Below are 115,936 nucleotides of genomic sequence, written 5' to 3'. Positions count from 1 at the left end.
AGTTGGTGATGGACAGGGAGGCCTGGCGTGCTATGGTTCATGGGGTCGCAAAGAGTTGGACACGACTGAGTGACTGAACTGAACTGATGCTGGGAAAGATTGAGGGCAGGAGGAGAAGGGGACAACAGAGGATGAGATGGTTGGATGGCATCACTGACTTGATGGACATGGGTTTGGGTGGACTCTGGGAGTTGGTGTTGGACAGGGAGGCCTGGCGTGCTGCAGTTCATGGGGTCACAAAGAGTCAGACATGACTGAGCAACTACTGTGACGCATTCATTGGACTGCCAACGTCAAATATAGAACCTTACTTTCCTTACAAGGCTAGCCAACCCAACAATTTCATGAACAGTTCAGCCAACGTTCATAGAGCTTTTATCATGAATGTTCAACATATAACTAAGAGTAGAGAAGAAGCTAACAAACGTAACCCTTGATAATGGAATGATGAACGAACCTTTGTCAGTAAACACTAGTGTCCTCAACATGAGGGCAAGCAAACCTGAATTATACTAACAAAAGTATCAACAGTACCCAGTCTTACCTCACAAAAACAGTAATGCAAAAAAACTAATACTGAAAAGTTTTTGATTTTATTTCCAAGATCAAATATTACAACAGGACATTTACATGTATTTATAAAAAAATGCAGCAGTTGAATTTATAGATCAGAGGTTTCCTTGAGTTTGGTCCCTCTCTCAGCACAGTGAGCTGATGTCTTTGAAAGACTCCCCTCCCTCCCCCACCCCAAATGTCCCACCGCCCCCTCCCCAATTCAAGTTGCAGTATCAATATAAAGTAACTGGGTACAACACAGCAAGAATATTCACAATTTGGTACAGCCAAAATCAGAGGATCACCAAGAGAAAGATCCTCATTTTAGAAATTATTTACCTATAGACTATATGTATCTATAGATATATCACACCCAGTTATTTAAGATTTCCCTGGTTTTAGAGCAAGTGGAAGTTCCATTGAGTCTTAGCCAGCAGTTACAGCTCTGCTTTATCTAACAGCATGTTTTTCTCCTCCTACAAGTGTATATTTTCTATGGTCTCCTTATGTCTTCAAATTTAAGGCTTTCCCTAGCACCTTTATTATCTCTTACTAGATATACAGGAGGGTCTTTCAAGTGTCTTAAACAAAAAAATTTAGTGGATGATCCTGTCGCCCCTTTCTCACTGGTCCCAAAGCCTTCTTCCCACTCTTGAGAACTGCAGAAACAAATGATCTCTCCTAGCACCATGGGATTAAAGCCCTGAAAATTGAGAACTATATGTTATGTGCATTTTAGGGAGCACTTGCCAGAAACACTACAATAGGAGCACTGTCTCTGTCCATTACCTTCTTGGATTCAATAACCAAATTACACTACAGATTAAATTTAGAGCTTGTCCTGCATTAAGAATGCAAATCTCACTGAGACCACCACTTTATCCAGAATAAGTTGAGTATACAAACATCCCAGGGAATTTCTAAATACCGTTAGAAACTGCTTGAGAACACTAAAGCAAATACCCTAAGTTGACTTCACTCAAGTCCCCAACCCACCCCCGTCCCTATCCCCAAATTCCATTCCTTGATTAACTTCTCCGAATAAGATCGGAAGTGAGGTTTGGAAAATGACATGAAAAATGTTGAAAAAACACAATAGTGAGGACACCAGAATTGGACATTCCAGATGATTCAAAATGCAGTTAAAACTGAACTCATACAAAGCATGCAGAGAAGCCTACAAACACTCCTGAGAGTTTCCATGGAACAATCAATACCTACTTTCTTTCTTAAAGGGTTAAAATAATAATAAAGACACCAGATGCTTAGAAGTTGTTAACAATCAAAAGGAAAACCATTCTAAAAAAAAAAAAAAAAAAAAGATTCTTAAAGGAGTGAATAAAATTATTTCTAAGATTCATGCCAAAGCTTGGCTGGAAGCCCCTCAAAATCCAAGTATCATATTAGCATCAACTGGTACTCATTTCTCTACAACTAAGACTAGAGGATTATCTCACAGCTTTACTGTCTGTCTCCCAGCAAGTTTTAAATAGTCTTTCCAAATCTAAGGGACAAACCTAGGAAAGGAACAAGGTCCAAGTCCCCAAATAGGTAAGATAAACAGCCACTACAAGCTTACTACTAATTAGCTGAAATGTGGAGGTCACATACTACTTTCATTCTAATTAGCAGGTAAGGGGATTTTCTGGTGGCAGTGGTCACTCCATCAGAGGTTTAACTTACAGGGCAGTAAATTATCAAAAAGCTACTGTTAAGAGCATATGATTAGTGTCAAAAACCTATTTATATTTTGAATCACACCATTTATTGATATTTTTCATTAGTAAGAACACAGAAGCTTGAGAAAAGCATACTATAAAACCATTTTGTTGAAAACAGAAAGATATCCAACTGAGCATCAACATTCCAATGTCATTAACTTGAATATGTCCTGGTGACACATACTAGAGTCAGCGACCTTGACAGAGGAAAATAAAAAAAAAAAAGCAGAATGGCAGGGAATGGTTTCAGATCAAGAATTTCTCTCCCTTATCATTTAAGATGCCCATATTGAGTCTAAGAAAAAAACAAACAGAAAAGACTTTAAGGAGGGGAGAATTCAATTCCAAGTCAGAATTTATCTAATGATTTGAAATGTTTCCCATTTTATCTACCATGTCTAATAAATGAGTGATTCATGGTGGCTGAGTTAGATTAATAATTTCTTTCAATGGAGATAAAATTTTTCTTACATTAAGTAGAGCTTATTCATCCAATCTATAAACCCAAGTGACTTTATAAGGGATATAAAATCTTAGGGCATTTTGATCTCTGTAGAGGAAACACTATTAAGCAAACAACAAAAACTTGTTGTTTGGTGCAACAGAATTAAGTACAGCAAGGCAAATGACCATATTTATAGATTAATATGTGATTGTTCTCAGGCAAAATACTACCATCAGTATTTATATCTCTAATCCTACAAGTAAGTCTGGTTATCTTTTGAAAATGCTTTACAGAAATACTAAATTATGTTTTATTAAGGTAGTTCATATTAGATTGCTCAACTCTACTTTGAGATCATATGTCAAAGAAAAGCCTGTACCAAAACTATTATGTTTATGAGAAAGACTGAGATTCTAAGCAATACAACAGCATTCCATAAGCTAAAGAAGAGGGAAGGGTGTTATGGACTAGCTATTCTATATTTGGAATAAGGATTCTTAGTTAGAGAGAGAGTTATAAAAAATGATGTTTGCCTCAAATTCTTTCCTGGTATATTAATTTATAAAAAATGAAAAGTTATTAAAAGTCAGAAATTGAATTTCTTAAACATATCCAATTTCATTAAAAATCATGACATTTTCTGAGAATAGACGTCAAAAATCAAGAACAGAATGGAAACGTAAAAGAGAAAGTTGTATTAAAAGATTTTCTAATTAAGGGTCTCATTACATTCAATAATTTAATCACACGATCACTTCATGGGAAAACTACCAAGGTCATCATAATCTCTATTAAAAAAAAGGCTAAGATTCTAATCTGTCTCTCTAGCAGGACTGACACATAGGTGAATCAAAGACTGAAACAGCCATTACTGAAATACAGAATTTCGACATATCAGGAGAAATCACCACACTGCCTTGGTGTTCTCTGTTGGTTATTTTCATTACTACAGAACATTTTTACCACTATTCTAAAATGTATACAGTGCAATACTAAGTTTCATGGCAAGACAGTAAGTAAAATGCTAAGCAAGGCAAATAAATGAAGTTAAATATTCATATTACACAGCTGTCCTTAAGTGGCCTTTTCATCAAGGCTTATGTTTATTGGAAAATTGCTATGTTCACCAGAAGGGTGGGTTCTTCTTACTCTCATTTAGTTTTACACAAGACTTTACTTACTCATCAACCTCCATTTCATGATTTACTATTGAGTAATACTTCTGAGTACTATTTACTCTCTCTCTCTGGCTCTAAATGAAAGAGATCCAGAAAGACAGAATGACACCATGGAGATACACTCTATGGGATAATAAATATTTTAAAAAGTCAATCTAATTCGATCCTGAAAAACTTGTTTCTGTCAAAACCAAGTGAATTCTACAATTTACACAAATCAATTTCCTAACAACTGCTTAGTCAGTAAACTGCTTTGTTCAAGCAAACAAACAGAATTAAATTTAACTCTGGCTGTCAGTGAAATAATTGGTTCTTATTACATTTTAGTTACACTCAGCGCTGATTAGAAAAACAGCATTAAGTTTTAATTAAAAATAATGAAAAACAGCATTAAGTTTTAATTAAAAATAATGAATTCTGTTTAAAGGATCATTAGTAAACCTGAAACTATTATACTCTCCTTCTGGAGATTTCAATCATCACAGTATGGGTAGATCAAGTTACTGGACAAATGAAACCTGGACACAGGGAAAAAAGCAAGAACTGATTAACAAGAGTACTTTTAATTACTCTAGGGATAATATATAAATAAAAGGAAGAGACTCAGAGCATTAAATTTTGGAGTGGAGAGCATTCAGAGATAATATAATTCAGTGGTCTACAATCTGTGGGTTCCCAGAGTCTCTGGAAAGGACCTGCAATTCCACATGCACACGTACATTTTCTCCACCTAAGGAATTAAGGGTTTTAATACTTAACCCCACAACTCCCCACCACTGCCGGATTTTAACGTTACAAGCCCTTTTACTTGAACAGACTAGGAGCTATTGATCTAGTCCAATTCTCAACAGAGAATTAGAAGCACAGATGTAACCCAAGTATACTTTATACCTAATATAGTGCCCCTTCTGCATATAATATATAATATATAATACATTTAATGTGTACCTGGGAAGAGAAATTAAATCTTCCCTTTCCAGTAGGAAGTGGCTCCCTCTGGTATTTTCCTAAATGTCCAAATGAGATCCCTGCTGGCTTAAATCTTTAATCCTGGGATCAATAATTCTTTCCTAGTTATGCCTTATTGTTAAATGTCACACCCTAAATCTAGCAGTTTCAAAAGCTGGTACTAAAGAATACAGGGGAATCAAAAGAAAATGTGAGCAAGTGTTTGCCACTTTTCAGTTTTATTTCCCTAAATAAAATTTACACTATTCTTTACCTTTTCTAAACTTCTATTATAATTATGGTTCAGACTCAGGAAAGTAAGTGTTTACATGTTCTATTATCTCATGTGTAGTGTGTCTCTCCAACTGGATAAAACAGGCAGGAAGCAGATCTTAGATTAAGATTTTTCCAACTTTGATTAAGGACTCAAATAACTGTTAACTTACAGAGTCAAGGAAGTAGAATTTTATAGAAGATTTGAAAATACACACACAGAATGTTCAACAATCTAATATAGATGGGATATAGAAAAGATAATGGTATCTTTTCTGAAAAATGGTAAAAAAAAAAAAAAAAAAAGGTTGATAAAATTCTTTTTTATCCTTTTCATTTTTTTCTTGGCAAATAGTGCCATAGTTATTTTCCTTTCACATTTTCATCAGTGCATCATTTTTAAAAAACAATTAGTAATCAGCCCCTGAAATAATGGTGTAAATAAGACTATATAGGCATAGTACAAATCTCACGAGCTTTAAGGAAACAAAACCAAATAACTTATAGAGCCAAACAATGAGAAGATAACCTTTTGAACAAATTGATTTCTGTTGGAGACCACAGCATGGGAGTGAAAAAAAAGCATGAATGCCAACTCTGATTTTGCCACTTACTAGCTGTGACATCCTGAACAAGTTCTCTAAACTTCAATTTTCTTCCTTATCTATAAAATGGGGAAAATATGCATTTTGTGGAGTTCTTAGGGAGATTAAAGGAGAAAATGCACATGAAATACTTAGTACTTGTTAGTTACTAAAAATTACTTTCCTGTTCTTCCCCCGTTTGGCTATTCTCTTCTCTGGCCCCTTCATAAATCAAATTCAAATGCTTTCCTGTTACTTTCCTCCCTGCTAATTTTCATTTCATCTCCCTATAGTTGTCTTCTGTCATTTACTCTCATCAAACTCTATCTTGTTCTTTTCCTTCCTACCTTTTAAGGTCTCTTTCAAGCTATTTCCAATACCTAAGAGGAGTGACTATTTTTACCTAATCTTACTAACTTCATTTTATCTATTCAATAAAACCTCTCTTCCAAAGAGCTAAGGAATTTGCAGAGGAAATAAGACTTACTAATAAAGTGGATTAAGTTCTTGCACAAAGCACAATCCATACTCTTCCTGTGTACAATTCATAATGCCTTTCTTGTGGGCCTGTATACCAAACCCAGGATAATTACACTCCTGCCTCAAAATAAAATCCTCTACATCTTGAACTCTAAAAACCCCTGTTTTATTTAAGTTGGATCAATATCTCATGCCCCATCTCTTTGATATGCTTACTTGTATCACTTTGATGTGGTCATCTCATAGTAATCAAAGTTGAAAAAGTTACTTTGGTTTCTTATATGTGGATATGCCAGAGCTGAGCTTATCAGAAAGAACTACATCTTATCATTAATGAACATGTTGTCTTAAGGTTTCTAGATATGTTTTACAAAGAGAAACTAGTAGGTAAAAGAATGAAACAGAATCCTATGGGGAAAATTCTTGACTTCATATTTTTAACAAATTTGGACTTTAGCTGTGACTCTGCTGAGAGTGGAGACAGGTGCCACCACAGCACCAAAGCTGAGCATAACCTCACCTCTTACCCTGTGCCTCCCTGAATTTTCAGATTTTTGACCTTGTCTATGACCAATAGTTTTTTTACCCCCTAATGCACCTTTGTATATAGCTCTGTTCTTCAGACAGCAAGTATATTATCCAAGTTCAGAGAAACAATTGAGGAATTAACATGAAAACCATGCTTCCTCAATGAATCAGAAGCTGCTAGTTAGCCTCGAGAGCCTATGAAAATACACCAAAGTGGTATTACTCAGTCACCAATCTAAAGAGAGAACTTTGACTCAAGGTATAAATGAAATTGTAATTATATAAATATATTTATAAATATTTATACAATTATATACTTATACATAAGCACTTACACAGACTTAGAAAAAAATTTAAGAACATCAATTCAAAAGGACTCACTGAAGAATAAACAGAATTTTCCATGATTTCCTTGAGGACATACATAACTCATTCTTTAGGGAGGGTCCCTCAAAGTCCAACCATTAGAAACCGTATTCTCTAATTGTGTACTAGCAACACACAAGCATCTTTTTTCTTTTTAAATCCCCCAGTTGCCAAGAGAGTGATCTTAAAGTAGATGGGAACCTAAAGGTCTCTGAGTAATAGCAATTTATGTTCCTCAAGTAGAAGAATCAATCAATCTAAATCCCAATCAACAAAATAGGTTCACTCTGTATTATGATTTTATAACAAGTTAAAGTTCTGATTTTGCCACCAGAATTACTGCTACCCGTTCAGAGGACTCTAAATCTCAAAATAAGAACTGAGCATAATGTGAAGCTGGTAAGTCTAATCCTATTAAACAGATTCAAGATGACCTCTTCTAAATAACACTGAAAAAAGTGCTCACCAACTACAATTTGAATGTGGCTTTTGTTGGCAGAAAAAACCCACACCCGAAAATTACAGGTAATCTTCCCCACTTCCGTTACTAAATGTTGTCTTAGGAATTGATTTTAAGGGTCCTCCCCTTAGAGCTAAGTTTTCAGTTTTGATGCCTTTTGTAAAAAACTGCATGAGGAATTAAGCTCATTCAATCACCAGAGCTTTTCAGAGACAGTTCCAACCAATGGTAAAAGATAAATCATTATTTCTAACCAAAGGAACATGGTTAGCAACTCTCAGCTGCATCTTCTTCTTTTTCCCCTAGGGCATACATTAAGTATGCCTTAAAGCACATAGGACAATCAATAACCATAGTGGTTACAACTACAAGCCATTGTACTCATGATTACTTAACAGCTGCCTTCCTATAGATCACTTGTGGACCCAAACAATGGAAGGGCCAAAGGAACTAATATGCTGTACTGGCAAAAACAGCAAGTACCTTCCTATCCTAGTCATCACAACGTGCTCACAAAATGTCCATCCCAAGATTAGCAGGATCAAGATAGTTTACAGAGTAATAACGAAGAAAGCTGTCTCAGGCTAGGATACTGAAAGCCACTCCATGCTACTCACCCTAATTTAACACTCTTTCTGTCAATAACACATATCATGGAAATAATTCTAGATGGGAGTTCTTTGAGAAAAACATTAAATATAATGAGCAGTAATTATAAAGGATGCTTTTTCCATGTAAACAAAAGCCTGGGCACTTTGTTACGTGGTATTTCCTACATGAACAACAAAACAAAACATGTGTTAGAGAATTTCTTCTCCCTACTAAAAAAGGGCTTACAAAACAGAGAGGCTGTTCTTATTCTGAATCTAGCCATTCCTTTACCAAAGGAGTCTGAGGAGTAACATTTCATTTGATCCCCTAAAAGTGCTGTGTAAGGGACCACTTATTGGAACACACATTTCCTGCTGCCAGTACTAGGAGGTCTTATCCTAACACTTCCATTTGGTCACCAGATTAGGTAAGAAAGAGAGAGAAAAGTAGGAAAAGGAAGAAAATGGGAGAGGAGGAAAAAAAAGGGGGAAGGTGAGGCTGATTACAGGAGAGAACAAGAAACAGAAGAGAAGGCAGGTGACTTGCTTGCCCAACTTTGGCTCTATGGTCCTATGAGCCAAAATGCATACTCAGTGACATGGTATCTCACAGAAAAAGGGAAAAGGGGTAAGCTGAGAGAGGTCAGGCCGTGATGTTAATTTCTTTCCTGTACAAAGACAGTCTCTTGAGGACAAAGGCCTGCCTCCTGTAATGTAATATCATAGTCCAGATGAGAGAGTTTCCTCCGAGGGAAGTTGGTGAGAAGTTCAAAACGTTCATTTGGATATCCTTTAGACTGGACATGCTTCACCAAAGCCTATGAAAAACAAGAGAAAAGGCAAAGTTGTTAAATGAAAACAAAAGACAGACCATAATGAAGAATTAAAAAATATAATATTCATTTTTCTATCAGATAAGATGTAAGTTTAAGTTATAAAAACTGAAGCTCACTCTTGTAGAAGTGGCAATATAACACTTTGCATGGGGAGATAATAAACCTGTACTCAATAATTAATAGCCAGTAAATGACATTGAAATGTTCAGGGTTATTATTGTCTCACCAATAAACAAACCCAATTTCTGTTCATAAGATTATTATCCTCATTTTTAAACATTTCAGTAGTTTTCCTTCCTTCTATTTATCAGGGAAGATACGTCCTTCATCCTATCTTGTCAGTAGTCCACTGAATCCTTTCTTGCCTTCTCAGAAGCCATGCCACCACCACAAACCAAGTTCTTTTACATGTATCTTCAACATCTTTTCTACAGATGCTTCACATCAGACTTAAACATGCTTAGTCTCTCCTTCAATCATGTTTCTCTCTCTGACTGCTGCTCATTTCCCACTCTAGATTCAAAACCAATCTTCTTGAAAAAGTGGTCTATACTTGTATTCATTGTTTCATTTCCCATTCCTTTCCAATTACTAGACTAGGGAGACATTCTAGGTATTAACGCCAGAGGCCAGAGTCTGCCTGCATTTGTCACAGTCTTCAAGAGTCTTAATTATTTTCAGCCACAGGAAATGGCCAGGTATAAACACTTGACCCAAGGAGGATTCATTCATAGGCTAATCTAAACAAGTCAGATTCATTCTCTTTTCCAGGAGTTGAAAAACACAGAGAGAAGGCTTATTAGCTGTGGACTCTAGAGGAAAAGCTCTCAATATATCCCTATTACGGATTATGTACAAGCTGTTTTCCAAACAACGGTCACCAGAATACAGAGAGAAGAATGGTATGAAGCAGAGAATCACCAGGGGGAAACTCAACAGGCCCCACAAGAGAAACACACAGAAAAACAGTCATGGTTTTTAACTACTTTTCAATTCCAGCTACTAGGAAACCCAGGAGGCCCCACTACAGTCATCAAATAAACCTCACTCCTTTTCCAGGTAATAATTTCAGTTGGGTTTCTATTGCAAGGAGCTATGGAATAGAGAAGCCTTGACTAGAACAGACTATGCAAGTTGCCCAAGATAAGGTGGGAAGGAAATAAAGCAGTGAGAATTAAAAGATTCACCACAGTGAAGTTTCCAGTTAGAGGTAAGACCTAACTAACACCCATATCAAAGAATCATCAAGCTAATTATACCAATTAGTTTCTCTGCTTCAAGTAAATTAGATTTACTTACTAGTAGTTTAGCTTGCTCTGGAAGAGTGATTTGTTCCCTTTTTCCATCTGGATACCGCAACATCAGCTGTGCTTTTGGTCCTAAAGGAGGGGTTAAAAAAAATATATAGCTGTGTGACAGAAGACTAATTTAAACAAATAATTCTCTTCAGTAATATTTAAGTTTTAAGTAAAGGAAGTTTAAAATGTGACCCACCATTTACATCAATGCCTTCCACTATTCCATCTGATTTTTCAGGTGACATCTCCAATATTTCTGAATCCACAACTGGCAATCCTTGGTGGTTTGTGGCTGTTCCAGGCTCAGTTCTGGCAGGGGGCTCAGTCAGTGACCTTCTGTTCTCCTCTTTTCTATGCCCCAAATCTTTGTGGGGAGACTTTCTAGACTTCGCAAGATTCTCTATCTCCTCCTCTTCATCAGAGCCACAAACAGATATGAACTCCTCACTGCCAGAAAAAAGTTCAGATTCAGATTCTTCATCTGAGCGGCTATCCTGTTTTGTCTGTGTGGAATCAAAATGTGTCTCTTGTAAGGAGGCTCTGATGGCAGCTTCTAGCTGACTGTCTTCACTTGCATCTATAAGGCTCTCCTGCAAGATGCAGTCATACAACATGGGTAGAAAGAAAAAGAAAACAGTTAAACCAAAAAAATAATCAAGTCAAATAGGGCATGGGAAATCAAACAGTCAGCTTGCCGTTATTATTGTCTGCTGGATGTATCTCTTCTACTAAATTTTAAGCTATTTGAGGGCAACAACTTTGTCTTAAACAGCCAAGTTGGAATGGCATTTTAAACACAAAAATAAAAACTGTCACACCATCTGGCACAATGATTGCAAGCACAGGATTTGGCAGGATGTGGGGTGGGGGAAATCAAAGTGAATAAAATCAAGAAAACAACTTATTCCTTGCCCAGAACAAGCCATGAATTAAGGTTTTAAATATTAAAGTTGAAACATTAGTCTTTAACATGACTAAGCACCAAGAAAGATGTCTATCTTGCTCACTAACCAGCACTGCTTTGGCAGACAGAAGGCTATCAGTAAATAAATAACTACAGTAATGATCATTTTACAAAAAATCTAACAGTCAGATCTTTAACATTCAAAACAAAACAAAATACTGTATAAAAAATATGAAAAAACAACTATATTTTTCCAAACTTAATTTCAATGAAGGGTCTCACTGTGATCATGAAAAGCGACTTTCAATAGTTCTCCCCATGGAAAAATCCTAATGTCACAGATTTCACTAAACTTGTTGAGTCACAAAATAGGCATTACTAGAGTGAATCCAAACTATACAAAAAGATTTTTTATGATAGCCAAAAGCTGAACACTGGATATTTTATGATATAAAGGAACTACAGTTAATTTTTTGCAGGTGTGTTAGGGATACTGTGATTATTATTATTATTTTTTTTACTGTGATTATTTTTAAAAAATAAAAAGAATCTTTTATCTTTTCAAGATATATGCCAAAGAATTAATGAATAAAACAATGAATTCTGAGATTTGCGTCAAAATAATTTGTTTCAAAGGATAGGGTATAGCTGAAACAAAGACTCACCACAAGTTGTTAATGACTGAAATTAGTTAATGGACACATAGAGGCTCAATAAACTCCTTCTATTCTAAAATTTTCCACAATAAAAAGTACAGGTTGCTAACAAAAAAACTAAAGGAGTTTCAATTTGGCTTACTCTATCTGCCAATAACATAACAAAAACTTTTTTTTTTTTTAAGGCAACTTAAGACTAATTTAGCATCAAAAAATAAATAAATAAATAAAAAGGCAAGTAGATGTACCCATGTGACCAGCAATGGCTTAGGTGAACTGTAGGTTTATAATAATGATATTACACAGCACGCAGCTTGATTTTAAAGATTGCCACCATAGTAGATACTGCTGGCTTCCTAGCCAACATTCATTCTCCTCTGATTCCTTACTTAGAAGATCCTTACTTCTATTTAACTTTGTACTCGAGGCAGATAATATGGTTTTCTATTAGTGAATTCCATTGGTTGGTTGTCTAACATTAAACCAACCTTGCATTCCTGAGCGGTTTTAAAACCCACTTGGTTAAGATGCACTGCTTTTTCATAAACTGTTGAGTCTGATTTATGAAAATTCTGTCAAGAATTTTTGTATCTCTGTTAATGAGGGTTATTAGTTCAGTTTCTTTGTCTCTTGTTTCCCTTGTAAAACAAAGCTCAGTTTTTGGTTTTGGTTTTGATATCAAGTTAATGCTGGCCTCACAATGAACTAGGCAGTATTTCTTCCTCTTTGGTTTCCTGGAAGAGTCTGTGTAGAATTAGCATTATTTCTTCCTTAATAATTAAAGACATTTACCAGGGAAGCCACCCGGGCATAGTTTTCTTTGTGCGAAGTTTTAAACTACAAATTCAATTTAATTAATAGATATATTAATAGGACTATTCGAGTATCTGTCTTTCCTTTAATGAACTTTAGTAGGTTGTGTCTTTCTAGGAATTTGTCCTTTTTACCTAAAGGGTCAAGTATTTGATGTAATTATTCACTGTATTACTTATTATTTCTTCAATAACTGTAATATCTATATGGATGGCCCCTCTCCCAACCCTGGAATTGGTAATTTGTGGCTTTCTCCCCCTGACCATCTGACTAGAGGCTTACCAATTTTATTGACTTTTTAAAAAATAAGCTTCTGGCTTCATTTAATTTTTTCTTTTGTTTTCTAAGTTACTCGTTGATCTCTGTTCTTTCCCCTTTTCCTTCTGTGTAGTTTGGGTTTGATTTAATTTTTTCTGTGTGGGTCCTTTTTCATTTCATTTAAGATGGAAACTTAAGTCATTAATTTGAGGCTTTCTTTTTAAATACAGGCATTCAGTTATTTACTTTCTCTGTAAGTGATGCTTTAGCTCCAATTTTTTTTTAGCTGCAAGGGAAACTGGTAAATGGAATTTTTTAGGCATGCTTCCTTTATAGACATAATTAGGATCTTTGCTTATTAAAAGATACCTCAACTGTGCTTGTACAAGCAACTGTGTCCAGCTAAAATAAGCAGAATTCTTTATCTGTGGCTGTTTATCTTTGTAATAAAGATATCACCTCCTTTCTCCTTGTCCATTAGACTGTGCTACTGGGAGCACAGCATCTATACCATAACCATGAGGATAAAGGCCAAAACTAAGGATGGAAGTGGGGGAAAAAAAAAGAGAAGGAACCTGGTTCCTTGATGACATCCACAGCAGTCAAGTCCTAGACTGCTTCCCTCTGAACTTATTAAGAAAAGATGTCTTCCTTGTTTAAGCTATTATGTGTTGCAGTTTCTCTTGTACAGAGTTGATTAGAATTTGTTAAGTCAGAGAATTATTTAGTTCAGAAGTGGGGTCTGAGGTACTAGTCACCCAAATAAGCCCTATGTAACTGTCCAATTTTATGGCCCCACTCTTTTCCCTACCAAGTTCCTTAACTTTTATAAGACATCTGGTGAAATATTAAGCCAAATTTATGTTGTAGTTCAGCAACTTGAAAGCTCAGGCTCTGGATTTTGACGATTTCAGCCTATGATTGCAAAAGATGAGAAAACTTTCTCAGGGAAATCATAGAAACTTCCTGGATTTTTTAATGTCTTAAAAAAGAATTCTACTTAAGTAAAATTCATGAGTAATGGAAGTGAAAAATGAATTCTATACAAACCCTTGGCAAGTACTCATAGCCTCTCCTTAAATGTGCACTTTATTTTCAGTAATAATGAAACAGGAACTGTTTCATTACCGCATGGTACTGGACTACTAAAGTCAGATCCTCTATAATTAATTTCATCCTCACTGCCATCAAACCCAAATAGTTCCCATAATCAATAAGAGATTCCCACAACTTTGAAGGTCTCTTATTTAAAACTAATTTTGCTATCACTTATCAAGTAGGTCTGCCTAGTAATAGCATATTATAGAATTAAATATAGAAATAATCTTTAGGTGGGCCTGAGAGCTAGGGCCTAAAGCTATGTAATCAAAATAATGCCCAACTATACCATGAGAGATGTTCTAGCAAAAAAATACCATTTCTGCTGCTGCTTAGACCTGGATTCCAAAAATCCAAACAGTACTGCCTTTCAAAAAGTGGGTTTCTCTGTTACTGGGCTCACAGGTGAGCCCTTCTGCTCACTGTTACACATTCACATTGTTCACTTCTAAATCCAGGCCTTAGGTCCCATGCCCGACCCTGGCAGCAAGTGAGACTGGAAATATCAATCTTGCAATTTCACTGATAAGAAAGAACCCTTATGTGGGAAACTATCAAAATGTAAGATGTTGTACAGCCACATATTTTAACTGTCTGCCACTTACATTATTATCTTTACCATCTTAACCTCAAACATTTTACACAAGGCACTTCTATACAATTACATTTAATTGCCCATCACCACTTCTCAGTCATACTTACTGAACGGGCACATTTTTTGGGGGGACTGCTAGAAAGTCCATCCAATTGCCCATGTTCACCCAGAAATCCTGTTACTTGGTCCAAGAAAGAAGATACATCTAACTGGTGCCACTCTACAAGCTTCTGACCTAAAGATTAAAAACCAGGATACAGAAATATAATAAAACCAACATTCTTTCTAAATTCTCACTAAGTATTTCTTTCAGCATACACACAATTAAAATTTACTGGGAACATATCCCCACCCATCACCACTTAAGTTACAGTGTCTTCATAATCTAGAAGATACATTAATTATAACCAACTTAAGAGATTTCCAGCCTTCATGATATAACTACTTTATCTGCTGGTATAATTTATTGCTATTTAGAAAAAGAGATTCAGACAAAGCAATACATACACAAAACTCAATCAGTTAATAATGAAACTAGCTCTACCCTCTGCTTCTTTGGTGGGACTACGAGTATCTGAACAATCTTAAATAAATGACCTAAGGGGATCCTTAAATGATGAGATAAACTGTTATTCTTTGAAAGAACAGAACTGCAAATTTAAAATACTACCATCTCCCAAAGTTGTTTCCTAACAAACTCCCTTAATACACACATCAATAGATTTTTAAGTAATTCTGAGGCACATGAACAAGAACCTTTCATATACATTACCACAGACAATCTTGAAACTGGACCCAAGATAAAATTACAGATTAATTATTTAGATAATTGAAAGATACACGATAGGTTAAAGGCCGTAAGCTGAAATACACCTTACCTGTCCGTGGATCCAAGATGGAAACATAGGGGAAATCCCCTAGCTTATAAAACTGTATGTATCTCTGACCTTCCTCACTGTCGTGATAGACCTGTTAAGTCATTGATACATATTAAAAAAAAAAAATCAGCCTCTTACAAAAGTACCTTGTTATACACTAACAGCTATTAATTCTCCCAAAGCACCTTCGGCATGTTAGGCTCTCACTGCCTACAGAGAAAATGAAGGTCACCTAATGTGAACTCTTCACCTCCTGCCTTCAGAGTCACTTCTGACACTTACATAAATACAGCAATCCATCCTTCCTTCTTTACCCAGTTTTTCCTTTTCAAGTCATCTGTCCATCTATGTCACTTCTGACTCTCAACTACAAACATCTTAATAAATCACAATATGTTAAGATTATCAACTCAAGTGCCCAGCATACTGCTAGGCAAACAGATGCTCAATCAATAGTTGTTGAATAAAAGGTTACCGTTCAGAAAAAAACTTACTGAATTCAGGAGTCTGTAAAGAACGAACTGGCAAATTACTAACATCTTAGAATGGGGAAAAAATTAATTCAGAAGTTTTTATTTTTTATAAATTTTTTTTTTTTGCTGCATTGCACAGCATGTAGGATCTTAGTTCCCTGACCAGAGATTGAACCCGTGTCCCCAGTGGAAGTCTCAGAGTCCTAACCACTGGACTATGGGAGTTTTTCCCTATAATTTTCCTTTGTAATTTTTCATAATATTAAAAATTGGAGCAAGATCACCTACTGTTAGCATGGTAATTTATATAAAAAGAAACCAGAGCCAGAAAGACTAAGTGACAAATTTAAGGACATACAGTTAAAGAGTACCAAACTCAAGCTAAAACCAACATACTAAACAAAGGTTTCTCAATTCCTTCAAATCTTCTACATCTACACAATCAATTAAAGTAGCCACCAGAACATGTGCTACTGAAGCATTTGAAATGTGACTAATCCTAACAGCTATATTGTAAATGTAAAATACATACCAGATCCTGAAAGCTAATACCCCCCCAAAATATCAAAAAAACCACAACTCAAACGCCTCAATAAATATTTTAACATTAGTTTTATATTACAGATACTGCTTTTTAAAATATATTAGAATCCATCACCTGTTTCTTTTGACTTTTAAAAACGTGGCTACAATAAAATTTTAATCATATTACATTTCTGTTAAACAGTACAGCTATACACTCTTATCAAGATGCTTAAAATATGATGTTAAAATTCTTCTGAAGTATGCGTACTATATGGTTATATGGCTTGGCTCTTTTTTTTTTTTTTGGCTTGGTTCTGTTTTTTCCTCCTTCTCTTCACTGATGCCCTAATTGTCTTTTATCTTTACTATCTTAGCCATTACGGGTGGCTTTATTTTTTCATGTCATAATTTAATTCAGTTCTTTTTTTTTTCAGCTTTATAACCTGCTTCCTCCTCCTAGACACCCCATACTACCAAAGTAAAATGCTAGAAAATGTTTGATTAACTCTCCCCACCTGCCAGAAAATGAAATGTTCCCGGATAATATTCTTCACAGCTTCATTGCTCCATACGTCACGGTTGAGGCACTGGCATGCAAAGTCTTGTACATTTTGAATGTTTATCATCAGCCACTTATTTTGCATCTGGCCACACTCTTTGGCCTGTAAGAATAAAGTTACATAACAATTATTAGAAACAGTTTCTACTTGGTAACAGATATGTTTCAGAATTCAGAAGTTATCCTCTTTCCATATAAATACTAACTTTTTTCCCTCAAGTATGACGCCTAGAGTTTTTTCCCTCAAGTATGACGCCTAGAGTTTTTTGTGTATAAACATTAATTACATTTTTTGCTTATATATACATGTATATAGATATGTATAACTATACAGTCCATTTGCAAGCATTTTTCACATTTAAATGAATTGTTTTCCTTTTATCCATTGTTATTTATTAGAGTGGCTGGATTTTTATTGCACTGGTAAACATGTAAACCTCTTTTCCTGAAAAAGATTCCATAAACAAGGGCACAATTCTATTGTGCTGTCTCTACTAATCCCTATCCAAAAATATACCTCTTCTTTTTAATAACTGTAACCAGTATGTCTGTATTATGTTATTTTTTCAACATCATTTTACACACATTTCCAAATATCATATTCATCTTAATTATTAGGCACATGGCATTTTATAGATTCACCCTAAATCTTTCACTGGAAGTTGCTGAGGATTTTTTCTCTCAGGGTTGTTTTCCTAGGCGTGTATTTAAAAACTGAAACTACAGATGAAACGATGTTTCAGAATGATCTCCAAAAGACTCCCCAATTTACAGCAAAAGTTATCAATTTTGAGTGTGTACTTCTTTTTTTTCCCCCTTACATTGCCTTATCACCACAATGATCTAAGAAATATTACTGAACTGGAAAAGGATGGCAGAAAAGCCAAATGAGCAAAAGCTACCTCAAACCCTCTTATAGAAACAATAAACAATAAAATGGAAGTCACAGCTTTTAAATGATTTTTGTCCTGGAACAATATATTTTTTTCCCAAATCAGCGTGACATGGGAAAATCTTAAGAATCAGCTAAAACTCAGATTAATAATATCTAAAGAACATATATCATTTTGGAGGTATTGGAAAATGTAAGACTAAGAATATGTTCTGTTTAATAAGCAGGTTTACACAATCTTACAAAAATTGTTATTCTACTTTTCTATACAAATCTCCCAGAGAAAATAATTTTATAATATTCACTACTGATTCCAAAGGTGAAAATCAAAGTTCTAAGAGGAAGTAGCCTTATAATGAGCCAGAAAGCTACAATTAACTAGCCAAAAGCTTATTTTTAAGTATACAAAATCTAATTAACTCCTTGCTTCTAGGAAGTAATAGTATTCCACTTAATCCCTTTCCTATAGCAAGCACATGGATTTAAAAAATTGGTTGGTGAGTAATTATACTGCTTTAACTGAAGAAAAGTATTTGAGAAAAAAGAAAAAACATTCTAGAGGGACAGACTAAATAGTATACATCCCTATAAGGTAAATTTACTAAGTCTGCCTTAACTGCAACATTGACCAAAAAAACCAAAAAACACAAAAACAAAAAAAATCCTGTGTAACACTGAAAAATAAAAAAAATGCAGAGTTCAAAAACAATAAGAGCTATCTGCTACTGTTTTTAAAAATTCATCTATTCACGGTCATGCTTTCATTCATTCAGATTCATTCATTCAATAGATATTTGAGTACCTACCACGTTTCAGGTACAGCTATAGATACTGGAGTTATACCAGTTACCAAACCAAAAAATCCCTGCCTGCACAAGCTTACAATGGGAGAAACATTATACAAGCAAAAGAAACTGAAAGACGTTAAGAAATTACTTTTAATGCAAATCAAAAATCAAAACTACAATGAGGTATCACCTCACACCAGTAAGGATGGCCATCAATAAAAAAATCTACAAAAAACAAATGCTGGAGAGGGTGTATAAAAAAGGGAACACTCTTACACTGTTGGAAAAGTATGTAAAGAGGATATAGAGGAAAAATGAATCTATTTTAATAAATATATATGGATAAAGTTGAAAAGGAAATATACTAAAATATGCACTGTACTTTCTTATGGAAATGGAAACTACTATTATTTTTCCTTGTTGCTTTGTTTTGGCTGTGCCTCACGGCATATGGGATCAAGCAGGGATCAAACCCACATCTACATTGGCAGTGCCGTCTTAACAAGTCCCTCCTTGTTGGTTTTTAATTTTTCTCTAATTTTTGCCTAATTTGAATAAAAATATAAGCTATGTATAAAGTTTATTTAGAAAAACTTTATCTCATGTATTTTGTTACTGAGTCAGTTCTTTGCATTTTAATTAAAATATTTTTATTTGCATTTATAGCATGTACTTTGAAAATTAAAATACTCTTAGAAGAACCAACTGGATGTCCAACTGAATGGCAATTTTACAAATAAACATGCATTTGTTATGAAAATAAGAAATATTTTATGGAAACTGTTCTGATCCTTTCTGTACAATATATTTTAGATTATGTCACTAGGTAATTTATGGACGGCAATTGTGTGCCAGATACCCTTCTAGGCACCACGGACACAGAACAGTAAACAGAACAAAATCCCTGTATTCATGCTAATGGGGAAAGAAGAAACTTACATGCTAAGAGGGAAAGAGGAAAACCTAAGAAATGTTTCCTTGCCCAGGTCAGATAACTCACCCTAAGTGCCTTGCTCACTCAGCTCCAGCTACATGAATTTCCTTGGCTGTACCAAAAATACGCCTGAACTCTTTCCAACATTAGTATCTTTACACTTAACTGTTTTTCTCTTCCCTAAGATCCTTCTATGGTTTACATTCCGTCACTTTGTCCCCAAACAAAAGTGCTCTCTCTTCTTCCCTTATATTATTTTATACTTTCTCCCAGCATACTGTAACCTGAAATTTCTGTGTGTCAAACATACATAAAACATATATATATACATTAAATATGTTATATAGGTATTGTATTTGGTTTTTGTTTAGTCTGCTTCTCCCTCTAGATTATAAATTTTTTGATGTCAAAGGACTTTGTGTAATTTGTTTACCACTACCTTCCAGTAGCAGAAACTGCTTACAGGTAACAAATACCCATTTTTCCCTTCACCTTAGTAACAGAATCTCCAACTTTCAGCTAAGCATCTTAATTTCCTAGTATCCTTTGCAACCAGGTGTAGCCACATTGCTAAGTTCTGATCGATGGAATATGAGAAGTGATGTGTGTGACTTCTAAGTTGTTCCTTTAAATGGAAAAGGTGTACCCTTCTCAGTCACTTCCCTCCTTCATGCTAAATGATAAGTAAACATGGTGGTTAGCCACCTTGAATCATGTAGACAAGGGCAAGCAAGGCCTAAAGAACAGCAGAATAGGACAGGAAAAGCTGCATTCCTAATAACTTCACAGACTAGAACCATCCTAAAAGCATGGTCCCCTATCTTGTTTAAGCTATTGTTTCATTCTTGGTCTCTCTCACATGGAGTTAAATCTTTATTCCGATAAGTACAATCGCCATCCCCTAGAACAAGGCCTTCCAGCAGGAGGCCTTGTTAAATACTGAACGAACTTCACAGGCATGAACCAGAACCCTTGAACATGGTCTCCCTTCTAGTTACACGAAGGAACAACAAAGTCTAGTTTCTAAATTTGTAAAACTGTAGCTCAGATCTGCATCTAATCCAAACCTATGGGTCCTGCCTGAGCAACCAAAGAAAGTGAAAGTGAAAGCAGCTTAGTCGTGTCTGACTCTCTGCGACCTCATTATTCTTTTAATGTTTAACATTCATCTCTCTTAAGTTTCAGCGACTTAATTTTGCATATTGCTTCCCTAATTTTTATAAAACTAATGGATATATCATTAGTCATAATGAAATGCCTACTTTTTCTGGGAATATTTATTTATATCATTTAAAGAGTTGTAAATGATAAACTTGAGTATTATCAATGAAAAAATACATTGCTGAAAACAACATAGGCCACAAAATACAAAGACTAAAAGGTGATATAACAAATTGAATCAAACTCCAGATGACAATATTGAAAGATTGATTTTCCCTTAATGAATAAGCAGCAGACTGTTTTTTGTGAGTCCAAAGTGTCCAAATTAAGTCAAATTCAGAGTTACTTCACTAAGCCCCTGAGCAACACAGAAGCTAATGAAAATAGACAGCACATCAAAACAAACTCAGATCCTTTTTTTTCTTACATATTATGTTATTCTCTGTCAATGGTTATTAGAAAGGATAGGCAGTTGTCATGTTAAAGATCACCAGCGAAAGAAGTGAGAAGACATCTATCCTGACATTTTTGAGCTGATAAATTGACATCAGTCTCCCTGAACTTTATTTACACAACAAAAAGAAACACATCTGGTCAAACCTTCATTATTTGGATTTTGTTACATGCAACCGAACACTTTCAGGTTTTACAATTCAGAAAATTAAAGAATGCAGAAAGAATAAGCTTATAATTAAATTTCTTAACCTAAATATTTCACTTAGGCTAGTATAAGTGTTACGTTAAAGGAAAAAATGTTTTTAAAAACACAATCATAATTCACTTCCAAATATGTAACTACTAATGTCATTTTTTTTTTTTGGGGGGTGTTAGTTCTAAAAGGTCTTATATGTCTTCATAGAACCCTTCAACTTCTGCTTCTTCAGTGTTACTGGTTGGGGTAGACTGGAATGCAAAAGTAGGAAGTCAAGAAACACCTGGAGTAACAGGCAAATTTGGCCTTGGAGTATGGAAAGAAGCAGGGCAGAGGCTAATAAGAGTTTTGCCAAGAGAACACACTAGTCATAGTAAACACCCTCTTCCAACAACATAAGAGAAGACTCTACACATGGACATCACCAGATGGTCAACACCGAAATCAGACTGATTATATTCTTTGCAGCCAAAGATGGAGAAGCCCTATACAGGTCAGCAAAAACAAGACTGGGAGCTGACTGTGGCTCAGATCATGAACCCCTTATTGCCAAATTCAGACTGAAATTGAAGAAAGTGGAAAAAACCACTAGACCATTCAAGTATGACCTAAATCAAATCCCTTATGACTATACAGTGGAAGTGAGAAATAGATTTAAGGGACTAGATCTCATAGACAGAGTGCCTGATGAACTATGGACGGAGGTTCATATCACTGTACAGGAGACAGGGATCAAGACCATCCCCATGGAAAAGAAATGCCAAAAGGCAAAATGGCTGTCTGAGGAGGCCTTACAAATAGCTGTGAAAAGAAGAGAAGCAAAAAGCAAAGGAGAAAAGGAGAGATATTTCCATTTGAATGCAGAGTTCCAAAGAATAGCAAGGAGAGATAAGAAAGTCTTCCTCAATGATCAATGCAAAGAAATAGAGGAAAACAACAGAATGGGAAAGACTAGAGATCTCTTCAAGAAAATTAGAGATACCAAGGGAACATTTCATGCAAAGATGGGCTCAATAAAGGACAGAAATGGTATGGACCTAACAGAAGCAGAAGATACTAAGAAGAGGTGGCAAGAATACACAGAAGAATTGTACAAAAAAGATCTTCACGACCCAGATAATCTTCACGGTGTGATCACTCACCTAAAGCCAGACATCCTGGAATGTGAAGTCAAGTGGGCCTAAGAAAGCATCACTAAGAACAAAGCTAGTGGAGGTGATGGAATTCCAGTTGAGCTATTTCAAATCCTGAAAGATGATGCTGTGAAAGTGCTACACTCAATATAGCAGCAAATTTGGAAAACTCAGCAGTGGCCACAGGACTGGAAAAGGTCAGTTTTCATTCCAATCCCAAAGAAAGGCATTCCCCAAAAATGCTCAAACTACCACACAATTGCACTCATCTCACATACTAGTAAAGTGATGCTCAAAATTCTCCAAGCCAGGCTTCAGCAATACGTGAAGCGTGAACTTCCAGATGTTCAAGCATGTTTTAGAAAAGGCAGAGGAACCAGAGATCAAATTGCCAACATCCACTGGATCATCAAAAAAGCAAGAGAGTTCCAGAAAAACATCTATTTCTGCTTTATTGACTATGCCAAAGCCTTTGACTGTGTGGATCACAATAAACTGTGGAAAATTCTGAAAGAGATGGGAATACCAGACCACCTGACCCACCTCTTGAGAAATCTATATGCAGGTCAGGAAGCAACAGTTAGAACTGGACATGGAACAACAGACTGGTTCCAAATAGGAAAAGGAGTATGTCAAGGCTGTATATTGTCACCCTGCTTATTTAACTTATATGCAGAGTACATCATGAGAAATGCTGTGCTGGAGGAAGCACAAGCTGGAGTCAAGATTGCTGGGAGAAATATCAATAACCTCAGATATGCAGATGACACCACCCTTATGGCAGAAAGTGAAGAAGAACTAAAAAGCCTCTTGATGAAAGTGAAAGAGGAGAGTGAAAAAGTTGGCTTAAAGCTCAACATTCAGAAAACTAAGATCATGGCATCCAGTCCCATCACTTCATGGGAAATAGATGGGGAAACAGTGGAAACAGTGGCTGACTTTATATTTTGGGGCTCCAAAATCACTATGGATGGTGACTGCAGCCATGAAATTAAAAGACGCTTACCCCTTGGAAGGAAAGTTATGACCAACCTAGATAGCATATTAAAAAGCAGAGACATTACTTTGTCAACAAAGGTCCGTCTAGTCAAGGCTATGGTTTTTCCAGTGGTCATGTATGGATGTGAGAGTTGGACTGTGAAGACAGCTGAGCACTGAAAAATTGATGGTTTTGAACTGTGGTGTTGGAGAAGACTCTTAAGAGTCCCTTGAACTGCAAGGAGATCCAACCAGTCCATCCTAAAGGAGATCAGTCCTGGGTATTCATTGGAAGGACTGATGGTGAATTGAAACTCCAATACTTTGGCCACCTGATGTGAAGAATTGACTCACTGGAAAAGACCGTGATGCTGGGAGGGATTGGGGGCAGAAGGAGAAGGGGACAAAAGAGGATGAGATGTCTGGATGGCATCACCGACTCGATAGACATGAGTTTGAGTAAACTCCGGGAATTGGTGATGGACAGGGAGACCTGGCGTTCTGCGATTCATGGGGTCGCAAAGAGTCGGACACGACTGTGTGACTGAACTGAACTAAATGTCATTTTTGTAATTAAGTGTTTGCCCTACTTTATCCTAATAGGCTTACCTGAAATTTAAGTGACATACAGCTACAGAAATGCTCTTCTGATTCAACAGAGCATTAACATGCCAGTCAACACACAAAATCAGTCTGTTTGAACACCAACAGAAGAATATTTAAAATCCCAACTAAACTCATTCATTTAACAAATATCATGTTCCTATTAAATGCTAGAGACTGAATCCAAAGGATTACCAAAATAAAAAGAAACATGCAGACGAATGGATAAGGAAGCTATGGTACATATATACCATGGAATATTACTCAGCCATTAAAAAAAATTCATTTCAATCAGTTCTAATGAGATGGATCAAACTGGAGCCCATTATACAGAGTGAAGGAAGCCAGAAAGATAAAGAACATTACAGCATACTAACACATATATATGGGATTTAGAAAGATGGTAATGATAACCCTATATGCAAAACAGAAAAAGAGACACAGATGTACAGAACAGAATTTTGGACTCTGTGGGAGAAGGCGAGGGTGGGATGTTTCCAGAGAACAGAATCGAAACATGTATATTATCTAGGGTGAAACAGATCACCAGCCCAGGCTGGATGCATGAGACAAGTGCTCGGGCCTGGTGCACTGGGAAGACCCAGAGGAATCGGGTGGAGAGGGAGGTGGGAGGGAAGATCGGGATGGGGAATACTTGTAAATCCATGGCTGATTCATGTCAGTGTATGACAAAAACCACTACAATATTGTAATAATTAGCCTCCAACTAATAAAAATAAATGAAAAAATAAATAAAAAATAAAAAGTTATATAAATAGAGCATGTGAAAGGAAAGAACATACAAAAAGTTCAAAAGCAATTTATCTCCTAATGGTGAAGTTGTTCATGATTTTATTTTTATCATTTACTAGTTTGATTTTATATTTTTCTAAATTATTGCATTTACTTATTTAAATACAGTGAAAAAAAGCAAATAAGTCCACTTGATAGCTAATATTTACTAAATCCTAAGCGTCAGGTACTATTTTTTATGCTTTATCTGTGTGCATTCACTTTTAAATCTCATAAAAACATAAACAGTAAGAAGCTCATGCTCATCCCTGAGTTCAAATTATTTTATTTCCTTTTACTAGCTACCTACACATGGGCATGATACTTAACCAACTGCTCCCTACTCCCCCCACCCCCCAAAAAAAGAAACATGGTTCCCCCGCTCTCTGAGCTTATAATTTAGCAGACAATCAAATAAACCTGCTCCAGAAGGTTTTCCTTTGGTTTCAGCTAAATTAAAACCAAGAACTCAAGAACATATTTTGCAACTACAGAGAAACTCTTTTCAAACACACTTGCATCCTCATAAAAATGAGTAAAAGGTAACTATAAACAATTCACAAATGGGCAAAATACACAGAGAGACTATTCTCAGTAGTAGTCAAAGACATATAAACTTTAAAAGATTTTTAAAAAAATAATAAAAATGGCAGATTCTAAAATGATGCTACACAATAAAGTGATTTTATTAGGTTACTGGTGGCAGAAATATAAATCAATGTAACTTTCTAGATATCTCATTAAGACGCCAATTCCTCTGTATGTTGAAAACTATTTTTTGCTCTTAGAAAAATGCCACTAAAAACTGCAAAAGGATTCACAGGTTGGGTTTAGAATCTCCAACAACTTACTGTTTCAAAACTGCCTTTATGCATCAAATCAATGGGCGGCCGGAAAAGATCTGCAAGGGTAGTTAGTTTCTTATCTATCGCTCCTCCATTTCTTAATTCCTGTTCTTGCCGAACTGCAACACAGGAGGATAAGAAAGTTTCAATTAGCCATAAAAGTCATGAAATCTCCCAATTAAAAAAATATATCAATTGCAAGAACTAATGAACAATGTGCTTGATCTCAAATGCAAATGCAAAGATCTAAGTCTGACTCTGAAAAAAATTACAAAGTAAGTTGGGGAGAAAGTCTTAAGACTTAGTTCTCTCTATCTAAAGGTAGGGATAAAGGCAAATATTATCTAAGAGTCACTATTCAAAATATCTCCTTCACGTACTCAAAATGAACTTGAGCATACAAGAAAACTTTCATCTCCATTTATCTAGTTCTAGAAGTCATCCTAATTTATCTAGCTACATTCCAGTTGTTTCTAGGAACATTCCCAATCTTGAAAGATTCTGCCAGTGAGAGACAATGACTGCTGCTGTCATCTACTCCTGGAAGGGCACAGGATTCCCTGAATGACTTAAGTCAGTCTGGATTCCACTCTCTCAAGTTGTAAGATCTATCTGAGCTTCAATGAACTCATTATAAATCACTACAAAATCAAACATGGTCCAAAAGTTCCTCACATTTTTCTCTAAACACATCTGTCCTTTTCTTTAGGATTCCATTACTAAATCAGTACTAAATCCACTAAAAGTAGATGGTCAAGATTCTCGTTCTAATTTATTCCACAGAAAGACATAAACCTATTTCAAACAGCTGTAGCCAAAATGTTAATAACGGCTGCATGGGGTAATATGGCTTTTTCTTCTATTTTTCAATCCCTACAATAATCATTTTCATTGTAGTCATTCCTTTAATTGACATATATCAGGTTTCTGAGGAAAATCAGTTTTTATTTTATTATAGTCAGCATTTAAGTGCTCATTCAGAAATGGATTAAGTTCGTACATTATCAGATTTCTAATATATCCACCTCTCTTACTCTTCTATGATCAAGTAGGTTAGAATTTGGAATAATTCAGCTCAATGGGTGGAGAAGGGCATGGTAACCCACTCCAGTACTCTTGCCTGGAAAATCCCATGGACGGAGGGGCCTAGTAGGCTACAGTCCATGGGGTTGGAAGAGTCAGACATGACTGAGCGACTTCACTTTCACTTTTCACTTTCATGCGTTGGAGAAGGAAATGGCAACCCACTCCAGTATTCTTGCCTGGAGAATCCCAGGGACAGAGGAGCCTGGTGGGCTGCCGTCTCTGGGGTCACAGAGAGTCGGACACGACTGAAGCAACTTAGCGGCAGCAGCAGCAGCAAGGGGGAGTTAATAACAATCACAGACTGAATTAATAATTTACTTTTTTAAGTAAGATGAATCCTCAAAGTTATTAGGCCTAATATCAATCATTTTTTTCTTTTTAAGAAAAAAATTATATCAAATAAACCAGGATCTTGACCTGAAGGAAGTGTATGGCTGCTTTTCCACTCTGTGGTTTTATCTGCGGGAGACAGGGAGAGAGAGAAAGACAAGAATGGAGGCAGAGGGAAGGAGGAAGAGAAAAGAAGATGATAAACTGATCCATAGATACCTACTAGTTTCAGTTTGAAAATCCCGGAAACCATCAAATATTGAACGTGCAGGCCGTCGTCTTTTAGGAGCTTTAGGAGAAAAAAACAGAATTGACACAAAAGCTTAAACATTAATTTTGTAACAATTCTAAAATGTCTTTATCTATAAGAATTTCTTATTTCAAGACACTCAGATTGATAATAGTGTCCTCTTCCAAAAAATAAAATATTTTTAAAACCTTCAAGTCATTCATATATAATTAACGTAACCATCTTCAGACCAACATTTTGTTATATAAAAAAGAAAATTAAGGTCCAGTCAAGACTTGGCCAAACTTGTGTAAAATGACAGGAAGAAAGATTGTGAGGATGATTCCACATGGAGATGAATCTTACATATGCTCCAAATACCAAATTCAGGTTATCCTAAAAAATCTGCCTACCCTTCAGTGCAATGCTTGAGTAAATTTTAAATCATAATATTTAAGAACTACTTTTGCACACATGTAGAATTATGAACACCAAAAAAACAATTTTAGAGTATAAATTTTTCCTATAATTAGAGAGAAATAAACAGAACCAATGTCTTCTGATACTGCTGAATAGGGTCTATTACCCAATCCTTAAGTATTGTACAGATAAAGTTTCAAAAGCAATCATCAAAATGTTATCTTCCTGTATGTTCTTAAACCTAAAAATTTACCAGGGCTTAAATGGGAAAAGAATCTGAAAAAGGACAGATACATGTATATTATGTATAACTAAATCACTTTATTGTACACCTAAAACTAACACACAACTGTAAATCAACTATAATATACAATAATTTTTTTTAAATTACCAGGTCTTTATATATATTAAATAAGGACATTTAATGATTCTTTCCATATGGGTGACAGTTATTAAGTTGGCTTATGGCAAGCCCAGCAAGCATGTAACTAGAACAATATTCCATAAGAAATGATGATTAGATAGTAAGATTAGATAGAAACTATAAAAGTCCCCCAATCCCATTTTTTTCAAAGCATCCTTCACAATAGCCTGCATTTTCCACTATATAGGGTAATTCTTTAAATCTAAGAACTACTGAGTAAAAAGCAAAACAAAAAAATAACAAAAAAATGCAGAACCACATGTTAAAAAATTACTTATTTGTTTAAAGCATTATCTGTCAGTATATCATTTGGAAGATTCCCCTGGAGAAAGGCAAGGCAACCCACTCCAGGATTCTTGCCTGGAGAATCCCATGGACAGAGGAGCCTGGTGGGCTACAGTCCACGGAGTTGCAAAGAGTTGGACACAACTGAAGCGATTTAGCACATATCATTTATGCACTTATGCATATCAGTATTTACATTGAAGAATCACAATATTATCTCTAGGAAAAGGAATTTGATAAAAATGAGAGGCTTCTATATGTTAACTTTGCATTGAATTTCAAATTTAACTTGAATTTTACATATAAATTGTTTTATTTTATCGAATAAATTACGCAAATTTATTTTAAATTTTATTAAACTTATAAAATTTAAATATTGCCTTATTTCTCTCTCCCTCCCTTTATACAGAAGCAGCAAGAAATATTCTCTTCAATCTTGGAACTATTTTTATTTGAGAGTTCCTATCTTAAATATGTATGTTTCTAGCAGTAATAATTTCTCAATGCTTTCTTAAAACTCATTATTAAGTACTATTTAACCAAAACAATTAAGAAAGTTTTAACCAATTGTTAACCATAACAATGAGGAATTATCTTAGGGTAAGACATTGAACAGCTGCTTAAGAAAGCATATTATTATTGGAGAGGTAGTACATAATATATAAAATTTTGGTAGCGTTTTTTCTATTTTTAAATTACCAATGGCAGGCCAATCAATATTCTACGTTCTTTACACACATACATATTCACTCCCCCCACCCTGCCTCCAATTTAGCCCTTCTCAACCTCCTGGAGGTTCATCATAGGCCCTTATTGCTACTTTCCAACTACCCTCATATTTCTTGAACTCATGACCTATTCCCATTTGTTTCCCCCTTATTTACCCTAAGTCTAAGCAAGAACCTCTCCTCAAGCCACTACATCTCTAGCTTCAGGACCATTATTACTGCTGCCTGCCTCTTCATGCATGGTTTCCAGACTCTTCCAAACCATATGCTAAAAGTAAACATCAGTCCTCTTTATTCTTACTCTACTAACCACAAAGTAAGAGTACTGGTCACTGAGGTCAAAGAAACTAAGCTGCAAAGAGCTAAAAGAGATTCACTAGGAGCTTCACAGTCAGAATAGGGGAGAAACCGAGAAAACAAAATTTTATGAGAAGAGGAGCACCGTTTCATATTTTCACAAATCTGTTAATAACTGGTATAAGAGAAGACACCTGAATTTTTAGATCTGATTCTGCATTCAATCTGCTATTCTTTTAATTCAAGTATATGAAGAAAAATAAAATTTAACTTCACACAGACATGTAGTTGTAAAAGGGAAGAGTATTTTAACAGTTTTAAGGTAATTGTGAACATTTTCCTCGGCTGCTATACCAAACTCAATCAGTGGTAATTTCTTAAAAGGTTGGTAGCAACATGGAATCTAAAATATCATCAATGAACTTTTCATACTCTGCTCCATTGAAATCTACTAGTCTATGTGGTAGGCAGGCTCTGTGACAGCACCCAATTATCCCTATCTCACGACCTGTGCGTGAACATCTTGAGTATGGGCAGGATCAAACAGAATGAGGCAGAGGTGACAGGATGTCACTTCCAATAATTAGGTTACAAAAAGATGGTGGCTTCCATCCTGAGCTGTCCTCTCTGGCTCTCTCATTTGCTCTGTGGTAAGGAACTGATGATGTCTCCAGTCAACCACCACCCACATAAGTGAATTTAGACTTTTCCTCTAGTCATGCTTTGGGATGCCTGTAGCCCTGGCTGACACCTTGATTATACCTTTGAGAGACCATAAACAGAGGGACCCGACTAAGCCACACCTGGATTCCTAACACACAGAAATGATGATATAACAAACGTTTGTTCTTTCAGGAAGTCAAACTTTGAAACAATTTGTTAAACGGCAGCAGATATCTAATATATATTGAATATACAAATACATATTGATCTGAACAAATCTTTCACCTACGCACAATTTTCTAACAGAGTGCTTTGGTGGTTTGAAAATATTTGTTCACTGAGTTATGCAAAACATTCCAAATATTGACCACTTCATTATACAATATTAAAAAAATAATAACTAGCTGTTAATGTCACCAATAATCTCATTAGAAGATTATTATTATTGGAAGATTTGAAAAGAAGGGAAGCGAAAAACAAAGGAGAAAAGGAAAGATATACCCATTTGAATGCAGAGTTCCAAACAACAAAGAGATATAAGAAAGCCTTCCTCAGCGATCAGTGCAAAGAAATAGAGGAAAACAACAGAATGGGAAAGACTAGAGATCTCTTCAAGAAAATCAGAGATACCAAGGGAACATTTCATGCAAAGATGAGCTCAATAAAGGACAGAAATGGTATGGACCTAACAGAAGCAGAAGATACTAAGAAGAGGTGGCAAGAATACACAGAAGAATTGTACAAAAAAGACCTTTACGACCCAGATAATCTTCATGGTGTGATCACTCACCTGGAGCCAGACATCCTGGAATGTGAAGTCAAGTGGGCCTAAGAAAGCATCACTAAGAACAAAGCTAGTGGAGGTGATGGAATTCCAGTTGAGCTATTTCAAATCCTGAAAGATGATGTTGTGAAAGTGCTGCACTCAATATGCCATCAAATTTGGAAAACTTAGCAGTGGCCACAGGACTGGAAAAGGTCAGTTTTCATTCCAATCCCAAAGAAAGTCAATCCCAGAGAATGCTCAAACTACCGCACAATTGCACTCATCTCACACACTAGTAAAGTGATGCTTAAAATTCTCCAAGCCAAAAAAAAAAAAAATATTCTCCAAGCCAGGCTTCAGCAATACGTGAACCGTGAACTTCCAGATGTTCAAGCATGTTTTAGAAAAGGCAGAGGAACCAGAGATCAAATTGCCAACATCTGCTACATCATCGAAAAAGCAAGAGAGTTCCAGAAAAACATCTATTTCTGCTTTATTGACTATGCAAAAGCCTTTGTGTGGATCATAATGAACTGTGGAAAATTCTGAAAGAGATGGGAATACCAGACCACCTGACCCACCTCTTGGGAAACCTGTACACAGGTCAGGAAGCAACAGTTAGAACTGGACATGGAACAACAGACTGGTTCCAAATAGGAAAAGGAGTACGTCAAGGCTGTATATTGTCACCCTGCTTATTTAACTTATATGCAGAGTACATCATGAGAAACGCTGGGCTGGAAGAAGCACAAGCTGGAGTCAAGATTGCCGGGAGAAATATCAATAACCTCAGATATGCAGATGACACCACTCTTATGGAAGAAAGTGAAGAAGAACTAAAGAGCCTCTTGATGAAAGTGAAAGAGGAGAGTGAAAAAGTTGACTTAAAGCTCAACATTCAGAAAACTAAGATCATGGCATCCGGTCCCATCACTTCATGGGAAATAGATGGGGAAATAGTGGAAACAGTGGCTGACTTTATTTTTCTGGGCTCCAGAATCACTGCAGATGGTGATTGCAGTCATGAAATTAAAAGACGCTTACTCCTGGGAAGGAAAGTTATGACCAACCTAGACAGCTTATTAAAAAGCAGAGACATTACTTTGTCAACAAAGGTCTGTCTAGTCAAGGCTATGGTTTTTCCAGTGGTCATGTATGGATGTGAGAGTTGGACTATAAAGAAAGCTGAGCACCAAAGAATTGATGGTTTTGAACTGTGGTGTTGGAGAAGACTCTTGAGAGACCCTTGGACTGCAAGGAGATCCAACCAGTCCATCCTAAAGGAGATCAGTCCCGGGTGTTCACTGGAAGGACTGATGTTGAAGCTGAAACTCCAATACTCTGGCCACCTGATGCGAAGAGCTGACTCATTTGAAAAGACCCTGATAAGGAGCCAGAATAGCTCAGTTAGGAGAGCATTAGAATGAAAAGACCCTGATGCTGGAAAAGATTGAGGACAGGAGAAGGGGACGACAGAGGATAAGATGGTTGGATGGCATCACCGACTCAATGGACATGGGTTTGGGTGGACTCCGGGAGTTGGTGATGGAGAGAGAGGCCTGGCATGCTGCATTTCATGGGGTTGCAAAGAGTCAGACACGACTGAGTGACTGAACTGGACTGAATCTCATTAGAAAGCCTTTAAGTACTAGGAAGCTAACAAGATCACAATCATGGACATAGACTTTCTAAAATTCTAAGTTCTGCATGAAAGCTTTTATTTCCTTAAATGAATGGCAACAATTAATGTCAGTTGTTTGCCTTGAAGCAGTTAACAGGTTTTGTTTACATTTAAGAAAATGTCTGCCAAATGCCTAATTCTATATAACTAGTTTGTCAGTAATCTTTCAAGAAAAATAGTGTTCCATAAGAAAAGCAGCTAGTTTAGGTTTCAACTCAAACACCTGTACAAGTGTTTTTCCTTAAAAGTAACCAGAGTACTTCAGTATGTGGAAGTGCCTTATGTACACATTCTATTTCATCAAAAAGAATAGTTTAAAAATGTGGGTCAAGATTAAATGAAATGAATTTTTACTGCTTTGCCAAGAACATTAATAAGTAAAATTGGCTTTTTTTGTTTTTAAACTGCAAGTGTGTATCAGTGAAGAATTCAACAAGTAGCAGCAGTTTGGTGTCACTATCCTGATTTAATTAAGATGGCAGTAATTTGACCAATCATTGCTTCTCAATTATCAGCCCAAATGTCAACACTGTGAAAAAGGCAAATAACTTGTTAGTATTATTATGAAAATGGTTCTGTTCTTACAGACCCACTGAAAGAGTATCAGGGACTCTCAGACCACACTTTGAGAAATACACTTTAATTCGATACTACTCCTAAGAAAATAGTTCTCCAAAAACCTTTTCAAAGTTATAATAAGGTCTACTAATGAAAGTTCAGACTGACTTACCAACTGTATAAAGTCATTCTTACAACCCTACCCTCATCAAACCAGAGGTAAAAGAAAGTGATGTTTCAGATGGAAACTCTTTTGCCTCAAACAGTTAAACAGCATAGAACCCATTTGCTGTTGTCTTCCCCACGCAAAGATCCTGCCTTTATTCCTTGCAATAAAGGAAAGAGAAAGCTTCCAAGGGCATTATTCCTGAGCTCTGTTACATTTATATGAAGAAAAAAAAAAGCAGAAAGCACATATTATTCTTCAATATTCAGACCTTATGGTGCTCTTTCTCCCATCTTTATTTCTGAATCTTACTCTCATCTTTATTTCTGACTCTGGACATCTTTATTTCCTTCTACAGTAAACTACAAAGCTGCCAGGTTAAAGATCAATCTTAAAACTCTCAACTAACTTGCTTTTTCAAATCAAAAGACATGGTTTATGTAATTTTCTTCATCTTTTTCTTACAACTTATTTCTTCTTTTAGCCTGCCTACAAAACTTCTTATAGATTTATGTTTTGGTATCACTATTCTCAACATACACATATACATGTGTATATATACATATGTAAATATACATGTTTCTATGACTCTGTCTACCTAACCAAATCATAACTTCCTCTTCTGGGTTTTGGGTTTTTTTTTTTTTTTTTTTTTAAGTTTTTTTGGCCACACTACATGGCAGGCAAAATTTTAGTTTCTCAACCAGTGATGGAACCTGTGCCTCTAACAGTGGGAAGTGCAGAGTCTTAACCACTGGACTGGCAGCAAAGTTCCTTATCCTCTGCAGTTTTAATACACCTCTTAATGCCTAAAATATCTGGCTCACAAAAGGTAAGTAAGTGCTTGTTAAAATAAAATTATAGGCAATGTTGAGCATCTTTTCATGTATTTGTTGGCAATCTGTATGTCTTCTTTGGAGAAATGTCTGTTTAGGTTTTTCGCCCATTTTTTGATTGTGTTATTTGTTTTTCTGGTACTGAGCTGCATGAGCTGTAGTATATTTTGGAGACTAATCCTTTGTCAGCTATCTTGTTTACAATTATTTTCTCTCATTCTAAGGGTTGTCTTTTAATCTTGTTTGTTTCCTTTGTTGTGTAAAAGCTTTTAAGTTTAATTAAATCCCATTTGTATATTTCCGTTTTGCTTTTGTTTTTATTTTCATTACTCCAGGAGGTGGCTCAAAGAGGCTCTTGCTATGATGTGTGTCAAAGACTGTACTGCTGATGTTTTCCTCTAAGAGCTTTATAGTAATGCAAGTCAAACTATAATGAGGTATCACCTCACACTGGTCAGAATGGTCATCATTAAAAAATCTACAAACAATAAATGCTGGAGAAGAAGCAAAGAAAAGGGCACCCTTGTGCACTGCTGGTGAGAATGTAGACTGATACAGCCACTATGGAGAACAGTACAGATTCCTTAAAAAGACTAGGAATAGAACTACCATGTGACCCAGCAATCCTACTACTGAATATACACCCTGAGAAAACCATAACTGAAAGAGACACATGTACCCCAATGTTCAGAGTGAATTAAGTCAGAAAAAGAAAGACAGATATTGTATATTAACGCATGCATATGGAATCTAGATGTTACTGATGAACCTATTTGCAGGGCAGCAATGGAGACACAGACATACGGAACAGACTTGTAGACACAGTAGAAGAGGGTAGGACGAATTGAGAGCAGCATGGAAACATGCATATCACCATATGTAAAATAATTAGCTGGTGAGAATTTGCTGTGTGACACAAGGAGCTCAACCCAGGGCTCCGTAACTACCTAGAGGGATGGGATGGGGTAGGAGACAGAGAGGCTCAAGAGAAAGGAGACGTATGTATACCTGTGGCTGTTTCATGATATATGGCAGACACCAGTACAATACTGTAAAGCATTATCCCCCTCACCCCAAATTTTTAAAGAATAACGATCTGCCTTCCAATGCAGGGGACAAAAGTTCTGTCCTTAGTTGGGGAACTAAGATCCCACATGCCTCAGGGCAACTAAGACCTGATGCAGCCAAATAAATAAATATTTTTTTTAATAAAATACAATAAAACTATAAATTTTCTTTAAGTCTGATTAAATGTTCTATTTCCTACCATCTTCTCTATGCACCTCAGATTGATACCATAATTTTTTGCAAGGAATAGAGATTATTTTTTCCGTTTTTCAATACAGGAATAACACTTCTAAAAATTAAATAAGAGTTCCCTGGTAGTTCAGTGGCTAAGACTTTCCGCTCCCAATGCAGGGGACCCAGGTTCAATCCCTGGTCAGGGAACTAGATCCCACATTGCCAACTAAGACCTGGTACAGCCAAATAAATAAATACATTAAAAAAAAAAAAAGTGAAGATATAGTGTATCAAGACAGTAAGGACATGGCGGTCAAGTGGGTATTTAAAAAAAACAGAGTCTTTTATCTAATGATAGATTTGTTTCCATTATAAGGCAGCAATTCCTTTTGCTTATTTTCCTCTTTTTGGCCTTCTGAAATAATCAACTTTTTAATCTCATTCACTCCTCAGAAGAGGCAACTGTGCAACTTGCCTCAGTGGAGTATGGAATTACAAGATAAGAACTGACTGTACTTGAAATAATAATCTGAGCAAGTCTTCACATCTTTTGATAGCTTTATTAAAATCCTGAAGACAACAATAAAGGCAAATAAAGCTAGGAAAAAAAGGTAAACTTACCACCAAACAAAGGCTCTGGTTCCACCAGTATTTCTTGCTTTTGAGGAATTGGGGCACGAACTTCCTCTCTATTAAGAAGAAATAAGTGGGAAAATATCCAAATGAAAACTGTTTTCTGCTACCTATTCTCACTGTAATTATTATGAATACATTCAGATTAACAAGTAAAATGAACAACAGACTTAGTGACTTTAAGGAACCACATTAAATTATGACAAGTGATTGTTGGGTGATTTTCAAATAGAGATTAACTGGGACAAGGTACCTGGCACAGATAGAGCAAATGGGCTTAAGGAAAGAGAACAAACATAAAAATAAAAAATACTGTGTCTTCCCTCTTAAGTTCCCTCCCCTAAATTCTTAAGAAAAAAAAAGATAGGAAATTTATACACACACAAAAAAAATTCAGGAATTAATGGAAAAATATGAGCTTAATGAAAGCAATATTACATCACCACTACATCAAATACAGACTTAAAAGACAGATATATTAATATAAGTTTAAACAGGCAGTTAATTCTATGCTAGTTATGACAAGAACTAAAGTAGTTGCTGTTTTGTTGTTTAGTCACTAAGTCATGTCCAACTCTTTAGTGACCCCATGGATTGCAGCCTGCCAGGTTCCTCCATCCATGAGATTTCCCGGCAAGAATACTGGAGTGGGTTGTCATTTTCTTCTCCAGGGGATCTTCCTGACCCAGGGATCAAACTGCATGTCCTGCGTTAGCAGGCGATTCTTTACCACTGAGTCACCAGGGAAGTCCAACCTAAGCAGTACTCTTGGATTCTTCATTAAAGAGACACTAATAACAGGAAAAAACTCATCTTTTAAAAGCCTATAAATTCTTCAGAGTTTACCTCCAGAGGGTTTACTAATAATCTGTCTCTTCTAGTGAACAATACTCATTTAGATATGCTGTAAAAATGATACATCTCTTTATATATCATTTAGTTATTTTAGCTTTAACTCAAATACAAAACTGCTGATTAATGTTCATAGCATGTAGTAGGTTCCAAATTTAATATGTTGCTCTTCTCCAACTAATAAAAAAATTAAAAAAAAAAAATAATAATAATATGTTGCTCTTAAAATAAATGTTAATTTAACTTAGGCCAATGTTTTTCATTCAGGTGTTTCTAATAGTAATAACTGAGCTTAAGGCTCGGTTTTTGACACCTAAAAGTTGAAACATCAAAACATGCTTTATTAAATAAAGTATCAATACTCATTTGTCAACAAAAACTAACATACTGTAAATAAAGAAGAACTAGTCAGACAAAGAAAACTATAATAAGCCAAATGAGTGAAGCATAAATGATGATAACTCAATATTACACTAAGAACTCTTTCTTACTGGATTTCAGTCACTGCTCACAAACAGAATTGCAATACTCTGAAGAAATAGACGTGTCTCTAAGAAGAAGCTCTATTAAATCTCTTTCACCAAAGAAGAACAGGCCATTATCTTAAGAAAAAGATATCTTAACAGACAACTTTTACCTGAATAGATCTTTCCATTATTGGTATACTCCACTTTACATTTTATGTGAATGTGTGTGCATGTACAGAATTATCTCAATCTAAGGCTTTCCTGCTAGCTCAGCTGGTCAATCTGCCTTCAATGCAGGAGACCCCGGTTTGATTCCTGGGTCGGGAAGATCCCCTGGAGAAGGGATAGCTACCCACTCCAGTATTCTTGGGTGTCCCTGGTGGCTAGGCTGGTAAAGAATCTGCTTGCAATGCAGGAGACCTGGGTTTGATCCCTGGATTGGAAGATACCCGGAAAAAGAAAACAGCTACCCACTCCAGTATTCTGACCTGGAGAATTCCATGCACAGTCCGTGAGGTCACAAAGAGTTGGACAAAACTGAGCAACTTTCATACAGAAGGCAATTTAATTACTCAAGAAACAAGTCTTAAATCTGATGAAACACACCAATTAAGGTCATGGCTAATTAGTAGTCCTCATACAGAAAGACATATTTTAGGTCATCTATTCCAAGACTGCTGGCTACCTAATGAAATGGAAGAATGGAACAGAAGGTGAACTGTATAGAAAGAAAACCTGTTTAGATAAAGTAGGCTATGGTGTTAGTCACTCAGTTGTGTCCGACTATTTGCAACCCCATGGACCACACCAGGCTCATCTGTTCAGGGGATTCTTCAGGCAAGAATACTGGAGTGGACTGCTATTCTCTTCTCCAGAGGATCTTTCCCACCCAGGGATCAAACCTGGGTCTCCTGCACTACAGGCAGATTCTTTACCATTTGAGCCACTGACACTGGCTTAGGAAGTAGATGCCACTATCAAAGGTTAATCAATTAGTAATACAAATAATCTAAGTCAAATTATAATGTAATTCAGTAGGAAAAGACATTCATTAATCAAAGTATTTTTAAGTACAATTAAGAAAACATGTTTTAAACAGTGAAGACTGATATGTCCCCCCAAGTCAGCTATGAATACCTGTTATAAACTAAATCATATTTTCATACTGATTTCCATTAAAGATTTGAGTTATGTTGGTGGAGACTGGATTACTGAACTTGAAATACACAGCCAATACAGATGGAAAGAACTTTGTAAGATACAAATAAAAACCTTTAAAGTTCACAGTTTGTGGGGAATCTAGAATCTGGAACTAGATTTTAAAAAAAAAAAAGCAACATGTCCTGGAATGTTTCTGTGGCTTTTTGTATCTAATTTAGTAAATATAAAATCTGCACCTTTGGCCTATTCTATTTAAGGGGCTCCCTCTTGTTTAGTATCTCATGTTGTAAACATTAAAGAGTTATAAAGGGCTATCTGTATTAAAATCTTATTTAAGGATCTTTGAAATTTTGACTCAAAAATCAATGTTTTTCATTTGAGGATCATTCACCTCTAATACTTTCCAAAGACTACTGGAATTTTGCCTAATAGATATTCATTTTAAACTCTCATTGGTATCAAATGTAAAGGGTGGAAAACATCAACGTACTTATCATTTGTTACTATTCTTCATATATTACAGTTCTATATGCTGAAGGTGCTTCTAAAGATTAGATACTCATAATAGTTATCTAAGGTATAAAGAATTAGAATTTTTTTTCAAAACTTTTTCATGACAACTCAAAACTTTCCTGGGACAATGTAGGAAAATCTAAAAATGGCAAATCTGATGTTTATTGGGCTCTACTTGCATATCTGCTACTTAATTGCTGCATAGCTTGGGGAAATGGCTATACTTCAGCTTCCTCTATAAAACATGGATAATAATACCCACCTATAGGATTCTTCTGAGAATTGACAGTGCTCTAGAGAACTTAAAGCACATAGTCTAAAAATTGTCACCTGACACGTTCAGATGCTTTCAACTTTTCATTTGTTCAAAATAGAGAATTAACCTAATTGACAAAAACGTAACTGCTCAATGTTGGCAGCAGGCAGCTCCTAATAATAAATATTAAATTCATACTCTGTGTGTGGTCTGACAGTGGAGACACTTGCTGAACTGGTACTGGGCTCTTCAGCGATTCCTCCACCATCCAAAAACATAGTGACTGCCATCTCCAGATTGTTGTTGCAGGCTTCAAGCATATGTTTCCCTACACTTTCACTTGCACCTGAAATAGTATAAAAACAAGAAAAAAGTTAAACAAAGACATTTTCTTACATTCAATTCATATCAGAAGACAGAATGCCCAAGGAAATTAATAGTACTTTTACCTCTTTAGAATGAATGTTTTTTTAATTATTTTTAAATGGAAGGATAATTGCTTTACAGAATTTTGTTGTTTTCTGTCAAACCTCAACATGAATCAGCCATAGGTATACATGTGTCCCTGCCCTCTTGAACCTCCCTCCCATCTCCCTTCCCATCCCACCCGTCTAGGCTGATACAGAGACTCTGTTTGAGTTCCCTGAGACATACAGCAAATTCCCATTGGCTACCTATTTTACTCTCACCATAAATCTCACCCTCTCCTCCCCTTTCCTGTGTCCTTAAGTCTATTCTCTATGTCTGTTTCTCCACTGCTGCCCTGCAAATAAAGTCTTTGGTACCATCTTTCTAGATTTCACATATATGCATTAGTATATGATATTCATCTTTCTCTTTCTGACTTACTTCACTCTGTATAACAGGCTCTAGGTTCATCTACCTCATTAGAACTGACTCAAACAAGTTCCTTTTTATGGCTGAGTAATATTCCACTGTGTGTATGTACAACTTCTGTATCTATTTATCTGTCAATGGACATCTAGGTTGCTCCCATGTTCTAGCTACTATAAACTGTGCTGCAAGGAACATTGATGTGTGTCTTTTTCAATTTTGGTTTCCTCAGCATATATACCTAGGAATGGTATTGCTGGGTCATATGGTGGCTTTATTCCTAGTTTTTTAAGGAATATCCATATTGTCTTCCACAGTGGCTGTATCACTTTACATTCCCACCAACAGTGCAAGTGGGTTCCCTTTGCTCCACAGCCTCTCCAGCATGTACTGCTTCTAGACCTTTTGATGATGGTCATTCTGACCAGGAGAATGACCATTATGGGAGAATGACCATTATGGCAGAAAGAGAAGAAGAACTAGAGCCTCTTCATGAAAGTAAAAGAGGGAGTGAAAAAGTTGGCTTAAAACTCAACATTCAGAAAACTAAGATCATGGCATCCTGTCCGATCACTTCATGGCAAATAGATGGGGAAACAATGGAAACAGTGAGAGACTTTTATTTTCTTGGGCTCCAAAATCATTACAGATGGTGATTGCAGCTATGAAATTAAGACGCTTGCTCCTTGGAAGAAAAGCTATGACCAACCTAGACAGCATATTAAAAAGCAGAGACATTACTTTGCCAACAAAGGTCCGTCTAGACAAAGCTATGGTTTTTCCAGTAGTCATGTATAGATGTGAGAGTAGGACCATAAAGAAAGCTGAGCGCCAAAGAATTGATGCTTTTGAACCATGGTGTTGGAGAAGACTCTAGAGAGTCCCTTGGACTGCAAGGAGATCCAACCAGTCCATCTTAAAGGAGATCAGTCCTGAATACTCACTGGAAGGACTGATGCTGAAGCTGAAACTCCAATACTTTGGCCCGCTATGTGAAAAACTGACTCATTGGAAAAGACTCTGATGCTGAGAAAGCCTGAAGGCAGGAGGAGAAGGGGACAACAAAGGATGATATGGTAGGATGGCATCACTGACTCAATGGACATTGAGCTTGAGCAAGCTCCAAGAGTTGGTGATGGACAGGGAAGCCTGGTGGGGTCACAAATCAGACACAACTAACTGACTAATTCTGACCGGTGAGAGGTGATATCTCATTGTAGTTTTGATTTGCACTTTTCTAATGATGGGCGATATTGAGCATCTTTTCATGTGTTTGTTATTCTGAAAGTTGTCTTTAAACCTTGCTTATAGTTTCCTTTGTTGTGCAAAAATCTTTTAAGTTTAATCAGGTTCCACTTGTTTATTTTTATTTCCATTATTCTAGGAGATGAGTCATAGAGGATCTTGCTTTCTTTTTTTTTTAAATAATTATTTAATTCTACACTGTTGTCTGATTAGTGTGAAATATATAAAACTAGAGAAGAAAGCAGTAGCATTAAAATAGTAGTCTTCCTTCATAATAAAACAAAAACTAAATAAAGCATTTGCCATTTCTTTAAATAAATCAACTATATATTCAATATTTGTTAATAAACTGAAAAATAATATGAAACACTATATCCTAGAAAGTTAGAACTACTTCATTAGAAAGAATGCAGTTCAGTTAGCAATTTCTATTTCTATCAGAAAGGAAGCATTTTCGTAATAATGGGAAAGAAGAGAAATGCTACATTTTTGGTCAAAGATATAATTAAATAAAAATCTGCTACAAAATGTCACTCTTCATCATTTGAAACTGGTCCTATCACACAGTTACTCATTTATTTGTACAATAAAGCAAACATAATCTGTTTGATGCAATGTAAACTGGTAAAGCCCTTTAAGAAATCAATTTTTAAAAAATATTTATTTATTTGGCTGCACTGGGTCTGAGTTGTGTGACATGAAATCTTCGATCTTTGTTGTTGCATGCAGAATCTTTAGTTGAAGTATATGAACTCTTAATTGCAGCATTTGGGATCTAGTTCCCTGACCAGGGATCGAACCTGAGCCCCCTACATTGGGAGCACAGAGTCTTAGCCAGTGGACTACCAGGGAAGTCCTAAGAAATCAATTTTATAAGATGTTATCAGGAAACATAAAAATACCCTTTACAATTTTTGACCCAATAATTTGGACTTGTAGTCTAAATAAACCTATAGAAGTCTAAATAATCTATATAAATCTAGTCTAGATAAATCTATATAAAATACATGCATAACCATGTCTATATACATGTCCAATATAACTTCAGTTAATACCGAAAAACTGGACAACATAAATGGCTAACAGCAGTAGAATCTAAATTGTAAATCTATTTGGTGGGACATTCTGTGAGCATTAAAAAGCATCTCAGGTCACAAGGAACTATATTCAATATCCTATAATAAACCACAATGGAAAAGGAAAAAAAAAGCATCTCAGACTTTCCATTTGAGATGATTTTCTTTCTACCTGAATTTTGTCCCTTAGAGTCTCCTCCAGGCAAGACTGATGGTGTGTTGGTTTTTTGTTTTTGATCTGATAACGCCTTTTATTTTTCCATTGTTCCTGAAAGACAGTTTCAGTGGATATTCTATTTTAAGGCTGACAGTTTTCTCCCAGTACACTGAAGATAGCATTCCGGTGTCTTCTGGCTTCTGCTACTGCTTGTGGGAAGTAAGCTGCCAGACTAAAGAAAAACATTTTTATAGCAATCTGTTGTTTCTCTCTAGTTGCTTTTAAGATCTTCTCTGTCTTTGGTCTTCAGCAGTTTCACTCTGATTTGCTGACTTTATTTATCCTTCTTAGGATTCATTGGACTTCAACCATAGACTTATCTTTTACCAATTCTGACAAATTCTCAGACATTTTCTTTTAAGGGTCTTAGTTGAGGCATGCATCAACCTTCTGTTGCAGTGTCCCCTGCACTGGAAGACGGATTTCTTAACCACTGGACCAGGGAAGTCCCTGCCAATTTGTCTTTCACCTGTTCACGAGCTTTTGTGTTGTGCTATGACCAGCTGCATCTGACTCTTTGCAACCCCCTGGACTGTAGACCGCCAGGCTCCTCTGTCCATAGGATTTTTCAGGCAAGAATTTTGGAGTGGGTTGCAATTTCCTTCTCCAGAGGATCTTCCTGACCCAGGGATCAATCTTGCGTCTCATGCATTGCAGGCAGATTCTCTACCATAGTGCCACCTGGGAAGCCCTCCTGAACTTTTAGTTTTAATTTTTTATAACTAGAAGTTCTGGGTTTTTTCTAATCTGCTTGGTCATGTTTCACAGACCCTTACTTCATACTCTTTACTTCGATCTTTTTCATTTATTCTAATATATAATCAAACCTACAGGAATTACAAAGACAAAAGATAAACTATCTGCAGTCTCTAGTGGTCACTGTCTCTTGTTTCTGCTGGCTCTTGCCCACTGTGCCATGGTTTCTTGTGCATTTTGTGATTTTTCTGACTGTGATTTCAAGTGGCTCAGAATTTTAATCTATAGATTTATGAAGATCTGTAGATTTATAAAGCCTGGGTTGAAGGTACACTCCTTCTCAGAGAAAATGATTTAACAGATTTTGTAAAGTACCTGAGGGCACTACCAAACAGGGGCTATTTAAAATACATTCTTGACCTGAAGTTTTATATGACCACAGGGGAAATGTGACCTTCTAAGAACCCTTGCTATAAATTCTCAGTGAGGATTTCTCCTACCACTCCCCAAATGCGAAGGTCCCAGTGTCATGAATGGGAGGGGTCTCCTTGCAGATTCTTCTCCTTAGGAAGGCAACAGGCTTGTTTCCTGTGCCCTGTGAGGCTATCAAAAGAGAAATTCAAAGCCATCCAGTTTGGGCAAATTCAACCAGGGTGAAAGTTTAAACCTAGCTAATGTCTCATTCCCAATTTCATTTAATATTTAGCTTCTGAATATTCTTTATTTCCTTGCCAGCCCAGTGAGGGATATTCAAAGATTTTTAAAAATAAATATTTAAGTCAAGTCTTTAACTCTCAACTCCTAACTGATCATCATTCCATCTTCCACCTTGCTGCTGAGGTTATGTTCTAAAATACAAGTGCAATTATCACACATAAATACAAACACAAATACACACAAATGGCTTAAAATTCTCTAATGGCTCTCTGATACCTATAGTATAAATTTCAAAGTCCTTATGATCTGGCAAGTCCTTTATGATCAGACCTCAGCCTCTCTCTCTGGCTTTGCCTCTCCTCTTCACCATCCTACAAATTCAGTATTGCCACACCAAATTACATGCCTGGAAAGTCTTTATTCTCCTTATCTCCCCCTTCATCCAGTTCATGCATGCTCAAGAATCACTGTAAGCATTACTTTTGTCAATTCCCGTGCTGAGCATTCTCTATACTACCTCCTCCCCACTCTCACCGCTGTGATACTCTACTACATACGTGGATATACTGCTGCTGCTGCTGCTAAGTCACTTCAGTCATGTCCGACTCTGTTCGACCCCTTAGATGGCAGCCCACCAGGCTCCTCTGTCCCTGGGATTCTCCAGGCAAGAATACTGGAGTGGGTTGCCATTTCCTTCTCCAATGCATGAAAGTGAAAACTGAAAGTGAAGTCGCTCAGTCATGTCCGACTCTTCACGACCCCATGGACTGCAGCCCACCAGGCTCCTCTGCCCATAGGATTGTCCAGGCAAGAGTATTGGAGTGGGGTGCCATTGCTTTCTCCGACGTGGATATACTACTAAGCACTAAATGCTGGTTTACTTTCTTTTTCCTCCAAAAGAGCAGGAGCTTCTTGAACACAGGGATTTGTTTCTGTCTTGGTATCCCCAGCCCTAGCATTGTTGTTTGCTTCCATGTTACCAACATCCAGTAGGCTCGGAACTATCTCATAGTACTTCAGCTAACCAGTTAGTACACTGGGAAAGAAGTGCCAGACTTCAGTCAAAAAAAGGCTTCTATACCCTTTGAATTTTTTTTTTCATGGCCAAGCCAAATGTTTGCAGGATCTAAGTTCCCCAACCAGGGACTGAACCAGGGCCCTGGCAGTGAAAGCACCGGATGCTAACCACTGGACTGCCAGAGAATTCCTCTATTCTTTGAATTTTAAACCACATATATTTATGTTTTAAACTTCCCTTATAAAAGTGATATGGTTACACTGTGGAAATTACTAACAGCAAGTGGGTATTTAGGAAAAATGAACTTAAGATAAAACTTCCACTTAAAGCATCACATACAAATTTTTTAAATGGTGTTATCTCAAAATAAAGTGATAATCATAAGCTACAAAAAATCATCAGATGATAGAGTAGCTAAAGCTCTGTCACAAAGCTGACAAATACACATCTAAGATGCTAGCTTAAAAAAAAAAAAAAAAAAAAAAAAAGAACTTCCCTGGTGGCTCAGACAGTAAAGAATTCACCTGCAATGCAGGAGACCCGGGTTCAATCTCTGAGTTAGGAAGATCCCCTGGAGCAGGGAATGGCTACCCACTCCAGGACTCTTGCCCAGGAAATCCCAAGGACAGAGGGGCCTGAGGGGGCTGCAGTCCAAGGAGTCACAGAGTCGGACACAACTGAGCAACTAACACTTTCACTTTCCCTGGTGGTCCAGTGGTTAAGAGTCTACCTGCCAGTGCAGGGGACACAGGTTCAATCCCTGGTCTGGAAGGATCCCACATGCCACAGAGTAACTAAGCCCTCTGTACCATTTCCTCCGGCTGCAGATGTCTTTGTAACCAAGGCAGATCCTTCGGTGGCACTTTATAGTGCCATGTCTTTGCATGATATGGAAAGTGATAGCAGTCAAATCAGTCCCCCTCATTTTTCCTGACAATATGCCAAATACCCACCTGCTAAGTTGTGACCCCTCCTTCCTCACTCTGAAGTAGATATAGGAACAGACACTACTTTTCCACAAGGCTTTATTGCTATCCTTGTCTCTGCTAGTTCTTCTATCTTACAGCCTTTAGATACTCACTCAACTGGCCAGTTCTTACTTTTCGCAAACCAGCTCTCTCCTTAAATTCTCAGTCAGGCTAAACCAAAAGTTCTCAAGTTCTAAACTACATATAAAATAAACAACAGGCCTTAACGTATAGCATAGGAAATTCAATATCTTGTAATAAACATAATGGAAGAGAATATGAAAAAAGAATATGTATAACTGAATCACTTTGCTGTACACTATGTAAAAATTAACTATATTTCAATAAAGTAATTTTTAAATAAGTTCTCAAGATTTACATTCTCACCATTAGAAAACACTTTAAAAAATGAAATCTCAAAACAAAAACAAATTCAACTTCTTGAAGGAAAAGAGGAGTTCAAATATTCTAGTAGACAACTGTATGTTAGATAATACAAACTCCACTCCAGTTCCACTCCAATATTCTGGCCTGGAGAATTCCATGGACTGTATATGTCAGTCCATGGGGTCACAAAGAGTTGGACACGACTGAGCAACTTTCACTGGGGGCATAAACAGCACAAATTTGATGAAAATTTTCCATATTATTACTCATAAAACCTAAGGCTTTGTTTCAGTGTTTTTCTAGCATTTTTACATTGTGTCCAGGTATACTGGGTTATGTTATTATATTTCTTAAATGCTAGTCTAAAAGTTCAGTGTCTGTTGTACTCCGCCATTTTAATTTACTCATCTACACAGCAGTTTCTGAAAATTAAAAGGTTCACATAGGTAAACTACTCTGGTTGTTTACTCTAGCAAGAGATAAATGAACTGTAACCTTTGCCTCATAAAACTAGTTTCTGAATGACATCTACTGATGTTTTTCCTTTCAGAGAATTAAGTGGCTGAAATTTATACCACTGTGGCTCTTGTCTCTTGAGGTGCTCACCACATTGCACTAAAGCACCACAAAAAGCACAAAGAACATGCTGATGGGGATACTACAACAGCACCAATCCTGGCTGCTTTCACTCCTTTTGAAATTTTTTCATAAGGAAATTCATCTTAAAAATGATCACTGCTGGGAATTCCCTGGCAGTCCAGTGGCTAGGACTCAGCCCTTCCAATACTGGGGCAGGGGTTCAATCCCTGGTTAGGGAACTGAGGTCCCACAAGCTTCGCGGCATAGCAAAACATAAACAAACAAATAAAAATGACCACTGCATTCAAATGGTTGTTGTCATCCTTCTCATCACTCTTCAACTATCTGAATTTCAATATCCCTGTTATGGAAACCATTTAGAGAACCTGTGAGTTCTGAAGTAAAATAGAAGATGCCATGAAAATCAGGAGCTTTAAAACCAATCCTCAGGCAAGTTGGCCCATCAAAATATGGTCTGCCTATCCCAAAAGTCTTTTCCTAAATACTTAAAAATTTTTTCACTTTATGATGCTGCCTAAAACACTACCACCTAAGAGATTAACTTGGGTAAACAAACATCCTTTTTGAAAGTATAAACACTTAACTGAAGAGTTAAGGATGTATCAATTATTTGTGGAAACAGTGACAAATTTTATTTTCTTGGACTCCAAAATCACTGCATTTGATGACTGCAGCCAAGAAACTAAAAGACGCTTACTCCTTGGAAGGAAAGCTATAACAAACCTGGACAGAGTAATAAAAAGCAGAGACATCACTTAGTCGACAAAAGTCCATATAGTCAAAGCTATGGTTTTTCCAATAGTTGTGTACAGATGTGAGAGTTGGACCATAAAGAAGGCTGAGGATCAAAGAATTGATGCTTTTGAATTGTGTTGCTGGAGAAGACTCTTGAGAGTCGCCTGGACTGCAAGGAGATCAAACTAGTCAATCCTAAAGGAAATCAGTCCTGAATATTAATTGGAAGGACTGATGCTGAAGCTCCAATACTCTTGCCACCTGATGTGAAGGACTAATTTGTTGGAAAAGCCTCTGATGCTCGGAAAGATTGAGGGCAGAAGCGGGTGACAGAGGTTGAGATGGCTGGATAGCATCATCGACCCAAGGGACATGAGTATGAGCAAACTCCAGGAGATAATGAAGGAACGGAATCTTGACACACTGCAGTCCATGGGGTTGCAAAGAGTCAGACTCAACTTAGGGAGTGAACAACCACCATTATTTTAGAATGTGGATTAATGCAAGCATGATTGAAAAAAAAAAAAAGTGTAAGTGTTAGTCGCTTAGTTGTGTCAAACTCTTTGCGACCCCAAGACTCTAGGCTTCCCTGGTTGCTCAGATAGTTTAAAAAAAAAAAAAAAAGCATCTGCCTGCAACGCGGGAGACCCAGGTTCGATCCCTGGGTTGGAAAGATCCCCTGAAGGAAATAGCAACCCACTCCAGTACTCTTGCCTGGAAAATCCCATGGACAGAGGAGCCTAGGGGGCTGCAGTCCATGGGGTGGCAAAGAGTCTGACACGACTGAGCGACTTCACTTTCTTTGCAACGCCATGGACTGTAGCCCACCAGGCTCCTCTGTCCATGGAATCCTCCAGGTAAAAATACTGGAGTGGGTAGCCATTCCCTTTTCCAGCAAATATTCCCTACCCAGGGATCGAACCCAGGTCTCCTGCATTGCAAGCAGATTCTTTACCACCTGAGCCACCAGAGAAGCCCTTAAAACCCACTTCCACCTAATATCCACTAACAATAAATTGAGGGTTAAGGTAAAGTAGGGGAGTTGGTTCAAGAAAACAGGGATGTTAGTGGCTTTAGCATCCCAAGTGCCTTTGGAGGGAAAGACAAGAAAAGCCTACATGAAATGCCACATGGTCGGGGGTGGGGAGGAGTAACTCAGGGCATCAAAAAGATAAAGAGCTCCTGAGGATAAACACACCAAACAGTTCAAAAGAAAGTATCAAAATTATTGTTCTGGCCAGTCCTATACCCAAAAATGAAGAGAAAACATTCACATTTCCTTCTGTTTTCAGGCGGGGGAGTATAATAGAGCCATTAAGAGCCTGGATACTATCAGATAAACCTGAATTTGAAGCCTAGTTCTGTCATTCACTAGTTGTGTAACTTTGAGCTAGTCATTAATTTCTCTAGCCTTCAGTTTTCTCAGTTACAAAATGCAGATATTACCAATTTCATGAAGTCCTTGTGTGGATTAAGAAAATGCACATTAAAGAACATGGCACATCAATGTATGACAAAACCCACTGGAAAAAAATAATAATAATAATAAAAAAAAAAAATTAAAAAAAAAAAAAAATAAAGAACATGGCACAGCTCCTTATTGACAAACAGTGGTTGTTACTAAAAATAGATTGTCTCAAGTTATGTGATGTGTGCCGTGTGCTTAGTCGCTCAGTCGTGTCTGACTCTCTGTGACCCCACAGACTGTAACCTGCCACGCTCCTCTGGCCATGGGGATTCTTCAGGCAAGAATACTGGAGAGGGCTGCCATGCCCTCCTCCAGGGGATCTTCCCAACCCAGGGATCGAATCCAGGTCTCCCGCACTGCAGGCGAATTCTTTACTATCTGAGTCACCAGTCAAGCTATACATCAATGAAATAAAATGAAAGATATTGGAAGTATGAAGCATTTATTTATAGCTATAGAGAACCACATTGCATCAGAGAGTAAATAGGCAGAGTAAGACATTTCACTGTTTTCTTTCCCTCGTTCATCTGCTGCTATGAACATATGTTTCATTCATGTTAAACATTCATTTTTTTTAAAGCAGTGTAACAGAGGAAGTAAAAACATTACTCTAAAAAAATGAATGCTATGGATAAAGAATAAAACAATACACAAAAGGGATCTGCTCTGAAAAAAATCTGTAACAACTAGACAGCATACCAGTGTGACTGAGGAGAAGCCATTAAGAGCTGATTCAGGGAGTTTCCTGGCAGTCTAGTGGTTAAGACTTGGGGTTTTCACTGCCCTGAGCCCAGGTTCAATCCCTGGTAGGGAAACTAAGATCCCACAAGCCAGTGCGGCCAAAAAAAAAAAAAAAAAAAAAAGAGCGGATGTAGAGGCAGAGGAAACTGTAATAAACATATAAGTGAGCATTTCATAGATCTATTGAACTACAGATTAAAACAGAATTTATTAAAAGGGATTATACCAGGAATGACTTGAAGACACTAAAACTATAATAAAGGAAATAATAACTGTGACATTTGGGGACAGAAGGTGTCAACACTCAGGGCTCAGAACTGCCGTTTCTTTCTGTAATCCTCACTTGACCATTTAGTGCTAGAATCTAGGCAGCATATCCTAGAGAGGGCCCTATTGTATATCTGTTGACAATTTGACAGGGTAACTTCCAACACTGGAGCTTGTCAGGATGACCTAAGAGCTTTCCCAAAGAAAGAGTCTCTACCTATTAGATTTTTTCAAAAAGAAGCACATGCTAAATCCTGGCATGACTGAAGAAGGCAGTATTAGAGAGGGACTCAAGAAGCAAAGTACACAATTCACTTTTTAAAATAAAGTCCTATTATCTGAGCCATCTGTGCTTGTATAATCAGGCATTCTAAGTTTTATCACTTGCTGTGTCACAAAGTGTATCCTTTTAGAAACAAAAGATAACTGAAGGATAATTAAAGGTTCTAGTGGCTCTTAACGTCAGGAAGTACCAGAGGCATTTAGGAATGTGAGACACCATTTTCAATGTTTCATGAGCAGGGGCCTGGGGGCACTACTAGCGTTTACTAGAGAAGCCAGGTGTGCCTCAGAAGATTGGAAAATGTCCCTCCTCCCCTAAGGACTGCTCACATCTTCATTTCAGAATTCTGGCCTCCAAAACTTCGAGAGTAACTATGCTAAGCAATGTAGTTTGTATTAATGTGTTATAGCAGCCACAGGATGCTAATACAAGTGCTAAATCTTCTGCAATGAATAGAACAGACCTATAGAACAAAACACTGATCTAGCCAAAATGCCAACAATACTTCCACTTAGCTAAACAATGAACAGAAAGTTAACTGAGAGGGCAGAGGAAAAGTGAGGAGTACTAAATGATATAGAGGAAAGGAACAGCAATAAGACAAATTGATCAAGTTACAAATTTTACCTATATACTTAAGAAGTAGTAACAATTTTTGATGAGTCAGCAGTAAAAAATTTGAACTTCTTATTACATTCAGAATGAAGAACAAATCTTTTTTAATAGGGGAAGGGGGGAACCTTTAAAAGAAGATTGCAGGGTCTTCCTGGTGGTCCAGTGGTTAAGACTCTGCCCTTCCACTGCAGGGAGCATGGGTTCAAACCTTGGCTGGGAAATTTAAGATCCCACATGATCTATATTGTGGCAAAAAAACAAAAACAACAACAAAGAAGCTTGTAGATTCAAACTATCTATAAAGTTGTTCTGGGCTTAGTTTGAGGTCTCAATATTATAGGTAGCAGCAGGACGGCTTAATCCTGCTATGTCTTAGTTTGTTCAGGCTGCTGTAACAAAAATATCATAAATCAGGTAGCTTAAACAACATGCATTTATTTCCCACAGTTCTGGAGGCTGGGAAGTCAAAGGTCAGCCTCCAGCAGATTTGGTGTGTAGTGCAGACCCGCTTCCTGGTTGATAAGACAGTTCTGCTCACAGTGTGTACCTGCACGGTGGAAGGGGCCAGACACTCGCTGGGGTCTCTATTTTCAGGACACTAGTGGTGATGGTTTAGTTGCTAAGTCATGTCCGACTCTTTGTGATCCCATGGACTGTAGGGCTCCTCTGTCCATGGGATTTTCCAGGCAAGAATGCTGGAGTGGGTTGCCATTTCCTTCTTTGTTAAGGACTAGTCCCATTCATAAGGACCCCACCACCTTCATGAACTAACCACTTTTCAAAGGCCCCACCTCCTAATACCATGACACTGGGCAAGGGGGTAATCAGGATTTCAAAATATGAATTTTGGGAAGGACACAAAAATTCAGCCCGTAAAACCCAGTAATCATATCTACAGCAGGAGTCTCACTTTACTGTTTCTCACCACATGCACTCTTTTTACCTATCCATTACCTTTTCCATATGCTTTAGCTTGCTAATGGCACCAAAGGGCATTAACCCAGCTTTGGTACACAATTTATCAGCGGCCATCTCCTTGTTGCTTGCTGCCTCTTAATTCACACTTTCTCTATTAATGACATAATATAGGAAAGAGCACCAAATATATAATGTAGTCTATGTCTATACCACAGCTGGAAGGATCAAGAGACATTCCAAACTTTAGTAGTCCCTTATACCTATTCTCTACACTATTTTCAATGCCCAAATAGTCTCTTCACTATTATCAAGGAACCTAAGTATGGCAGTCACAGAGACTTTTTAAAAGGAAAAAAAAAAAAAAATTCCCGCTATAGACCTTTTCTTGCCCAAAGGGTTAGAGCACAGAAATGACAGGGACACAAAGTGATTACTTTTTGGTTCTACATTTCCCTTAGAAATGATAACAAAGTAAGCCAGACAATCTACCAAGGAAATGAGAGTCTGTGATAGTTGCAAGAAGTAAAATGCAAGTTCAACCTCCTCATCAGTTTCCATCCAGGAGTTTTTAAGCATTGAGGAATAGAAAATATTTTTTAAAATTTTATATACGATCACTGTGGAGAACAGTATGGAGGTTCCTTAAAAACAGAACTGCTATATGATACAGCAGTTCCACTCATGGGCATATATCCAGAGAAAACAATAATCTGAAAGGACACATGCACCCCAATGTTCATTGCAGTGCTGTTTATAGGAGCCAAGACACGGAAGCAACCTAAATACCCACTGACAGAGCAGTGGATAAAGAAGATACGTCACACACACACACACACATACACACACACAGTGGAATATTACTCAGCAATAAAAAAGAATGAAATAATGCCATTTGTAGCAACAAGGATGGACCTAGAGATTATCATACTAAGTGAAGTAGTTGGGCAGAGAAAGACAAATATCATAAGGTATCATTCAGGTGTAGAATCTAATTAAAAAAAAAAACAATACAAAGGAATATATTTACAAAATAGAAACAGATACTAAAAACAAACATATGGTTACCAAAGCAGAAATGTGGGCTGGCAGGGAGCAGGGAATAAATCAGGAGCTTGGGATAAACATACACACACTACTATATATAAGACAGATAACCAACAAGGGCCTACTGTATAGCACAGGGAACTCTATACTCAATATTCTGTGATAACCAGTATGAGAAAAGAATCTAAAAAAGAATGAATATAGGGACTTCCCTGGTGGTTAGTAATACACCTTACAATGCAGGGGGACACGGAAACTTTCATAGCAATCTGATTAAGAGTAATTTTATGTCTGTTGTCTCTAATAAAATAAAGTTGGGCTTGAAAGATGTTTGGATGGCAAACTATCATATGAAAAAATAATTATTATTAGTCACTAAGGAAATGCAAATTAAAACCACAATGCCATACAATAACACATCTATCAAAATAGTTATAGAAAATTAAAAATACCAGAAAGACAGCTGGAACTCTTATACACTGCTGACAGGAACGTAAAATGGTTAAGACTCAGGAAAATAGTACGGCAATTCCTTAAAATTACACACCTATCATACAATCCCACTCCTAGTTATTTATCCAAAGGAAATGAAAACTTATATTCATACACTGGACACTAACATTTTTAGCAGCTTTATTTATATAATCTCCCAAACAAGAAACAATTATCCATTCATTTAATCACTGCATAAACAAAGTGCAGTATATCCATACAATGGCATATTATTCACAATAAAAAGGAACCACTCATACCACAATGACATGAATGAGTCTCAAATGCAGTATCCTAAGTAAAAGAAGCCAGACTCAAAAGAAACAGCCAGACTCAAAAGAAACCTGACCACACATGGTGATCCTATTTATGTCAGGAGTCCCCAATCTCCAGGCCATAAGCATGAGATCAGAAATATAGTGCACAGTAAATGTAACATGCTTGAATCATCCCCAAACCATCTCCTGCTCCCCTGGTCTGTGCAAAAATTGACTTCCACAAAACCAGTCCCTGGTGCTAAAAAAAAAAGTTGGGGACCACTGATTTATATGACATTCTGGAAAAGAAGACGATAGGCAAAAACATTAGGTTACAGGTAAGAAGAGGGACTGACTACAAAGGGCAGGAGGAAATTCCTGAGCACAGAACTGTTGTGCATCTTGATCGTGGTTTTACGACTGTATGCACTTATAAAAACATCATACACTAAAAACATTAAATTTTACTGCATGCAAATTATACTTTTAAAAAAAAACATAATTTAGAAAAAAAAACATAATTTAGGCTTATACTTTTTACGTGTTCTTTTTATTTCAATTTTTAAGCAATTAAGTTTTGTTGTAGTTTTACAAAAGTATTGGTCAATGGGGAACTCTCTGGCAGTCCAGTGGTTAAGACTCTACACTTTCACTGCTGAGGGCCTGGGTTTGATCCCTGGTCAGGGAACTGAGATCCCACAAGCCACATGTGGCATGGCCAAAAATTTACATTGTTTTATAAAGATTTTTTTTAAAGGAGGGGATTCTTCCTACAAATAAGTTTGAGACGCACTGACCTAGACATATAACCTTAAATTGTTTTACTTCTCTGGGCCTTCATTCCTCATTTTAACTCAGAAATGGGTCAGCATGTTTACAAAGATGTCTTCCAACCCTAACCAAGAAAAATCTATAATTTCTAGTTTCCTGAAGTGCCTACATACTATCTGAGGTATTACCCTACTCCTGATGTTTGAAATACCACCACAGTCTCCTGGTTTTCCTCCTACATCTTTAGTTTCTTCCAGTCTTTGCACTTTCTTTTTTACTGTCTGTTTGATGAGTTTCTTTAGCTTTATAGCCTGTTATAGTCTCACACGACACTCTCCCTGCAAGATGCCATCCACTTTTATAGCTTCAGTTGCCATCAACATGACTAATTAGATGTCACTCTTCTTTCTGGATCCAAATATTCATTTCCTTACTGAACAGCCCCATTTGGAAGTCCCAGAGACAGCAACTTACCTAAATCTGAACTAATCATCTCCCTAAACCTCTTCCACTATTCTATATCTTCACAAATTGTACTATATATGTTTAGATGTCGAAAACAGAATCCTAAACTTCATTCTGACTCCCCTGACTTCTTTCCTTATCTTATTTCAGGACATCAGTATCTTCAATTATTTTAACAGTCTTCTACTGATCTCTATGCCTAACCTCTTTTCCACTATAGCCAAGCACTTTTGAAAAAACCCAAATCTGACTGTATCACTCCCCTAATTAAAACTTTTCACTAACTTCCCACAACATTTTGAATAAAGCCAAGATTTTCTTAACATGAGTTGTAAGGCCCTACCTAATCTGGTACCCTCTTACCTTTCAACCCTATTTACTGCATCTCCCACGAGCTATGCTCTCTTCATTGGGAATTCTCATCAATTCCCTCAACCTATTGTCTCTCCTTTCTTGTCTCTATATGTATACCTGTGCCACTCTCATCCAGGTCTCTGCACATGTTTATCTCTCCTCCAGGTTTTAGCTAAGAAATTATTTCTTCTAGGAAGCCTTTCCTGACCGCCTTATTTTGTGCTACCTTAACTGCTCCTTACCATAATTTCAATATGTATTCAATATTTCAATAGGTATTACAATACCTATTTATGTGTCTGTATTCCCATTAACCATCAAGCTTTTTTTCAGGACAGCCTCACCATGTTCTTTTTCATGGCAGTATCCCCAAGACGTGAACCATGCCTGGCACATAGTAGGCTATTAATAAACATTGAGTTTACTAGTAAGAGTCTATTCACAACTCAAAAAAATATATTCCCTCCCTAAATTTCTACTCAAACTTCATTAACATTCTTTGAAATAGTTCTTAAAATTCCAAAATTTTAATATCTAGAACACTGGCAACCACCTTTCTTCAGAGAACTCAAATACTAACCAAGAAAAATATATTGTACAGAATATGAATGGAAATGGACCACAAATCCAAATAATATGAGTTTCTAATTTCTTTAAGAAATATGGATCCATTCAATAATTTTAAAGAAAGAGTAAAGGAAAGTGGTTCTATAATTTCATAAGGTTGGTTAATGCCTACTATACACCAAGCCTTATGAAGGAATGCTTTACTAGCAACCACCTGTACTCTTCTCAGTCTCACTTTCTATTCCCTCACATTTCAGTCTTACTTTCTGATTGTGTATTTATTTTTACCCACTATATAGCATCTATGTATCCATCTCATGATTTATTCCAGTTACATCTATGCATTCTGTGTATGTATGGCTGGATCTCAGCCCAAGTTGGTATTAATGGGATACTGCCATGATTCAAAAAAATTTTCAAAAACTGTTCTTTTGGAATTACCTTCAGATCCAGTGACACATTCATTCCTCAGGTTTTGAGAATTGATATAACTTCTGAAAGTAGTCAGCAGTCATTCAAAGCCATGTATGAGAATATTAAGGGAGATCAAACTGTACAATACTATAAAATGTGGTAGACTATAAATAAGTAAGTGGATGGTTTTCTATGTAGCCTGAAATAATACAAATGGCATCAAAGTAAAGGTACAAAACTGCTCAGTGTGATAACTTTGAAGACCATCATTTCCCTGGCTATTTGCTTATAAAACAGTATAATAATAGGAAAAATGTTTAGGATGTAATGTTAATCAAGTTTCAGGATTCTAAATTATATATATTTTGATCCACAATGTAAGAATAATTTTAAAGTAATTTAAGACATAAAATAAATATGTAAATAAGAACTGGAAGATAATATGTGAAATAATATTGCTATTGTGAGAACGGATTTTTTTTTTTTTTTCAAAATTAGTTCATGTTAGATGTCTTTTTAGTACTTTTTAAAAGTCAGAGTCACTATTTCATACTCACATATCCTAGGGAGAAATTTGGTCTATTTAGTGAAAAATAAAACTTAAAATTCTTTCAATTTTCTCTTCTACTTCTAAATGCCACAGAAGAGGTAAGACTCAAATTTTTGAAAATACATTGCTTTTATCAGAATGTTGGGCTTCCAAATAAGTAAAATCTTTCTGAAATAGAGTATAAGTTCTTAAGGTCAGTTTCATTCATCTAGCAATAAATAAATTTCAAATACCTTTTTGTCATGAATATTACAATCTAAAATATATGTGGGCAGATACCCACCAATTTTTTAAAGATATATGTAATGGACTAAAGGGGTCAATTATGTGTTTCTAATAATTAATTACAATCTTGTAAAAAATTATTATTAGAAATCCATAATACATTAAGAACAATCTAAGGTATTATCCCTTTTGCAGAATTCCAGATACCACTGTCTACTGAGGGTGTCCAACTTGATTCAGGAGGAGAAAGGCCTGTGACCAGGAAAGGAGCCATGAAGACTAGCAGACAGAAACAGAATTAAAGCAATTATGTGAGTCACTTCACCTCACCACATTTGGGTTTTGTCTATACCTACCAAAAATGTTGCATTAGAAAAAATAATTTAAGTCTAACACAATCTGAATTCCTGAAGTGTAGTTAGCCAAAAAACTGGAATTAAATAGGTGGTATCTTAAACCATCTCTAGAAAATCTAAAGAAACGATAACAATAATCACCTTTATATCTGATTCACTACAAAGATTTTTCTGTATAAACACAATGTATTATATACACAATCATTTTTTAATTTTCCCAATCATGACCTGCTTACACACTGGGAAATGCATTATATCTCTAATATAATACTCCAAACACAATTTCAAAATATTAAGAAAAGTTATCATTCCATTCTTCATCCCAATTTTGTTACAAATTTTAGTTTATCAACTTTGACCTGGTGCTTCATGCCCACAAGCCAGACAATGCATCGAACATCTAGTTATCCTTGCAAAGCAAAAAATAAAACTAGCTTTAACCATGGAACGGCAGCTCGCAAACAACCGGCAGTGGTTAAAATATAAAATTTCACTTAACCATCCTGCATATCAAACCCTGGATACACTAAAAGTGGCAATGTTCTCTGCATCTAACAAACTACCAGATAAAGTATAGATCTGCTAACATTCTGACCTCCTTCCAAAAGGACAAACTAGAACGGCAAAATTACACTCAGGCACATGGAGTACTCTTCTCTCAAATCACTCCACAGAGAACTTCATCATTTGCTCCGCCCTCTAATAACTCATGCAAAAAAAGTTCAGCACCATCAGAGAGAACAAGACACAGAGAATTCATAGAAGGGCTTAGGGCCTTTCCTCCAGGCAGTAAGAGGATCTGCGTGTGCCCTTCGCAGGGGTCCAAACGAAAAGAAAAACCGAGGATTTAGGGGATACTGACATCCAAAAACCGATTCTGTCTCAAAGAAGTTTTTGCCGTCATTCCTATTTTATCAGCAGGAGGCCTGGGCGCCATCGTTTCAGTCTTTATTATTTTATTATGGGGAGGTGGGAAACGCCACCAAGGATTCCTCCAGGTCTTTCCAATTAAGGTTGGGGGGTTCCCCCTCATTCTTCTCTTAAAACCTCAGTCTGGAGGGTACTCCTCAGCACCCCCGGCTTTCTGGCGGCCTATCCCCCGAGATCGGTAAAGGCGCTGGCGAACCCACCAGCCTCGCAGTTAAGGCGGGAGGGCCCGAACACGCCAGGGCCACAGCGATGGCTCCGAGGGGCCCAGAAAGGGGAAGGGCAGGCCAGGGACGGGTGAAGAATGACCTGGCCATGGAAAAAAGGGGAAAAGAGGTGAGGGGATGCGCTGCACCCCAAGGCTGCACACAGAAGAGGAGATGATGATGAAGGAGGGCGGTGGCCCGGGTGCGGCCCCCCACCTCTCCCGCCCCCAGGTCCCCGGGCCGGCGGGGGCGGATGGGCTCGGCCCATTCCGAGTCTAGGCTGAAAGGGGGTGGGGAGATCTCCCTCCACACTGCGAGAAGACCGAGAATGAAGGTGTGGGGTGCGCGGGGATTGGGGGGGGGGGGGGTGTCTCCCGCCTGAACCCGGAGACCCGACGCCGTCGTCGCTTCTTCCTCAGGAGGGAGGACGGGAGCTGTGGGTAAAGCCCGAGGGAAGAATGCATAAAGGTAAAGAGAAGCCCTGGGCACACCGGCCGCCCGCTCCAGACCCCACTCTCCACCTTCCGGTAACCGCGTCTCTTACCGGTGATGGCGGTGAACTGCTGAATTAACCCCTTCAGCGCCGACGACGCCGCGGAGCCCCCGTGGGCAGCCATCTTACCGCCGCCGCCGCCGCCGCCGAACAACAACACAGACACACACGGAACGCCCTCCCCCAACTCGCCTCACGGCTTGCGCAGGCTCATTGACCACCCCAAGCTCCGCCCCCCCGCCCCGCCTCCCCGCGGCGATCAGCGCAGGCGCACTTCCAGACCGGTCCGGGAACGCTCTCGGCTCTCCCGGTTGGCTGCTCTGTTGCTGCCTGCCACCGCATCCTTTGCGACCTCTGGTGCCTTCTTTGAGCTCCAAGACTAATCTCATAGATGCGTTATCGCTTCATAAGTTTCCGAAGGTCTTGGTAAGTAGTAGACGTCTCGCTTTTCAACTTCACAAGCTTTTTTTTTTTTTTTTTGACAGATCCAACTTCGGATGACAGTGTATTTTGTTGTTTTTGCAACTCTGGAGCCCTCTGCTAGGTTTCCTGCAACTGACATCAAAATACATATCCTGTATCACTACACTGAAGCGACTTTTGCACCTGCTTCCCAACTTTCAAACTGATTAGTGCGACAGCCCATCCAGCAGAAGTAAAATACCAGGTTCATTAGTGCAAATAAAGTTCTGGGCGTAGAGTCTTACACATTGTAGGTTTTAATAAACGATTGTCCAGTCCGCTTTCCTTCAATAAATTTGCAACATGTCTCCCCTCAAGGTCGCAGTTTCCTCATGCAAGGGAAAAAAAGTGTGTATTTGTGTAGAAAAGAATAGAATAGAATGAGTAGAATAGAAAAGAAATGTGTAGAAAGGTCACTGGAAAGGTCAGAATGATAATAGTTACCTCTGGAGAGGAGGAATGGAGGGCATGGTGAAAGGGGACTTTGAGGGTCTTTATTAACCCTTTCTTTTTGTTCAGTCACTCAGTTATGTCTGACTCTTTTCAACCCTATGGATTGCAGCAGGCCAGGCTTCCCTGTCCCTCACCATCTACCCCAGCTTGCTCAAACTCATGTCCATTGAGTCGATGATGCCATCTAACCATCTCATCCTCTGTCGTTCCCTTCTCTTCCTGCCTTCAATCTTGCCCAGCTTCAGGGTCTTTTCTAATGAATACGTTCTTTGAATCAGGTGGCCAAAGTCTTGGAGCTTCAGATTCAGCATCAGTCCTTTCAGTGAATATTCAGGATTAATTTCCTTTAGGATTCACTGGTTGGATCTCTTTGCAGTCCGAGGGACTCTGAAGAGTCTTCTCCAACCCCACAGTTCAAAACCATCAATTCTTCGGTGCTCAGCTTTCTTTGTGGTTCAACTCTCACATCCATATGTGACTACTGGAAAAATCATAGCTTTGACTCTACGGACATTTGTCAGCAAAATAATGTCTGCTTTTTAAAATGCTGTCTAGGTTGGGCATAGCTTTTCTTCCAAAGAGCAAGCGTCTTTTAATTTCATGGCTGCAGTCACCATCTGCAGTGATTTTGGAGCTCAAGAAAATAAAGTCTGTCACTGTTTCCATTGTTTCGCCATCTATTTGCCATGAAGTGATGGGGCCGGAAGCCATGATCTTCATTTTTTGAATGTTGGGTTTCAAGCCAGCTTTTTCACTCTCCCCTTTCACATTCATCAAGACGCTCTTCAGTTCCTCTTCACTTTCTGCCATAAGGGTGGTGTCATCTGCATATCTGAGGTTATTGATATTTCTCTTGACAATCTTGATTCCAGCTTGTGCTTCATCAGCCTGGCATGTCTCATGATGCACTCTGCATCCTTTATTTTTAAGCAAAGGTAATATATTATGTTAATTATATGATTTAAAATATGTTTAAAAACATTATAGGAGTATGCTTAAATCTGATGATCCCTTACCTTGAAAATAAAGTTAAAGAGACTCAATTTAGGCTCTTAAACTACCTCCCAACTACATATTTTGCATCTACACAGAAAAATGGCCCAATTAAAGAGGAGATGAGTCATCTGGAGAATTGACCCATCCTAACAGTCTGTAAAGAAAGCTGAGCACCAAAGAATTGATGGTTTTGAACTGTGGTGTTGGAGAAGACTCTTGAGAGTCCCTCGGACTGCAAGGAGATCCAGCCAGTCCATCCTAAAGGAGATCAGTCCTGGGTGTTCATTGGAAGGACTGATGCTGAAGCTGAAACGCCAGTACTTTGGCCACCTCATGCGAAGAGTTGACTTATTGGAAAAGACCCTGATGCTGGGAGGGATTAAGGGCAGGAGGAGAAGAGGACAACAGAGGATGAGATGGCTGGATGGCATCACTGACTCGATGGGCATGAGTTTGAGTAAACTACAGGAGCTGGTGATAGACAGGGAGGCCTGGTGTGCTGCGATTCATGGGGTCGCAAAGAGTCGGACACAACTGAGTGACTGAACTGAACTGAACTGAACAGTCTGTAAATGCACTATTGAGATGAATTTTAAAAACAAGTCAAATCAAAGTAACCATAGGGTTATATAATTGGCCTGTACTCCTAATCAAGAGTATTGTCAGTTAAATGACACACCTTCCAGGTTGCTGCAGGTGTTGTTCCAGGTTTCTAGGTGGGTTGAGGAAGCCCAGGAACCAGTCGTGGATTTGGGAAACTGGTTCACGTTCACACAGAGGTGCAAAAAAAGAGAGGAAAAACCAGAGCAAGAACAGTGTGACCCTTCCTTCCTAAAGGCCTTAATCCTAAAGTCTGTGTCCCTGAAGCCACCATGCAAAATCAGGTTCCAATCTAACACAACTGACTACAAAAACTATGTGCAATTATTCCTGTATCTTCATTAAATGGAGAGGCTAACAATGAGATCTGTAGGTTTATTTCCTAAGTCTTAGAGTTCAGATATCATGATGTCATTTTTAAATAAATCTTATGAAAAAGTGGTAAGGACTGTGGTATCCATGACTCCAGAAAAGATTTTGTAGAAATTTAAAAAATAAACTAAAAGAAAGGAGACAGGAAATTAATAACAAAACCTTGACAGTTTTTTTGGATTGTTAAAGAATATGAAAGTTCTTTAGAATCACAAGAAAATATATTTAAATATGTCCCCCAAATCATGGAAAATATGTTCTTTAAAAAATATGGATTATGCTCAGGAAATTAAATTGCAAAAATATTGTACATTGAATAATGGAAAATTAAAGTTTTAGATGACAAAGAGCAACTATCCCAAACTTAAACATCAGTATGAAAAGGCAAAAAGATATGACACTGAAAGACGAACTCCCCAGGTCAGTAGGTGCCCAGTATGCTACTGGAGAAGAGTGGAGAAATAACTCCAGAAAGAATGAAGAGATGGAGCCAAAGTAAAAACAACACCCAGGTGTAGATGTGACTGGTAATGAAAGTAAAGTCCGATGCTGTAAATATCCGGTGCCAATATTACATAGGAACCTGGAATGTTAGGTCCATGAATCAAGGTAAATTGGAAGTAGTCAAACAGGAGATGGCAAGAGTGAATATCAACATTCTAGGAATCAGTGAACTAAATGGACTGGAATGGGCAAATTTAATTCTGATGACCCTTATATCTACTACTATGGGCAAGAATACCTTAGAAGAAATGGAGTAGCCCCCATAGTCAACAAAAGAGTCCAAAATGCAATACTTGGGTGCAGTCTCAAAAATGACAGAATGATCTCTGTTCATTTCCAAGGCAAACCATTCAATATCACAGTAATGCAAGTCTATGCCCCAGTCACTAATGCCGAACAGACTGAAGTTCAATGGTTCTGTGATCTACAAGACCTTATAGAACTAACACCAAAAAAAGATGTCCTTTTCATCATAAGGGACTGGAATGCAAAAATAGGAAGTCAAGAGATACCTGGAGGAGCAGGCAAGTTTGGCCTTGGAGAACAAAATGAAGCAGGGCAAAGGCTAACAGAGTTTTGCCAAGAGAACACACTGGTCATAGCAAGCAATCCCTTCCAACAACACGAGAGACTACTCTACACATGGACATCACCAGATGGTCAATACTGAAATCAGATTGATTATATTCTTTGCAGCTGAAGATGGCAAAGCTCTATATAGTCAGCAAAAACAAGACTGGAAGCTGACTGTGGCTCAGATCATGAACTTCTTATTGCCAAATTCAGGAAAATTGAATTGAAGAAAGTAGGGAAAACCCTTGACCATTCAAGTATGACCTAAATCAAAGCCCTTACGATTATACAGTGGAAGTGACAAATAGATTCAAGGGATTAGATCTTATAGACAGAGTGCCTAAAGAACTATGGACAGAGGTTCATGACATTGTACAGGAGGCAGTGATCCAGACCATCCCCAAGAAAAAGAAATGCAAAAAGACAAAATGGCTGTCTGAGGAAGCCTTCCAAATAGCTGAGAAAAGAGAAGTAAAAGGCAAAGGAGAAAAGGAAAGTTATACCCATCTGAATGCAGATTTCCCAAGAATAGCAAGTAGAGATAAGAAAGCCTTCCTCAGAGACCAATGCAAAGAAATAGAGGACAACAATAGAATGGGAAAGACTAGAGGTCTCTTCAAGAAAATTAGAGATACCAAGGGAACATTTCATGCAAAGATGGGCACAATAAAGGACAGAAATGGTATGGACCTAACAGAAGGAGAAGATATTAAGAAAAGGTGGCAAGAATACATGGAAGAACTATACAAAAAAGATCTTAATGAATAGATAACCATGATGGTGTGATCACTCACCTAGAGCCAGACATCCTGGAGTCTGAAGTCAAGTGGGCCTTAGGAAGCTTCACTATGAACAAAGCTAGTGGAGGTGATGGAATTCCAGTTGAGCTATTTCAAGTCCTAAAAGGTGATGCTATGGAAGTGCTGCACTCAGTATGCCAGCAAATTTGGAAAACTCTGCAGTGGCCACGGGACTGGAAAAGGTCTGTTTTCATTCCAGTCCCAAAGAAAGGCAATGCCAAAAAACGTTCAAACAACCACACAATTGTACTCATCTCACACGCTAGCAAAGCAAATGCTCAAAATTCAACAGGTGAGGCTTCAACAGTGCGTGAACCAAGAACTTACAGGTGTTCAAGCTGGATTTAGAAAAGGGAGAGGAACCAAAGATCAAATTGCCAACATCTGTTGCATCATCAAAAAAGCAAGAGAATTCCAGAAAAACATCTATTTCTGCTTTATTGACTACACCAAAGCCTTTGACTGTGTGGATCACAACAAACTATGGAAAATTCTTCAAGAAATGGGAATACCAGACCACCTTTACCTGCCTCCTGAGAAATCTGTATGCAGGTCAAGAAGCAACAGTTAGAACTGGACATGGCAGAGCGGACTGGTTCCAGATGGGAAAGGAGTATGTCAAGGCTATATATTGTCACCCTGCTTATTTAACTTATATGTAGAGTACATCATGGGAAATGCCAGGCTGGATGAAGCGCAGCTAGAATCAAGAATCCCTGGCAAACTATCAATAGTGTCAGATATGCAGATGACACCAGCCTTATGGCAGAAAGCAAAGAAGAACTAAAGAGCCTCTTGATGAAAGTGAAAGAGGAGAGTGAAAAAGCTGGCTTAAAGCTCAGCATTCAAAAAATGAAGATCATGGCAAATACATGGTAAAACTGTGAAAACAGTGACAGACTATTTTCTTGAGCTCCAAAATCACTGCAGATGGTGACTGCAGTCATGAAAGTAAAAGACGCTTGCTCCTTGGAAGAAAAGCTATGCCCAAGCTAGACAGCATTTTAAAAAGCAAAGACTACTTTGCTGACAAAGGTCCATAGAGTCAAAGCTATGGTTTTTCCAATAGTCATGTATGGATGTGAGAGTGAAGTGAAGTGAAGTGAAGTGAAGTTGCTCAGTTGTGTCCGACTCTTTGCGACCCCATGGACTGTAGCCTGCCAGCCTCCTCTGTCTATGGGATTTCCCAGGCAAGAATACTGGAGTGGGTTGCCATTTCCTTCTCAGGGGATTTTCTGGACACAGGGATTGAACCCAGGGACCCAGGGATTGAATCCACATCTCCTGCATCATAAGCAGATTCTTTACAGTCTGAGCCACCAAAGAAACCCTATTAGTCATTCAGTTCAGTTCAGTCGCTCAGTTGTGTACGACTCTTTGCGACCCCATGAACTGTAGCATGCCAGGCCTCCCTGTGGCAAATACAAATTAAAAATGCAGTAAAGCAGAAGGAAATGGCAACCCACTCCAGTATTCTTGCCTGAAAAAGTCCATGGACAGAGGAGTCTGGCGGGCTGAAGTCCATGGGATTACATGACTGAGCATGTGTGCACGAGGGTGGAGGGAAATGGGTTGGTAGCAATAAAGTGGTAGAACTAAAAAAAAAAAAAAAGCAGTAAAATACCATGCAACACTTATCAGAATGATTACAATTTAAATGACTTACTATACCAAGTGTTAGAGAGTATGTAAAGCAAATGGAACTCTTAAATCTAGTTGATGAGAATGTCGACTAAAAAGAGATGTACAACTTGAGAGTTGTGAGTTAAGTTTTATTTGGGGCAAAATGAGGGCTGCAGCCCTGGAGGCAGCATCTCAGATAGCTCTGAGAGACTCAACTGGAAGACAGAGGACACAACAGCCTATGGGGCAGAAAGTAGAGTGGAGAGGGAAGACAGTGAGTGGGTCTGGAGAGCCAAAGGCAAGTTGATAGGCACAAATGGAAAGTGAAAAATATTTAAAACTGAATTGTCGAGAAAATACATAGCAGAATTTCTGAAATGCAGTTTTAAGAGTACCTAAAGGAAAAGTTTGCAACCTTAATGGTTATATTAGAGAAGGTTAGAAAATGAGCGCCTCAATAATCAAGAGGTTAATAAAGGAACAACAGAATTAACCCAGGGAAATTTAAAGGGGAAAATGCAGAAATCAATAAAATAGAAAACAAAATACAAAAGCTAGTTCTCTGAAATAGCAAGTAAAATTGAAATCCTTTTACGAATTAGATTAAGAAAAAAAAGGGACATAGCAGATAGAGCAGTGATTTTTAAAATAAGAGAATATTATGAACAACATTATGCCGATGAATTAGGAAATAGATGGTAGTTTCCTGGAAAAATATAATTTACCAAAATTGACTCAACTGTGAGTAGACTTATGACAATTAACAAAATTGACTTAACTACACAAATAAACAACCAGACCCAGATGACTTTACAGGTGATTTCTACCAAAAAGAAAGAAAGAAAAAAGAATAGGAAAAAAAAAGAAGAAAAGAAACAGGTGGTCCTAAACTTACGCAGATTATTCCAGAAAAGGAACAATAGCGACAAATAACTCCTTCTGAGAACAAAGTAATAAATGAAAACTCAGCCTCACTCATGGTTAATCAAGATAAAAATGCTATACTAAACCAAAATTTAGAAATCTAATAACATGCACACATATATGCATTGCTTTTTAACTAGATTTATTCAGGAATGCGGGTATAATTTTATAACAAAATTTTTTCAATGTAATTTCAATAGTAGAATAAATTAAATATAAGAAACCATTTGATCCATTTGATCAGACACAGAAAAAACATTAATGTAAATCAATATCCTTCCACAAAACACAACTAAAAACATCCTTAATGTTCTAGGTAGAAAATAAAGCTTCCTTAACCTAATGAAGTATATTTACTAAAAGCACAGAGTAAACAGTATTATAAGTAATAATAAAACATTTCAAGTCAAAAACAAGATAAGTATGTACTCTAACACTATTTCTATTCAGTGATATATGAGAAGTCCTAGCCATAGTAGTAAGACAAGAAAGAATATATTAAAATTTTTTTTAAAGAAGAAAAAATTGTTATTGTGTATTATATGATTATTTGCACAGAAAATCTAGGCAAACTGACAAATTTTAAAACCAACAGAAAAGTTCAAGGATTTTTCTGGATATAAAACCAAAATGCATATTTTAAAACTGTATTCCTAAAGATGAACAGCAAATAGTTTGGAAATGTAATTTTAAAAATATCCCATTCATGATAGCAACTAAAAATATAAAATATGTTTAAGTATAGATTTAACAAAAATGCAAAAGGTCTTATAAAGAAAATGATAAAGTTTATTGATAGGAGTTAAATGAAGAAATCTACTATATTCATGTGTAGGAAGACCCAGTGTTATAAAGATGCTAATTTTCTATACAATAATCAATAAATTCAATGTAATTCCAATCAAAATCCCACAGAATTTCTCCAACATTTTAATAAGGTGATTTTAAAATTCAAAACCAAAGAATCAGTAATAATCAAGACACTTTTTAAGTAGAACAGGTGGAAGTTTTGCCTACGAGATATCAAGACATAAGGTACAGTAACTAAGACTGTATGGTATGGGTGGGGGATAGACAGAATACAGAACAAAGAGTCCGTCCACAAACGTATATGGACACCATGACAGAAGTGAGGTCATGGTGACCAGTGAGGGAAAGGATGGACTAACCAATCAATAACCCTGGGACCTAAATATGATTAGATTCTAACCTTAGAGACAAAAATAGATGATAGATTCATTCGAGATTTAAGTAAGAGGAGCAAAGCTTTCCAACTTTCATGATAGCATATTTATAGGGGCTTCTCCTAATGACTTAAAGTCAGACTGCCTTGCAAAACTTAAGAAAGGGATGCCATGTACTTAGTGCTCCAGGGGGCGTCATTCACATAGGCCAGAGGGTGATTCAGTTCCAGTTCAGTTCAGTTCAGTCGATCAGTCGTATCTGACTCTCTGCGACCCCATGAATCGCAGTACACCAGGCCTCCCTGTCCATCACCAACTCCCAGAGTTTACTCAAACCCATGTCCATCGAGTCGGTGATGCCATCCAGCCATCTCATCCTCTGTCGTCCCCTTCTCCTCCTGCCCCCAATCCCTCCCAGCATCAGGGTCTTTTCCAGTTGAGTCAGCTCTTCGCATAAGGTGGCCAAATTATTGGAGTTTCAGCTTCAGCATCAGTCCTTCCAATGAACACCCAGGACTGATTTCCTTTAGGATGGACTGCTTGGATCTCCTTGCAGTTCAAGGGACTCTCAAGAGTCTTCAACACCACAGTTCAAAAGCATCAATTCTTAAGCACTCAGCTTTCTTCACAGTTCAACTCTCACATCCGTACATGACCACTGAAAAAAACCATAGCTTTGACTAGACGGATCTTTGTTGGCAAAGTAATGTCTCTGCTTTTTAATATGCTATCTAGGTTGGTCATAACTTTCCTTCCAAGGAGTAAGTGTCTTTTAATTTCATGGCTGCAATCACCATCTGCAGTGATTTTGGAGCCGAAAAAAATAAAGTCTGACACTGTTTCCACTGTTTCCCCATCTATTTGCCAAGAAGTGATGGGACCAGATGCCATGATCTTAGTTTTCTGAATGTTGAGCTTTAAGCCAACTTTTTCACTCTCCTCTTTCACTTTCATCAAGAGGCTTTAGTGCCCTAAAGTTGTGGATCAGCAGGTTTTGATCAAAGAAGTGAAAAAATTATTAAAACATAAAATTGCAAACTATGAAGGCAAAAAGTGATAAATTTGACTATACGATAACTAGAAATGTCTGGACTTCTCTGGTGGTCCAGTGGTTGAGAATCCATCTGTTTGCAAGCATCACATCCAGATACAATAACATCCAGAGGAAGAAGAGCCAGCTCATCTCTTCTGCCTTTTTCTCTTTTTTTTAATTGAGAAAGGAAACATTTCCTCGAAGTCCCTTGAGAGACTTTCCTTCAGATTTCATCGGTCTGAATTGAGTCACAGTTCTGTTCCTAAAGCTGTCCCTGCCAAAGAATGTGAGATAAACATAACTGGTTTTTAGTAAAGCATATGGCTTTGTGGAGGAAGGTGGATACCTCCATGAAGTCTGGTCCTTTTAGGAAGAAGGAGGGGAATGGGTGTTAATTAGGCAATTGTCAGAATCTGCTCCATTCATAAAGCTTCACTCTGAGCCTGATGAATTACCCCTGTACTCCTTTGTTCTGATTTTACCTTTACCTAGAATCCTTCCCAATGATACTTTACCTTTCTAGGTTCCTTCATACCAGGAAAACAGTGTGTGAGTATGTTGGTCATTGGAAACTTCTGTCTCTCAATATGAGATTTAAAAACTGGTATTTTAGTTTAGGGTTAGAGTTTTCTGTTCCTACGTTTTTTGCCATTTCCAGAATGTTATGTACATAGAATATACACGGTGGAGCCTTTTGAGTCTGGCATCTTGCACTTAGCATAATGCATTTAAGATTCATACAGAACTTCCCTGGTGGTCCAGTGGTTAAGAATCCACCTGCCAATGCAGAGAACTTGAATTTGATCCTTCAATCCCTGATCCAAGAAGATCCCACATGCCACAGAACAACTAACACTGTGCACCACGACTACTAAGCCCGCACTTTAGGGCCCAGGCCTCGCAACAGGAGAAGCCCCTGCAATGAGAAGCCTGCACATCAAATGAAGAGTTGCCCCCACTGGCTGCAGCTAGAGAAAACTCGCGTGCAGCAGTAAAGACCCAATGCAGCCAAAAATAAATAAATTTTAAAAAGAGTCACCCATATGTTGTCTATATCAGTATTTCATTCCTTTTTACTGCTAAATATGATTCAGTTGTAAGCATGTACTACAACTCATCAGTTGAAGGGTATTTGGGTTGTTTCCAGTTGTTATTATGAATAAAGCTACTACCAACTCATGTAGAAGTTTTTGTGTGAACATAAGTTTTCACTTCTCTTGGGAAATACTTGGGTGTAGAATTGCTGGGTCATATAGTGAATGTATGTTTAACTTTACAAGAAATTGATAAACTGTCCAGATATTTTTAAAATTACATTTCAGGGAAGATGTCTGGCAGTCATCCCCTCAACCAAATCATTAAAGTTAATTAATATTACTAAGAATGGGACAGAATAATATATTGTATTCATTTTTCTTTTGACTGCACAGCATGTGAGACCTTAGTTCCCCGACTAGGGATGGAACCCATGCCTCTGGCAAGGGAAGTACAGTCTTAACCACTGGACTGCTAGGGAAGTTCCTAATGTGATATGTTAAGAAATAAACGAGCATCACCTGTGACATATTCTTGGCAAAACTTAAACTTCCAGGCTTAATTTCCAGACTATAAGAAAGATCAAAAAATAAAGAATTCTATAAGGAAGCACTCAGGTAAATCCAGAATGTAAGCATTCACCATGCTAGTCTCTTCAAAAGAATCAGTGTCATGGGTGGGAGCAGGCAAGAGGATTGTTCTAGATGAAAAGGGAACAAAAAGGAAACCACCAAAATCAATGCCTTCATTGGATGCTAGTTATAAAATAACAAAAAATAAAGCAGCTATAAAAAAATTTTTGCAAACTGAAAATTTTAATATGGACTCAATATGAGATGACATTTGGCAATTATTAATTTTCTTAAATAAGATAATGATATTGTAGTTATGAAAAAATGTTTTTATTTCACAGAGGTACATTCTAACATATTTTGGGGTAAACTATATGATGTCTGCAATTTACTTTTTAATGGTTCAGCAAATTTAAAAATATGAAACATAGCTATGATAAAATGTTAACAATTATTGAATATAAGTAGTAGTGTACAGCTGTTCTTTCAGATTTTGTGTTTGTTTAAAATGTATGAAATAGCTGGAAAAAATCTAATTATTGTATTTTTTATTTCTATAAGTTCTATTTGTATTTCAAATCTGATTAGGTATTTAAAAAATTTCTTGTTACTTGCAGGTGCTTTCAAACTTTCATTTTATTTCTTTAAACATGGTAGTCGCAGTTATTTTTAATCCTTGTCTGGTAAATTCAGTATCTGAAGACTTTGCATGTTCGTTTACTGTTATTTATCCTGCTTCTTATACAGGATGCCTGAATCTCTCTGTGTGTGCTTCAGTTCAGTTCAGTTCAGTTGCTCAGTTGTATCCGACTCTTGGTGACCCCACGGACTGCAGCATGCCAGGCTTCCCTGTCCATCACCAGCTCCCGGAGTTTACCCAAACTTAGGTCCGTTGAGTCGGTGATGCCATCCAACCATCTCATCCTCTGTCCTCCCTTTCTCCTCCTGCCTTCGATCTTTCCCAGCATCAGGGTCTTTTCACATGAGTCAGCTCTTCGCATCAGGTGGCCAAGTATTAGAGTTTCAGCTTCAGCATCAGTCCTTCCAATGAACACCCAGGACTGATTTCCTTTAGGATGGACTGCTTGGATCTCCTTGCAGTTCAAGGGACTCTCAAGAGTCTTCTCCAACACCACAGTTCAAAACCATCAATTCTTCAGCGCTCAGCTTTCTTTATAGTCCAATTCTAACATCTATACATGACTACTGGAAAAACCATAGCTTAAACTAGATGGACCTTTGCTGACAAAATAATGTCTTTGCTTTTTAATGTGCTGTCTAGGTTGGTCATAACTTTTCTTCCAAGGAGCAAGCGTCTTTTAATTTCATGGCTGCAGTCACCATCTCCAGTGATTTTGGAGCCCAGAAAAATAAAGTCAGCCACTGTTTCCACTGTTTCCCATCTATTTCCCATGAAGTGATGGGACCAGATGCCATGATCTTAGTTTTCTGAATGTTGAGCTTTAAGCCAACTTTTTCACTTTCCTCTTTCACTTCCATCAAGAGGATTTTTAGTTCCTCTTCACTTTCTGCCATAAGGGTGGTGTCATCTGCATATCTGAGGTTATTGATATTTCTCCTGGAAATCTTGATTCCAGCCTGTGCTTCATCCAGCCCAGCATTTCTCATGATGAACTCTGCATATGAGTTAAATAAGCAGGGTGACAGTATACAGCCTTGACCTATTCCTTTTCCTATTTGGAACCAGTGTATTGTTCCATGTCCAGTTCCAACTGTTGCTTCCTGACCTGCATACAGATTTCTCAAGAGGCAGGTCAGGTGGTCTGGTATTCCCATCTCTTTCAGAATTTTGCACAGTTCATTGTGATCCACACAGTCAAAGGCTTTGGTATAGTCAATAAAGCAGAAGTAGATGTTTTTCTAGAATTCTCTTGCCTTTTTGATGATCCAGCAGATGTTGGCAATTTGATCTCTGGTTCCTCTGCCTTTTCTAAAACCAGCTTTAAGTTCATGGTTCTGGAAGTTCATGGTTCACATATTGCTGAAGCCTGGCTTGGAGGATTTTGAGCATTACTTTACTAGCATGTGAGATGAGTGCAATCGTGTGGTAGTTTGAGCATTCTTTGGCATTGCCTTTCTTTGGGATTGGAATGAAAACGGACCTTTTCCAGTCCTGTGGCCACTGCTGAGTTTTCCAAATTTGCTGGCATATTGAGTGCAGCACTTTGCTTAGTTTATTTATTTTTTTTACCCTGAGGTGCTTATTTTTTGCAAAATGACTTTTAAAAATTCTTCAAAATTTAAGATTGAAGTTACATTTCTCTAGAGATTTATTTTGATCCTGTCAACCATCTAGAGGCACTACTATTTAAAAATTAATAAATAGAAATATCAGTTAAGTAAGAGTCTGGAAACCAAAAGGGGGAGCACTCATGTCCCATGCCATAGCAGATCCCAACAGGAAGAAGAAGAACTTTCCTGGTGAGGACTCAACCAATGAGAAGCCATGGGCTCTTCAATTACTCTAGCCCCCCCAACTTCCTTTTCCTCTCTATAAAAGCTGTTCCTTCCCGTGCTGTGTGGGAACTTGCACATGGCTCATCACATTTGTAGGCCCCCAATTGCAGTTCTCTGCTGATCCTGAATAAACCCATCTCTGCTGGAGAAATACCTGGCAGTTTGTTTGCTTTAGGCCAGCACTACCAACTACAGCAGGACCAATTTGAATTAAGCTCATGAGACTTTCTGAACCAATGAATTGGGGTTGCTAATCAACTAGTGAGAGCAGGTCTGGGACTACAGCTTCTGAAAGAGCCCTCACCCCTCATTATGCATGCATCTCCATGGTGACAGAGGGTGGAAGGGTTATTTACTTCTGGTTCTCTGTCATCAGAGGGGTCAAATGCATGGGGTGTGTTTTATACTGTATTCTTTTTTATGAGCTAAATTGTGTTACTCTCAGATTTGCATGTGAAGGTCTAATATCTAGCACCTTAGAGTGTGACTGTAATTGGAGACAGGGACTTGAAAGAGATGGTTAGTTAAAACTGGGTCCTTAGGGTGATTGTAAAACATTCTGACTGGTGTTTTCCTTTTTTTCTTTTTTTAATACACAAAACAATTTGCCATCTTACCCTTGCCCATGCTGTGTGACATGCAGGATCCCATTTTCCCGACCAGGGCCTGAATCCAGGCCCTGTCAGTGAAAGCACTGAGTCCTAACCAGTGGACTTCCAGGGAATTCCCTGACTGGTGTCTTCATTAAGAGGAAATGTGGACACAAAAGAAGACACCAAGGGTGTGTGCATGCACAGATGAAAGACCAAGTGAAGACACAGAGAAAGTGTAGCCATCTGTAAGCCAAAGAGAGAGGCCTCAGAGTCAAACTAAACCTGTGGACACCTTGATCTTGGACTTGTAGCCTCCAAAACTGTGAAGAAAATACAGTTCTGTTGTTCAAGCTGCCCTGTTTGTGGTACTTGGTAATGGCAGCCCTACCAGCACCACTACCCACATTGCATGACCCTGGCTTTTTTCTTTACTCCAGACCCCAAGGGGCTGTGAAAATGGCAGCTCATGTTTGCTGGATCTGTCATACATCCTCAAAGAGAAGAGATTTCTGTGCTCCCTTTCTGTTTCTGAGATTCCACATTGACTTTGGCCCAGTGGTTTCTTATTATCTTGTCTTCTCTTTAATGGTTTTAAGAAGTTTTGTTTGTTTTAAAATAGTATCCAGCATTTTTAGTTGTTTTCTGTGGGACAGTCTACCTGAACACCTCCCTCCACAGATCAGCTTTGCTGGAGCTGAAGTTCCATTTAGGGGAAAGAGTTAATGTACTAAAAATGTCAACAGTCCCAATAATGGAAGTCCTCAAGAAGGAAATGGGGAGAGACAAGGAGGCAAGTGGATTAAGAAGGAGGGGAGAGAGTGGGAGAGAGGGAGAAGGAAAGAGAAATAGAAGAAAAGGCAAGAAATAATGGATCTATTCTGAGACAAAAAAGATGGAAAAGTGAAGGACAACCTCAAGTCTTCAAGTCTGGGAAGAGAAAGAATGGTGATTTCTATTAAAAAGTATAGAATAGAAGTGAATTTTTTATAACGACCATGAGTACTGTTCTGAGTGGTAGTAAGACTTCATAGGGTAATACGGGAATAACATTTTCAGTCAAATGAGAGTTACCATATGGTAAGTATAAATCTTAGTGTACAAACTCATGTCACAAGAAATGCAATTTTATATTTTCCATAACTCAATTTTTTTTTCTTTTTTTTTTTTTAATTTATTTTTTATTATTTCCAGACCAAGGAATATTTATGTGGCCTGGGGGCTGAGTAGCCATCATTTAATCTTCCAAACCTATTGCCCATACCCTGAGGCTGTTAGTGGTTTTTTACCACCCTGACATCTAGGTTTTAAAATTCAAAAGACAAGAATTGACTACTTTCTTTTTCCTGTTTTCTACTTTGTTATTGGCACTATAGTTAGTAATGGCTATCAATAACAGAAAGCTTGAATATCACTGGCTTAATAAAGAGTTGTTTCTCTTACATACCAAGATGTCCAGGGGTAAGCAGACTGGTACTGGTTCAGTGAAGTCAGGGCTGATGACTCTTAGCTTCTGCTTAAATAGATTCTCTTTGTGAATTTAGGAATAGTCTATTTTTATCACAAAGTAGCAATAGCAGGGGGTGGGGAGAGAAATGTTTGCACTTTGCTAAACTCTTAGCAGAAATATTAAGGTCCTAAATAATTCCAGCCAGGGGCTGGACAGTGCTATAGAGACTAGCTTCGTCCTTCAAAACTCGTTTTCTTACACATATCCAGGTCACCAGTTTTACAGCAGATTAAGAGATACGCCAGTTTTGGAAGGGTTTTGAGTGCCTCTCTGCTCTGGCAACTGGGGTTAGTGCCATTGAAATAGCTATTCTTTACCTAAAAAGAGGTTCAGGACATCCTGGGAGAAGGGAACTATAATAACTGTAATAGTTTCCTAGGGCTGCTGCAGCAAATAACCGTAAACTGGGTGACTTAAAACAACAGAAATTTATTCTCTCACAGTTTTGGAGACTGGAAGTTCAAGATGTCAGCAGGACCATGCTCTCTTGAAGGTTCTAGGGCAGAATTTACTCCTTGCCTATCTCTTAGCTTCTGGCTTCACCAGCAATCTGTGGCATTCCTTGATTTAGAGCTATATAACACTAATGTCTGCCTCTGCCAGCAAATGACAGTCTTCGTATGTGTCTCTTCGTTTTCTTATGGCTGTCTTCTTGTAAAGAAACCAGTGACATTGGATTAGGGATTTGAAATAATCCAGTATGACCTCATCTTAACTAATTATGTCTGCAATGACCCTATTTCCAAATAAGGTCACATTTTGAGGTACTGGGGGTTTAGGACTTCAGCATATAAGTATTTTGGGAGGCCACATAATTCAATCCATAACAAGGACCTCACTCATTGCTGATTTAGAAAATTTAATCATAAACACAAACTCCATCACCCTCTTTTATTAATCACCCTATGTCTGTCTAGGGAATTTAATCATTCTCTAGGATTCTTTAACGCTTGGTCTCATCACTGTCCGGTGGTACTTCTGAAATCAACAAACACTTCTGAGAGGTCACACCACCTCTACATCAAATTTCCAACCAGATCATGGTTTTTGTCTCAGGATGGCTCAGTTCTAGTCCTACTCTAGGGTTAATACTCAGTCTTCAAGCAGATATGGTTTACCCCAGAATTGTAAGACATCCTGGATGAGCCCCACAAATAGCTGATACTAATCTTGAACAAGAAGTAGTTGTAGAATAGCCTTGTGTGTGTACTGCATGCATGTTCAGTCACTCAGTTTTGTCCGACTCTTTGCTACCCTGTGGCCTGTAGCCCTCCAGGCTTCTCTGTCCATGGGATTCTCTAGGCAAGAATACTGGAGTGGATTACCATTTGCTACTCTAGGAGATCTTCCTGACACAGGGACTGAACATGCATCCCCTGTGTTTTCTGTATTGGCAGACAGATTCTTTACCACTGTGCCACCTGGGAAACCCATGAATTGCCTTAGTTTTCTATAATTCAACTTAATTTCTACTGAGCCCTTGTCATCTGGGATGGCAAGTTTCAGTTAAGTTGGTTTCCTATTGCCTTACCCGAATTGTTCGTAAGTTCTAGGGTGTCTTGATTGGTTCCCTTGGGGGATATACGTGGTCCTTGGTTGTCATCCATTTCATACAGCATCTTTGAGATATTGGCACAGTCCACGTGCTCTTCAGTGGCCCCCAAGCACCATGGGGTTCTCCCTCATTCCCATCTGCAGGATTCCTTTGAGTCTGAAAGCTCTTAGAGCCACATGTCTGTGTCACTCTTGAGCAAACAAGGAATGCCCTACCACTTCTATTCCACAATGGGCCAAAACAACATGTTCCTGAGACAAGCATGTACATGGACAAAGTTTCCCTCTCTAGAGGCATACTGTGCCTGAACATGTCACGCTTCTCCTCCCTTTTGCCAACCCAGACAGTCTTTATTTGGGCTGAGGTCAGGGAATCTTAGCTTAATCATGTAGGGGAAGAAAAAACCTTTCCCCCTATCCTTAAGTTCAGTCATTGAGGTCATGCAAATTAAACTCACAAAGACAGGTTAACAGAAGAAAAAATGTTTATTTTTCACATTCAGTGCACATACATGCAGGAAAACTCAGTGATGAGTAACTCAGAGGAGGAGTAGTTAGAATTGGGAGCTTAGATACCATCCAGGTAAGTAAACATGGGGGTGGGGAAAGGGACTTATAGCAAGATAAATGACTTTTTGGAAAGATTTTTAAAGTTGGGGGTTTTAGGAGAATAAACAGGATATAAGAAAGTCATAATAATCTTTATTACATTTATATAGGTATGAGTGTTCCTGTCCCCTTCAGGGCCATAAAATTGCCCTGGAGAAGGAATTTGGGGTAGAGTTTATTCTCATTTTCCCTTTCATGAATAGATCTGCCCTGAAGAGTAATTTATGGCAGCCTTATTTCCAAAATATTGTTGCTTTGAGTCACATAAGGAGGCTTTGAGAAATCTATTTTTCTGCATCTGTTAAATCTCAAATGTTTTCAGCTTAAAATAATCTTTATACCAAATAGCATATTTTGGGGGTGGCAAATTCTGATTCCTTCACTCAACATCAGGTATTTTTACAAATGTATTCTTCTTGTGTTGAGTTCTCTCTGGGGAGTAGATTTTGAGACTCTGTAAAACTTCTTTTTCCTCTGCTTTTTCCTAGGTGAATCTTTCCCAAAAGAATGAATGTCCAATAGCCCATCTAACTATGGGCTTATTTTCATTATTTGGAAAGGACCAAATAATGCAAGGACCAGGTAAAACATTGGTTAATATTCCAAACACCTATCCTGACACACATTTGCCATGTCATTTCATCTCAACAACTCTGTTAAGAAGGTCTTTTTGTTTCTCTTTTGCAGTTGAAGAAACAGAGGTTAAGATTGAAGCAAAATTCAAATCCACATCTATCTGATTCTGGAATATTCTCCATTTTCCCCCCTCCTGCTCACTTCAGAACATACTCTAATATGATTTCTGCTCACAATGCACCAGTCCACTTTTACTGAGGTCCCCCAATACCTCAAAGCTAATTCCTATAGACACGTATCAGTCTTTATCTCAATTGACTTTTCAATCGAATTTGGCATTTCCTTATTACACCTTCTTACAACAGTCTCACTCTTGACTTCATGGGATCACAACTGCTTATTTTTGTCCTATCTTCCTGATCCTCCCCTCTTCTGCAGCTTGTTCCTCTCTATCAGCCATTCACTGTGTCCTGAGACTTGCCCAGGGCCACCTCTCTTTCTTACCATACCCTCAGTTCTAGTATTCAGAAATAGATAAGATTTACAAATTTCAGGTGTTACATAAGTACATTTAATCCTTATATAATTTATATTTGACAAGGCAGCACATTTTGCTTGAAAGAACATGGCCTTTAGACTCTAATCTGGATACAAATCCTGGCCTTTTCCACTTACTGTCAAAATACCCTTGGGCAGTGACACCTGCCGTGATCTCTTCTTCTATAAAACGGGAAGTTTCTAAAACTGTGTGGAATGTGAAATGGGAGACTAAAATGGGAACTGTCTAAAAATGTGTCTAAAACTGCATACAAGTCCTTCCTTTTTTCTTATAAATCAGATCCTAGCTTACTTCCTTTCTGAACAGAATAGAACAGTGAGTAGTCTGAGTTCAGTCTCCAGAGTCAAATAGTCCTGTGTTTAAATCCTGACTTGGCCTCATTCTTGCTTGGGCAAATCCGAGTTTTGGTTTCCTTCACCTGTAAAATAGGCACAGTAATAGTGTCTCCTTAGCAGAAATGGTAAAGGATTAAATGAGATATTCAGCACTCAGTGCCCTTGCCTAGTCCATAATTAGTTTTCAGTAAATGTTAACTCTTGGGAACATGATCATCTCACACCTTTATGCAGTCATATTTCAATTTTAATTAGTTGAAGCTCTACAGTTTTCCCCAAGAAAGGCATAATTTAGAATGAAATTGAATAGCTTGAGGTTCTTGGCACATATTTTACCAAGGCTAGTATCAGAATGGGCATCATTGGTGGCTCATTGGTAAAGAACCTGCCTGCCAATGCAGTAGATGCGGGTTTGACCCCTGGGTCACAAAGATCTCCTGGAGAAGGAAATGGCAACCCACTCCATAATCTTGCCTGGAAAACCCCATGGACAGAGGAGTCTGGTGGGCTATAGATCATGAGGTTGCGTAAGAGTCAAACAAGATCTAGTGACTAAACAGCAACAATAATAATATCAGAATAAATTAGAATCCTGAGTGTGATTCATAACAGTATCTTAATCCCAAACCCAGACATTTGATGCCTGCAATTGGGATTTTAACAATATGTGATGAGGGACTTCCCTGGTGTTCTAGGGGCTAAGACTGCATACTCCCAATGCAGGGGGCCTGGGTTCAATCCCTAGCCAGGGAGCTAGACCCCACATGCTGCAGTGAAGAGCTCATATGCCATAACTAAAGAACTCGCATGCCACAACGAAGTCTGTAATTCCCTCATGCTGCAACTAAGACCAGGTGCAGCCAAACAAATACTTTAAAAAATATATATAATGTTAAGTTGATTTATTTTCTTTAGAAAGGAGGCGGAGAAATTTAGTAATTTCTAAATTTAATTAACATTCTTATATTTATATCAAAATGTATGTGATATTAATAGTGCAGTCTTTGGCTAATGTCCAAGTTATAAAACACAAAAGACCACGCAGTCTCTTTCTTCCTTGATACTGCTCCTGCAGGCCCCTCAGCTACAGCCCTGTTACCATAGTAGGCACTGCTGGACATTTATGAGAGCCCAGGGAGGCACAAATGCAAGAGGTGTTTAGAAAAGCTGAAATTCTGGAGAAAGTGGCTTGAGAGGGAAAGCAGGTACTGGTAGCATCCCAGGCAAGGTCATTTTTCAACACATTTCCAGAAATGGTCTGAATTTTAACTTTTCTTCAAATGCCTGTCACTGAAATTAATAAATAATATTTTGAATACAGTAGGTAGTTACATAACAGTGCATAGGGATAGGTGTCTTTTTCTCCTAACTACTGACTGAAAATAGCTAAAAAGAGAGTTAATAGAGTAGAGGAAATAGGTGGCGCTACTGGTAAAGAACCTGACTGCCAATGCAAGAGATACAAGAGATGCAGGTTCGATCCCTGGGTCGGGAAGATCCCCTGGAGAAGGCAATGGCAACCCACCCCAATCTTCTTACCTGGAGAATCCCATGGACAGAGGAGCCTGGCAGGCTACGGTCCATAGGGTTGCAAAGAGTCGGACACGACTGAAGCGACTTAGCAGGCAAAGGAAACAAATGACAGTCTCCAAACTTAAAGACTGTCATTTCCTAAGATCTGCAGGCAGGAAGAAGAAATAGAGAAGCACCCGTGCAGCTGAGGTTCAGTTCTCTTAGTACTTTCAGATGACAAACTTTAAAAAATTTACCTTTTCCTAAGGTCTATTTAAATCTAAAAAAGACTATATATAACTAAATCACCTTGCTATACACCTGAAACTAACACAACATTGTAAATCAACTATACTCCAACTAAAAATTATATACATATATGTACACACACACACATATATACATCTTTATTTAGAACAAATATTTGAAGCTAGTGTAACAACTTGAGCAAGCCATGAATGATTTTTCCTCCTCTGTTAACTAATTTTCTCTGTGATTCAGGGGTCTCCTGAGTCGCGGGGAGCATGTAGGCAGGCTCCCTTGTGTCTTGGGAAATATGCAAAAGATCATCCAGAGAGCCATGGGAACCAGCGGGCACGGGTCCATTTTGTGGGCTAATTTTTAAAAAATCTACTGAGGTGTAATTTACATGCAATAATAGTGCATCCATTTTAGGAGTACTGTTTAATGAGTTTTCAAGATATTTGAACATTTACATGACTTTTAATACCTGGTATGTTTCCTAGTGTAGCTAACAGTACCAGTCAGCGGCCTGGCAAGAAATAGATGGCCAGTTACACTGCATGATTTGAGAAGAGGGATTGTTTACCAAGGCGTGGGCGTGGTGTAGGGAAGGCACAAGATGGTTCCGTGTAGCAAGGCCAGACAGCTGTTCCCACTCCATTTGCGCGGCAGAAAGGAAGAAGCAGCCACCAGAACCCAGGAAGAGGCTCTGGTGTGAGGGAGACGGTGTGAAGGGTGCGCCCTCACAGGAACTATGACTTTCAGTTGAGAGGCATAGCCCGCCAAAACATGCCATAGGACCCCTATTAATTAACCTGATGAATAATAACATAACCCTAGTGTCTTGATATGACACACCTATATTATCTCAGCCAGGAGCTTGGGCATGGCTGTGTTTTCTGCTAGGGTCTCACCAGGCTGCAGTCAATGTGTTGGCCAGGGCTCATCTCGTTTGGAGGCTCCACTGGGAGAAGTATCCACTCCCCTGCTTGCATGGTTGTTGGCAGCTTTCCGTTCCTTGCAGTTGTGGTACAGAGAACTTGAGATTTTTTGCTGACTCTTAGAAGGAGGGTGCCCTCAGCTTCTGGAGCCCATCCACAGTTCCCTGCCACATGAGGCATGGCCTCAGACACTATTTTTAACCAGAATAATCAATCTGGGAAGTCAAAAAGGTACAAAGGGGAAGGATGAGAAGTACCAAGGGGTCCCAGAAGTAGCAGATCCCAGAAAAACATCAGCAAGTGTTCATCTGTAGAAGGTGAGGGCCCACTCTGAGTTGGAAGCCTCATGAGTGGATCCCAGAACAAATAGAGAAGGGCAAAGGCAAGAGCGTTGGAGAGGGTGGCAGGGGGAGGTGGAAAGGTCAAAAAATTACATAGGCTCAGTGGTGGCAGATTTAAGAGAGGGAATCCCTTTAGAAAGCAGAGGCAGTATTTCTTGGTAGCAGCTGCTGGTGAGCAAGGAAAGGAAGGACGTGAAAGGGGTAAGAGACTACCAGAAACAGAATGAGATTCTAGAGTTGATAGGGAAAAATAAGAGTAGCTGGAATATTGTGAGAGAAAAAAAGAGCCATGGGAGGTGACTTACTCTATCATAAAACTTCAGTGACTAAAATAATGTGCTATCAAGGCCTGAGTGGATAGCATGCCTGTGAAACTAAACAGGAAATCCGGATACAGACTCTAATGTGTATGGAAACTTAGCTTATAAGTAGGTTCTCAGATTAGTGGCAATAATGGGGTGTTTTTTTTTTTAATAATGGGTTTTTAAAATATGGTGTTGGGGAAATTGAATAGACAGTGAAAAAAAATAATGAAGTTGGACAATACTTACCCCTACACCAGGTTAAACATCGAATGAGTCAAATATTGAAATGTAAAAAATGAAACCATATAAAATATACATGTATTAAGGGGGAAAGGTAACATTTTTATAGCATGAAGAAAATTCTTTCAACAACAAAAAAATCAGTCCACTTTTTCAAATGTCTGAAAAATTAAACTATCTGAAAGTCAAAAACTTTAGCATGGCAAAAAAAAAAAAAGCCTTGTAATTAAAGTCAAATGATAAATGGCAAGCTGGTGTCAAAATACAAGACCTGGGGATTCTCTGGCAGTCCGGTGGTTAGTACATACCGGTGCCACGGTAGTCAGGTGATTAGCATTGCTCGAAGCTAATAGGGAAGTGTGATGGTGATGTCTGTGCAGGAAGTGTTTACTGGCCTGAGACCACTGATGATTAGCTGACTTTCAAAGCATGAGGCTGTCACTGATTGGTTGGTTTTCAGATATGTATTCAATGAACCAAGTTGTCATTGATTGATTAGACAGGTTTATAACCGGTTCTGGTGGTTACTTATTACCATGACTATCAAACAATCAATCTTTTCCTACCTGTGCAGGGGGACCAATTTCTATAGAGAAATTTTTTGTAACTAATTACTAAGAAAAGGTCAATCTTCCTAATTACATTAAGAGCCCATAGGAATGGAGAAGAAAGTCTAACAACCAATAGAAAAATAAGCAAAAAATGCAAACAGAAGATAAATACAAATGGTCTTGGAACACTGAAGAAAAAAAACCCCTCCCTCTTGCCTCCTTGCAGCCGAGAAAGCAACATAGGTCACCAGCAGCTCTACTGGAGCCATCTGAGAAAATTCGGCCAGGGTTCTCGCTCTTGCCGGGTCTGCTCAAACCAGCACCATCTGATCCGGAAATACAGCCTCAATATGTGCTGCCAGTGTTTCCACCAGTATGCGAGGGACATTGGCTTCATTTAAGTTGAACTAACTGAACTTCCTTAAATGGATCGTCCAGCACATCTACCTTAACAATACTAGCTCTTTGTATATAAAATAGAAGTTTTAAAAACTTAAAAAAAAAACAACCCTCAATCTCACTTAAAATAAATGTTTCCTGTAAAGTAATTAGCCTCCAACTAATAAAAATAAATGAAAAAAAGAGAAATGTTTCCTGTAGCAACTGCTGTCAAGACTCTGGAGAAAAACACAACCACATTCTGTAAAATTAAACTGTCAAAATAACTTTTGACATTTAGAGACAATTTAATGCAGAAGCCACTAAATTTAATTTTTTTAAATATATTTTTAAAAATGTTATTAAGTGTAGCTGATTTATAATGTGGTGTTGGATTCAGGTGTACAGAACAGTTATATATTTTTAATATATATTATATATATACTTTTTCAAGTTCTTTTTCCATATAGTGTATTATAAAATATTGAGTGGAGTTCCCTGTGCTATGTAGTAGGTCCTTGTTGCCTGTCTGTTTTATATATAGTAGTGTGTATGTGTTAACCCCAGCCTCTAATTTATCCTTCTGCCCAAGAAGCCACTAAATTTGGAATAAATATTTCACTATAAAATACGTAATGCATGAATTATTTTTTTAAGCCAAAAGAGGCATGATTGTGTTTCAGCTCCCATGGTAGCTTTTGCTATTATGCAAAATTAAAATGACCACTTCTTCCCAACCAGAGACCTGAGTCTTAGGTAATTAGACCTCTTCTCTACTTTTTGGTGTGTGACCTACTATCAGCACCAAAAAAAAAAAAAAAAAAAGAAACTTCTAAAAATAAACTAGTTAAATTCATGTTATTTTTAGCTTTATACAAGTAAAAGCTTTAAATGTTAAGTTTTCTAAGCATTTTCCAATAGAATCAAGTACATTTTTTGTTTACAACATGCTTTTCCAAGCAGAATCGTTTTTGAGATCTTGAGATTTTTGAACACTGTTTTCAAGTCAGTGAACTTAGAATGCAGTTGCATAAACTATAGCACATCAAGCTCTTTGGAAGTAGATTCTCTCACATTAAAAGCAAATTGATTTAGTATTATTTTAGTGCCTCTTGCTAAGATTATGACATAATTCTTGTCATCTAATTTTTTTTTGCAGTCTAGAATTACTCTGGAGAGTTACTTCATTATGATCTATTTCAATTACTAAAATGCCCTCCTTTAAATCTTATCCTGGTGTTCTATTATTTCTAGGATATCCTCCTAAGATCTATAGAAATTTAGTGATGATGTCTGATGGCCTTAATTTTCTGTAGAGGAAATTTCAGAGAGGGGTTCTTGGTATTCCTGTGGGTGAAGAATCAGAAAGCTTATAGGGACTCAGGACAGTGGTGGCTTCAGGTGATTGTTAGTCTGTGTATAACAGACTTGAGAAACCTTACTCTCTAATCATCAGTTCTGGTTGAGATGGGGACACTCAAGTATAATCAGAGCAATAGGTACTGAACAACCGGCAGGGCTTTCTACAGGTGCTTGGGAAGTTTCTCCGGTTTACCTCCATACATTCTTAATGAGGTTTTTCCTCTCCTAGGCATTTGTGTTTGAGCATCATTTCCCATATGCATTACTCCATCTTGTCAGGATAGCTTTCCAATTTCGTGCCTTAGAGATTTCAAGACGTTTTTGTCCCAGAACCCATTAAAAGAAAACTGTTGTGCTTGTTTTCCCTCCTCTTATTGCTTATCTCCTGCCTGTTTTCTGAAGCCTGTCATTCCAAACTCTCCTGGGATATAAAAAACACCATTTCCAGGGACCTCCCTGGCAGTCCAGTGGGTGAGGTTTCAAGTGATCCCAGATGCTGCCAGGCTGAAGAAACAAAGGACAAAAACCCCCAACCCCACTTTTCCAGACTCCTTCACCACAAGATTCCTGTTAAGTGCTACTAAGAGGTAACTAGGAGGAAAGGGGAAAGGGGACATTTCTTTGCAGCTCCTCTCAGTGTTGGCAGTTGATCCCAGCTTCCAAATGCCTTCAACTCCTCTAGAACCCTTTCAGAGCCCCAGCAGTAGCTGGGAGGTGTTTCTCAAAAATCTGAACACCAAGTCTGCAGGATTCACTTTCCCACACATCCTGAGCACCTACATTCTAGTAACCAGAATCCTTCCCATGTGTTTCCCAGCTTTGAGGGTGGTAGCCACTTCCCAGTGATCATTTTTGGGCTATCTGTGTTCCCTTTTGTTCCAACACCTGTCGAACCATTTTTCTATACTGCATGCTCTGTTCAAATACCTATTAGTTTTCTTCTTCAGTGGACTGTGACCCATAAACCCAGTATAACCTACATTTGTCTAGTATAAACTGACCAGAAAGTGGGATTCTAATCCTGTAGTAAAAAACAGACACCCAAACCTTTTATGGGTTTTAAGAGATGAAGAGGAATGATACAAACAGTGGATAAACTCAATTTATGATCCCTAACTGAATGAAAACCTGGACTGAACTAGTATCACAGACAGAGCCTAAATGCAGCAGCCTGGGACCACAAAAGCCAAGTTGAAGAGAAATGTAAAGTGAAATGTAAAGTAAGAGAAGGAAGGGTCCTCTCAGTTGAGTTCAGGGTCCATGTTGCTCCAAGTCCTGCCACAAGGCAACTTACATTGAAGGGTTAAAAAAAAACAGACAAAATTTAAAGTAATGATTATTTATTAAGATCTTTACACAGGAATCAAGATATGGGTAAACATACAGTAGACGCTCACCTCCCTGTTGCAGTTTGTTTTACACACCTTTATGCATACCAAATGTATAGAACTTGTAGAGGAATTTGAAGAAGCCACAAGATATTTGAGGAATGGTTTACTCTGAGGCTGAAGTCACCTGTGATCTGGGAACTGTAACACAGGGAAACTCACGGTCAGGGGTCTCTTGTGACACAGAGCTAAAAATATATCCGGTAGGGAAGAGGTGCCTAGTGTTCATGAGTAGACAGAAGGCCACTGCACTTTACTGGATGATACACATGGGCACTTACGGGACACGAAGTCACTGGATAAGTGACTCTCCCAAAAGTGGGATCAGATGGGGTAGTGGGACTGGAGGAGAGCCAGGAGAGACACTATCATTTAAGGTTCTTTGTTGAGTCAGGGCCTGTGCCAGTTGCTCTATTACTTCCCTTAATTCTCCATAGCAACTCTTGGTTACATTGATTCCTGTTTACAAATTAAGAGAGATTAAGTAGCTCGCCTAAGGTCACACAGGCAGAGACCAAGTTAAGGAGGACATTATTTTCTTCCCTCCTGCACCACATGCCCCTTAGTGGTCCAAAACTCAATGCACAAATTACTACCCCCACAGTTCTGTTCCTTATATGTGAACTAAGGAATCTAAGAGCTATTTAGTTTAAGTATTTATTTATTTTTCTTTCTTTATGTGGCTAGCCAGGTCTTGGTTGTAGCACACGGGCTCTTGGAACTTTGTTTCAGCAGGTGAGATCTTTCAGTTGTGGTATATGAACTCTTAGTTGCAGCATGCAGGGTCTAGTCCCCTGACCAGGGATCGAACCCAGGCGCCCTGCATTGGGAACATGGAGTCTTAGCCTCTGGACCACCAGATAAGTCCCTCTAAGAGTCTGTTTAAAGCCATTCACATGTTCTACAAGTATCACAGAGTGCAGATTTGACTCCTGGGATTTAGTTTGCAGACTTCTGTGCTGGGGGCCTTTCAGTTGAGGCTTCAACAAGCTTCCTTCCCCTGGTAGGTCTTGAATTCTGTTCTTATCTCTCACGTCTGCAGTGTGAGCCTGATGACAACTCCTCTCTGCTTTTCAGAGGTTTTCAGCCTTTTAGCCTCGGCTCTTAACAGTTTCAAAACTGTAGTTATCTTGATGAGAAAGTGGAACTTGTGTCTGATGACCTTCAAGTCTCTAAAAACTCCAGCTTCATGAGCTGGCCAAGAGTTCTGCCAGTAGAGCAGACCTGTTCACCAGCCGAAGTCCTCATTCTCATTCTGCATTCAGAATAGGCACATGTTACAAGTGGAAGAGGGGTTGCAAACATCAGTCCACCTCTCACATCTCCCCTCTAGAATCTTAGCCCCTAAATTAGTCCTCATTGTTTCAGTAGCTTTCTGATGTTTTTAAGTAGAAAATTTTATACTTTTATCTGGCTCTTCTCATTATCTTCAGCAGGACTGCAGGTCTACAGCACTGCTACCTGAAAAGCATAAGCTTTGCTTCGCAGATAATTTAAAAATAGTACATTAAAGCTAAACATATTCATTCACAATGCTATTTGCAAAAACTCAGTTACTTTTTTTTCACACTGAAAAATCTTCCTAAATTATGATTCTTAGAATTTAAAGGCAAAAAAGGACTGTCTAGAGTGGTATAGGCTTAGTTAGATGCATACATATCATTAATCTTATAATATTTTAGGAACATTTAAGTTTTGAGTAGATGATACATTCAACATGATTGAAAATTCAAAAAGTATAAAAACATAAACTCATTCTTCCACTTCTGTCTCCCAGCCACCCAGTTTCTCTCCCTGCTGGCAATACTGTTTTTCTCTCTCTTACATAGATATATATTTCTCTTCTTTGGATAAACTGCATACTATTCTACACTTGTATTTTTTGTTTACTCTATATCTTATAGTGCTTTTCATATCAGTAAAGTGGGTTTTTTTGTTTAACTGCTGTATAGTATTCCATTTTACCATCATTTATTGTCTCTTGATATGCTTAAGGTTGTTTCTAACTTGTTATTACAAACAATACCATACAAAAATCTTTTGTGCATGCCATTCTACATATATGTAAAACAGTAAGAAATCACTAGAGGTAAATTGCCAAGGTTACCTCTCTAGGGCTTTAAAACTTTAAAATTTTCTATTCATATCAAGCAACATATAAGAGTGCCTATTTCCCTACACTTTTGCCAAGACTGGAAAAAACAAAACCAAAACCCATACGCACATAAAAACAAAACCAAAAAAGCTCCTTTATCTTTACTAATGAAGGATGGAAAAACATATGAGCATTGGTGTAAATGATATTATGCATCTTTTCACACATTCAAGAGCCATTTATATTTCCTTTCCTGGGAACTGTTTCTTAGGAACATAAACTTTTCTAATTTTTCTTTTGAGTTATTAGTCTTTTTCTTAATGTATTGGCAGACACTTTATTAAAAGAAATTAGCTTTTCATGGTGAACTGTATCTACTTTTTCCCTAGTCTTCCATGTCTTCCAATTTTCCTTTATGGTAGTTTTTACACAGAACTTATTTTCATGTTTTAACTGTGATAAAATATATAGTCCATTTTAATTTTTAACAATTAATTTTCAGATTCTCAGCCTCTGCACAGTTCTAGCACTCCTTGAGAAATTAAACACTCTCATATCCCTTCCATAAAAATGGACGGAAAAGTATCAATACATTCTAATGACACAAAATATTTATTAGTTTCTCACAAAGATGCATACACGGTAGGAGTATCAGAAAGACTAAGAAGTTAAAATTTGTGTTAAAGCCAATTTTAGTCAGGAAGACTTTTCACAGACAAATAAGTGGTTATATACGTAAATCCTAAATACATTATACTATTTTTCTCCCTTTTTGGTCATGGACTATTCCAGGAAGATTTAACTGCGCAACTTTTATTTGAGGAATCCCTAAAATGTAAAGCAAAATTGGTCTTAAAAAAATATTGGTTTGATGAAAATATTTTAGTCTACTTTAGACAAATTTGGTTAGTTTCTAAGTACACTCACTTCATTTCAGCACAATCATTACTCAGGAGACAATCATTTTTGAGAAAGGGCAAACTAAATTTTAAGTTAGCAACAGGATTCTACCCATAATTAATCAATATTGAAGGAGATGCCATCATTATGCAGATTACAGAATTCTGGTTACAAAATTTGGAGGAAAAAAAAAAATCAATGTCCAAAAGCAGTGATAAATTTAAGCTACAATTATTAACTCTAGGACATTTTATTATGTTATTACCTTAATAGGATGGTTAACTAGACATCCATCAGAAATGCTGTTAAACCTGTTACTTGCTCAAAGTTGTTCATACTACTGAAACAAAAGATCTCTAAGTTAAATTTCATAAAATGAAATTGCTGCCTTCCTATTTAACTTTCAGGGGTAAGACAGGGCAAAACCCAAGTATCATACTTTCTATTTTTGTCCATAAACACAAAATAAGTCAGTATGATAACCTAAGGAAATAAACACATGGTTAGTCAGGTTCTACGATATAGGATACTGTGACATAACTTTCCATTTTTTCCTCTGGAATAGTCGATTAGATAGTATGGTGTGTAAAACTATAAAGTCTGAATGTTTCTTGTGACATTCAGCAAAGAAAGGATGAGGAAGAACACTCTGCCAGACTACACCTGCTACTCCATTCTAGATTCAGCCGTCTGATCATCCCTCACTGTCCATCTACCCCTCTCAGCCTCATCCCAAGACAAGCTCCTTTGCATCAAGAGTCTGGTTTCCTCTGTCAACTAAGTCCTAGTTTTCCAGAAAACCCAGATTTTTCTGATTTCACACTGACCCCAACCCATTTTAAGTCAAAGAAAATATTGTAATACTTAAAGTAATTAAAGCAGAGATGGAAATTAGTGTTATGAAAGACGTATGTCAAGCGCTCTGCAAATATATGGGAAAGCTGCAAGAAAAGAGCTTTTAAACTCTGCCTGGATCCCTCAGCTACTTGGTACTAATGTTGCTTTGATTACTAGTCAGGACAAAAAGGAGCTCAAAGACCATAAATATGCATTTTGGGGAAATGCACAGAACTGAAGATTTCCTGGGAGTTGGCAAATGCAATTTTATATATGTAAAGACTGTCAGCCTATACTTAGTACATCACAGTTATTGAAAAAGGGAAGGAAAAAAGAAAAAAAAAGGAAAGGAGTGGGACTCTTGCTTACAATTGAGTCCAGCAGAAACACATTTGTATATTCCTCCTTTGTAATCACATGGTCCTTTAGTTAGAGACAATGACTGTGTCCACAGAGCAGAGCTAATGAAAAATTTATAAAGAACCTATGATAGAAAGCTTCACAACCCAGCCTTATTGGATTATAAAATACTCTTCTTACTCAAGCATTACTTTGTGAATCTCTGAAACATCTGAAAAATACTTTTCTGTGACTTACTAGGCTGTAGGGAATGAGCAGTTTTAGGTACATTAGAATTCTCTCTAGTAGAATTTGCTATCTTTCTTCCATTAACCGAACATTTCAACTGGATCTTAAAAGAAGGTTGCTGATTTTCATTTATTGAGTCTGTCCGAGGTTTTGGCTGCTTTAGCTCGGTTTGTCTTTTGGAGTTTCTGTCTCTCGAATTCTTTCTCTGTCCATTGAGTAATTTGTCTGGAGGTGAGGACACAGTCCGTAACTGATACCCATCTGGGGATCCTTTTTGCCTGTCTGGCCTCATTTGCTCTTGATCCACCTCTTTCTGAAGCTGTAATGCTAATAACCTGTCCTGCTTTTCTTGCATATGTCTCTCAAAAAGTAGATGTTCCAAATCTATCAGTTTTTGGGTAAAGCTGATTTCTGTTTCCTCTTGGTCTGAGGAGGCTTTGGGGAACATTTTTCTTCTTTTTGCAGAAAAGCATGGCTCTCTAATTGCTTCAGACAGAGGTTCTAGGTTTCTTCTTTTGGAGGTATCTTTATTGAGCGGTAGGTGAGACTCTTCATTTTCTGTCTCAACCGTGTTGTTTCTAATGAACTGTGTCATACCTGATACAGTGCACCCACTTTCTGTTTCACCATAAGGCTTAGTGGCAGCATCTCCAGAGTAGGGAAATCTGGCTTTAGGTTCCTCATGATTTATGACACATAACCCTTTTTCACGACTGCTTGGTCCTGTTTCAACTTTTCCTTCAAGGCACCATTCTCCACCACTGGTACATAACTGAGGCATAGATGACTCCACTGAAGATTCTGCACCTTGTTCCTGAATAGGAAGGCGTATTTGAGGAGAAAGCGTCGGCATATCTTCCTCAATGTCTGTGTCTTGCCATGTAGGGCTCTTCACATCACTGTTGTCGTCAGTTTCCTGTAGAAAACAGAAAAAGATTGAATGAACCAAGGGAAACCATCAAGTTATAACATATAAGTCTTCTTAACATATAAGTCATATAAGTCTGACACCAAAACTGAGTTGTCACTATATACTATAATTACCTGATTATTACTACTAAGATATATTAGTTCTTAATAGTATTTTTGTTCTGTGTGCCAACTTAAGGTATTTCTTCATTTTCACTCCCATGAAAACCTACAGCTCAAAACCCACAGGCCAGTTTTACGTATGGCCAGGAGCTGGCACCATGACTTGACCTCTCATCTTATAAACTTCCGCCAACCCAGGGACTTTTAATCCCTTTTTGTGTCACAAACCCTCCTCCTTTTGGCATTTTTGTGAAGCTGACAGATCTCTTCTGAGAATAATATTTTAAAACATAAAAGTAAATACATAGGTATCAATTTATATTAAAACACAATTATTAAAATCTTATAATAATGTGTATCATTAATACATAAATAATAAGATCTGGTGACAAGTCTAGTAATTTGTAACACTGAAGGAGGGATGAGTATAAATAATGTTTCAAGAGATCTGCAACAAATGTAATATGTTATTGGTGACAAAGACACAGGTACTGTTGACAGTATTATGGTTTGCTGCTTATATTCATGACTAAAGGCAACTAAAATGAGAGGTCAAGCAGAAGATAAACCTTTTCTTCTATCCAGGTTCTTATTTACTCTATGGATTCTACCCACAGACCTTAGGTTAAGAACCCTTGCTTTAACCAGTATAATTCTTCTCACTTACAGGTCTTGGGTATGTTAAGATCTAGGATTAGTTTTGACCATGGGAAAGCCTTAAGAAAGGCTTCAGTGAGAATTTGCTTCAAGACAAAAATTATTTCTTGTTCAAGATCTTAACTCTGTTATTTTACCTACTTTGCTTTGCATTTATTGTTCCTCATAACATTTCTTGTGAACCAATGTAGTCTGGGTTGGACAAATTCTAAGTTGCCTACCACGTTTTGCTGTGAGTATTAATATCAGGATGGGGGAAAAAAATCCCAGCCTTCAGTGCCTTCTTCCATCAATCTTTAGTCCCAGCATAAGCCAGACTATCTGGACTTGAATTTTCCTCTATTACCTTTACTTAACGGACTAACTTTGTGGCTCAGCTGGTAAAGAATCTGCCTGCAATGTGGGAGGCCTGGGTTAGATCCCTGAGTTGGGAAGATCCTCTGGAGAAGGGAATGGCTACCCACTCCAGTATTCTGGCCTGGAGAATTCCATGGACTGTACAGTCCACCGGGCCACAAAGAGTTGGACATAGCTAAGTGACTTTCACTTTTATAGGACTCTGAGCAATTCTCTTGCCCCTGCATGCCTCGGTTTTCTCAATTATAATCGGACACAAGGATACCTTACAAAATTGGTGGTTGTGATGAAGATTAAAGAAAATACATACATTTTGGGCACATAAATGTATGTATGTGCATTTGGGGCACATAAATGTCCATTAAGTATTAGGTACTATAAAACCACCGATGTGAATTGAAAAAAATTTAGGAACCTATTAACAAAACTTTGGTTAACAAAACTTCTATGTAGGACATTGACCTTGGTGTCAGCTCACTTTTTCTAGTGCTATTTCCCTGCAAATATGATAGAGGTAGAATGTCACTTGTGTTACTAGGCCTCATAGCTTATGATAAAAATGACCCTTATTGTTGAAGTGCATCTGTACTAGGAAACCTAGGAGGGATCTTTAACCCCCTATAGGAAGCCAAAGTTCAGGGCTTTGGTAAATGACTTACAACTCTGACTGGCTGTGTTCTTTACCAGGACCTCTGGAAGCTACACCCATGAGTTGTTACAGTAAATAATCAACTCTTATGGGGCATGGGACTTCTAAATCTTCGTGGTGACTACACTCCTCTGCATGGTCTCACTTCCAGGCCATCACTTAGAAGCTCTGCAGCGAGGATTCTTGCTGAACAGATATGCCTGATGCTGCCCTACTAGTTCGCTTTATTTCCCATTCTACTATCTTTTAAGTGAAGCTGGTACCAGGGGTGGCCTATTTAGTTTTGTGAGTCTGATGATCTGGGTCAGTTAGTTCAGTTCAGTCGTGTCCGACTCTTTGCGACCCCATGAATCGCAGCACGCCAGGCCTCCCTGTCCATCACCAACTCCCGGAGTTTACTCAAACTCATGTCTATCGAGTCGGTGATGCCATCCAGCCATCTCATCCTCTATCGTCCCCTTCTCCTCCCACCTCCAATCCCTCCCAGCATCAGGGTCTTTTCCAATGAGTCAAACCTTCGCATGAGGTGGCCAAAGTATTGGAGTTTCAGCTTCAGCATCAGTCCTTCCAATGAACACTTTTAATTTCATGGTTGCAATCACCATCTGCAGTGATTTTGGAGCCCAGAAAAATAAAGTCTGACACTGTTTCCACTGTTTCCCCATCTATTTCCCATGAAGTGATGGGACTGGATGCCATGATCTTAGTTTTCTGAATGTTGAGCTTTAAGCCAACTTTTTCACTCTCCTCTTTCACTTTCATCAAGAGACTTTTTAGTTCCTCTTCACTTTCTGCCATAAGGGTGGTGTCATCTGCATATCTGAGGTTATTGATATTTCTCCTGGCAATCTTGACTCCAGCCTGTGCTTCTTCCAGCCCAGCGATTCTCATGATGTACTCTGCATATAAGTTAAATAACCAGGGTGACAATATACAGCCTTGACATACTCCTTTTCCTATTTGGAGCTAGTCTGTTGTTTCATGTCCAGCTCTAACTGTTGCTTCCTGACCTGCATATAGGTTTCTCAAGAGGTGGGTCAGGTGGTCTGGTATTCCCATCTCTTTCAGAATTTTCCACAGTTTATTGTGATCCACACAGTCAAAGGCTTTGGCATAGTCAATAAAGCAGAAATAGATGTTTTTCTGGAACTCTCTTGCTTTTTTGATGATCCAGTGGATGTTGGCAATTTGATCTCTGGTTCCTCTGCCTTTCCTAAAACCAGCTTGAACATCAGGAAGTTCACGGTTCACGTATTGCTGAAACCTGGCTTGGAGAATTCTGAGCATTACTTTACTAGTGTGTGAGATGAGTGCAACTGTGTGGTAGTTTGAGCATTCTCTGGCATTGCCTTTCTTTGGGACTGGAATGAAAACGGACCTTTTTCAGTCCTGTGGCCACTGCTGAGTTTTCCAAATTTGCTGGCATATTGAGTTTAGCACTTTCACAGCATCATCTTTCAGGATTTGAAATAGCTCTACTGGAATTCCATCACCTCCACTAGCTTTGTTTGTAGTGATGCTTCCTAAAGCCCACTTGACTTCACATTCCAGGATGTCTGGCTCTAGGTGAGTGATCATACCATCATGATTATCTGGGTCAGGGATCTACAAATTTTGCCCATGGACAAAATTCTTTTTATCTTTTATATTTTGTCCTACCTCCTTTCGAAGACAGTGGGCTGCTTTTCTGGGCACCTGATGTTCTCTGCTAGCGATGAGAAGTTGTTTTGTGCAGTTTGCTCAGCGTTCAAATGTTCTTTCGATGAATTAGTAGGGGAGAAAGTGGTCTCCCTGTCCTATTCCTCCGCCATCTTAGCTCCTCCCCCACAATGGACAAAATTCAGTTTGGTGTCTTTTCTTGTAAACAGTTTTACTGGAACAAAAAAAGCTCATTTGTTTACATTTTATTCTGGATGCTTCCACGTGAAAACAAATCACTGAATAGTTGACTAAGACTACCTGGGCCACAAAGCCTAAAATATTTACTGTCTGGCTTTTTAGAGAAAAAATCTGCTGACTCCTAAGTTAGGTGAGACTAAGCTGATTAAGAAGGTGTATTCCATTTACTACAGTGACTTTTTAAAAAAAAAAGTTAGGAAACTACAACTATTAACGATCTATAGCATTAATAAACTTGCCAAGTCAAGAATACTTTAGCATCCACAAACCTTAGACATGGAGTTTTTTCCGTCTTCCTGCACAACTTCAGACTGTGATGCTGACCCAAGTTGAGATTTAGGTGACAAATACCTTTAGAAAAAAGAGTTTGAAGCCAATTACACTTCAATAAAATATATATATTAAAAAAAAAGTTTGCCAAAATTTGAATCTTTGAAACACAAGTGGCATGTATCCAAGGAAATAAAGCCAGGTTAGCTATTTATGCTGAAAGTTGTCCAGCTTGCTACTTGGCTGATTTCTCAGAAAAAGTGTTATTTTATCTCCCTGTCTCAGGTATTTTGGTCTAGCTCTGGAACAAAACTTAAAAGTCCGAGTATTGATATTTAGTGAAAAATAGAAGAAAAGGAAGCAAAAGTCAAATCTAAATTATTCCTTAATTCTCAAAAGAATCTAAGCAGGTAGGTCCTGGCATCAAAACAACCTAAGGCTGTGTAGTCTTTCCAAAAGTAATGGAAATGACATTTTAAATCAGGAGAAGGAATATGTTAGTTTCTTTTTAATGTCAGAAATTCTAAATTTTTCATCTCTGAAAAATGGTCCATGATCAGATTCTTTACCATTTTGGTTTAGAGATTTTATTACATACAAATTTGTATCAACTATCTGATTAGAGACAAAAAAGATTTATCAATATGTTAGCGTACGAGCACATCTCTATCTAAGCATCAGTTTAATCTTGTATTTCTGATAAATTTTTATGTTTATATATTTCAAAGTATATATTTAGATTCATAAAGATTTAATGACAGTTATATCCTTTATGTGTGTGCATGCTAAGTTGCTTCTCAAACTCATGTCCAACTCTTTGCGATCCTATGGACTATAGCCTCTCAGGCTCCTGTGTCCAAGGGATTCTTCAGGCAAGAATACTGGAGTGGGTTGCCATTTCCTTCTCCAGGGGATCTTCCTGACCCAAGGATCGAGCCTGTCCATTTTTATGTCTCTGCATTGGCTGGTGGGTTCTCTCACCAACAGCACCACCTGGGAAGCCCCCTATATCCTTTATGCAGAAGAATAATATATCAATTTGAAATATCCCCGCTTTTCTGTTTTAATGGCTCTCTTGATTTCTCCTTTACATAATATCAACATTAATAATATTGATGCTACATGTCTGCTTTTTCTCTTAATAGCAACCACCTCTTGTAACGCTGCCCTCTCCCCATAAATCTTCATCTCCCTGTCCCAAATTTCCACCATCTCAAATCCTAAATTTATATGAATTTTGGAAGGGGGTAAATCACCTGCACATATTTATCTAGTTGAACCAAAAGCCCTTACATGTTTTTGAAGTCTAGATTGCAGTTGATAAACTTCTTCGACTACGAATTACTCTGGGAAAGCTTATCAACTCATCTTGCTAAGAGGGGCACAGTGGGGCAACTAAACTCACTCCATTGTTGACTACCTAACTCATGCTTTTTGCACAGTAGGGAAGAAACGTAATATATAAACTGGGAAAAACAAAGTGGGATAAGATCTAGATGCCAAACTGTAAACTCTTTCAATGAGGATGACCTTATACTGGACTAGTTGTTTTTTTGTTTTCCACTTGAATCTAAACCAAGAGAAGAAGGAATCCAACTATTTGATTTTGAGAAAATGGGACCAACATGGAAATCCTGAGCAGTCAAGATAAAAAAAGGCTTCACATCTCTCTTCATACTAGCCAGGAATCTAAGCTATGTGAGCATCTCTCTTATTTGCACTTTACATCAATCTCAGACCATCTGGAGGGTTTTCATGCAGAGCTGATGGGCCAAATTTTGATACAGCAGTAGTCTATAGTCACTTACTTCTGAATATCTCCAGTGTTTGTTTGTTTGTTCTTACTTTTCTTTTGTGATTTGGTTGTGACCGGATCAGATTTTCTGGAATTCAAAGGCGAAGCCAAAACACTTCCCTCACAGAAATTGTTCTTCGACAACAGAAAAAGCATAAAAAAACTTTTTTAATAAAATAAGCTATTAACTCAGAATCCACAATAGAATTTTTCAGGAATTATGCTCATTATGCTTAAATTCTATATAGCCTGTGAAATAATACTGACCATGCAAAAATTAGTATAAACAAGATTAAGTTTATCTAAGTTGGTGTAAATTGCATTATTACCCTACGTTAGATAAACACAAAGAGCATAATGATACTAATCTCATTAACTGATCATTTTTATATTTTTCTAATGAATAATTTCATATATTTATAACTACTTTAACCTATAGGGGAACATTGAAAAAGCTGGGGCTATACCTGGAATAAAAGTTATTTTATGTAAAATAATTTAATTTGGGAATTTAAGGGCATACCAATAAATAGCATGAATATTTACTTCCTATCTCATGACAGACCCATAAGTTTCCTACTATGTCATTGGAAAAATTAACAAACTTGGTGGTGGTTGACATTTGGCCTTGAAGCACCAAACTTTTATTCTAAAATATCAATAGATCTGCTCTTATAATCCCATGTGAAAACAAGAATTAGAACAATAATTCTTGAAAGACAAAGTTGACCCCAGGGTTTCTTCTTTGATATATTTTCTTTCCTACCCATTTGTTATTCTATTGGTCTTTTTTTTTGGCCTTGCAGCTCAGCTAGCAGGATCTTAGTTCCCCAATCAAGGATTGAACCCAGGGCCATGGCAGTGAAAGTGCTGAGTTATAACCATTGAACTGCCAGGGAAGTTCCATGGTCTATGTCTTTTACTTAATTTCTCAATTGTGTAAAGTTCTGAAGCTATTTCACTTAAATTTTAAAAGGAAATATAATTTTTTAAAAGGGTGTACATTGTAGAACTCAGTTATATTATGAATGGCAAGCCTCTCAAAAAATGGGGGAAAAATATCAATTCTGGATATACTTTACTTTGGTAAGTATATTTTAAGATATCTGTTGTTTGAAAGCAGAAGAATTGTTTTTAGAGGCTCTCAAACCTGCACACACATCCCCAGAGGGGAGTGGTATTCCCTAAATCCCATCCCCAGAGATTTTGTATTTTAAAAGAACTTCAAGTGATTCTGCCAGGTCCTCTCAAATCACTGGGTCTCACTATATCCTTTGGTCTTACAGTATGTGTTCTATCATCCTTCCCTTAATTCACTGTCCCCTAGGCAGTAATTTTTAACCATGGCAAGAGAACAAAATCCAGGTTTAATATGTTATGTAAGAATTTACGGACTTCCCTTGTAGTCCAGTGTTTAAGACTCCATTCTTCCACACAGGGGGCATGGGTTCAATCACTGATTGGGTAACTAAGATCCTACAAGCCGCTCAGCATGGACAAAAAAGAATTTAATGTGCTTCACTTTCAAAAAGTGATTGGCATCCATACAATGGAATATTTTACCTCTATTACAAAAGAATTATAGACTATATGTAGCAATATGAAAAATCTCTTATGAAATATCAAGTGAAAAAAGTCAGGAAATAGTTTCTTCTGAGGCTAAATGTCTTCCTGCCCCTTGATGTTGGACCAAGTCAAGTGATTTTATTAAATGGCATGTACACTATTATGATGTTTAAACAGAAGCGTTAGGAGCCACTGCAGGGTTGGCTTTTATTCTCTTTCCTCTTTCGTTAAGAACGGCATGGCCTAAAGAGGACTCCCTCTTCACATGAACACCACCAAATCAGCTGACATGAGCAAGTCATAAATGTGGGTGGTTAAAAGCCTCTGAGATATGGGGATCATCTGTTACCTCTGCAATGCTGACTGATGCCGTTTCCCATTTACATGTAAAATGATTAAGGAGAAGTTTGTGAACATAAAATACTAACTAAACCAACATTCAAAAGAAAAAAAAAGGGTCAGAAAAAAAACCCCAAAAACCCAGTGTGATTCATGTATCATTTTTAGGTGAAAAAAAAAGTTATAAGAAAGAAACCATTAATAGTGCTAACCTTTGGGGAAAGAGCATGATGTAATGGAATAAGAATAGGAGTGGAGAAGTGGGAGGGGGAAATGGAGTTTTCATTTTCCACTGAATAGCTTCCTACATAACTAAATTTACTTATAAAAAATAAAAGTTTTTTATAAAATACGTGGTGGACTTCCCCAATGGTCCAGTAGTTAAGACTTTGCTTTCCAATGAGGGAGTATGGGTTCGATTCCTGGTCAGGGAGCTAAGATTCCACATGCCTCATGGCAAAAAAACAAAACATGAAAATAACATGGTGAATGCTTCCTCTTTAGACTGTTCAAAATAAAACAAAGCAACAGTAATGGAAATACTTCAAAGTTCTTTCTTGAAACTTACAATATCAAGGCTTAGTCTTCTTGCCAGTTCTTCATCACTTTTCAGTTGTTCTTCCATTTCTCTGTGCCTTTTTTCTGCCTGTCTCTTTTCTTCCGCTTCCTCCTCTGCCAGTAATCTCTGAATGTATTCTTCACTGGCTTTGTTTTCTTCTTCCTCACAGGCTCGCCGCTCTGCCTCTACCTTAAAGATGATTAATACAGTACAATCCTTCTCTGAACTTTTGAGTACACTTGCAATATTTCTTAATAAGAATAGTAAAAAAAAAAAAAAAAAAAGAAACAACAACAAATTGGCAGGAATTAAAATCCCTCAAATGAAGGCCAAATCTGGAGAGGCGATTTCCTGTAAAGTAGTTCAGGAAGTCTCCTTTAGGAAGCCTCCCCAGTCAGTCCAATGAAACCTTGATCAAAGCCTCATCCCTCCTTGTTTCAGTCCTTATCACAGTTTCTATTACACTATAATACAGTTTTGGAAGTCTTCCTAGGGGATATTTTTCCTTAGGTAATAGAAGGTCACGTTCTGACTAACTTTGGCATAGGTTTCTGGACCAAACACTAGCAAGAGAATGGAATGATAAAAACTGAATTAAACTAAATCAGGGTCTCTCCCTGAAGTTGGGATGAATCTCCAAACACAGTGGGCAGGGGTGCAGTAGTTGCTGAAAAAACAACAATGGTCATTATATGATCTACAGATGAGGAAAGACACAGAAAAACTTTTAATAGATCAGTAAGTGATCTAACTTTCTTAGCTCAGTAAGTGGAAAAGTGGGGGCTCAAACTCAGCTTTCTGGACCTAAGACCATGCTTGTGGGCATTTAAACTATACTTCCTGAAACAAATAATGTTAAGGAGAACTACTTTAGAAATCCAAAGGACCTGACTTGAAAATAAGTCCTTGACTCAATTCAAGTGAAGGAAACAGGAGGAAAGATTTGTTGTTTTCTTGCTCTTAAAGGAAAGCCATTGGAAGAGACTGCTGTTTCTTCCTCTGCGTATCATTGTATATGCAACCGAGGTTCAAAAATGTGCAGCGGTCTTGCTATTAGCCTGAGGATAAAGCCAGGTGACAGAAGTCAGTAAAGAAATGGAACTAGAGCTCTGGAGAAAACCAACCCTGAAGTCCCTACTAATCTCTGGAATTCCAATAAATTACAGTTTTTTTCACCTGTACCCAAAATCATCCTGATAAAACCTGTTCTCACTACATTGTTGTGAACATTAAATTATTCCTTAAACCCTTACTTAAAGACACTGTTTAGACAACATGCTTACAATTAACTACTATGTTTATTTACTAGCTCTTGTAGAGCTCACATGGTCTAATACAGTAGCCACTAGCTACATGTGGCCATTGAAATGTGACTAGTCCAAATTGAGATGTAGTATAAGTACAAAATACACAGTTGAAGATCAAATAAGAATAATCAATACTTTCTATATTGACTACATAATAAAATATTTTAGATACAATATCTATAAAAATTAATTTCATGTTTTTTAAAAAATAAAAAATGTGACTAATAGGAAACTGTGTATGAACCCACATCATATTTCTATTGGACAACATTGCTCTAGACTAATCAGGGTAGGAGGAGTACTAAGGTTCTCCTAGTACTAGTGAAATCCAAAGAGCCCTCTTTTCCTAATTAGGTACTTGACAAAGAAAGTAGACTGAGCACCAAAGAATTGATGCTTTTGAACTGTGGTGCTGGCGAGACTCTTGAGCGTCTCTTGGACAACAAGGAGATCAAACCAGTCGATCCTAAAGGAAATCGACCCTGAATATTCATTGGGAGGATCAATGCTGAAGCTGAAACTCCAATACTTTGGCTATCTGATGCAAAGAGCAGACTCACTGGAAAAGACCCTGTTGCTGTGAAAGACTGAAGGCTGGAGAAGGGGATGACAGAGGACGATGGTTGGATGGCATCATTGACTCAATGGACATGAGTTTGAGCAAGCTCCAGAAGATGGTGAAGGACAGGGAAGCCTGGTGTGCTGCAGTCCATGATGTCAGAGTTGGACATGACTGAAAGACTGAAAAACAACTTCACAATTAGCTCTTTATGCTTTCCTCATCTAAAAGCATTGTTTGTGCCTCTAAAATTCACATACTGAAGCCCTAACTCCTCAATGTGACATTTAGAGGTGGGGCCTTCAGGAGGTAATAGGATCATGAGGGTGGAGTCCTCATGAAAGGGACTAGTAGCCTTAGAAGAAGAGACACAAGAGAGATGATCCATCTCTCCCTCCCTCTCTTTGCCATTTAAGAACACAGTGAGAAGGCAGCTGTTGAGAAGCCAGGAAACTGACCCTTGATCCTTGCCCAACACCAGATCCAGAACTGTGAGAAATCAATGTTTGTTGCTTCATTCACCCAGTCTATGGTGTTTTTGAGCCTAAATGAACTTAAGACACCATAAACTACCACTGTTTTCCCATCCTTTATGCTTAAAGCTTCAGGGAAATTTAAAGTCTCTTTCACACTTAAATGCTTACAGATCACTATCACATAGGAAGAGCACCAAACACGTATAAATAAACTAAAGCTAATTTTAACTATTTTGAACACATGTAAAAACTGGAGCTGTGGGATGTCCCTAGAGGTTCAGAGATTAAGACTTTGCCTTCCAAAGCAGAGGGTGAGGGTTTGAGCCCCTGGTCAGGAAGCTAAGATCCCACATGACTTGCAGCCAAAAAGCAAAACATAAAACAGAAACAATACTGTAAGTGTTTCAATAAAGACTTTAAAAAATGGTCCACATTAAAAAAAAAAAAAACTGAAGCCTTTATAAACTATATTAAAATCATTAACATTTCAGTATATATTATTATTTATTTATATAGGCACATAAAACTGCATGCAAAACCACAGCAGAAAATTTTTCCAAAAAAGAACATTTATGACCTACCTTGCTTATCTCCTCTTCATATTCTCTCCTTAATTCCCCAGGTTTACTTAATAAGCGGACTGGCTGATAGTCATCAACTGTTTCAGATCAAGAGAGAAAATTACATTATAGGCAATTACAGAATTCTATAGCTAGCTTTGAGCTTCCATTAAACCCATATTAATATAAAATGCAAAATTAAAATAAGTGTATAATTATTAACAGCTATAGGAATATGGAATTCCATTTTAAAAAAGGCCAGAGGTTTTCTGGTTCAAAATGGCACACAAATACGTATACTTAGCTCTTTCTCTAGAAACCATTAAAATAACAGTAAAGGAATTTTAAAAAAGCAATCCCACAATAATAGTGAACAGATAGTTCTCCAAAAAAGATATATACAAATGGCCAGCAAGCACATGGAAAGATGCTCATCATCACTAGTCATTAGGGAAATATAAATCAAAATCACAATGAGACAGCAACGCCCCCCTACCCCTTCAAACAAAAAAAAAACAAAACCAGAAAGTAGCAAATGCTAACAAAGACATAGAAAGGAACTCTTGCCCTTGCTGGCGGGAGTATTTAAGATTGTACAGCTGTTATGGAAGAGTACAGCAGTTCCTCAAAAAATTAAAACACAGAATTACCACATGATCCAGCAATTTCTTTTCAGATACATACTCAAAAGAGTTGAAAGCAGGGACAGACACTTGTACACCAATGTTAATTCACGATAGCCAAAAGGTGGAAGCCAAAGATGGAAGTAACCCAATGACCCATTGACAGATGAAAGGTTAAACAAACATGGTAAACACATACAATAAAATATTAGCCATAAAAAGAAATGAAATTCATTCACATGCTACAACATAAAGTCTGACTTTATGTTAAGTGAAAGAAGGTGGTGATCATTTTGTACTATGTAAAATTACTGAATTATTGTTGTGAAATAGTGAACCTAATATAATATTGTAAGGTAATTATACTTGGATTATTTTTTTTTAATGAAGGCGCCAAATTGCCCATACTGGGAAAAAGAGAGGAGAAAAAGAGAAAGGGAGGGAAGGAGGGAAAGGACAAAAAAAGCTACAAATAGCTACTATGATTCTACTTCTATAAGGTACATAAAGTAGTTAAATCACAGAGACAAGAAGTAACAGTGGTGGTAGCCAAGGGCTGGATGGAGAGGAACTGAGGAATTATTGTTTAATGGGTATAGTGTTTCAGTTTTTGAAGATGAAAAAGTTCTGGAAAGGGATGACGGTGATGCTTGCACACCTATGTGAATGGACTCAATGCCTTGAATTGAACATCTAAAAATGGTTAAAATGGTAAATTTTGTAATGTATACTTTACCACAATTTAAAAAACATACTAAGATACCAGTTAACACCTCCTAGGATGGCTATAACAATTTTTTTTTAAAAAGCAGAAAGAACTAGTGTTGCTTAGGATATGCAGAAATTGAAACCATTACACATTGTGAAGGGAATGTAAAATGATGCAGATCTGTGAAAAAGTTTGGCAGTTCCTCAGAAGGCTAAACAGAATTACCATATGATCCAGCAACTCCACTCCTACATACACAAAAAATGAAAACATATTCAAACAAATACTTGTACATGAGTATTCATATCAGCACCTATTCAAACAGCCAAAAGGTGAAAACTACCCAAATGTTCATCGATGAATGAATGAAAAAAATATATACATAAAAATTATTCAGCCCTAAAAAGGAATGAAGTACTAATACATAATAGAACCTTGTATGAACCTTGGAAACATTATGCTAAGTGAAAGAAGCCAGACACAACAGATCACATATTTTATGAATACACTTATATTATCTTTGTTGTTGTTGAGTCGCTAAGTTGTGTCTAATTTTTTGGGGGACCCCATGGACTGTAGCCTGCCAGGCTCCTCTGTCTATGGGATTTCCCAGGCAAGAACACTAGAGTGGGTTGCCATTTCCTTCTCCAGGGGATCTTTCTGATGCAGGGATTGAGCCTGCATCTCCTGCATTGGCAGGTAGATTCTTTACTGCCCAGGCACCTGGGAAGCCCTTCCCAATGAATACCTATTGCTTATTCTGAAGTTCTTTTGTTCTCAGATCTATCAAACAGCCCAGATGCTTCCTTCTGCTTATACCATGGAGATCTGATTTTGGTGATTTGTCCTGGTATCTTTTGGGGTTTATGGGAACATTTTATGAGCTAATTCTGTGGTAAATGATGTCTATGATGTTTAATTCTGCTAAATAGGTGGTGTGTGTGTTTTACTGGGGCTTCACAGAAATTAAAAGAACCAAGCAAATTCACAGAGAACTCTGGAAAGGGGGAGGGGAAGAATGGGAGTCATAGCTTAATGGTTAAAGAGTCTGTCTGGAGTGATGAAAAAGTTTTGGAAACATAGTGGTGATGGTTGCAAAAAATTGTGAATGTAATTAACACTACCGCGTCCACTTAAAAATTGTTAAAATGGCAAATTAAGAAAAACTATGACCAACCTAGACAGCATATTAAAAAGCAGAGACATTACTTTGCTGATAAAGGTCTGTAGAGTCAAAGCTATGGTTTTCCCAGGAGTCAGGTATAGATGTGAAAGTTGGACTATAAAGAAAGCTGAGCGCTGAAGAACTGATGGTTTTGAACTGTGGTGTTGGAGAAGACTCTTGAGAGTCCCTTGGACTGCAAGGAGATCCAACCAGTCCATCCTACAGGAAATCAGTCCTGGATATTCACTGGAAGGACTGATGCTGAAGCTGAACTCCAATACTTTGGCCACTTGATGAGAAGAACTGACTCATTGGAAAAGACCCTGATGCTGGGAAAGACTGAAGGCAGGGGAAGGGGACAACAGAGGATGAGATGGTTGGATGGCATCACTGACTCCATGGACATGAGTTTGAGCAAGCTCCGGGAGTTGGTGATGGGCAGGGAAGCCTGGCGTGCTGCAGTCCCTGGGGTCACAGCGTCAGACATGACTGAGTGAATGAATTGACACTAAGTAAAAAGAATCCCAAAAAAAGGTAAGTACACCACAGCATTAAGCATCACATTCAAAGCCTAAACAAGAAACATCACATGACTTATTGAGCACATAAATGATCAAGCTGCTAGAGTCAAGTGTTCAGTTTAGGGCAAAAAGAAGAGTCCACACTGTGGAGGACCTCTGAATAAAAACGGCTGAGCTAGATGGCCACAGAAACCTATTTTAGGCTCCCTGCAAACTTAAGATTTAAATGAATGGCAATGTATAGGCAAGCAAGTTGAGAAAGTAATTGAAAGTGAAAAAGACATTAACACAAGAATCCAGTAGTTTCCTTACTTCTGCTGTTGCTATACTGCGATTGTGGCTCCTCTGCGACTATTTATGTAACTTTTCATGACTGAAGACTCTATCGGGCAATTCTTTCTTTTGGGGTTTTCCTTTTCAATTTTTAATTGAACAAACACCAAGTGAACACAGGCTGGGCATTATAACAATGAACAAAATATTGCCATTGACCTTAATCAATATTTTGAGGCCAAAAAAACCCAAACACCTCTGAAAATTTTGGACAAATTTTAGTAACTGGCTCTCTGTTTTACCCTTCTAAAAATGGATTAGTGGCGGTTGGCTTTCAAAATGATCTTGGTTTTTAGACAACAAACGCGCTGGGTTCTACTCACCAATTTCCTCTGATTCTTGCCCAGCGGCTCTTAGCTTGCATTCCTTTGGATAGTGTTTTTGAATTATCTCCCACAGTTCCATATTAACGAGAGAATTTGTTCGGGTACGGTACCGAGCCCACGAAGAGACACGGCGGCGACAGAAGGGACAGCACAAATTTGCCTTTTCGACAGTCGATTCGAAGCATGGTTTACAGAGCGTGTGGTTACAAGGCAGAGTCACAGGCTCAAAGAGGATTTCCACACAGATCTGGCACTGACATTCTAACAAGGAAGGGATGGCGTCTTTGGGTACAGCCATTTTAATATGCTAATAAGGCATATTCAACATCAACACCTGAAAGAGAATCTTGTTTCCGGTCCGAGTAGGAAAAAAGCAAAGTAACAGTTTCGCGTTTTAAATATTATGCCCAGCAGCCTGGCAGAATTCAGAGATTGAAAGCATCAGATGTCTAGAAGTAAGGTCAGGTAAACAGTACGACCCTGGAAGGCGGTGTATTATCCATGCTTAAGATGAACATCCGGAAAGAAAACAAATGAATCTTCGCTGCTCCCAGGCATTAACAACTATTGCAGCAGGGCGGAAGGTGGGTTCCAGTTCTCCGCCGCAGCCGGAGCCATGCGCCAAGTTCCCCTCCTTCCTCTTACCAGGTGAGGACGCTCCCTTAGCTCCCGGCAGCCAAGCCGGAGGCCCCCGCGGCGCACAGCCCTCGGGCCATCGCTCGAAGAAGGCTGCAGCTCCCCCGCCCCGGACACGGGCTCCGTTGGAGCGGGACTTCCGTTTCACCGCTGCTGTGGGTCCGCGCTCGCGCCTTACCCGGATTCTGAGCCCACCCCTTCCTCTCTCTAAAGTCAGCCAGAAAGCCTAATCTTAGCGGCGGTGCCTTAGAATCCCGCAAGGGCTAGTGGCGTCACGACTGCCCGCCAAAACGGCCCCACCCACCATAGAAAACCGACAAAGGATACAAAGAGCTAACATTCCGCGGGATGGGACTTCCGGGCCTGCGCGCGCACTGCCCACCCGCTGGCCCCGCCCCTCTGGCCCGTTAGAGAGCCTGCCCCTCCCCTCGCGGGCGTGTGTGCTTGCGTGCTGAGTTGGTCCAGTCCTTTTGAACTCTGCGACACTATCGTTTGTGGCCCGGAACATTCCTCTGTCTATGGGATTCTTGAGGCCAGAATACTGGAGTGGGTTGTCATGCCCTTCTCCAGGTGATCTTCCCAAACCAGGGATGGAACCCCCGTCTCCTGCGGCTCCTGCATTGCCGGGTTCTCTTACTGGTGAGCCACCGCCCGCCTCGGGTCGTTGTGGCTCTAATTTTCCCGCGTGATTCCTGCTCCCGGGGACTGCGGAAACCGGGCAGTGTCGCAAGATTGGTCTCTGGGCGGAAAAGGGGAAACCTCAAAACAAACTAAGAACCGAGCGGTAACTTGAAAATTCTTCCCTCCAATGCTCCTCAGCCTGCCTTTCTGTAGTACCCTTCTGTACTGTTCGTACACGATGGCCTGCCTCAGGGAACCTTGCCCCTCTGCCTGACTGTTAAATCAGGACCTTTGTTCAGGACCCTGTTCACCTGTGGATGGCTACAGGAAGAAATTGACACATCCCTTCCCCCAGGCTTGCCATTCTAGGAGATATTTGCAAGATGAAGGGCCCTTTTACTTCTCTTCCTCACCCCAGCCCCTCCACCTACACGTTCTATAAAAGAACCTGGCATCCAGACCCAGATAGGATGATTATTTTGAGACATTAGTTTGCCATCTTCTTGGTCAGTGACTAGAACCAGCTGGGGCTTGGTAATGCTGTCTGTTCAAGCCCAAGCTGCCTGTTCTCTTTATTTGGTGCCCTGCAATAAATGCTGTACTTTCCCTTAACACAACTGCATGTCAGTAGATTGGCTTTGTTGCAGACCCACGTTTGGTTTAGTAACACTTCCAAGACACAGTTCCAGTCTCTCTCTTGTGGCATGGTTTCTCTAAACAATGTGTCTGGAGAAGGATAAGACTGAGTGCATATATCTGGCAACCAACCTATTTTCAAGAAGGAACCAGCAAGGTAACACATCTTCTATTACTTCTCATCCTTCTCTACCTAACTTCCCTCCAAGGTGTTACTCATTCTGGTTGTCCTGAATTTGTAGCTTCCAAATAGAGTAACTTTTGCCTGTAGGGCAGGATCCACATTTTAAAATGTTTCTATTATTGACACTACATATTGCATGGCATTTGTTCAAAAAAGATTATAAAATACATGATCACTGTGTGGGAATTCCCTTTCTAGTATAAAATAATCTGTGGAACTGTACCAGAGAGAAAATGCACATCAACATACAAAATATAGTCGGGTTTTTTTTTTTGCTTTACTACATCATACATTCACATGTTTAAAAATTCATAAAGTACAAAATGAATTAACAGTGAAAAGACTTCTTCCTATCTTTGATCCCTAGCCTCGAATTAGTTTTCTTCCCTAAAACAACCAATGCTACCACTCTTTAATGTATTTCTTCAGAAGTTTATAGATACAATAGCCTATGTATTTGTTTTTGCCCTTTTTCTCCCATTGAGCAATAATGTTGGAAATATTTTAAAACACATCTTGGTGATTACTCTGTGTTACCATACAGTTACATGAAAACTTTTTCATTCCCTTATATTGCTACACAGAAAGTATCCATTGTGTCAATGTATTATAATTTAATACTCTTCTCACTTTTGCTATAAAAATAAGCTTGTAATAAATTGTATATATGTATTGCTTCCCATTTGCAAGATAAATTATACTAGACATGGAATCTCTGAGACCAGTGTAACAGATTAGCTTTTGACTGGTGGTATCAACTCTTTTAGGGGTGACTTTTTCTCTTTGGGGGCCGTCTCTGCTTTCCCCTTCTCAATGACCTGAACAGCCTTCAGCAAACCATCCTGCAGAGCCTGGTTCTTTACCATATTAGAGATCATGAAATTGATATCTCTTATATACATCTGCCTTACTTTAGCAATGTAGTGTTCTGCCTTGTTACCATGTGCTACAAAGAAGATACACAGTGCTGTGATATCTCCTTCTTGCAACCCATACTCCTCCAGAACAGACTCCCATACAACTCTGATGCGCTTGTTCTTGACTTTTCGTCTAAGGATGGAGGCTAAGGTGGGAAGACTTCTCACCAGATCTGGCAGCTTCTCAAGCACACGAGTGTGCAAGTGGACAAGTACTTCAATGACGTAGCTGTATAAAATATTCAGTTCCATTGAAGTGAACCTACAAAAAATGTGGGCACTTCTTAAGCAGTAGAACTCTCTATGTACAGCCATAAAGTGAATTTTATTAGGATAATTCAAAGAATTATAAACATACTAGGAGAACTTTAAACAGATTGGGTTAGAGGTCTCCAGAGAAAGAGAACAAGACTTGAATCTCTTGACATAAGAAAAGCCATTGTTTATCTAAGCAGTTTTGTGATCTAAGCCTGGCCACAATGCTTGCCCTGGAACAGGCCTCAGTAATTCATGATCTTAAGGGAAGTGATGGAATGTTGGAACAAAGGAAAGGCCATCAAGAAACAATAGATCAGTGATAAGTGTTAGTTGCTTAGTTGTGTCCAGCTCTTCCTGACCCCATGGACTGTCACCCACCAGACTCCTTTGTCCATGGGATTCTCCAGGCAAGAATACTGGAATGGATTGCCATTTCCTTCTCCAGGGGATCTTCCTGACTCAGGGATTGAACCTGGGTCTCCTGCATTGTAGGCAGATTCTTAACCATCTGAGCCACCAGGGAAGCCCAGTTCTTCCTAAAAGGATATAGGTAACAATCTGATATGTATCTTAGAGTTCTGCAGGAACTAAGGCCCCACCCAGGTGGTCGTGGTGGTGGTTGTTCACTCACTCAGTCATGTCCAGCTCTTTGCAACTCCATGGACTGGAGCACGCCAGGCATCCCTGTCCTTCACTATCTCCCAGAATTTGCTCAAACTCATGTCCATTGAGTTGATGATGTCATCCAATTATCTCATCCTCTGTCACCCCTTATTCTCCTGCCTTCAATCTTTACCAGCATCAGGGTCTTTTCCAATGAGTCAGCTCTTTGCATCAGGTGGCCAAAGTACTGGAGCTTCAGCTTTGGTATCAGTTCTTCCAATGAATATTCAGGATTGATTTCCTTTAGGATTGACTGGTTTGATCTTCTTGCTATCCAAAGAACTCTCAGGAGTCTTCTCCAGCACCACAGTTCGAAAGCCTCAGTTCTTTGGTGCTCATCCTTCTTTATGGTCCAACTCTCACATAGCTTTGACTAAACAGATCTTTGTCAGCAAAGTATTGTCTCTGCTTTTTAACACACTGTCTAGGTTTGTCATAGCTTTTCTTCCAAGGAGCAAGTGTCTTCATTTCATGGCTGCAGTCACCATCCACAGGTGGAGCCCGAGTGGAGGGTAGAATGATGATATTGACCTTTTCTGACCCTTTTGACTTCAATCACTAAAGCTTGAATTCTGTCAACCTTTGCCCCAGTTCTGTGCTGGTCGTCTCTGTTCAAGCTCCTTCATGAATATGCATCTATCCTTAAGTTAAAACTTCCTGATTTGGATATTTGGGAAGACACTGCTTAGGGAAAGATCCCTGCTGTTCTCCTTACTTGCTGCAAGTAATAAATCCTTCCTTGTCCAAATCTTTGGCTTGGCTGTGTCTTTTGGCCCAACACCCACCAAGAGGCCAACCCAGCTTTTGGGTTCGGAACAGAAACAGCTGTTGTAGTTTAGGAAATACTTTAGAAATAGGGCCTGTCCTATTACAAAAGCCAGGACGGGAAAGCAACCTAAGTGCCCATCAGCAGACGAATGGCTAAAGAAGGTGTGGTGTATATCTACAATGGAATGTTACTCAGCAATAAAAAAGTGAAATAATGTCCTTGCAGCAACAAGGATGGACCTAGAGGTTATAATACTAAGTGAAGTAAGACAGACAAACATCACAATATCACTTATATGTGGAATCTAAGAAAACAGTACAAATGAACTTACTTATGAAATAGATTCATAGACACAGAAAATAATTTTATGATTACCATAGTATAAGTTAGGAATTTAGAATTAACAGATACATACTATTAAAAGAATTTTTTTAAAAAAGAAAAGAAATAGGGTTTGCACTCAACTGGATAGCTTAGATCTCAGGCCACTCATACTACAAATTTTTCAATGGCAAAGCACTTATATTATGCATCTCTGTGTTATTAAAACTTTGCCAAGCAAGGGACTCTGAGATGTGTACCACAGTATGGCAAGTAAACCAGCACTCAAATCAATCTTTTTTGAGTGAATGAGCCTGAGAAAATGTGATTTCTTCACAACCCATTGTTGGAACCATATTAAGAAACCCAGTTTTAGAATGACCACTGCAAGCTCTCATGAAACCACATAATTCCACTGATTTCTGATTAGATACTCACTTGAGTGACAGAACTGCTGTCCATAGCTCATCTTGGGCTCCCTGGTTTGCTAAAGTCTTGCTATGATCTTCAAATTTCTGTGTCAGATTATCCTTGATGAAGTCCAGTTCTTTAAAGTGTGCTTCTAAAGCTTGGAGTTTGTGGTCTACTCTACAGGATAACAGAATCAAAGGTTAATTTGGGTCAGAGTACAAAACTAAGATTTTGCCTGAAGATAAAGCTACAATACACTATTTACAGTCACTATCAGTAGCTACTTAAATTTTACAATTATGGATAGATGTTCCCATTTGCCATTCTCTCCAGTCATCATCCTAGTTCTTGCATTCCTTATATTGCCGAACATGTGAATTGTCTATCTCAACTATCTGCCTCATCTTTATTAATATATTGTACCTCATACTTTAAGAAGTATTTTATACAAACTTTAATTTGATTCTCACAATAACCATAAGTAATGAAGCAGTCATTTTTACTATTTTACAGATAAAGAAATTGAGTCTCAAAAAGATCAAGATTTAACCATCATATAGCTATTAACAAGTGCTGAGACCCATATTTATTAAGGTGGCTTTCTCTACCTTACTCTGACTATCAAAGTCTTATCCATCAAGGATAAGCTCATTCCATGCCTGCTTGAATCCCTCAGCCTTTCTATCTGGAGATCTGCTCCTTGCCTGCTTCTCTGTCACAGACACTGTCTCTATTACTTGTCACTCCCATCTCTTCCTTTATTTTTAGAGTTAGCTTTTCGTGATCTAAATTGTAAACTCTTGAAGAGAGAGGATCATAGACTGTTTCTTGAACATCTTTATGCTTGTCCCCCAATATCTAGCAGAGGTCTTACACAGAAGTAATAAAACATGTCTTCTATGACATTATTAGTGAAACGCTAGGCAGTGTAACAGCAAAAGGGGGACCTGAGTTGCTCTGAACAACCCTGATCATTAGAGGGCGCTGTGGCACCAAAATTACATCTAACTGAACCACAAAGAACTGAAATCCCACAGCTCACTTGTTTGAAGTCACCCACACTGTCTTTCATGAAGTGATACACAGCCAGTTCCCTGAGTTTCTATGTCCCCAGTGACCTGAATACTGTTGTGGTTGCCTAGGGTTCTGTCCTTGACCATCTTTTCTTCTTGGTCTTCACTTTATTCCAAGGTTAATTAGCTTCAGGTACCACCCCTCTCCTAAGCTCTAGAGCTGAATTTTCAACTATGTTTTATACATCTCCACTTAGATGGTGGTATCAGACTCAACTGTCTTAAGCTGAATTTACTAAGTAAACCCCTCCCCTTGCACTCTATCTTCAGAAATTTCAGCAATGGATTTTTCTCATTGTTCTAGATTCTATACGCATATAGATAAAGCTCTGTATGAAATGTGCATTTTCATTGGGAAGATCCCCTGGAGAAGGGAATAGTTATCCACTCCAATATTCTTGGGCTTCCCTGGTGGCTCAGATGGTAAAGAATATGCCTGCAGTGCGAGAGACCTGGGTTTGATCCCTGGAGATGGGAATGGCTACACTGCAATATTCTTGCCTGGAGAATTCCAGGGACAGAGGAGCCTGGCAGTGTAGAGACCATGGGGTTGCAAAAAGTCAGATACAACTGAGCAACTAACATTTTCACTTTTTTTCAAGGTTCTGTATGCATTTTCATAGGAACATAGGCCTACATGACCTAATATGCCAGCAATCTGTCCACATGTCAAAACTATTGTATCTGATAAACTCTTTGTATTAACTTTTAGACCTTTAAGAACATACTTCTTATAAGTCATCTCCAGCTTGAACTCTAGAGATAAACTCTAGCTTGTCCATCAGTATAAAGGTTTATATAAATTGAAGCATTATTTGGAATCCTTTGACCAAAAGGCATTCCTAGATCGTTTCAAATAAATCCTAAGGAACATGTCTGCAAATTTGCATTTCTATGACAGTTGTCCAGCTCAGTGAATGGGATCACCATCCACCCAATTCCTTGAACTAGAAATCTCAAAATAACTCACTATTTTCCCCCTTTCTTTCCATCAACATGTCTCTAATCTATTCCCTCCTCTCTATCTCTAGTAAGTCAGTTAATCACCATCTTTCACTTCGACCTAGGATTATAGTAGTCTAACCAGACTTTTCTGCTTTTCACCTCCAATCCATCCCCAAGAGCTATTCTTCTAAAACACAATTCTGTTCTCATAACTTGACTATTATATACATCTTATGCTGCCCTGACTTGCCTAGTGATATTGCTGGAGTCAAGTTGGACTCCTCAGCAGGAATTGTAGACTCTTTAACCTTTGCCCCTATCCTCTGCCAGTCCTCTTGCACAACTTAGTCACCAGTCACATGAGACATCTAGCTGCTGACTGAATAGGGTATGAGTCCAAGCATCTGTGGTTTACATGTACTGTTTCCTCACCCTAGAATTCCTTCCCATATTTTTATTTCTTGCAAACTCCTACTCACACTTTCAGATCCAGTCTAAATGTCCCTCTCTGAAGGGTTCCTTTTCCTAGTATCAAAGGCAAAATTCATTCCTCTTTTCATGTCTCATAGCCCTTTAGGGGCATCACCATTATAAGGTCAGTCACGTTAAATTGTAAACATTTTTTAATAAGTCTGTTATTCCAAAGGCTGTGAGCTCCTTGAGTACAGAAACCACATTTTACTTATTTTTGTAAACCCAGCATATAGCGCATGCATTAATCGAATGGAATATAGCACCTAGGAGGAGATTTTTCTTTATTATTAATGGACACAATTTTTGAACCTGAACACATTAACAGAAAAAGAATTCTAATTAGCATGCCTGTAGTTCTTTGCCTGTTTTTATTCTTCATTCTTCTCCTACCCATCTTCCCAGAAAAGCCGACCCATGCTTGCTCCCTCCCTGTAGCCCTTAGCAACCTTTTCATTGCCTCCTTCAAGGATATCAGGGTTGTGGTTTCATTGTTCATCTTCTTAAGGCAAAATGAAAAGAAACAAAACAAGCAAAACAAAAGCCCCACAGAGATTTGAATCCAGGGTTTTCTGCTGCTATCCACTCAGCAACAGGCAGCAGCAGTGTGAGTATTTGATCTAAATTCTGCCTGAAAGGTCACTCAGTACAAGAAGCTTTTAATAGCTTGTACATCCAAATATAGTTTCAAAGAACTGATCGTGTGAACACAGGTGTCCTGGGATGCACTATAATATTTGCCTTTGAAAAATGACCCATAGTACATCAAATAGATATACTATGTAAATGACCCATAGTAAAACAACCAGATGTAATTGTGACTCAGTGTATATTCTGGTAAATGGATATATAGGTACACAAATGTATACATAACCTAGGATTAAATTTGATGGAAATACTACTCTCAAATTTTAAGAGCTTAATTATTCACTTAGAACTTAAATTAGTTTTAAAGAAGCTTCAGACCTTTTATGATGAATTATATCAATGTGAAAAAAATCTAACCGTCCTTAGAAACTAATAAATATTTATTAAGCTTATAGTATTAGATTAGGTATTAGAAATAAAAACAGGCATAAAACAGGATTTCTGAATTCAAGGGGTTTAAATACTAACTGAGGAGGTATTTAAAAGATAAATATATTGAAAAGAAAAAAAATATATGAAAGTACTGTGTGCTGAGTAGATACAGACCATAAAAATCATATATGATGAAAGAGTATGTCACTGAAGCCTTGGATAATTGATTATCACTCACATTGAAGGTGAAATTTGGTTTTGGCCTTAGAGGAAATGTAGGTCATTGATTATCAGAGAAGAGAGAGAAGAGTATTACAAACCGGAGAAACTGGATAAAATTACACGTGTGGGTGGCAAGGTTATGTGATGTGGTCAGGGAACAATGAGTGAGTGTCTCTCAAGCAAAAAATTCATGTGAGAGAAAGAAAAACAACAGCATTTATAAACTGATTAAGAGTCAAGTCATGGATGTATTCCTTCATTGAATAACTTACTCATTTATTCAATAGTTGCTGAATGCCATAAATTCCAGTTGGATGGACAAAACCTATGAATGATTGACCAGCACTAGTCTAGGTACTGTGAATAAAATGAAGAGTAAGGCAGAATCCTTACCCTAAGAAGCATACTAGTAGGGAGACTGAAAACAAGGATTGCAAAAAAGTGGATGGTTCTAGATAGCCTGGTAAGGAGTCTGGACATATGTGTTGGTTCTGCAAATTATTCTAGTATGGGTGTTTAAGATGGATCCAAATAGGAATAAAACCGGAGGCAGAGATGTCCCTCAGGAGACTGATATCACAGTCAGCTGTGAGGTGATGAGATTACAATGTCTGTCCTCAGCAAAGAGGCAGATCTGAGAGACAATATAACTGCTCAAGGACCCCTGTGGGTTGGAGTCAGTAAGTCTCATGTGAATCTTCAGAAAAGCTTGGGTGTCCTGAAGGAATCAAGTCCTTCCTTGCCTCAGTGGGAAAACCTTGCCAGGATCTTGTGTCCTACCTAGTGGCCATTGTCCCCAACATCTCCCCACCTCTGCTATTTTTTC

The 115,936-nt window shown here is 38.1% G+C and overlaps 3 protein-coding genes and 1 pseudogene across 5 annotated transcripts; 1 reads left to right on the top strand and 3 right to left on the bottom strand.

Annotated features, from left to right (window-relative positions):
• Positions 1–571: 571 nt before the first annotated feature.
• UBXN7 (UBX domain protein 7) lies at positions 572–59,417 on the bottom strand. Its single transcript, XM_061166914.1, has 11 exons — positions 59,290–59,417; positions 39,591–39,738; positions 36,132–36,199; positions 27,439–27,504; positions 25,806–25,918; positions 16,978–17,124; positions 15,465–15,555; positions 14,694–14,821; positions 10,459–10,852; positions 10,264–10,343; positions 572–8,946 (listed from the first exon to the last, which is right to left on the bottom strand). The coding sequence occupies exons 1-11, from the start codon at positions 59,360–59,362 to the stop codon at positions 8,785–8,787; spliced, it is 1,470 nt and encodes a 489-aa protein (XP_061022897.1). The 5' UTR covers positions 59,363–59,417; the 3' UTR covers positions 572–8,784.
• A 212-nt stretch (positions 59,418–59,629) lies between these two features.
• LOC133074078 (small ribosomal subunit protein uS14-like) lies at positions 59,630–84,467 on the top strand (annotated as a pseudogene).
• Positions 84,468–85,776: 1,309 nt separating this feature from the next.
• Positions 85,777–106,957, bottom strand: RNF168 (ring finger protein 168). 2 transcript variants are annotated; one of them, XM_061166913.1, is made up of 7 exons: positions 105,961–106,957; positions 102,308–102,384; positions 99,394–99,573; positions 96,934–97,055; positions 95,125–95,206; positions 90,271–91,177; positions 85,777–87,096 (listed from the first exon to the last, which is right to left on the bottom strand). In XM_061166913.1, exons 1-7 carry the CDS (start codon positions 106,259–106,261, stop codon positions 87,092–87,094), a joined length of 1,674 nt encoding a protein of 557 aa, XP_061022896.1. In that variant the 5' UTR covers positions 106,262–106,957; the 3' UTR covers positions 85,777–87,091. The 2 variants fall into 2 exon arrangements, with proteins under 2 accessions (XP_061022896.1, XP_061022895.1); XM_061166912.1 differs by having other exon boundaries at positions 85,777–91,177.
• Positions 106,958–108,720: 1,763 nt separating this feature from the next.
• Positions 108,721–114,367, bottom strand: SMCO1 (single-pass membrane protein with coiled-coil domains 1). Of its 2 annotated transcripts, none has more exons than XM_061167927.1 (3): positions 114,318–114,367; positions 111,407–111,556; positions 108,721–109,219 (listed from the first exon to the last, which is right to left on the bottom strand). In XM_061167927.1, the coding sequence occupies exons 1-3, from the start codon at positions 114,365–114,367 to the stop codon at positions 108,775–108,777; spliced, it is 645 nt and encodes a 214-aa protein (XP_061023910.1). In that variant the 3' UTR covers positions 108,721–108,774. The 2 variants fall into 2 exon arrangements, with proteins under 2 accessions (XP_061023910.1, XP_061023911.1); XM_061167928.1 differs by lacking the exon at positions 114,318–114,367 and adding an exon at positions 114,262–114,287.
• Positions 114,368–115,936: the final 1,569 nt, after the last annotated feature.

Source organism: Dama dama, chromosome 19 (genome assembly GCF_033118175.1).
Source record: "Dama dama isolate Ldn47 chromosome 19, ASM3311817v1, whole genome shotgun sequence".
In the NCBI taxonomy this organism is placed as follows: domain Eukaryota; kingdom Metazoa; phylum Chordata; class Mammalia; order Artiodactyla; family Cervidae; genus Dama; species Dama dama.
This window is presented reverse-complemented; position numbering and strand designations above follow the sequence as displayed.

Coding starts and splice junctions, on each gene's coding strand:
- RNF168 (XM_061166912.1), bottom strand. CDS start 106,261: ATGGCTGTACCCAAAGACGCCATCCCTTCCTTGTTAGAATGTCAGTGC. Junction 99,574..102,307: donor ATGAAGAGGAGATAAGCAAG/GTAGGTCATAAA, acceptor ATCATCTTTAAG/GTAGAGGCAGAGCGGCGAGC. Junction 97,056..99,393: donor GAAGACTAAGCCTTGATATT/GTAAGTTTCAAG, acceptor CTGTTGTCGAAG/AACAATTTCTGTGAGGGAAG.
- UBXN7 (XM_061166914.1), bottom strand. CDS start 59,362: ATGGCTGCCCACGGGGGCTCCGCGGCGTCGTCGGCGCTGAAGGGGTTA. Junction 36,200..39,590: donor ACTGTCAGACCACACACAGA/GTATGAATTTAA, acceptor TCTTCTTAATAG/AGAGGAAGTTCGTGCCCCAA. Junction 10,853..14,693: donor CCAAAAAATGTGCCCGTTCA/GTAAGTATGACT, acceptor TGCATCTTGCAG/GAGAGCCTTATAGATGCAAG.
- SMCO1 (XM_061167927.1), bottom strand. CDS start 114,367: ATGAACAATGAAACCACAACCCTGATATCCTTGAAGGAGGCAATGAAA. Junction 111,557..114,317: donor TTGAAGGAGGCAATGAAAAG/GTTGCTAAGGGC, acceptor GTTATCCTGTAG/AGTAGACCACAAACTCCAAG. Junction 109,220..111,406: donor ACAGCAGTTCTGTCACTCAA/GTGAGTATCTAA, acceptor CATTTTTTGTAG/GTTCACTTCAATGGAACTGA.